The 144,179-nt window shown below is 34.2% G+C and overlaps 1 protein-coding gene across 6 annotated transcripts; it reads left to right on the top strand.

The window, feature by feature from the left end:
- The first annotated feature begins 6,906 nt into the window (after positions 1 to 6,906).
- eya1 (EYA transcriptional coactivator and phosphatase 1) lies at positions 6,907 to 99,742 on the top strand. Of its 6 annotated transcripts, none has more exons than XM_056450420.1 (18): positions 6,907 to 7,211; positions 15,942 to 16,069; positions 17,899 to 17,964; positions 26,214 to 26,291; positions 32,741 to 32,807; positions 34,881 to 35,026; positions 36,561 to 36,698; positions 45,762 to 45,844; positions 46,219 to 46,405; positions 48,437 to 48,579; positions 51,103 to 51,186; positions 66,474 to 66,563; positions 90,025 to 90,083; positions 90,168 to 90,328; positions 90,512 to 90,626; positions 91,058 to 91,179; positions 91,814 to 91,914; positions 97,305 to 99,742. In XM_056450420.1, the coding sequence occupies exons 2-18, from the start codon at positions 15,946 to 15,948 to the stop codon at positions 97,383 to 97,385; spliced, it is 1,845 nt and encodes a 614-aa protein (XP_056306395.1). In that variant the 5' UTR covers positions 6,907 to 7,211; positions 15,942 to 15,945; the 3' UTR covers positions 97,386 to 99,742. The 6 variants fall into 6 exon arrangements, with proteins under 6 accessions (XP_056306395.1, XP_056306397.1, XP_056306396.1 ...); XM_056450422.1 differs by having other exon boundaries at positions 36,576 to 36,698; XM_056450421.1 differs by having other exon boundaries at positions 34,884 to 35,026.
- The last annotated feature ends 44,437 nt before the right edge of the window (positions 99,743 to 144,179 follow it).

The raw sequence follows: 144,179 nt of genomic DNA on the forward strand, positions 1-144,179 counted from the left end.
TTGATAACCCCCGGTGCAAAGCAGGACACAGTAGATCCTCCATGTGTCTACATTTCAGGCAGGCATTTCTGCAGCCTCCCAGTGAGACTGCCGGGTCCCATCAAGATAATCCTTAATAAAGAACGGCTTCACTTTTAATCTTACCCACTTCTCATATTTCTAGCTTGATATAGTTTTTGGCAAGTAATGTTTTAGCACTGATGTCAGTCTAGGACTATCAATGCATCTTTGTTAAGTCCAGCACAGCCACATAATAGAAACATTGCAAACTTGATTGTCTAATTCAAAAAGGGGTGGTTTGCTAAGCTTTTAAATCTAGGGGGAAATAGGCTGCTAAAGTCTAGATTAAGACTGTTAGATTTAGAATCCGTATGTATAAATATTAAAGATATATCTGTATTATATATGCATAAAAATATAATTAATATCTTTTTAAATGGTACTGTATGGTATTTAAAAATGTTTTATAATTGTTTAATCTTGTATTTGCTTATTTATATCAATGTAACAAAATTTCTCTAGCCCAGATTTGGCCCACACAACCAGGTTTTGTTTGGTCCACATGCCAGAGTGAATTATGGTACATGACTGGACCAAGTCTGTCTTCCAGACAAAGCCCAAACATGGACCATGTCTGGGTCAAGTCACACCCAAGTAGTGACTAACTCATAACTGGGCCTGAATCGGGCCAGATAGGTTGATGTGTCTAGATTGCAATGAAATTGATAAACCTGTGAAGCATTGTGCTTTTGGCACACTATGGGTATGCTTTTTCTCAAAGCGAGCTGATTGGTATTTTTTTTTTACTCAAAAACTATTTTAATGTATTTTAAATGTGGGTCATAACAGGCCAAACTTATGTGGCCTATATATCAATTTTTTACATCTGGGCCAAATACTATATTTTACATCTGGCCCAAATTTTGTGTGCCGCCTTAAAGACGGTGCCACTTGTGCCAAACCCAGGCCATGTTTGGCCCACATGCTGTATGCCAGTACTAAATGAATGCCTGCTGTGCCAACTTTCTGCCAAACCTTAGCCAGAATTCTTGGCTACCTGGGTATTTATTAAAATTAATCATATGACAACTTAATGCTTTAATATGATCAAAAATCTGCATTATATGATACGATGTACTATATTATATTTTAACTATATTAAAATATTATTTACATATAGAATGTAATTATTGAATTGCACATTTGTGTCAAATTAAAGATTTATATTTATTATATTAATATAATATTTATATATTTATATATTATGTTTTTTCATACATTTTCTGCATATTTTTGATAATAATTTACATATTTATTTAATAATTTATTTAATTAAACTCACATATATAGTCTTATTAATTATTATGAGGGACTTGCCACCTAATATTGTGTTATTTACAAAATCAGGATTACAAAATATGAATCAGAACTTTTATTTACACTAACAAACTGACAACAATTTTTACTTATTTTTCCAAAATGTACTATTTTTTTATTCATTCATGTTAATGTGACAATATACTCCTCAGAATCCTAATCTCAGTCTAAATGAATATTATGTGTATCTCGCCAGATATTTACCAGGTAGTTACATTCTACAATAATATGAAATATGCCTTTCTGTTGACGATGATTTCTTTGCTTGGAGGAAAAGGAAAGTGTTTTGCTTGCGCAACGTAAACAACTTGGGATAATTATGCAGTGCAATTTTAAAATAACTGCGAAATTACATTGAAAGTTAATTTTATGTGCAAGAGAGGGGGTTATAACTCGATTGGCGCATAAACCCCTCAGCTATGGCCAATAGTTACTTGAGATCCCCTCTGCATTTATTAGTCTATTGAGTTATCAAGAGCCTCTTCAAAATGTAATATATTTAATTTACCCAGGCTGAAATGTGAAACGGCGGCTTTTACCTGTAGGCACATCTGGAGCGTAAACGCCTGTGCATTTGCATGACAACTGCTTTAATAGTGTAGCACAACTATAGGAGGAGGAAGAGTCCAGCTCAGCTCTGTTTAGGATGGCAGAAGTCTGACTGCTGGACCAAATAAATGGCTGGTTTATTACCAACACACAATTATAATCAATGTGTGTGAGTGAGATTCTTAGTGTTTTGTTGGAGGATTTTGAAGCATATTTAAAGGTGTTATGCACAAAGGTAATTGTTGATATAGGCCTGCAGTCATATATAATAGGCTATATTGTGATGTGTTTTATTATGCAAATTGCTGAGAGGCTTCCTAATTCCATTGGTAAATTTAAACTTTCATCTTTTTTATCTATTAAATAAGGTTTTAAAGTTGAGATGATGTAGATTTAATTTTTCTGTGAGTGTGTGTTAATTTCAAGCATAAAATACATAGTCAACATTGGAAGTGGATCAAAATCTTTGATCAAAGTCATCTTAAAACTATTGAACAAAACTTATTCTTGCCTTGTCTTTTGAAAAACTAATTTGAATCACTTCAAATGTTGACTATATTTGCAGGTAAAACTAAATTATTTAGCATTTAAGGCTACAATCTGAATATTTAATAATATATAAATGTGCAAAACTGCTTGAGTTACCATGTAAATAAAGCCAGGTTGGGAGTTAAAAGAGTGTGTTCCAGCAGTCTCTGCATTACACACTTAATGTCACTACAGTCTATAAAGGTGCACTGTTGGAAAGGTAGACATCACTCAGAGCTTTAGATCCCCAGATGGCATATGTTTTAGTTAAAATTCAGCAGTGCTTGTTGTCAATATTCACTGAGATATTGATCAAATGTGTGTACTCATTTAAGTTAAGCATATAGTATTGGTTTTAATTTCAAGACTGAATTTTTTGTAGGTAAATAGTAAGGGTCATTGTTAATAAAGGCCTGCATTCATATAAAATCAGCTATATTGTGGCGTGTTTTTTATCATGCAAATTGCCAAGAGGCTTCCTAATTCCATTGGTAAACTTAAACTTTCATCTTTTTTATCAATTAAACCAGGTTTTAAAGTTGAAATTATGTAGATTTACTTTTTCTGTGAGTTTGTGTTCAGTTCAAGCAAACAATATAGTAGTCAACCTCTGAAGTGGATTAAAACCTTTGATCAAAGTCATCTTAAAACTATTGAACAAAACCTATTCTTGCCTTGTCTTTTTGAAAAACTAATTTGAATCATTTCAAATGTTGACAATACTGTATTTGCAGGTAAAACTAAATTATTTAGCATTTAAGACTACAATCAGATTATATTTAATAATATATAAATGTGCAAAACGGCTTGATTTATCATGTAAATAAAGTCAGGTTGTGAGTTAAACGAGTGTGTTCCAGCAGTCTCTGCGTTTCAGACTATGGGCCCTGTCATACACCTGACGCAATAAGGCGCAAGATGTGTTTGATGCAATTTGTTGCTACTTCAGACAAGCACAACCCTTATTTTCATGTTTTGTGCCACATTGTTTAAATAGTAAATCTAATTTGCACCACTCTGTGGACTCATGGGTGTTCCGGTCTAAAAAGGATGTGTGCTAACACATTGTTGGCGCTTTGCTATTTTGAAGAACTGAAATAGACTGCGTCATTGACCTATTAAAACCTGGTCTAAAGTCCAGCGCAGAGCACTTTAGTTATGCGCCTATGCAGGTCCAAAGCGTGTACACATTGCTTAATACACACAAGATGTACAGCAATACACAAATATCTTCAAAGGATCAAAATCAAAGGATAAAAATGTTACAAAAATTATTGTTTTCTACATAAATATAAAAACCACTACCTCCATGCCTTCTTCATGTCGGGGGGCGTTTTTCATTTTATTCAAGACAATTTGCATTTGTATAATGTTATTATTATTAGCAGTATTATTTATCATATGCATATTTATATTTGTTTTAATAAAAACAAGCTTAGATTTGTCCACCTGTTGGTTTTTGGAGAACTACTGTATGCATCACCATATGGGGCATAAAAATAGGATGTGTGTTTGGATATAACTCAGTTTTTTTTTACCACACTTTGTTATTATTGTTTATTTATTAGTTTGCTGGAAATTAGAACTAAATTTAGAAGTAGTTTTGAAATGAATTATGTAGACTAATGGATATCTTCAGTGGAGTGCGTACAACACCGTTTCCTTATCCACGAAAGTAAAGAGAAAGTAAAGAGGCCGAATGGAGGAGGCTCATTCTTTATCCTTGTGCTGCAGGTGGTCTGTTTAATTTTTTTTTTGCTAGTAAAGCGTTCAGTTTTTCCACTTACAAAGTCTGCCATGTAAATAGCAAATGCGCCATGGCGAAACGCGACTGACCCTTACAGGAATTGGGAAATGAGACTCTGATTGGTTTAATGCATGTTATGATCAAATCACACCCATAACTCATTAAGAGAGTGCAGCAGGGCGCAAAGCGTATTTTTCTGTCCTTAAAATAGCAGAAAACTTTAGACTTTGTGCCTAAATCGTTTAAATAGAACCCTTAATGTCACTGCAGTCTATAAAGGTTCTTTGTTGGATAGGTAGACATCACTCAGAGGTTCAGGTCCCAAGTTGGCATATATTTTTGTTTCTTGGTCCTCTCTTGGCCAGTGTAGAGCAACAGTTCCCTCTTAGTAACATTCTCTTAGTGTTTGTGTGTGCATGTGTAAATGTGCTTGTGTGTGTTTTGTCTGTCAGTTTGTTATGTTGTGTATCCATTTTTCAATACATTAAATATACATGTATTATACTTACATCTGTAATGGCATATAAATAATATATATTTGATTTGACTTTATAGTGTATATATGTGCAAGTATGATTTTATTGTGTGTGTGTGTGCGCATGTATGTATAAAATTACAAATATTCACAAAATCACACATACATATATTTAGTGCATATTTGTATATGTTTATGATTTTTATTGCCATTTAATTGATTTAATATCTCAATGCATATATTGAAATGCACAGCGCATCCACAATTGGAATGCATTTTTCCATGTATAGATAGTAATCGGTAGTATTCCACTTACAAAGTCTGCCATGTAAATAGCAAATGCGCCATGGCGGAACGCGACTGACCCTTACAGGGAATGGGAGATGAGACTTTGATTGGTTTAATGCATGTTATGCTCAAATCACACCCATAACTCATTAAGAGAGTGCACCAGGGCGCAAAGTGTATTTTTCTGTCCTTAAAATAGCAAAAAACTTTAGACTTTGCGCCTAAATCATTTAAACAGAACCCTTAATGTCACTGCAGTCTATAAAGGTTCCATGTTGGATAGGTAGACATCACTCAGAGCTTCAGGTCCCCAGTTGGCATATGTTTTAGTTAAAATGCAGCAGTGCATATTGTCAGTATTCACTGAGAAATTGATCAAATGTGTGTACTCATTTAAATTAAGCAGTACATAGTATTAGTTTAGTATTAATTTCAAGTATTAGCTTAGTATTAATTTCAAGTCTAAAATATTTGCAGGTAAAACAAAATTATTAACATTTATCATTTATTGTTACTAGCAGACTCTTAAATAATATATAAAAAGGTTTAAAACTTAACATTTAGAGTTTAGCATGTAAATAAAGTCAGTGTGAGTTAAAAAGAGTGTGTTTCAGCAGTCTATGAAGGTGCCCTGTTGTATAGATAGAAGTCACTCAGAGCTTCAGGTCACCACTTGGCATGTGTTTAAAAAAACTTATTTAATTTTTTTTAATATTATAAAAAAGACCTTAAAATATATTTTTTATATTAAAATAAAAAAAAATCACATACAAAAATATAATATATAAAATAATATTATGTATAAAAATATAATATATGTTTGTTTCTTGGTCCTCTCTTGGCCAGTGTAGAGCAACAGTTCCCTCTTAGTAACATTCTCTTAGTGTTTGTGTGTGCATGTGTAAATGTGCTTGTGTGTGTTTGGGTCTGTCAGTTTGTTATGTTGTGTATCCATTTTTCAATACATTTACATATATATGTATTATACTTACATCTGTAATGGCATATACATAATATATATTTTATTTGACTTTATAGTGTATATATGTGCATGTATGATTTTATTGTGTGTGTTTGTTTGTGTGTGTGTGCATGTATGAATAAAATTACAAATATACACAAAATCACACATACATATATTTACTGCATATTTGTATGTCTATGATTTTTATTGGAATTTAATTGATTTAATATCTCTATGCATATATTGAAATGCACAGCGCATCCACAATTGGAATGCATTTCTCCATGTATAGATTGTATTCGGTAGTATTCCACTGTGAGCGAATACTGAAGGTAAACTCTGGAAACAAATGAAGTAATAAGCTGGAGCAGACAGACGGCAGTCATTACCTTGCAAACAGCAGTGAACGCTCTACTTGTTGATGGAGGACTTCCACCATAACGCTGAACGGACCAGCCAGTTCACTCCGATAAATTCAGCTCCATCATTCACAAACTATATTTACTCAATGCATACCTAGTCTCCTTTTGTCAACCCGAAAAGAATCGGACACACAAAAACAACAACTAAACAAAACAAAAAAAGAACCGGTCTGTGGGATGAAGAAAATAAAAATAAACAAGACCGAGTGAGAGAGAAAAAAGCCGTGCCCCAAGGCTGTGTGTGCGCAGGATCAGCAGACTAGCAAAGATGCAAGCTGGATCTGCCGTTTCATTGTCTTAGGATCACTGATACAATCTAGAGGAAAGCTGTATTGCTTAAAGCTGTGAGTGAATGACATATGGAGGACTGGTGTGAAGAAAACTCCCCAGTGCCTCCTCCAAACTAAAGTCTTCCTGTGAGCAACTTTCTGCGCTTTCAGTCTGCATGTTCCCTCCCTCTCTCTCTCTCTCTCTCTCACTCTCTCTCTCTCTCTCTCTCTCTCTCTCTCTCTCTCTCTCCCCCTCTCTCTCTCTCTCACTCTTTTTTTTTTCTCTTCCTCAGACACTAGCTAGTCACTGCCTGCAGCAGTAATCGGACAACTCTCGTTCTTACTCGGAGTCTGTCTCTTGAGATCCAGCACGGGGCTCCATGACTTTTCACCCTTAAAATGAAAAAGAAAAAAGTTGTCTTTTATCGCTAAGCTGAGCACTTAAAGCCAACTCTCTGAGAAGTTTCTGCTTTTTTCAACAACAACACAAAAATATTTTTTTCTTTTGCTGTGGAACGGACAGAAACTCAACGGAAGATTGGTTAAAAAGGAGGAATAAAAGAAAAAGTGCAAGGATTCTACCATAATTGTAGTAAGTGCTTTTTTATTTGGGATTTACAGGGCTTTAGTTTATTTTTCTTACGTGTTCAGGTTTGTCAGTTTTAAAATTAGAAAATAAACATAGCTGTGTGTCCTAATTTAGTATTATTGAGAGATTTTTAGATTTTACATTCAAAAACAATAGATGAATACAAAAAGCATTGTCATTTAAAAGGGTTCAAAAGTTATTAATATTAATTAATATAAATTAGTCTCTCTAATTAATTTAATCTCATACTAAAATATTATTTATTTTGTAAACTCGTAGTGTTAAACACTAATAATGCCGGTTTGCTTAGAATCATAAGTGTCTCTAAAATCAAAAAAAGAAACCTCAGTTTCTGAGATTCTTGCTGATAAATCATCCAAAACAAATAAATTATTCTTCTTTAAATTTGATTTATTGTTTTAAACTTATGCTTAAAGAAATGTTAAAACCATAATACTGTCAGCTTACTTCAATTTCACTGACATCTATAAAATATTTAAAAAAACACTCATCGTTCCTAACGCTCTTGTCAGTAATACAAATTTCAAAAGCTCTAAAACTTAATATTGCCTTACACTTATACTTTATTTTATAAATGATTAAATATATATTTTTCAAATAGTATTTTGTTGTGAGTTTTAATTTCAAGTACCTTTTTTATTTAATGTTTTTGATACACACTTAGTGTTATTTAGCATACAATTAGATACAGTGACAGCTTTTACATTTAAAATCTTTAAGACTCTTTTTAAGACTCTTTTTCAAGCACATCCTATACCTGTCAGTGTTTGCCGCTCAAATTTAAACCCCCAGTGACTCTCTTTCTTTCTCACCTGAGAGCTTGTGCACCTGATTCACACATTCAGCCGTTTCAGATTCACCTATTTTTGTGGATCTCCTCCCCTCTCAGGACTACCACATTTTGGTACTTAAAAACATAAAATTCAAGAAAATTTGAGTTTGGATTGTAAATAAGGACCCAATTTTAAGTCTAAGATATTACGTTTCTATTTTCAACCCAGAAAGCAAAAGCAAAGCTCTATTCAGCTGGCAGAATAAACAAAACCTGTTCAGTTTTAGCAGTTGACATCCAATGCCATCTGCTGCAGGCAGGAATGCTTTAGGATAGAAAGACAGGCAGATTTGCTGTCTTGTAAGACATCGGCAGACGGCCGTCACAACCTCTACATTTTAGGACCAGTTGCTTCTTCTTTTTTTTAATCCGAAATTTGTGAGAATTTCACATTTTGTGCTAAATTCAAAACATAATATTTCTTAAACTGTAAACTTTAGTTTTGTAATTTAGTAAATATGCTTTAAAAATGTCTTTTTATGTTTGATTTTATTTGAGAATTATTGAAAAGTCATCCTACGGCAGCTGTTTCCCTACTCGCATTGCTTTGTGTGTGTGTGTGTTAATATAGTTTTGCCTCCAGCCGCCCTCTCTGTGTTCTTTTCGCACAATAACCCTGCTTATCTAATTACCTCATAATGGGCTGCTTGATTTAGACTGTTTACACACTGTATTTGTTTTAATAAGGCAGACGTTCGACTGCATTAAGCTCTTTCTGATAAGCCCTCATATGCGTTCAGCCTCACGCAGTTGTTGTTGTTGTTTGCCGAAGGCCCAATGCGATCCGTATGTGTGCGGCCGAGCTAGAAACGGTGTGCGGTGAAAGACACAGGGTTAATTGAAACTGCTGCGCTCCACTGTTTATGAGATAGAGACAGCGGAAACACTTTGTGGCGATTAGCTGTTTACTAAATACAGTAGAGTGTTATTTTGTTAACATGCTACTGTTGGGCTCGGGAAATCGTCACAAAGGGGGAAGGAAATAAGGGCTGAGAAAAGCCTATTTTACATTCAGAAATCTTTTGTGTTTGTTTACTTGGAATCAAAGGGTTTGTTTATTTAAAAAGATTAGCTAAAAAACTGAGTGTCTTTCTTTTGGGGGATTTTATAGGATGTGTTTGTAGAGTTTTAGTGTAGTTAATAGAATAAAATAGGAAAGTAAAAACATAACTTGAAAATAAGAATCTGTTTCATTTAATTGTTTCAAATAGTCTTATTTTATTATAAAAAATATAAAAAAAACATTTAAATTTAAGAGCTGATTTAAAAACAAAACGCATTCAAATTTGATGCTTATTCAGTAACAATTTACGCTCGCAGTGTGATCGCTGCGGTGGGGAGAATTTGATCAGATGTGTACCTTAAATCTTCCCTGATGGACACTCAAAGCCGGTGGACTTCTGGAAATAATTTAGCGGGTTGAAGAGGTCAGAATTAACAGATTTAATGTAGCTGCGCTATCCATCGCTTGAGCTCCATGTCAGATGGTACAAAATGAAAGAGACAAATTGAACTTCAACAAACTGCAGCACATGTCCACAATTTAACTTTTAACAGCAAAAAATTATAAAACTTTCAATTTATTTTTTTTTCTTTATTTGAACATAAAAGTAATATTCATTTGTGCTAAAGTGTAACATTTGACTTAATTGTCATATTTGTATGGGCATTGTGTATCAGCATATCAATTATTTTCTATCTACTTAATAGTAATAATTGAATTACAGCATTTTAGTTCATTCACAATTGCAAATCGTTGATTGCCTGGGAACGCATGTACCTGCATCAAAATCAAATTTACAGCTACAAGTTTTTCATTAGGTCCTTTTTTCCCCGCATAAGGTAATCAGTGTTTTGTCGGTGGTGCACATTTCTTTGCTCGGTGCTCACAGAGTCCAGTGAAGTGTAGCATTTTGTAAACTGTGTCTAATTCTAGTCACATCTGTGTTCAATTGTTGTCTACATCGACATTCTTTGCAAGTGGATTTATTTTTCCTGGGCCACCATGTGGATTCAGCTGACCGGCTTAAGTTGGGATTAGTTGTTTTAAAGTTATTTTGATTAAAGTGTTGTTTTTCAAAAAACTAGTAACGTGCAACACATGTTTTGCATATTCTATGAAATTCAGAAAAGACTGCACATGTCTTGCCCTATAAAATTACAATCTCATAAAGCATGACTGGAAAGGCGTGCAGGGAAAAGCAGGGCTTTATTGCTAATTTTGGATTTTGAAAAACAATAATTTATTAAATATTTAAATTAAATATACACTTCGTATAATTGACAAAAAGTGCAATAAACAGCAAGCAATGAAAAACTAAATTTGTAATTTAAATAAAATTTTTAAAAAATTTCAAAACTCATTTGTTTACTTTAGCATTTGACACCTGATCCTAATACCTGGTTATTTTAATTCATGCGTCTTTTTAGGTAGTTTAGCTATATTTTATCAGGTTTTTAATGTATTTTATAGACTATTATGCTTAATTTGTTGTATATTTCTTGTACAGAACCTCTGTGTTTTTAAAGTGCTCTATAAAAAAGTTTGACTTGAATAATTACTCATTTATAATACATTTATATTTAAATTTAAACTTGAAAAAGGTGCAACAAATACCAGCAAATATTTCAATTCTGCTTGTTATTACGTCAGAACTGAAGTATTCAGGTGACTGTCATCCGTATCGAAGCAGCTCAGACAGCCCGCGTGCTCTATAATGATCAATGTTAAAAGCCCGGCGGTGTTTGCCATTGGAAACGCAGTGCTTGAAATAAGCAAAGCGAGACAAAAAGCCGTGCAAACAGTCGTGAGTGAAGCGTGTTTGGCTTTTTTGATGACACTTCCAACGCAGCTCTTTGTTCCCGAGAGCTTCAAAGACAGCTCCGTTCAGGTTGAATTCAATCGCACATCAAAGATGCTGAATGAGCTCCTTTTTTTTTGTTTAAACAATAAATATTTAGCAGTACAGGACAAGGGCTTGTTTTTGCTTTTAAAAGCTCACCGGCCCCTCCTTTTCCTGGGTTCACCTGGTGAAAATCACCTGCTGGATGAGGGGCTCCGGCATGCATAATGCTTGAGAAGAACTGAACACAGGCCACGGCAAGGTCTTTAACTCTCCTTTTATTTCTCATGCAGTGAAACAAATTCTCCTAGACTTTTTATAGAAGGCCAAAGTCATGTTCCCAAGCTTCAGATGATGTAAGGAACAGCTTTAGGACAAAAAAAGTGTGTTAATATGACTAGACGGGGTCAAAAGAAGGAAGACCGAAGGAGAAAATCGAAAAAAAACCTAACCATTATTCATCAGGACTCGGCCATTGTGGGAGAATGGGGGGGTGGGGGGGTGAAAAAACAGCAAGACCAAACAGCTCGGGTTACTACATCACGAAAACAGCCTGGCATTAAAAATTCATGCAGGGATTTTTCAGACATTTTTTGGTGGAAAGGCGGAATAACCGTGACCTAGATCCAACAGTTCGGCTCCGGTCTGATATTACGCCGCAGGTATCTGTGCAGAAGTGGAAGGCAGAAACTAATTGTCAGCTAAAAAGAGTAATAGCAGCATTCGAAGCATCATAGGAAACACATGCTGCTCCATAAGTTCCACACTGACTTATTGAACACGTTATTTTTGTTAATGTAAAGCCATTTCAGAAAATGTTTCAGAAAATGGGAAGTTATCAACCAGATATGCGTAGGTCAATATGGCGGTATTATAATAGATGTTATGTTGTTGGTTAACCTCAGGTATTGAGTTAAGCAGACACAACAAACATGTCAGGCAGCGATATTGTCAGGCAGCGATTCAATTTGCACAATAGAAGGATATTATTTGATCGTTTTGTATACAGTGTCAATCCTAAATTGACGTCATCTGAATGCTTTGCAATACTTAGTACTCAATGTACTCAATAGGTATTACACCAGTCTATTGTAGAAGAAGCACTCAGTTTGTTCTAATATGCGATTTATTTTACAAGATGTACCCAACGTGTTCCACTATGACTTATTTTACTAGATGCATTCAATATGTTCCACTCTGACCTTTTGATACTTGATGCACTTAAAACCTTCCACTTCTGCCTATTTTACAAGATGATTTGAATACAATACACTCTGACCTTTTGTACAAGATGCACTCAATATGTTCCAAAACAACTTATTTTGCATGATACTGTTAATGTTTCACCATGCCTTTTTGCACAAGATACACTCAGCACGTTCCACTAAAACACAATCTACAATATATACTCTATACATTACAATTTTATAGACAAAAAGTGTTTAAATAGAAATACCTCATTGGTCCAAGTTAAAATGACTTAATTATATGCCATAAATCATTAGGTATTTAAGTAAAAAAAGTATCCGTAAATATAAATCTAAACTTTTTAAGCACAGTTTTTAACTATGAATGTGCATTTAGACAACTTTAAAGGTGATTTTCGTCATATTTTGATTTTCTCATATTTCAAATGTTCAAATAGGTGTATCTCGGCCAAATTTAGCCCTATCCTAACAAACCAAACATCAATAAAAAAGCTAATTTACTCAGCTTTAGATGATTTATAATTGAAAATTTTAAACCATTGACACTTACACACAAAATTATTATTTCTGCTGCTTGTTCAAAGTGCTTATTTTAAATGAGCTGAAACAATGCTATTCTTGAGATTTTTTTTTGGCACAACTTAATTTTTTTATGTTAAATCCATTTAAATGTGGAGTACATTTTAAAGTTAACTTAATCGATTTGTGTTGGGACAACATGAAGGATTTGTGTGGAACCCAGTTTTATTGTCCGAGGTCACACACAGTTGAAATCAGAATTATTAAACCCCTTTGATTTTTTTTTCTTTTTTAAATATTTCCCAAATGATGTTTAACAGAGCAAGGACATTTTCACAGTATGTCTGATAATATTCTTTCTTCAGGAGAAAGTTTTATTTGTTTTATTTCGGCTAGAATAAAAGCAGTTTTTAATTTTTTTAAAATAATTTTAAGGTCAATATAATTATCTCCTTTAAGCTATATTCTTTTCAATACTCACAGAACAAACCATCGTTATACAGTAACTTGCCTGATTACCCTATCCTGCCTAGTTAACCTATTTAACCTAGTTAAGCCTTTAAATGTCACTTTAAGCTATATACTAGTATTTTGAAAAACATCTAGTAAAATATTATATACTGTCATCATGGCAAAGATAAAAATAAATCAGTTATTAGAAATGAGTTATGAAAACTATTATGTTTAGAAATGTGTTGAAAAAAATCTCTCCATTAAACAGAAATTGGGAAAAAAATAAACAGGGGGGCTAATAATTCAGGCGGGCCAATAATTCTGACTTCAACTGTATGTTTCATTTTCTCAAATCACCTTAGAATATTCCACTACAACATATTTTAAATGATGTACTCAATTTATTCCACTTCTCTTTATACACTTAAATACAATTTTCCCAACTTTTTGCTCAAGATGCACTCAATAGGTTCCCAATCCAAGGACCACTCAGTGGTGTCTATAGTGGTCCGGTGATCCCTAAACCCCCTGGGCAAATCCCAATCATCCCCCCTGACCGTCATTAGGAGCTGTCAGTGTTCCTGGAGAGGGAGTGTAGATAAATTTCAGATAGTGTCAATTGCAGATGAAAGATGCTAGGGGTGTCATGCTCGACTAGCTTCTGTTCAACAAAGTCCCATCTCTCTCAACCTTCACCCCCCCATCCCCAATCTTTTTCCTACACTTCCAGAGGCAGAGACCTGAAGCGGGCGCCCCCGACTCGCTCACCCAAAACTAACCCATCCACCCCTCCCTATTCCTGCTTACCTTGGCTAAGCCGCTTTGCATGTTGATTGGGGGAGGACTAATCCAGTTTGCAGCTGTCGTAGACCAATGATGAATCACCTTTCCGTCATTGGGCCGGGAGGAGGGAAGACCTGGAAGGAGGAAACAACGGTGAAGGGGTTGAGCCTACAGACAATGTGCCTCTCTGTTCCACCGACTCCTCTCTTCCCATTCTGAGCGAGAATAACAAAAATGTTTTCTCAGACAACGTCTATTGTGTCACCGATGGCTCTTCACTGAGAACCCTGAGCTGAAATAACAAGGGCTGATATTGTTTTTAGGGTCCTGGCAGGTGGGGGAGAAAAAAAAAAGGGATAGGGAGATTGAAAGAGAGGCAAAATAACACTTTTTGACAAGTTTGGTTGAGGTGCGTCCAGTTTCAGGTGAGGCGAGCATCTCTGGAAAAGCAGTCACTTGTTTAGAAAAATGGTCATGAGAACGTTTGACAAATAAGGTTTGATTCAGGAGCAGACATTATTTTGAGAAACAAATCGAGCCGCTAACGTCTTCGTGGCATGGAATAGTTTCCCCTTGTTTTAACCGCGACCATCTGTAACGGATATTTTATAGCCGATCAAGAACGACGGCTAAAAAGAGGTATGATAATCTGTGCTGATAAAACGTTTCTTATTTCCTTCTCTTTGTTATTCATAAAAATCCAAATGCATGTTGATAGCAGGGACCATTCCTAATTGAGTCAGGCATTGTGTTTACTTTTATTCTTTTTAATCGCACAATTAGCTCAATAATGCTTTTCTGGAGACTGATGTGTGTTTTAGTTTTTGCGGCTGCCTTCACATCACACACAAACACCCGTAGCATACATCCGACCGCAGACGAACACTGGCCTGACCTTCCATTTGCTATGCATAATAAAATCCCGCGAGTGTGCGATGGAGCCAGTAGAATAATGTTTTCAGTGGCGTGGCTCTCAGTACATAAACAAAGAAACAATTAAGACGGCCGCCAGAGCAAACAGCCTGCTTTAGTGAACTCTTCAGTCGCTCTCGTTGAGGTTTGAGGCCTCAATCACACATCTCTCTGATCGCTGGGGGAGATGAGCTGATGAAAATTGCAGCGTGCGCTATAGGCCATTGGTGGTTAATTTTTAATGCTTCAAATGAGAAAGTCAATCAATCATCGGATGTCTCATTAATTGTTAAATTTGTGTCAAATGTCATTTGATGTGCCTCAGGGGGATGCCCTTGTTAAGCACTTTTCTCCGGAGAGCTGCTGGAATATTGTTTAATAGTTTGGTTGTTCTCAGACCCAATGAATAATAATAATAATAATAATAATAATAATAATAATAATAATAATAATAATAATAATAATAATAATAATAACACATTATTATTATTATTATTATTATTATTATTATCGTGGCCCTTTTTTGCTGTTATTCTGTAATTTTAGATTTTTCATGAAGTCATAGTGTTTATTTATTTCATGCTTCTTATAAATGCGTTACAATAATAGTCAGTATTGGTTTTAAATATGTTTTAATTTGTTTAGTTAACTAAAGCAATAAAACTACACTATTGTAATTAAAATGTATGTATTTATGTATTAAAAGTAATTAAATAATTAAAATGATGTATATTTATGTGTTTGTTTATGTTTTAACATGAAAAACATTAAATAAAACCATAAAACAAACATATTTTTCACAACTTCATATTAAATATTAGTCGGTGTGGTTAGTTTGTTCGTTAGTAAGTTAGCACTCTTTATTTATATTTAATTTACAACTAAAATAACTAAAGCTAGTTCTAAATTAAAACTTGAAAAATGTATGTAAAAACAACAAAGATAAAATGGTAAAAAAATAATAAAGTTTCTATTATTTTAAAATAAAAATAAATGTGTGTGTGTTTTTTTAAATATATAATACAGTGTATTCATATTTATTTTAATTGAACATTTTGTATTTCAGCTTATATTACTGTAGATTTTAGTGTGTGTGTCTGTTTCATTCAGAGTCATGTGACCAGTGTGTGTGTGTGTGCATGTGTGTGTATCTTCCTGTCAGGTCTATGGAAATGCAGGATCTAGCTAGTCCACACAGCCGAGTAAGTGGAAGCAGTGAGTCCCCAAACGGTCCCAACCTTGACAACTCCCATATAAATAACAATTCCATGACACCAAATGGCACTGAAGGTACGTCTCCAAGCCTCCTTCATTACTGTGGATTTAGTAGTGGTTTTAACCCGCACATTTCCTTTGGGTAACATTTATGCCCTGTTAACTTGTCAAAGTTGAATCCGTGTTAAACACCTACAGATTTTTGGCTATGATGGATGCTATACAGTATTTTTATAACGTTAAAGAGATTCATATACAGTACTTAATTTTGGTTCTCATGATCATTGTGAAAAATTATTTTAATATAAACATATGCAAAAGTTTCTCTGGATTTACAATTTAGTTACAGTGCTCAGCATAACTGAGTACACACCATTTTGAAAATGAATATTTTTATCCATTTCTCAGTAAATATAGCCAATGTATTTTTGTGCATTTAAACAAAACAGACTTATTAAACAGATATGTTAATTAAAATAATATTTTTGTCACCAAACATATTTAGAAATTGAAAGATAATACAATTGAATTCAAGCTAAATATTGCAAAAAAAAAAAAATCGTAAGTTATTTTATTAGATAAGCTTCAGATTTGGCTTCAGTACTGGCTAATCTAATCTAAAAGAGATAGATTTGTGAGGGGTGTACTCATATATGCTGAAAAATGGAAGAAATGTCTTTTAAATTAAGAATGTGTTGTAAATTAGAGCTTTTTTTTATTTATAAAAAAATAAGATAACACTTTACAATAAGGTTGTATTAGATAATGTTAGTTAATGTACTAGTAGTTCATGTTAGTTCATGTTAGTAAATGCATGATGAACCTTATTGTAAACCAAGTGTGACCAATAACAAAAAAGACATGCTTACATTCATTTTTAGACATCTAAATACCAGTGTTTTAAGTTAATAAGAAGTAAAAAAAATCCTCATTTGTTGAAACAAAACCCAGCAATTAACAAAACTTTTGCTTTTCTGACCAATATTTTTTTCCAAAAAAGATTAAAGGAAAAAAAATGCTCTAAATTACATTTTTATTTGAAATTTTAAAGAAATATCATATTTTTCTATTGAAAAAAAATATTGTTTACTCAAACAGTAGTTAATAAATCCAGTAAATCAAAAGTTACTGATCATTTCCATGTGGTCTATTTTTAGCATAATTATACATACAGTACAGTATATGGGTTAGAGATTAATAAGGTGTATTCAAGCATCAAAACTAAATTCTAATGCAGCATTTTGCGTAAATTTACATCATTAACATGATTTTTAACAGACTAAATGTCATTCAATGTAAAAACTATTTTTGTTAACATATCTCGTCAGACGTATTAAGACAAAGAATCATTTGATATTAAAAGTCTCTATTTAGTATTTAAGGATCCCAGTGCAGCCCCAGAATATTAATTTATCCCCATTTAATACACTTTGCCGCTGTCTTTAAAGTCCCTGTGTTTTATTCATTTAGTTGATCATTTAAAAACAGATTATGACTACTTATTCTAGAATGTATTTTAATAATAAGAATATTTTTATATACACTATATGTTGAGTATGTCACTGATTGAGTTTTAATTATGCATTTACATATGTACTTATGTTTTAATCAAATTATAGTGATCTGTTTTGTTCTATAATATCTGAAATACATTTCTTTGTATTAATTCATACATCATTATCGCACAAATAAGCAAACCCATTCTAAAGTAATGCCTGCACTATATAAACTTTAGTCTTTTTTGTGTTTTTACAGCTCATGTTACAGCCCATAAGACTTTTATTCAGCTCTGAAATAGTTTACATAATGTAATCTTGACTGTGGTTTTCTTGCATTTCTGTAGTGATAAGCGTGTGACAGAGCAGCCTGTCATTGTCCTGTCCTGTCATTCTCTCTCCCTATAGGTGATAACATCACTATGCTTACCACAGCTGACTGGTTGTTAAGTTCTAGTTCACAGTCTGCTGCAGGTTTGTGCAGTTCTGGCCAAACAATGAAAGGACAATACTTGGCGTCATATGTGAAATAACACACTCTCAGCCTTAGGCCATCAGAACAATTACATTCACAAATGTGAAAAGAGTCAATTAGATGTGCTCACATCTCTTCAACTATTGTGCCTTTCATTTGGACTCTGTGTTGTGAATCTGTTGAAAGCATGGTTTGAGACTTTTGGCTTTGATTCCGGATTGTCGGTGAATGGTATTCATGAGTACACTTTAAAAAATTATGGGTTGTTTTAACAGATATTTGGGTCAAATATGGACAAACTTAATTGTTGGGTTTATTTATTTATTATTATTTTATATATATATATATATATATATATATATATATATATATATATATATATATATATATATATATATATATAGGTAAAATATAAGTAAAAGACTATGTTGTTTTAACCAATTTTTGAGTAAAATATAGACAAACTTAACCGTTGAATATATAAAAAAAGAAATAAAAAATTTTAATTAAAAATGGGTTTTTAAAACTCATTATGTCAAATTTGTCATCTTGGTACATAGGTTAAGTTAACAATAAGTTTATATAAATAAATATAAACATTCAAAGGTTGTTTAGTTGCAAGCCAATTCTACAATCAAATATGGACAAACTCAGCGTTTTTTTATTTTATTTTATTTTTTAAATAATTGTTCATTTTTTACCCATTTTGAGTAAAATATGGACAAAGCCAACTGTTAGATTATATATTTAAATAAATAAAATAATGGTAATAAAAATGCAGGGTTGTTTAAAACCTAACCTATGGTTAAAAAAAAAAAAACGGTTGGAAAATTATTATTATTAATAATATTATTATTATTATTATTATTACACATCATTATTATGTAACAATTTACACGTAAAATGTAAAGTTTTTTTTTTTTAATTGCTTCTTTTAACCCAATTTTGTGTAAAAAAAATGGAAAAGCAACTGTTTTTTTAATAAATTATATAAAAATCCAGCATTGTTTAACCCATTTTTGATCAAATATAGACAAACCAATCTGTTATGTTGAGTGTTTAAATAAAATTCAAGATAATTTTAAAACCAAAATTAGGTCATAAATCAAATAAACTCAAATGCTGGGTTAATTTATTAAAAAAACAAAGTAAAAATGGATTGTTTTAACCCAACCTTCTGGGTCTTTTTTGTTTAATAACAATTAAAATAAAACAATAACCTCATAATCAGGTGCCTATAATCAAATACTATAGAATACACAAGGCGTGTCACTTGTATAGTTTTGAATGGGGACAAATCTACTTGTCGATATGGCGAATGAAGCCCCGTCTATAAGTATAGGAGCCAATTAGCAATCATTATACACTAGTATAGTGTATAACGTAAGTCTCCGTGGAAGGGGCTCGAACCAAACGTAAAATTGTGCAGATTTTGTGTGATTCAGATGTTTAGAAATGAAACTGAAGAGACAGTTGTTGTTTAATTTTATTGTTGATTCATGCACTGTAAAAATTGTATGATCAATTAGTCCTGACCACATATGTTTTTAGGTCATTGTAACTTATTAAACATGCTCTAACTTAATTTTATTAGTTATGCAAGCTGTTTTAAGTCAGATTAACATAATATAAGTTCAATGGACTCATAAGGTTGATTTGATTTAACTTAAAAATTTAAGGCAACAAGGATTTTTACAGTGTAATATGAAATTTAATCTTAAGCTTGACTAGTAATTTTGGAGAATTTGATGTTTCCCCATTCAAACAGAATGCCCGAGCATACTACACGAAAGATGGTGTTTCAAAGATGGCCACCAAGTGAAATAACTTGAAATTAAAAGTTGATTTCATATAAAGAAGTTCATTTTAAAAATAATAATTATATTTAAATTACTATTAAAAGTATGAGGTTATGCTCACCAAGGCTACATTTATTCAAACAGTTTTTGATTTTATGCACTGTAAAAAATCCATTATTTTATGTTTTTCCCGCAGCTGGGGTTAAATAACGACCGTTAAATTACAGGCATTTACCGTAAAATAACAGACGGTAAATTACAGAAATTTACTAAAAATTTAAATTTAAGGAAATTTTATGTTTGTTATTTTATGGTAAATGTCTGTAATTTAACGGCCGTTATTTTATGTTTTTTTTCCAGCAGCTGCGAGTTAAAACTTTTTAAGGTGTAATACTCATGTGATTTCAGATCTGAAGTTCATCTGCTTTTAGTATGACAAAACTAAAACAAATAAATGACCTTAAAACATTTTCTAAATTATATGATAAATGGATTACATTTTTTAATACATTGTCAGCCCGACACTTATATTTATCAACATTTGATTCAAAATTGGTTATAAGCAACCCATCCTTTTTTCTAATGCTCTTCAGTTTTGTTTTGTTTTTTTGCTATTTATTTGATGTTCAGCAGGACGGTTTTATGGTTATGTGTGGTATGTGATAAGACTTGACTGCACTCGTTTCTGCATGTGCTGTGCCACTACTTTCCCCTCATCCCATTGGAGAAGGAAGGAGGGGTAGAGGGAGCGCTGGGACGTTTTCAAAGCTCCCCATCGACATGTGTTCCTTTGAGAGCGAGCATAGCTGTAACATGTTGGACATGACAGGCTGATGGCTACCTCAGCCATGAGGGATTTGAGCGGGCATGACTCCGTACCCACATAGTGAATTTTGTTTTCATAAATGTAAACCTCCACTCCCACCCCCTCCTGAGACAGAGATGGATTCATTTCAAAGATCCGGGCCTGTCTTAAACACTGTGAAATCGTCATCCCGGTTGCCCCCATTGGAGTTTGGGAGCGGTTGGGTCAAACACTTTTTATTACACCACGCATTGCCTTGACATATCAATTATGCTGCACGTCCATGCATTCCACATTTTACTCATGCCATTAAATCCCTTTTTTTTTTTTGCCTGTTTTGCCATTTGATGCTACATAAACCCCTTTCGGTAAGAAATTAAGTGACTAATGATCTTAAGAACAGACTGTTAGATGTTATTTACTGTAAAATGTTGATTTTTCATTGTTACAAAAAGAAGAAACTGTACTACCATGCAACACTTTGGGTTGGTTAAGCTCTCAATGGCTGCATTTATTTTAAATATATTACATTTTATATGTAAATGCAATCTATTCATGTGAACAAGCTGAATTCACTTTTAATCTGAATTCGATAAATAATATAAATTCAGTATAATTAAATATTATTCTGTCACACAATCCTTTAGAAAGAATAGTAATATAAAAACATCTTAGGCAGACAGACAGACAGACAGACAGACAGACAGACAGACAGACAGACAGACAGACAGACAGACAGACAGATAGATAGATAGATAGATAGATAGATAGATAGATAGATAGATAGATAGATAGATAGATAGATAGATAGATAGATAGATAGATAGATAGATAGATAGATAGGGTTAGTTAGTTAGTTAGTTAGTTAGTTAGTTAGTTAGTCAGTTTACCAGACAGATAGTTTACCAGGGGTGTGTTTCCAAATACCATCGATAGCCAACTAAGTTCACAAGTTTCATCGTTACAAACATAATTAATTGAATTGAGATTCCCAAATCCATCGTTCCAATGAACATTCGCAAATTGCGTTGCAAACTTGTATGCTTGCAACTACACATCTAGAGCTGTAGTTAGAAGCATAGTTCCTGGCTGTGTTCTATTTCATAATCCCCTCTATGCCATATTCATTCTGAATTTGCCAACATTTAAACTTGAAATGATTAAAGAAACATTAAAGTCATCTCTCTTTATTTGCTTTTGAAGTATCTTTTTACAGTTCAGTTTTATCAATCTTCAGATTGACAATTGCGTTCCCTTTGCAGCACTCTTTGAAAACATTTATGCCATTTTGAACACAGCCATGGCTCATGACGAAAGCTTTAAGTGACCTACACTGTAAAACCCAAAAAGTTAAGGTAACTCAAACCAACAACAAACCAAAACAAATTCTCTACTTCTACAATTTGACACATTCAAGCCACTGATCTAATTAAATACCTCATTACTTCAACATAAATGGAGTAAGTTCACAGTACTCATATAGATTAGTTTTATAACTCAAGCCATTTGAGGAAACCGATTGCTACAAACGATTTAAGTTAAAAACTAATCTATACGAGTTCTGTGAACTTACTCCATTTAGGTTGAAGTAATAAGGTATTTAATTAACTCAGTGGCTTGAATGTGTCAAATTGTAAAAGTAGACTTAAAAATAAAAATAATAATTAATTAAATAATAACATTAATAATAAAATAGTAACTATAATAATAATTATTATTAGCTAGGATTTCTCTTTGTTTCTTAATGAATAGACTGTAAATTAGAACCGTTAGACTAACGATTTATAAGGTTTACATATGAGATTAGAATACGTGCTAGCTAAGTTATTTTATGTTTTAGAATAGAATTTGTAATGTTCTTAATAATATTTGTAAAGGAAACATATGCCCTATATGTGCCGTTTACATATATTTCAATTAATTTGCAAAATGAGTGCATGTTTTTACCAAAACTAATATTGTATTATTATTTTTTTTTTGTTAATGCGTGTGCATCTGAAACAATGAAGGTATGGGGCACCAAAAAAGGTATGGGGTTTTTCTCTAAAGAAGTTGTTACTCCATCCTGTTTAGAGCGCCATTATGGACTTTTTACATTAACGTTCAAACAACAGATCTGCGACAAAGCATCTACGGTTTTGGGAAACACTCGTCACTACATCGTACTATGATAGTTCAGCCACGAGTTATGTCATTGTTTGGGAAACGCACCCCAGGTCAATCTTATATGCTTAGAAAACATTAAATGCAAGCAAAACGTCTTTATATTGTAAACGTCATTATATTGTAAAATGTTAAAATATAGGTGGAATGATGCTACGTAAATTGTCATTGAGTGAATAAGTGATCAGCTAAATGTTATTTAATACTTTAAATAATTCAAAACTTTGTGCAGACAAAAACCTATAATTTTTTCAATGATGGCAACATGGTATAAAGATTTCAAAAGCTATTTTAATGCTATCAATGACATGATTTATAAACATTGTTATAAATTATTATACATTTATATAAATGGATAATAGTCATTTTTTTTTCTTACACAATAAAATGAACAGGGCAAATTTGACCCGTATAACCTGGAGAGCTTTACGCATTTAAACAGAAATACATTTGGTACAGCCATTGCCCTTAAATCAACTCAAGAGCTGTGTGTATTGGAAGGGAAGTGTCTTATTTGTAAAAGAGATTAGCTTTAATTGTCTGCCTCTCCTGTGAGTTTCCAGGACAGAACTGTCGAAGCCTGAAAGCTCTATTATCTCAGTAGAAACCCCACTTCATCACACCACTTTTACAAAAACCCAACCACACAATTATCCACAATGTGACTCAAAGAAACTATCCAAATAAGCACTTTATAGCACATGGGTTGTTGACATGACTTTGCGTTTTTATTGTCACACATGACAAAAATTTACCTTTTGTTATAAAAAAACAGCTGTTTTCAAAACTGCCCTATAGTGTGACAGCCTCAGGCATAGTTCAATAAATACTTCATTTTACAAGTGGCTATTTTAGTAAATATCGATCACTTTTTTCATCCATATATTTATAAAAACATGAATTTGATACATTTTGTCATTAAAAACATGTACTCTGGTGTGACACTATGCAAATTATATATCAGGCATATCCACAGAAAACTAATGAACCCCATTCAAGATCAAGAGACTGAAGCCGCCCGTGATGCCCATGACATGCAATTGTTGTCTCAGAATATTATACAAATTAAATGTTGTCCTTTGATGTGACACTTCTATTTATTGAAAATGTCCAACAAGTCTGACAAGTCATATATATATATATATATATTATGCACTAGGGATGCTCCAATCGTTCGACCGAGACACACGTGCATTCCCCTATATTATACAAAGCCTACAGCAGCCACAACACCTGAGGATGTAAATGACGCATGGGGGCATGAGCAATCAATGCGCTTGCGTCACAACAGCTAACATATATACAGATGCGGTGCGACCTGTACAGTCTATTGGTGCGACTCGTGTGAGTGATGGTCTTGTAGCCAATGCATATCCAGTGTTTTGAGCTGCTGTGACGCGAGCGGAGCGATCGCCCCTGTCTAGTGTCTCATCCAACCTTATGACCTCATCCAGAAGCTCCCGGAGTCTCCCGCATATTCATATCAGCCTTGCGATCCCCAAAAATTTGTTAAAAACCCGGAAATCAAGACAGCCTGGTGGGCAAGGGGGTAGAACAATTGCCTCACAGCAAGAAGGTTGCTGGTTCAAGCCCCGGCTGGGTCAGTTGATGTTTCTGTGTGGAGTTTGCATGTTCTCCCTGTTTTCAAGTGGGTTTTTTCCAGGTGCCCCAGTTTCCCCCACAGTCCAAAGACATGCGGTACAGGTGAATTGAATAAGCTAAATTGGGCGTAGTGTATGTGAGTGTGTACAAGAGAGTATGGGTGTTTCCCAGTGTTGGGTTGTGGCTGAAAGGGCATTCGCTGCGTAAAACATATGCTGGATAAGTTGGCGGTTCACTCCGCTGTGACGACCCCTGATTAATAAAGGGTCTATGCCGAAAAGAAAATGAATGAATGAATGAATGAATGAATGACCCAGAAAACATAGCAACAAGAGTGATTGAGCAAGACAACAGATCGCGATGAAGCATAAGAATTGGTACTTAGTATCGGCCGATTACCATGACAAGGAATCGGTACTCGGTATCGGCTGCAAAGACCCTGATTGGAGCATCCCTATTATTCACATGTTCATATTAAATAAATAGCATATATGAAGATACACAGTAAACATGTTGGGTTCCAAACAATAGATTTGTGTTGGGATAACATGAAGGAATAACTTCTTTTTATGAATTATTATTGTTTAAGAGGATTGAACATAAAATAATTAAGTTGTCCCCCCAAAAATCTCAGGAATGACACTGTAAAAATGCTGGATTCCACACAATTGATGTCGGGGCATCATGAAAAAATTAATTTAACTTATTTTTTTACAAATATAAGTAGATTGAACATAAAACAATCAAGTTGTCTCTAAAAACCTCAAGAATTGTGTTGTTTCTGCTCATTTTAAATAAGTAGTCCAAACAAACAACAAAGGTATTTTTTCAGTGTATGTTGTTTCAGCTTATTTTAAATATCTCGTTTAAATAAAAAGCAAACATAATTTTACGTGTACACCTCAAAAGAAATATACTGCCACTTGTTCAAACTACTTATGTAAAATTTGATTCTTGAGATTGTTTTAAATCCAATCCATTTAAATGTGTTAACCTAATCAATTTGTGATGGAGCAACCTAAATGCATTTTTTACAGTGTAAGTGTCCAACAATGAAGATAAATCACTCACATTCATATTGCTATTTGTATATCATTATAGCTTTTTTGGCATTTTTGCTATCCCTGCAGGCACAGCACGTCAACATGACGTTATGTTGATGTTGCACTCCAACGTACCCCAACATCGTGGGGAAGTATGTTTTTGTTTGGAAATGAAAATCGGATTGACCTCAGAACCCAACGTCAGGCCGACGTCAATGTCCAACGTCCAACCTAAAATCAACCTAAAATCAACCAGATATCAATCTAATTATGTTACACCTTGTTGTTGTGTGGACGTTACCACTATGACATCCATCAGACGTTGGATTTTGGTCACTTTCCAACACAACCTAAAATCAACCAAATATCAACACAATTTGACTTTGTTATTGGACGTCAAAATAGTGTTGTCCTTAGACGCAGGCTAGACATTGAATTTTGGTCACCTGACGTCATGACCTAAATCGCACCTATTATTAACGTCTTATGATGTCGTGTGACTGCTGAGATGCCACACCATAGGACTTTTTTTCAGTACAGTTCAGTAAACATATATGAAAAACTGTAAAATAACTGATAAACTTAGTGACCCTTTATATTTTCTCAAACACTTCAAACTATACATAGATAACTATTTTGTCTTTTTAGTTTTACAAATTTGTCAACTACCTATATGCATATGTTTATTATTATTATATATTTTTTTTTTTGCCCATGCGTTAGACTTACACAATAAGTATGTTGATTTTACAAGCAGAAAGGTGTTTGTGAGTGTAATTGACCACAGGTTTTGCTAGCGCTGTGTCACTAATGCTTTGCTTACCTTCTGTTTGCAGTTAAAACAGAGCCAATGAGCAGCAGTGAAATCGCCACCTCTGTAGCAGACGGCTCTCTAGACAGCTTCTCAGGATCAGGTAAGTCTCACACACACACATACACAAAGACACACACACACAAACACTCACAGACTGGTGGAGATGATCCTACAGATGGGATGTGATAAGCAGAGGCCCAGGAAGTGTCCCTGTGGATGGACTATAGTAGCTCTCATGCCAGCAGGCGTTGAGTTATGACCCTCACAGCCCCCCTCAACCCACATAAAGAGACACCCTGTCCTCGGGGTCTTCACACCCTATAGGTTTTAGACCCAAATGCCTTTCTAAACCACTGAATGACACCTGATTTATATGTGTGAATGGATAGTTTAGTCAGATATGAACATTTAGGTATTATAAGGTATATTCATGCACTCAGAATTTTATGTTTGCTGTATGTTTAAACTACTTATTTGAAAAGGAGCTGAAACAACATAATTCTTGTTTTTTGTTGTTGTTTTTTTATTGGGGATGGGCAACCTAATTGTTTTAATTAGAATAATAATAAAAATAAATTCTTAAAAAATAATAATAATAAGTTGGCTTAATTCGTTCATGTTGTCCTAACACAAACAGATTGTGTGGAACCCAACATTTTTTACAGTGTGCAGTGTACATACTTTTCTGTTTTTCAATAAATAAAACGGTCACGATTGTCCAAATAATAGCAGATAATTTAAAAAGAAGGAATGAAAAATCTAAAATAATGTACAAAAAAGTTGCAAATGTATCACAGAATGGTTAAAACATTGTATATATCCATTGGATATACAACAGGGTTTGTTGGAAAACCATTTAAAATGTAACAAAAAGAGAATAACAATAATAAAATGTTTTGCTCATGATGGCCCATATGATAGTCTTTATAAAAAAAGTTGAAAATGTATCATAGAATGGTTACGACATTGAATATATTTCTTGGATATACAATAGGGTTTGTGGGAAAACAGTTTAAAATGTAACAAAAAGTCCTGCCCATGGTGGCCCATATGATTCAAAATTCATACCCATTTATATTCAAAAAAGTTGCAAAGGTTTCACAGAAAGGTGATGCATGGCATGTACAGTTGAAGTCAGAATTATTAGCCCACCTTTTATTTATTGTTTTTTCAAATATTTCCCAAATGATGTTTAACAGAGCAAGGGAATTTACACAGTATGTCTGATAATATTTTTTTCTTCTGGAGAAAGTCTTATTTGTTTCATTTCGGCTAGAATAAAAGCAGTTTTTAATTTTTAAAAGACATTTTAAGGTCAACATTATTAGCCCCTTTGAGCTATATATTTTTTTGATAGTCTACAGAACAAACCATCGTTATACAATATCATGTATAATTGCCCTAACCTACTTAGTTAACCTAATTAACATTGTTAAGCCTTCAAAAGTCACTTTAAGCTGTATAGAAGTGCCTTAAAAATATGTAGTAAAATATTATTTACTGTCATCATGGCAAAGATAAGATAAATTGGTTATTAGAAATGAGTTATTAAAACTATAATGTTTAGAAATGTGTTGAAAAAATCTTCTCTCTATTAATAATTCAACTGTATTCTTGAGAAAACAATCCAGAATTCAAGTATTTTTATAAAAAAATCTGTGCATGACTGCACTTTTATGAAATTCGATTTGCACAGCAAAATGCGAAAATGTATTAATGCATGGGTCACAAATTTAATTCCTGGAGGGCTGCAACGCTGGACAGTTTTACTCCAACCCTAATCAAACACAGCTGATCCAAATAATCAAGTTGTTCAAAAGAGTCTCGAACATCTTGATTAGTTGCATCAGCTGTGTTTGATTAGGATTGGAGCAAAACTGTGCAGAGCTGTGACCCTCCAGGAATTGAGTTTGAGATCAATTCATTCAGGCATTCATTTTTGGTTTGCTTTGCATTAAAGCCTGCAACAAAAATATAAAGTATAATTTAACAAAACTATGGATATTTGTATTTGTCCATGACTTTTAGCAAATCTAGTAATACTGTACATTAAATTTTGACTGGTTTTCCACCAACCACTTTTGTAAAAATGTCATGAAACTCTTATAGCTTGAGAGTTAACATGAAAGCTAAATTTAATAATACACTAAATTTTGACTAAAACCAAACCAAACACTATTGTATCAATCCAACATTTAATGTTTTGTTTGTGGTTGTTTGTCTTTGTGCTCAAATGCACATTCGTGGAACTGTCTTCCAGGTCACTATGACTCTTAAAGTCCAAAATTGTATATAATATTTATTACACAGGAAAGTTGTGGTTTGTTTTTTCTCCAAACACTGCCATGTACACCACTAAAACACTTGGAATAAACAGCATGTGTTGCATGGGGACATTCTGTGATACTTCTGCATGTTTTTTAAAAGTTTAATGCTGCTACTAATTGTCATCAACATGGATGAGTGTTTTATTATTATTATTATTATTATTATTATTATTATTATTATTATTATTATTATTATTATTAAATTGTGCTTTAAAAAATAACAATTAAGGGCAAAAAAGCACTGGAACAACATCAGGATAAATAAATAATAACCAAACTTTCATTTCTTGGCTCAAAACAATAATAAAGTTTGCTAACTGTAAGACAAGATTCGTCAATTTGAAATGAGCTGATATTAAATGCCTATTTGCACTTCATTTTTAAGAAACCCAACCAATCATTTCGGAGCCACAAATCCGTCTCGCTTGCACCGTGTCAAAAACGTTATACTCTCAATGGTCTATTTCCAAACTAAAGCATACAAATTTCGGTAGGTCTATTCATTATTACAGACTCCTCACGTTACTTACTAAGCAAATGCGAGTAAGTACTCTTCATGGAGTATTACATTCCTGCTAATTTGTCTTATTTCCCTACCTATTTGACTAAGTACCTGATACCTTTATGTTAGAGTCATATAAATCACGGCTCGGACTTCTATCTCTGACAATATGAGTGAATTGAGGTCATTCGAGACGCTTTTATGCTCTCGGGACGCAGCAGAGCAGAGGTTCAGTGTTTGTCCAGACCAGGTGCTGAAGTGTGGGGAAAAGACGCTGGTTTCAAGGCCCAGAGAATACAGTTACAGAGAGAGCCAGAGCTCCTTAACTAACCCGTACTTTAGATGTCACTGCCAATTATACACACGAGGCAAGACAATCGCAATATCCGTAATGCCTCCATCCTAAAGGAAGACATCCAAGCCCTGCGAATGGTGTTGCACGAGGGATATTAATTTTAGCAGTCTAAAAATGGCAACATGCAGCCTATTAATATTAATAGTAAAAGTAATTATTGAAAATGTTACATTTAATTCTTGGAATTTATTATTATTATTATTATTATTATTATTATTATTATTATTATTATTATTATTATTATTATTATTATTATTATTATTGCTATACATTATCACATAAATAATCATTATCACAATGCTATCACATTATTCTATGACATCAAAAGTTTATTGTACAAAGTAATATAATGCATATTACAGTAATAATAAACAATATATAATTTATTTGAAACCTTGCATTCTGTGATTTTTTTTCTTATATTATTCTTATATCTGATTATATACTTATATTACAGAACTATACTACTAATAAATATGAATACATAATAGCATGTTATATATATATATATATATATATATATATATATATATATATATATATATATATATATATATATATATATATATATATATATATATATATATTATACACCCCAAAAAGAATATTTTTGCTGCTTGTTCAAAATACTTATTTAAAATGAGGTGAATCAACACAGTTCTTCTTTTGGGGACAACTTAATTGTTTTATGTTCAATTCACTTAAATTTGTAAAAACAATTAAGTTAACTTAATCAATTTGTGTTGAGACAACATAAAGGAATTGTGGGGAACCCAGCATTTTTTACAGTGTAGTACTATGTTTGTGTACTGTATATAAAGTTGTGTTCAAAAGTTTACACACCCCTTAAATAATTTGTTGAATAATTTGAACAAAATAAGAGAGATCATACAAAATGGATGTTATTTTTTTTAATTAGTACTGTCCCCCGAGAAATATACTTTACATAAAATATGTTTACATGTAGTTCACTACATAAAACTCTAGCTGAAATCATTAAAATAACCCCTTGCAAAAGTTTACATATCCTTGGTTTTCAATACTGTGTGTGGTTTCCTGATGATCTACGAGTGCTTTTTCTGCATTGTGATGGTTGTTTATGAGTCTTACAAGTCTAAAGATCAGGGTAAATTGCATTTAATTTGTGTTCCGGAATGAATCCAAGCATTTTTGTTATTTCGTTATTTCCAAAGGGCAGTGCTAAATGAAGGAAAAAAGATATTTCAACAAAATAAGAAAAAATGGATATCTTCATCCTGTTTATAAGTTTTCACCTCACATCTCTTAACGCATTGTGTTTCACTCTGGAGCATCAGTTAGGGTTTGAACTTTTTTAACAGTCCCTCAATTGTACTCGGGACAGTACTAAATAAAAAAAATAACTTGCATTTTGCATGATCTCTTATATTTCGTTCAAATTATTCACATTTAAACAAATTCTTCAAGGGGTATGTAAACTTTTGAGCACAACTATATTTATACAGTTGACGTCAGCATTATTAACCCCCCTGAATTATTAGACCCCCTGTTTATTTTTTCCCCAATTTCTGTTTAATGAAGAGAATATTTTTTCAACACATTTTTAAACATAATAGTTTTAATAACTCATTTCTAATAACTGATTTATTTTATCTTTGCCATGATGACAGTAAATATTATTTTACTAGATATATTTCAAGACACTTCTATACAGCTTAAAGTGACATTTTAAGGCCTAACTAGATTAATTAGTTTAACTAGGCAGGTTAGGGTAATTAGGCAAGTTATTGTATAATGATGGTTTGTTCTGTAGACTATCGAAAAAAAAAAAAGCTTATAGGGGCTAATAATTTTGACCTTAAAATGGTTTTGTAAAAAATTAAAAACTGCTTTTATTCTAGCCAAAATAAAACAAATAAGACTTTACATTATTTGGGAAATATTTAAAAAACAAAAAAGAATTCAAAGGTGGGCTAATAATTCTGACTTTAACATATATATATATATATATATATATATATATATATATATATATATATATATATATATATATATATATATATATATATATATATATATATTGTATAATATTATAAAAATAATACTGATAAAAATGTATTTTTACTACTTTTTATATTACTGCTGTTGGGAAAAAAATTACAAAGGAATTTTTTAAACATATTTTTGTGTATTTTTCTTTTCATTAAACAATTGTATTTGCATTGCTTAAAGATGATATATTAACTTCTATTAACTACTAACTCAACTACTGTTGAGTGTGATATATGTTTAGCATAGTAATGGAGCAGTTTTGTGGATAAAGATTGTCTAAAATTAACTTGAGCTCTGCAGCAAAACTTCCTGTGAGCACAGAATATTTGCAGTTCAGAAAGTCTTATGCTTTTAATGTTGTGCAGAGAGTTCGTAGAAAAAGAGGACGTATGTATGGGTGCGGCCAATGGAGGAATGGAGAATGATTGACTAGTGACTAATTTCACTAAACTCCACCTGTTAATATCAGCTGCCTATATAAGTTGAAGTCAGGAAATGAAAACTGTTGCGCACCCCTGAATGTAACTCTTGCATTGCATTGAAGATAACAGAATTCTGTGAATCGAATGATTCATTTGTATCCAATAAATTACTAAGATTTTTGACATTAAAGAAAAACCTCTCCTGACCTTTTTATTGAGAACGCATGGAATTGATTAGTTATTTCAACAATGCATAATTATATCAATTACATTCTGTTGCATAATAAAGTAATAAAATTAACTCCTAATGATTTGAAATAAGATATTTTATATTGTAGCTGTTGTTAAGTTGTTCCTTTTGACAACTAACTTTTAAAGGAACGTCAATTTGAGCGCAAGTTCCCAGACTTAAGCCATGCATTCAGTGTCACATCAGCGATCTCATGTTGCTCTGCGGTGTTTGTGTTGCTCGCTGAATGCGTCTCCACACCGTCATTAACTGCTGGGAACCAAAGGGCCGGTATGTGTCTAATGAAGGCTCCTTATGTGCACTACTTACCTGTAATCAGGCCTGCTGATTTCCTTCATTGTACAGTCCACTTTAAAGCCCCCAGCGTCCACAACCATACATCATTCACCAGACACCAGGCCTTTCCATCCTATGCAGGATTTAATGTATACAGTCAGCAGAAAAGCGCTCGCATATTACCTGATTATTTTCCTTTGCTATTGCTCTTAATTTTTCAGCCTAAAATAAGGTTAGTGAAATAAATAGTGTAATGCAATGTAATTACTGTTTCCTTGGATTCCAGAAGTTCTGTTGGCAAAGAATAATATTTGTCTTATGCTTGAATATGTGCTTGCCTCTTCTTATTTTCTTTTTTCTTCTTCTTTTTTTTAAACTCTCCACAGCCATTGGAACCAGTGGCTTCAGCCCAAGACAAACTCACCAGTTCTCTCCCCAGATTTACCCTTCCAAGTAAGGCTTCTTTTATTTTTCTTTAAAAAATAAGCAGCATCCAACTTCATTTGGGCCTTTAATTAGATCCTTCTGTCAGATTCTGGACTCTCCGGACGCTTTGTTTTCATTGATGTCTGCAGCCCGCTGACTCCAAAATCTGTTGTAATTATTATCTTGTGAAAATTTCCCCTGTGATTTATTTTCCTTTCGCAATGTATATCAGCTGCTTAATGGCTGGATTTCTCTCTGTTTCACAGCTTGGCCAAATATTTATGATTAAGTAGCAGAATCACAGATAATTTGTCTTTGAGCAAATTTCACAATATGGGATTTCGGATCAAAATGCAAGTCTCAAAAATAGCAGATCCTAGCCACATACCTATGGCATTATTAATATAGGATTCTTAATCCCGATGTACTTAGTTTTTTCCATATAAACTATTGCTTACACCTGAATGATATTTCAATCTTCTGTAAATCAAGATAGAAAGGTATGATTGATGATTAATGACATTTTTTTGCAATCAATCAATCAATCAACCAACCAATCAATCAATCAATCAATCAATCAATCAATCAATCAATCAATCAATCACCTATTCACACATTCCTTAGATTCAATATGTCATCAAATGATTATTTCTCTATTTATGCCTGACAAGATTATTTATTTTTCTTTATACAAACTATTGCTTACACCAGTGGTTCCCAAACTGGGGGTCGCGACCCCTGCGGGGGTCGCAGAATAATTTCAAGGGGTCGCGAGAGTTATTTAAAAATTGTGTAATTTTCAGTGATTATAATAAATATTTTTCAGTATTACAAGTGAAAGCTAATATTTTCAGATTTTTAAAAAGATATTACTGATTCATAAAGTATTTAGGACACATTCGGGCAGAATGCATCTTTGTACTTGGAACGCAGCGCTCAGGAACAGTTTAAAACTGTTGTCATGTCAACTTGCTGCAGTAAACAAAGCCTTCAACGCTTGCCCCGCCTTCGCGCTCTTCTTATTGGCCCACTGCGCTAAGAACTGAACACGAATGATTGGTTAAAATCAGCTGTCAATCACTCAGTCAACGCCTCCTGTCTTCAGATGACAGGAGCTACAACCGCGAAAATGTAAAGCGCTGAAGACGAGAGAATGACAACAACACTGACAGATTTTGTCTTAGAAACACATAAAGCTACAAATATTGGCACATCTGATTACTGATCATGTGCTGAATGTTAATCCACCAGCTATACTTATTGAAGAGTGGATAAAAGACCTCCATTGGCTTCAAGTCTGCCATGAAAATAACTAGCATTCACTGTAAAGTCTGTGGGATATCTTTTGGGATATCCGTCCGTGTATCTTTTGGTCACTCAATTATGTTATAAAAATGTCTTTTCTTGTGATAACGGGATTTCATTAAGACATATTTTCCTCACGCATGCATATTTTTTTTTGCTTGTTAGTTTTGATTAGTGTTGATTTTCAAATGCAATAAATCTGTTTATAAAACTTGTAGTAACAGTGCGATAATTGGTGGGAGCCACTAAATTTTGGCTGGTGCGTCTACATTTTTAAAGTTAGAAGCACCAGTGTTACCAAGCAAAAATGTTAATTTCGAGCCCTGTAATTTATAGTAAATATAGTTAAAATATTGTGAACAGCTTAAAAAAAAGCTATTTTTATTGTTTGTATATGCTTTGGTAGTGGGGGGTCGCGAGTTCTTGACGATCTTACAATGGGGGTCGCGGGTTTAAAAGTTTGAGAACCACTGGCTTACACAATCAATGAATCAATCAATCGATCAGTTGATCAATCTACCAATCAATCAAATAATTAACCAATAGTGTATGGCAACATAATAAAATTTACTAAAGAAGTTATCAATTAATTGTTTATTTTATTTAAATAATCAAAATAATTTCAATGCATAACGTCTGCATGCCTGTCCATTTCACAGCTTTTTAAAATATTTCTAATTAAGTCTGAAATAAAAATATTTCTGAATCACAGCGAATTTGTCATTGAGCAAAATTTCACAATGTGGGTTTTTGAGTAAAAATGTATATCTGTCTTTTCTCTTTACTCTCAAATAGCAGACCGTATCCACATATTCTTCCAACTCCTTCCGCCCAGAATATGGCGGCATATGGACAGACGCAATACACCACAGGAATGCAGCAGGCTGCTGCTTATGGCACGTACCCTCAGCCAGGCCAGCCCTACGGGATTCCTGCCTATGGTAACCAATTCCTCCTAATGCATTAAAGCTTTGCAATTTAGATTGTGCTTTGCTTTTCACTCAAGCAGATAAAACTGTTTACCTTGCAGATACATTTAGTAGTGTTTTTGTTATTATTGGTTGCATTTATTTAGAAACTAATTGATTTGTTACTGTAAAAATGCACTTATTAAGTTAAAATGTTCTGTGTAAATTTTTTAACAGTTCCTAACATATTTTAAATGTTTTGGTTTGGTTATATATTGATTTTGTTAAAGATGCTCCATTGTGGCCTGTAGTAATTTTAAAACATCAACTAAATAATATTCATGAATAAGTTTACAATGATACAATGAGAAATCATACATTAAGACACAATTTAAATTTAGCATTCACAATTTGTACAGTAGCATATCTCCTCTGGCCTACTAATATGCATAAGACCTACTAAATATGGTTGGAAACTTTGCTTTATTTTACTTTTACACAGAATGAAGGTATTGTGTATATTACCTATACCAAAAGTCTGAATGTTCTTCAACCTCTATGTTGAAAAATCACTTCATGTCAATTGTGTCACTTCATTTCCATTTACATTACAAGTCTTTTTCATGAAAGCCCTATATCCCAGCGGCTACATTGATGTCAAAACAACAAAACTTCTAAACAATTGGATATCAATTGATTTTATGTCAACTGATGTAAACTACATTGACATTAATTTGACATCTAACATAGTCATCAAAAATTTACTACAGAATTGTCCTGTTCCAAAATTTTTGACACCAATGTTAATGTCAGTTCGATTTTGTTTTGTAGAGATACAAAATCCAGTGTAAATTTAAAATTTGGAATTTAAGCTTTTCTTATAATACCTCATGGGTTGTGATTATGGTGATCAAAGTGGCATCATTGTGTGGATGTCAAATCGATGTTAAGGTTTTGACATCAAATCAATTAGCATTTTTCAGTTTTATATCACTTTGATGTCAAGGTGCCTGCTGGGATAGCAAATTTAAAAACTTACATTAAGCCAATCACCAGGCTCAAGCTACTGCTTATCTCAACCTTTAACAGCTCCATTTCCTACCTTCATTAGAAACGTGTGACTCTGCTGACCTTTTGTTTTGCATTTGCAGACTCAGTGACTCCTCCAGACAGTTGCTAATTTTATGCTAGTTCGACAGATATGAAGATTTGAGTTCATCGTCTACACCCTGAGCCCAACTCCAGCTAGAAATGTTTTCCTAGCCTTGTGAAACCTTAGTGAAAATATGCGCACAGATAATGCTGTTTAGGTAGAACAATCCCCAGAGTTCGCATGTTTGTTTGAGTGGAAGCAAATCGCAAACCTGCACTGGGCCTGATTCAATCTAATCCAAAAATCAGTTTGTTTTAACTCCGACTAGCAAATTTCTTGGAAATCTGTGCGCAGGAAACTCTTCAACGCAAAGGTTGCTTGAATTGAGGCCCAGTGCAAAACAAGCCACTTTTGTCTTCTCTATTGGATTGCGTGGAAAGGAGTAACACTGAGGATTGTGACTAACTGATTTAGGTCCATTGTGGGCAGGCATCAAGACAGAGGGTGGACTGACCCAGGCTCAGTCTCCAGGCCAGAGCGGCTTCCTCAGCTACAGTTCCAGCTTCTCCACGCCTCAGACAGGACAGGCACCCTACAGTTATCAGATGCAAGGTCAGGATCACCCTCTTCTCTCCTTCCCTCTTATGCTCTTCTCATTGGGTTGCACAATATTAAACAAATCTAACACTCTTTTTCTGCAATATATATTGCGATATGAATACAATTTCACCAGATGAGTTGAATTGCTCAGTTTGGGGAATAAAATCATTACTTTAGATTAATTAGGATTTTTTAGAGGAGTGAATTAAAATATTAAAATATTATAAACAAATTACAAGCATAGATAAATAAAGTACAGCAAAGAAAAAAGTGAAATAAACTGTACTTTATAGTTTTCTGAGGCAGTATTCAGGTACAACAATTGAATGATCTAATGCAAAATAGCACTGTAGCCTTTATTGTTTGAATAATTTACAAATTGTACAATTTATTGGGCATAAATGCTTTATAATTTCTTAAAATGCTTACACTGGCCATAAAAACCAACACAGGCTCATTGGAAATATGTGCTACATTTTTGCGAAATCATATATTCGTGCCTCGCTATATGTTTGTCTGCAGTTTCTAGGTAAAACGAACACTATGGGTCAATATGACAACTTTTGTTCATCTTTATCAGACATATTATCGATGAATGCTCTGTATTATCGATGAATGGTCAGTATGCTCTGTAGCTCACCTTGTACTGTGTCGCATATCAATATCTGGCTGTAATGTGCTTTTCTTATTTGCTTTAGAAAAAAAAATTGCATATTTATGCACTATTCTACACCCTTTTGTAGTATAAATAGTGTAAGTACTACATTCACACAGAAAAATCTAAAAAGAATGCACTTATTGAACCGGTAATATGAAGTGTGAAATCTTGCCCGTTAACTGCTTTGCTCATGTAGTGGAAGGGGCGCAGCTTTCGGGCACTGATGTTGGATTACTTTATTTATTTTGGATTGAGAAACCATTCCATTTGTGTTCCATTTGGGACAACACTACATACATTCACTATGCTGTTGAGTGTGTAAGTGCATAACTACATAGTGCATAAGTGCGTGGTGTATAGTTTGCCATTTGGGACGCAGCTTATCGGTTGAGTCGATTGTAAGTTGTAAATTGCATATATGAAAAAACATAGCCCAGTAACGTAATTGACATTCGCAAAAATGTACACAACAGTTTAGTGACAACACAAGCTTTAAGCAAATGTCGCCAAAACAAATGTCGCCAAAGCAACGTAGCAGAAGGAGCGGATTTTTCGGGCACTGATGTTGGATTACTTTAATTATTCTGGATTGAGAAAGCAGTATTCTCCTACAAGAGTGATTATACTGCCTCCTGATGGTGACTGCGGTTATACTTATAGCAGGTATTATTTGGTAGGTTGGTCATTAATTTCTCTAATTTGGCAGCCATCAAACATCATCAGGAAAACGGTTTAAATTTCTGCTTAGTAAAAAAAGTTAGTGTTCCATTTTGGACGACGCTACATACATATAGGCAAGGCAAGGCAAGGCAAGTTTATTTATATAGCACATTTCATACACAGTGGCAATTCAAAGTGCTTTACATAAACAGGAATAAAAGAAACAAGTATAAGCTTAATAAAAACAAATAATAAAAATGGTAAAAAAAAAAAATCAGCATACAGTATACAGTACAGTATATACAGTACTTTGCTGTTGTGTAAGTGCATAAGTACATAGTGCATAGTGTATAGTGTGCCATTTGTGCTCATTGGTGGAGTCGATTGTTTTAAATGGCACTTATGAGAAAACATAGCTCAGTAAGATTTTTGACTTTCGCAAAAATGTACACAGTAACTACTAGTAGATTTGACAACACAATCTGCAAGCAAACGTCGCCAAAGCAATGTATTTCATGGTTCGCAACAATGTAGCCCTGGACACTTATCTCTAATGACCTTGAGATATTAAAAACACATAATGATAAACTTTCACTCAACTATGGTTAGATTATGCAGTGACTCTACAAATCACATATAAACTATGGCTCCTGATCAACTATAATCACTCAACTTTACAGATTCTGCCATGTGACCATTATGGATGCTTACATTGTAATGTCGATGCTAAAATTATATATTGTGAAGCTCTATGGAGTGACGAAATAGCGGCTTGATTCCTCTCAGGCCCTCTTCAAAAGAGGACACAATTAATGGCAGACACGAAGCAATTCATAACATCCTCAAGCATATGGTTGTATTGGGTTGTAGTTAGACACAGTCTTTTTTGCATTAAGCATAAAACGAACGAACATAGATGGAAAAAATTCCCTTTTTTCTTCTTTTAGACCAGTCTTTTTCTGCCATGCACGTTCTTAAGTATGTTTGCTTAAGAAGGAACACCCGGGACTCTCGTCTTTGAGGTCAGTTCATGGAAGTCACACTTGCGTACTGGGAATTAAACTTGCATCAGGCACACTTTCTGCCACCCAGTGCTTCTTCTTCTTCTTCTTTTTTTTTAAGATATTGTCCCAGCTCCAAAGCCAACAGTCTTTTTCTGTCCTTCTTTTTCTCCCTCTAGTGTTTTCCTTCGAGCCTCCAACAGTTAGCGCTGGTTTGAGCTCTCTAATCTCCAAATAATGTGTGACAGTAGAAACATCTTCACGTTTTTGAACGCTCTCCAGAGCATCTCACAATAAATAATGTGACATATGTGGTCTGTGGAAGCTTCTTTTCCATGCCTCATAAGTAGAAACGTTCTGCTTCTGCTGATCCGGATTCAACACCAGAGTTGTAAGTGTTAGGCTGTACCGACCGCAGGCGTTTAATGGCCTGTTCGCGCCATTCAAGACCAATGAGAGTTAACATCATGATAGTGTAGAGCCAAGAGTATGAATCTAGTCTCTTTACGTGGAATGCAAATCTTCATTTGTGGATAATTTAGCAATCAATTTAAAAAGCTTGAATGTTTTTCCTTTTTTTTGCAGTTAGATATTTTGGACTTTAAATTTTTAGATTTTTTTCATTTTGACCAAAATCTATACATACAAAAGTGTTTTTATGTACATGGGAAGCATAGTATTTCACACTAGGGTTAGATATTTTGGACTTAGTTTGTAGAGATATAATTTGAGATTTGTAGAGATCTTTTTTGTACATTAATACAATTTTGCATTTTTGTGTGCTAATATGTATTTACAATGACTTCAAGGGCTGAATGGTTGTTGAGTAACTTCTGGGAAATTTCAGCTGCTGTCTGGACTTTCCCTGCCTTTCGACACCTCCCTTTTTTCATGTGTTCATTACTTTTTCCTTGTGTCATTTCATTTTATTACATTATATTTCTATTACATTGATTTGTTTTCTTTTCATATTTGTATTTCTTTGGTTATTATCAACATCTGATGAAATTTTCAAGTCAATAGCACCTTTAGAAATATGTTTTCTGAGAAAAAAAAAAATATATATACTATTATTCAAAATAATACATACAATATTAAATAAATAAGTAACTGTGAAATAATGATTACTTAATCAGCATGAATTTTTCACCATAAAATTCTCTGGGTTTATTCACTCCTATTTTACTGCAAACCTGACAACTTTCGATTTTTCATCTTTTTTTTTCAACAAGACAAATTTAATTCAAATAACAGCATAAAGGTCCGTAATAGCAGGATGGTAATCAAATAATAATATAATTTTATTCATTTTTATTTTGTATTGAATTTTAAGTGTGTGGTAAATCAGAAATTGAGGTGCCTTCAGTCTTCCTCTCCAAGCCCACACAGACATAAACACATTAGCCACTAACAGCAAGAGCAGATGACAGATGACCATTAACCAGGCCAGTCTGTCTCTATTGGCTTCCTCCCGGTGCCTCATCGATTAGGCAGGTCTGGACTTAGAGGAAGAGACTCAACACAGAAGCCAAATGTAGGCCCCCCCTCTCCATCTATACCATACCAACTGCTGTCCCATAACCCTTCAGAGCGAGTCTGCACCCAGCTGTCAGAGGAATACAATTAAATTAATGTTTTTACCCTGCTCTTTTGTGTCTAATGGAACGGCGCTGGCTTTCTCTGATCGCCGTCCAGAAATGTAACATAGAAGGAGATTCCTGGCTTAAAATGATGAGGTCTGGAGTCATCACAGATTGGCGGATTATCACATTATATGATATGCAAATTTTAACCTGAGCTATTTTAGGTCAGAATTTGTGGCATTGTTTTTCAGGCTTTTGTTCATTTGTATGAAAATTAAACAATGCTTCTGCAGATGTACTTTTGCTAATGTATTGTATTTAAAATGTCAATTGTCAATTGTCAAAAGTCAATTGTTTTAGACAATTTGTTTTTTCTGTAAAATCTAAATTATTTTGTGGAAAATCATTTAATGACTAGAATGATTAGAGAAAAATCTATATAATGTATGAAAATCTATAAAATGTTAACATTATATTGTGTATATAACTGAAAACAAAATAATTAGGCCTCGTGTGAATATTTAATTCCATTTTAAATATTGCCGGCACCTGACAACAGTTCATTAAACTGGGCTGGGCTCAGTCTGAAACACCGCTGGAAGCTTTTATCATCTAGGTACAGTTTCTGGAGGAGTTGATGAACTCACAGAGCTGGATGCACATCTGAAAGGATCTAGTGAACTCAGACACAGCGCTGAACGAATGTATGCTGTTTTTCAGCCTTCTTAAAACACATAAACACAGCTATTCTCTCAATAAAATCCATGTTAGCCATTTAGCAATGAAGCTAAAGTCACCGGGCAGACAGAAGCCTTCCATGACAAGAATCAGCGTCTATTGTGAAGTGAACTTGACGTGCGAATAAAGCTAATTTGACGTTCTAATAAAGTGTGTAAACTAAAAATGTTCACGCATTTATTTTCACGCTATTAAAATCTGATATTTGCACGTAAATAGATGCATGTAAATTTTGAGTTTACTTCATTCGCGCATCAAATTCACATTTGGTGTGCCACATCTGGTGTGAACACAGCATTAGAACTGATTTCTTTGGTCTTTGCCATGATGACAGTACAAGTATTTTGCTAGTTATTTTGCAAGATACTAGTATTAATTTTAAAGTACAATTTATAAACTTAATTAGGTTAATTAGGCTAAGTAAACAAGTTACTGGACATAAAAAAAATTATGTTTGTTCCGTAGCCAATTGAAATAAAATGAAATTAAATACTGTTAAAAATGTCCTTGCACTGTTAATCATTACTTGGGAATTACTTGAAAAAGAATAAAATTGTAAAAAAGTTAACCTATATTCAGTTATGTGTGATTTTAATAAAGAAGAGTAAACAATCTTAATATTAATTGTAATCTGAATCTCATTTTCCTTGAATTGTTATAATTTTATTTTTGATTATATATGAAAAAGTTCAAATACATGACAAAAACAGAATGCTAACCCATTGTTGCCTCCAAAAACAAACAAAAACTTAACTCAAATTTGAGTCAACCCAACTCTACATCCATTTTCTTTTATGCCAATTCACTTTAAGACTTACTGACAGCATCTCAATCCTCATAACTCACATCTAAGTATAAATGAGGTATTAATTTTCCCGTTTCACACCTGTCTGAGCTTTCGGCTTCCTTTTACCATGAGCGCACAGTGATTTGGACTCTGAGTAGATGATAATTACAGCAACAATTGGTTCCCTCCATTCTGCACCCCGTGTGAGAGGAGCAGCAGACTGCGTTTTAAAGAAGCCCATCTGGACTTGATCGCTCGCTCCCCAGAGAGGCCTACAAAACTTCTGCTACAAATATTGTGCGCTGATGATAGACATAGCCCATGGCAAGAGGACTGATCAAGCACAGCAAATGGACTCCCAATTGGAGAGGCCATAAGGAGAGCCAGTGTCTCGTCTTGAGTGAACTAACTGGAGCAAGACAGAGCACAGAGGGGGGAGGAAAGGGGGGACTTTTTTGTTGCCCCTGGGAAAAAAACAGGCCTCTCCCCAGCATGGAGTCATTCTTTTGGGACCGGAGGGGGTCCTGCTTGGCTTTTATGTGGCTCCGGACTCTCTCTGGAGTCAACTGCTTTCCTACGAGTCCTGGCTTTTATGACTTTTTGAACTGTGGATTTAGCTAATTTGTTGTGCAATGGGAGCTCGATGCGTCTGGCTTTATGGGACGGCACAAGTCTGGAGAGGAAGTCAACAGCTTTTAGAAGCTCCTCTTGCTGTTCTTGCATGAAAAACAAGAGATAAAAAAGAAACAAAAGTCACGGGTTGTGCCAGAAGGTTGTCCAGAAGCAAAGTTGTTGCGTGTTTGTTGCGGTCAGAGGGGATTCCCTTGTTATTCTTTTGATGAGCTGAAGATGAAAGACTGTGATTCTGTTTTTGCTGAGCAAATTAGCAGTTAGCTTTGTATCTAAACACAGTGAGGTAATTTTGTGCACATTTCATGTTGGGAACGCTTTATAGAGATAAATGAGGACTCTAAGGTTACTCACAACTCTGAGCAGCAGGACGTACAGCTGTTCAGTAGTTTATCACCTGGTTATGGTTGTTGGGGGAAAAAAAAGAAACTTCTGGGAAGATGTGCTAAAACTGATTTATCAGGCTGAAAAGCTCTTACTATTGAAGTGAATGGCACTTATTTCGGAATAATTTACATAAAAAGACAAGTTTAAATGTATAAAAGTAACTTTGTGAAACTCTAGTGTTTTTAAAATTTGTGTTATTTAATTAACCATTTCTACAACAGTGTTAGTATATAGTTAACTAAAAAATACACAATTAAAAATTGTCTTTCTTTGGAATAAACCTGATAATCTGAAGATGAATCTGAAGACTAATCTTTAAAAACTTAAAATTTGAAATGTTGGTCTGACAACTAACTACAATAAACTGTTTAATTCAAAGTACAGAAATGACTAAAGCTAAAATGTGAAACAAAATAAATGGTACCACTTTATTTTGATGGTGCTGCTCCTTCAGCAGACATTTAACTGACTATAAGAAACTTTGCAAGTACATGTCAACTTACACTAACCCTAACCCCAACCTAATATTCTAATCTGATGAGAATTAGTTAGCATGTAGATGTAATGTAACTTAAATTGAACAAACGGACCATAAAAATAAAGTGTGACCAAATAAACATAAAAAAGTAAAAAACTGGAAATATATATGGAAAAAACTAATTAATAATCATGATAAGGTTGTCTTGATATGTTGTCTTGTCACTGAAGATATATTGTAAATAGGTTTTTAAAAGTGGAATCATGGCATATTTGTTGTTTTATAGTGTTTTATATTGTATAGTTTAATGTATAGAATGTAAATACAAAATGTTAACAAATCCAACCCCTTTGTTATTTGTTTTATTGCATTATTAAATAATAATAATAATAATAATAATAATAATAATAATAATAATAATAATAATAATAATAATAATAATTATTATTATTATTATTATTATTATTATTATTATTATTATTATTATTATTATTATTATTATTATTATATAATTTATTTGTCATTTATTAATTATAAAAAATAACTGTGACAAATCAAAATAAATCCCTGTCTATAACTTTTAACGATGCTGGTATACACTCCTACAGCAACTTTTCTTTAAGTCTGCTTGAGAATTTGAGCACTGTGACTCCCAGAAGCACCCCAAACACGACAGGCTGCCTTCAGGCTGTCTCTTTCCCTATAACTCATGTCATGTATGTTATTAAGTCATTAGATGCTATCTCTCCAAAGAAAGATTTAATTACCCAGAAGGTGCTTCTTTGAGCAGCTTGAAAAGAAGACAGATATGCATATTCATTGAGGCAGGATGTCAGGTAAAAAAAAAAAAAAAACTCCCATCACCTTCCCCCTCCTTCACAACAGTGGCACTATGTCTGTCATTGGAAAGGTAGCAATGGATGAAATAATAGACCCAACCCCCTTTTCTCTTTCTCTCTGACCGTCAGCCAAGATCCAATCACTGATATGGGAGAAGAAAAGATAAAGCCACTGTTATTTCCCATTCACCAACACACACACACACAAACAACCCTGCATGCCCTTATAGTACCTGCAAAGCTTTGTCTTAAATGCCTTTAAGGTGGTTTAGGTCTTGCTTGGCTCGACCTCCATCTACAATTTAAAACATGGCACCTATTTTTGGAATATTAAGTTTATATTTTAATCTGAAATGCATGTCTTACATCAAGTAAAAATGAAGGCTCTGTCTGTAACTTTTGAAATGCCTCTTTTTTTTTCTGTTTTCAATTTGGAGTGTGCAGATTGAGGTATTTGTCATGTGTACATTTATATGATGTCCAATAACTTTGTCAAATGACCTTGATAGTTGGTTTATTTTGTGTTGGAAAGTGACTAAAATCTAATGTCGAGCCAGCATCTTAAATTAATGTCATATTGACGTCAAATACTGACATTTATTCATCAGGTATGGCAACCAAAATCCAACGTCTGATAGATGTCATAGTGGTAACGTCCACACAACATCAAGCTGGATCATCATTAGACGTTGATATTTGGTTAAATTTTGGTTGGATGTTGGACACTGATGTCAGCCTGACATTGGGTTCTGACATCAACCCGATTTTCATTTCTAAACAAAATGCAACATCCCCAAAACATTTGGGTACAACATCAATCTGACGTCATGTTGACCTCCTGTGCCTGCTGGGATTGTTAAAATTATTAAGTAAATAAATAAATACTTACTAATGATGTTCAGAATTATTAGGTCAACTTATTTGCAAGTTACAAAGGGTTCGCTAACTTTTTTAAGTAACATAATTAATCACTTTTACAAAACTTGGCTCTGCACAATTTAGTTCCAACCCTGCTTCAACACACTTTGCTGTAGGATTCAAACAAGCCTGAAGGACTCAATTAGTTTGATAAGGTGTTTAATTAAGGTTGAAACTAAACTGTGCAGAGCTACGGCCCTCCAGCAACTGGCTTTGAAACCTGTGTGTTAACTCATCTAGGAGAGTTGTAAACAAGCCTATTTTAAAAAAAAAAAGGTGTTCTTTTAACAACGCTAGTTTGAAAACATCTTTCTCAAATCATCCGAAAACCTAATTTAATTCAAAATCTGTGTTCTGCATTGTGATTTCTCACCGTTACATCTCTTTCTCTGACAGGAGGCAGTTTTACAACAACTTCAGGGCTCTACACTGGAAGCAATTCCCTCACAAACTCGACCGGATTCAATAGCACACAACAGGTAGCTGAATTTCTATCTCTTCTAAGTCTAGTCTACAGTGCACATCAAAATTGTTCTTCCTCCATTTGGCACATACGCTCAGTATGTTTTCCTTCCTCCATTAAGCTTTTATAAAACATGTGTACACTCGCATATTACTCACATGATATGAATCACTCTAAATGTCTCGACCACTGTATGCACGGATTACCTCTTGCTCTTTTTGTGTATGAATTATGCCAGGAGCGGAGACAAAAAAACGAGTGAAGACAGATCGCTGTCCAGATGTAGCGCAGAGGAGACATATGTTCACATTTACGTTTTGGAATCTGCGCTGTAAAGTAGCAGGGTTGCACTCTGCTATCTCACATTACTGCCTTGATGTCTTTGTGCAGGACTATCCTTCCTATCCGACGTTTGGCCAGAGTCAGTATGCGCAGTATTACAACAGTAGCCCTTACACTTCTCCATACATGACAAGTAACAACACCAGCCCTACTACACCCTCCACCACTGCCACCTATACCCTGCAGGAGCCTCCATCAGGGATCACCAGCCAGGCCCTCACAGAGCAACCCACAGGTAAGAGAGACCCATTTATATGGGGGAAAAAATGGGAGTTACTACAAAGAAGAGAGTAGCTGATTTTGCAACACTAAGCATTGATCATAGATTTACAAATTAGTGATTAGTTTTACAATGTATTGTCCATAAAAATAGGGCCCTTTGTACTGTGTTAATATGAAGCAATTTTGCATATTGATTTTTCACTGATGTAATTAATTACACTTTGCATAGGATTTGGGTTTTAAAATGACAAGAAATGTCCTGGCAGATAATTGCTGTGCATTTAGTTTTTTTTTTTCTATTCTATTCTATTCTATTCTATTCTATTCTATTCTATTCTATTCTATTCTATTTGCTTTCTGTCTTGTTTTTTTTTTTTCAATCACAAATTTCAGAATTAAAAAAACAAAACAAAATTTTTCTTTTTAGACAAAATAGTTTAGAATTATAAAAGTAAAATGTGAAATTAGAGAAGAAATTGGAGAAGACTTTCTGTCATTGATGACAATAATTATAGGTTTAGGGTGCTTTCACACCTAGGCTTTTGTTTCGGAACCTGGTGCGTTTCCCAGCAATTGTGCTTGGCTCCATGTAAAGCAATCAGACTGAAATCGCCTGAATGAGTTGGTGTCAGCTTGATTGAAACGAACTCTGGAGCAAATTGATTGTAGTGAGAAAGCAAAACGATCCAAACCAGGCTATGTCACAGTGTATTATTGATAAATAATAGGCATATACAGTATACGGCTATATGAAGAGAATTATGAGTAGGGCGGGAGGTCATTCCTACCAGTAAATGTGTGTTTCATGTCAAATTTGAAAGTGAGAACATGCTGAACTATTAGTCAGAGCTGTTTATCCGTTAGGAAAATTGACTGAATTGCCATCTTGGTTTATCTGTTATTTCTCTCTATAATGTAAAGCCTATAATGCATAATGTCTTACCTCTGATTTATATCTGGTGACAATGTCTGTGGGTGTCACCATTCAAAATTAAAGTGCAACATTGTAACAATTTGAATCCCTGTTTCAGAACAGGAGAATTGATCCACAGGTGTGAAAGCACTCTTTATATAAAAATACCTATTGCTCAGTTACATAACCAGAAGGTCACCATGTATTCATTGTAAAAATAAATTGTTGCTGACTTGAAGTTATAAGTTTAATCAAATTAACTCTACAAGTCATTTCAACTTACATCAATTAAACTTACTTAAAACGTTAAATTTGATAAATAAATTTATCAAAAACAAAAAAAATAAAATAAAACATATGTTGTCATGACTTTTTGATGATTATATTGCTTTTAAAGTGTACTGAGATATATTGACAGTTATTTTATATATTTGTGTAGTAAATATGAAGTATTACATATAATAGTTTTATATAATATGTATTTCATATAACAGTTTGAAAAGAATTAAATCAATGTCCAACAATGGACAGATGTTACTATTTAGTCACTTTACAAAACATCCTAAAAACAACACAAATTCAGCATCTAATAATGTTACAGTTTGACGTTGTGTAGATGTTACCAATATGACGTCTATCAGATGATGGATTTTGGTTGCCATACCTGACAAATAAATGTCAGTATTTTATGTCAATATGACATTTGTTTAAGAGGTTGGCTCGACGTTGGATTTTGATCACTTTCTAACACAACCTTAAATCAACCAAATGTCAACATCTAATGATAATACAGTTTGATGTTGTGTGGACGTTATCATTATGATGTCTATCAGACATTGGATTCTGGTTGCCATACCTGACGAATATGTCAGTATTTGACGTTAATATGACGTTGGTTTAAGATGTTGGCTTGATGTTGTATTTTAGTCACTTTCCAACGCAACTTAAAATCAACAAAATATCAACGTCATTTCATGTATATTAACATAATATTAACGTTATATGACGTTGTGTGTCTTCTGGAGCTACTGAGCTCCAAATGAGGTAAACAGATCCAGCCACAATGTGAAGGTGAAAGTGTTTTATATTTTCCTCTTTTGATGTACTTTTTGCCTTTCTTTTTTTCTGCAGGAGAGTACAGTACAATCCACAGTCCATCAACCCCCATTAAAGATTCAGATTCAGATCGATTGCGTCGGGCTTCGGATGTAAAGGCACGTGGCCGAGGAAGGAGGAACAATAACCCGTCTCCACCTCCTGACTCTGACCTTGAGGTATTAGACTGTCAGTGTATCTGACTTCAACAACACTGATACAATTCATCACTGATAAGATTATAATAGTAATCTTTATAAAATCAAGTAATGATTATTGAAAAATTTACATTTTTCCTCAATTTACTCAGCCTCAAACCTTCCTCCATGTATATGATTTTATTTTTATTTTTTTCTGTCAGACAAACACAGTCAGAAGAGTTTTAATTCTGGCTCTTCCATGCTGTATAATGGTGTTGGATAGTGACTTTTTTTAAGCTTCCATTAGTGCATTATTTTATTGTTTAAATTTAAAAAAAAAAATTACAATTCTTAAAAACTAGAAATATGTTTGTTAAAAAACTCATCGATCTGTTGCAGCCTATTGGTTAGTATGATGATGACAGTTTATTTGCTTTTAAAAACTTCAAAATAAAAGCCACTACCCATCACCTTTATACAGCATCAAAGAGCCTGGGTAAAATTTAAAGCTACTCTGACTGTGTTCGTCTGACATAAATCATATTCATATACACCAAATTTGGCTCGAGGGTGAGTAAATTATGGGGTAGTATTTTTTTTTTTTATATTCCCTTTAAAGGCATAGTTAATAAAAATAATAAATAATAAAAATAATTCTGTCAATCTGTATTGACCATCCACTTGTTTAAAACATATTTTAGATTATTTCCGCTAATGAACAGAAAGGAAGATTTTTTCAAAAAAAGATGGGAACCAGTAGCCATTGACTTTCATAGTCCACTCAAAAAATTATGATGTTTGCTGTTTGTTTAAATCACTTATTTAAAATGAGCTTTTTTGGGACAACACAACTGTTATATATACAATTGATGTCAGAATTTTTAGCCCCCCTGTAATATCAGCCCCTATAACTCATTTATAATAACTAATTTATTTTGTCTTTGCCATGATGACAGTAAATAATATTTTACTAGATATTTTTCAAGACTATACAGCTTAATGTGACATTTAAAGGCTAAACTAGGTTAATAAGGTTAAACAGGCAGGTTAGGGTATTTAGGCAAGTTATTGTATAAAGATGGTTTGTTCTGTAGACTTTTAAAAAAATATATATAGCTTAAAGGGGCTAATGATTTTGACCTTAAAATGGTTTTTAAAGAATTAAAAACTGATTTTATTCTAGCCAAAATAAAACAAATAAGACTTTCTCCAGAAGGAAAAATATTATCAGGCGTACTGTGAAAATTTCCTTGCTCTGTTAAACATCATTTGTGAAATATATTTAAAAAAAATATATATTTATTGTGTATATATATATATATATATACTTTTTCCCCACTATGGAAATCAATGGCTACCAGTATCCAAATTATCCAAAACATCTTCTTTTTGTCTTCAATGGAAAAAAAGTAACTCATGAAGGGTTGGAACGATGAGAGTAAGAATAAATAGTTTGGGTGAACTGTCCTTTTAAAAATAATGCATCACAGAGTTTATAGAGTGCGCGTACATGCATGTTACAACATGTAAATGTCCTAAACAGAGTTTTTTTGGCGAAAGCTTTGTTTTGCATGTTTCGCTTTGCATGCAAACGCATTAATCGGCATTCTGTCAGTTTACTCAGAGCGCACGTCACATGTTTTAACATGAAGACCAGAGAAAAAACAGATCATTTGAAATCTTGGTGACATTTAATTTCTCAGTGCCCTTGCTACCTGTGGATTTCATACTGTACTGTGTGTACTTACATGCAATAATCGCTATACATACTATGTACTTATCGTAGTCATTACATAAACTGGCTACTAAACAGCTGTTTTTAAATAGTACACAGAAAAAGAAAAAAATTGGTTAGAATTTACACACACTTCACTTGTTAGAAGCCTATTTGAATTTCTTTCTTCAGTTAAACACAAAAGAAGATATTTTGAAAAATGCTGCTAGCTGGCACCCATTGACTTCCATAGTATGTTTTTTTCCTACCAAGTCGAAGGAAGTTAATGGTCCCAGCAACCAGCGTTGTTTAAAATATCTTCTTTAGAAACAGCAGAAGAATCTTTAAAATCACATGAGGAAGTTTAAATGATGAGGTAGTTTAAACTTTTGGGTGAAATATCTTTTAAACGTGTTTTAGTATAAATTTAATCATTTTAGGTGTAACAAGATTTTAAAAAAATTTATCAAATTGTTCACTTTTTACAGTGTACATTCTACACATAAATGTTTACAAGTGCTATATATATATCTTGACCATGCAGTTGCGTTCTTTTCATTAATGAAACCTAAATCTCAGCAAGGTTTCAGCCCCATTAGCGAGCTGACATCATAGCATGTTAACAAATCTAGTTAATTAGTTTGTTGGTATTGATTGTGTTAATGCATTGAGGGCAGGAGACGGATGGTCCGAAGGTGGTTGGTCCCGCAGTCGAGGGCTTCTGTGGTGACCATCAGTGCTGTGTATCTAGTGATCCCAGAGCGCATGAATCTATGCACCCTTCATATTGACTATCAGATCGTCTTGCATGCTGAGTGAAGCATTGATTTTGCTCTTTCTTTTCTCAGCGCGTGTTCATTTGGGACTTGGATGAAACAATCATCGTTTTCCATTCCTTGCTCACAGGATCTTACGCCAACCGATTCGGAAGGGTAAGTCGTGTATTTTAAATGCAAACACAGGCAAATATTGCGGCAGAGTTTAGAAAAATACACAGAAAAGAGGGTCTGTTTGGGTACACGGTCCAGCTTCGAGGAACTTGGAGTTCAGTGTAATTGTTTCTTTTTTTAATAAGATTGTTGAGGCCTCGCAGGCATTTGACTCGGCCTGCAGCTGTCTCAGTTATGTAGCTGCTACAGGCATGGATTACAAACCAGTTGCACAGAGAATGTCCATTGACACTTCCTATGGTTTTTTTTTTTAGACCTTCAGAAATGTTTCATTGTTAAGTTTAATTAAGTGTTTGTCTTAACTGCACTTTAAGTCAGGGTTGTGTATTGTAGCATAATTGGAGAAAAAGCACACTGTAAAAAAAAAAAGTTGACCTAACTAAAAATTTTAAAACAACAAACTTCAGGACATTTTTGAGTTGACTCAACTTTCAACCCAATTACTTCACTTGACTTGATTTAAGTTGAGGAAACTTAAAAATGTCCTGAAGTTTGTTGCCTTAAAATTTTAAGATGAGTCAAGTTTTTTTTTTTTGCCATGAATAAAACTAAGTGGTCATTATAATGTATATGTTTTGAAGGAAGGCTCATCAAGACTGCATTTATGATATAAAAATGCAGAACAACTGTGAAATATTATTGCAATTTATTATAGTTTCTATTGAATCTTTTTTTTAATTGTGCGATGGCAAATCTGATTTTTCAGCTTCATTAAACTCTTCGACTGCTCATCTACCAAATGATTGACCATGTTTAAAAAAAAAAAAAAAAAAAAAAAAAAACATGTGAAATGAGAATCTAAAATATTTTATGGCATAAACTATTCATAGTATGTGAATTAATTCCGGTACTTTTACCATAAACCAAAATATCAACTATTTGGTAGAGGCTGATATTTTAGAAATGATGGAATGTGTTGAAAAAATGCATTGAATGTGTTAACTAGCGACATTAGGAGTTAAGTGCAATCCAAACATTTTATTTTTTCCTAATGTGGTAGATTAATCTAGTCTTCATAGATATATGATCCTTCAGAAATCCTTCTAACATGAGTATTTGGTACTCATTAAATAATGTTTTCAAAACTGAAAACAACAATGCATGGTAGCATGCCATTTTTTTGTCTCCGTCAAACAAAAAAAGTAATTGTTTATACATAAAAAAACATTAAATACATCTAAATATATACTGTAATATTCTACACTTTTTTAAAAAGAAATATCAAAGGATAGGTTCAATTTTTCAAGTTTTATGGTTACACATTCATAATTCGAGTCTCTGATTAATTTAGAAGAACTTTAGTTTTTGCTGTTGTTGAGGATGTTGTTTCACTTGTATTGATCCTGACAAGAAGTTTGGTATCAGTAAAATGTATTTATTTATTTATTTTTTTTTTTTAGAACATAACCAGTTTATTCAGCCTGTATACATTGAGCCTGTAACTCTCACCCCACATTTACAATTCTGGCTTGAAAACTATTGGTCATATGCATATTATAAACTATGTGAAACAGTGTATAAAAATATAGCAATAGATAAATCCATGCTTATAAATATATACAGTTGAAATCAGAACTAGAAACCCCCTTTGATTTTTTTTTTCTTTTTAAAATATTTCCCAAATGATGTTTAACAGAGCAAGGAAATTTTCACAGTATGTCTGATAATATTTTTTTTCATCTGGAAAAAGTCTTATTTGTTTTATTTTGGCTAGAATAAAAGCAGCTTTTATTATTTTTTAAAACATTTAAGGGCTAAATTATTAGCCTCTTTAAGCTTTATTTTTTTCGATAGTCTACAGAACAAACCATCATTATACAGTAACTTGCCTAATTACCCTAACCTGCCTAGTTAACCTAATTAACCTAGTTAAGCATTTACAGTATATGTCACTTTAAGCTGTATTTAAGTGTCTTGAAAAATATCTAGTAAAATATTATTTACTGTCATCATGGTAAAGATAAAATAAATCAGTTATCAGAAATTAGTTATTAAAACTAGTATGTTTAGAAATGTGTTGAAAAAAATATTCTCTCCGTTAAATAGAAATTGGGGTAAAAAATAAACAGGGGGGCTAATAGTTCTGACTTCAACTGTATATAAATGAATATGTAATCATACTAATTTTAATATTAATGTATTATATTTAAAAGTACAGAAAAAATCTAATAAAATTAAATGGGGTACATTCTAATATACAGAAATAACTAAACCTGTATTGTATTGATGCTCAAATTCCACTTTTTATCTTTCATCCATATACACTTAGTATTTTAAATCTGCATTTACGTTAAAACATAATACCCAATTTAACAGGTTCAAAAGGATTATGAACATCCAATAAAAAGCAGTTTACTTCTGCGGTTGTTGTATTTGTTTTTTATACAAACCATCATAAGCTATATTTAAACTTTCAAAACAAACAATTTGGGAAAAACGGCGATCTGCAATTCTCAGGCTTCGTCAATGATCTCATGGCTTTATTTAACTTGCGTTCAATTCGGCAGATTATAATTTCAGGAAAAAAAAAAAACTAAAAAAAAAAACACCAAAGCTCTTGAGTTCATCAAGCGTGTATTTTTTAAGCCCTCTTTGTGTCTGAAGAATGTCGAAAGCTGCTTCCTTGTTTGAGGGAATAAATCACAGATTTGCCATTTTTTGGCTGAGCTTCTTGAAGTGTTTTTTTTTTCTTGTTCTTCTTTGTGGTGAGTGTAGATGACAGCAGCGCTCGGATGTCAGTGGAACGGGGCCCGGCGGCTGGTTTGTTCTCTTTGTTCCTCAGGCAGGGTGTTTGATGGGGGTGGTGTTTTGTTTTAAGGGTGAGGGAGCCCTGGCCCTCGACCCTGCACTGTTTATTTACTTTATCTCGGCTGAGCATGCTGGGTAAAGAAGCAAAACTCTGAGAGCGCTTCAACTGCATCTCACTCACACACACATACTTCAAGTCATTTTCTTTGACTTTAAAGGTCTTTCCCAAAAGCAATTTTGATGTACAAAGTGAGAACTATCCCCATATACTGTATCATTCTTTCTCTTTCTGCTTTTGTCATGATGATAATAACATGTAGACTGTTGCACTTAAAAAAATTGTTTGATCATTTTGATTGGTCTAAGAAAATATTACAATAATACAAGTGTCTGAAAGTTAGTCTCATTATTATTTATCCATTACAGTTTTCATATTGGGCACACTGAGTACAATTCCTCAGCAAGAATGTATTCAAAATTATAGTAAATGCGTTTACTATGCATAAACTCCAACTGATTTAGAAGCATGCAGCTCGTGTCTGTTTTAGGACTCTTACGAGCATGTGACACCACTTCTCTATCAGGTCCACTGGCTTCCAGTAAAGTATCGTATATTGACTTTAAAATAATTCTTCTCACCTTCAAGGCACATCACAATCTTGCTCCTCAACATCTCACTGAACTTCTCCATATTTATACCCCTTCTCGCACCCTTAGATCAGCCAACCCTTTCTCCCTGGTGCCACCTCGCACAACAGGAGACAGATCTTTTAGCTCTATGGCTCCTCTGCTATGGAACTTGCTTTCCCTAGAATTAAGGAGCAGTGATAGTCTTCACACTTGTAAATCTAATCTTAAGACCCATCTTTTTAAGCAGGCTTTCGTATACTATCCTTTACCATGTTATTTTATACTTTGATGTTTTATGTAATTCAGCTCCTCTCATGTATTTAACATTTTGTCTGGCTTTATTTTATTTTTTATTATTTGTTTTTTAATTTGTTTTGGTATATCTGTTGATGCTTGTTTTTAGACGAATTTGGGTGTCCATAAAGGCGCCATTTATATTATATTAAAATTATAGTAAATGCATTTATTTTAGTAAAAACAAAATTGCATATTCATTTATTCATTCATTCATTTTCTTTTCGGCTTAGTCCCTTTATTAATCAGGGGTTGCCACAGCGGAATGAACTTATCCAGTACATGTTTTATGCAGCGGATGCCCTTCCAGCTGCAACCCATCACTGGGAAACACCCAAACACACTCTTTCACACACATATGGACAATTTAGCTTACCCAGTTTACCTATAGCGCATGCCTTTCATTTGTATATGTATTATGTAAATACATTTATTTATTTAAAAATATATAGTTAGTTTTATGGTTAAAATTCATAATTCGAATCTCTGAAAGTTTTAGTAGAACTTTAGTTTCTGCTGTTGTTCTTTATGTTCTTGTTTCACTTTTATTGATCCTAATAATTTTTGAGATTAACTAGTTTAATCAGCCAGTATACATTGAACCTGTAACTCGCACCCCAAATGTACAATTCAGGCTTGAAAACTATTGATTTCATGCATATTATAGACTGTATATGCAGATTATACTTAGAAAAAAAAGTCCAGACAGTGACATTCAAGGGGTTAAATTGATGTGACAGTAAATTCATTTTTAAATGTTTTGAATAAATCCTTTTTTTAGTTTCAGATTCATAAAAGTATAATGAAAAAAAAAATCAAATTAAAGACAATTACATTTTCTTATTACTTTTACGTAATATGCATACATGTAATTAGAGTGTCTGAAAGTTAGTCTCAACAGATTATTTACTTTTATTGATCCTAACAAGAAGTTTTGTGTCAGTAAAATCTATTTATGATGTTTTATTTTTTTTGTTTTTAGAGATTAACCAGTTTAATCAGCCAGTGTACATTGAACCTGTAACTGTCACCCCACATTTACAATTATAACTTGAAAACTATTGGTCATATGTATGCATATTATAAACTATGTATGCATAGTATACATAGTTTGTCAAGATAAGTTCAGGTTTAGAAAAAAAATGTGCTAAAAAAACAGTGGCAGTTAAGGGGTTAAATGTAAACTGTAAATGCATTTCTTAAGTGTCACAAAAAAACATTTCTGGGTCACAGTTTAGAATAATGGTCCATTATTTAATGTTGGTTAATGCATTATCTAACATCAACTAAGGATGAATAATCTTGTAAAGCATTAGTTAATCATAGCTCAACATTTACTAATGCATTAATAAAATCCTAAATTTTGCTTGTTAACATTAGTTAATGCATTGTTAACTTGAACTAACATTATTTAACTTAAATAACATTAATATTAATGTTAACAAAGATGAATTATTACTGTAACGAATGAATTACTAATTGTTTGTTCATGTTAGTAAATGCATTAACTAACATTACCAAATAGGCCGTTATTTTAAAGTGTTACCATTATATTTTTAAACTTACTTTTATATATGCATACATGTAATAAGAGTCTGTGGAAGTGTATATAATTTTATATATTAATTTTTTATAAATTAATTTTGATATAGTAATTTGACTTTCATACATGTTAATGTTACATTTTTGGGTCAGTAAGACTTATGTAAGGTTATTTAAAAAGAATTCATTAAATCAATTAAAATTGACAAAATTTAACAGTAATCAATGTCAAATAATAAAATAAATGCTGTTCTTTTTAACGCTTTATTTATTGAAGAATCCTTTAAAAAGTCACATTTTACCTTATCCGTTATTACTTTAAAAAACAAGTCTCTAAAAATGAATTTCATAAAGCACGTGTTTAGAATCTACAGAGTAAGAATATAACCAGTTGATTTAAATGAGCAACTAAAGCCTTGATTGTTGCAATCTTTCTTTCTAAAACAAATGCTAGCCTTTTAAACTCATCAATGCATCCTGAAAAGCTAGCACAGATTGCCAAAAACATAAATCAGCACATAAGATTTCCACATTGGAACGTTTCAACATTTAAGGTCATTTTCCTCATCTATAATGTGCAAATCCCCAACATTCACTCTCTCCTCCTCCTTGCCCTCAAAATCTGATTACAAGTTGCCCTTCCACCAGAAATATGCTTATCCAATCTACCCTGTAACATCGCAAACCACATAATGCTCTCTTAAATCATATCAGTGCTCTCATCTAAAACCCTTACATTAAAACCAAGGTGCTTCGCGTTTCTCCGATATGAGGCGTAGATGACATAAACCCGTAAGAATACCCAGCGAAATGCATTTCTTCCAGGGAGAGCGTTGAGGAAGAGCTCTATAAATAGTTGTGTTTGGAGCACTCGCTGCTGTGGTTATCAGTTATCCTAATTGGCATCAGGGCAGCTCGCTCCCATAAAGATGATGGTTCGGGCCAGCTGTGTGGCCATCAGCCCTGGAAGGGGAAGCTTTCGGAGGGGAGGACTTGGCGCCCCTCGGGTGGCACTGATGTGTTGGGACAGGTGGCAGCGAGAGCAGAAGACCTTCTGGCACTCGGGCCTGCTTGTATTCTTAACTCTCCTGCTGAATGATTGTTTAGATTTAATTGGAGAGGATTGGTCGAGCCGGAGTAGTGCACTTTGCATACCTCTCACCACCAAACCTGCTTTTATTAACTGTCAGATACATACACAGGTGTTTATATTAAGTCCAGACTACAAATAGATTGGATGGGAGGAATACACTGTAAAAATTGATTAGTTGCTTAAAATATTAAGTAAACTTGTTGATCTTGGAACTGTTAAATTATTTTTTATAATTGTGCATATAGTTCTAAGCACATAATTTTAAGGCAAATATTTTAAAATTAATGCCAACAATTTATTTTAAAAGCAATGAGTTTATTTACCTTTTAATGTAAAGTCAACTAATCAACATATGTATTCTTTTTACATTTTATTTGGGCTAGTTAAATTTGAAAGTTTGGTTTTAGAGTAAATGTAGCGCCGGATGCAATTGTTTTTCATTAGAGAATCCTGAAGAGATTTAATTTAATTTTATTTTATTTTATTTTATTTTATTTTATTTTATTTTATTTTATTTTATTTTATTTTATTTTATTTTATTTTATTTTATTTAAATATTACTATTATTGAGTATCTATTTATTTATTACTTTGCATACTGTAGAGAATTCATTTTATTATTAATTTTAGTATTCATTTTATGAAATTATTTTATTTTATTTTATTAAAATATTACTATTATTATTTATTTATTATTTTGCATACTGTAGAGAAATTGCTTTATTTTATTGTTTAATTTTTTTCTTTTATTATTTATTTTATTAAAATATTACTATTTTAAAAATATTTATTTATTTATTTATTTATTTATTTATTGCTTTGCATAATGTAGCGAATTTATTTAAATTTTTTTTGTTAACATTTTACTATTATTAAGTAATTATTTATTTACTACTTTGCATACTGTAGAGACGTATGAATTATGCTATTTTGATTAGACTAATATACTTTTTGAACTTCATATTCATCCACAAATTCTAAATATAATTCTAAATAAAATAAAAATATAGTGTTTTTGAAAGTTCAGTATTTTTGAAAATACAAACCTAAGTATTTTTGAAAGCCTATAATAAATGTGCTTTTGTTCATCAGAATCCTGAAAAATAATGCCAGATTACATTTTCTTTTTCAGTTTTGCACATGCGTATTGTAATTATTGTCTCTGAGATTGTCAACAGAATTTAATGTTTATTATTTTCATCATCATTTATGCTAACGTTAAACGTTTGGGGTTAGAAAGGTAAAAGTAATTTAAGTCAATAATTTGTTAAAGGGCACCTATTTTACCCCTTTTTAAAGATTTAAGGTAAGTCTTTTGTTTCTTCGGAATGTGTCTGCAAAGTTTCAGCTCAAAAAACCCATCAGAATATTTATTATAATTTTCAGAATATTGGATTTTTCTGCTCTGAACACACTGTAGCTGTTTTTGCGAGATGTGCCTTTAATGCTAGGTCTCCCCGCTAACCATTCCCATGTGCCTGTCAGAGCATGCCTCAGTCTTAGGCTGTGTCAGATCAACAGCACAGTGACAGACATGAAGGAAGCAGATCTCATGTAATGTTTGCAAGAAATACTACAGTAAGAACTTTCCCAATGATTGTTATGTGATGTATTTGTTGTGGAGTTAATTCAAGCCTTTCTGCAATGATGAGTCACACAATGTCGTTACGAAGTTTACGCACACACACACACACACACACACACACACACATACACACAGAGCGTGCATGTTTTTTACTGCAAATGTGACAGGATACACCTTAATATCCACTGAAGTATGGATATCTGTTATGTTGATGTACAAAATAATCGTCCTTTAACGTCCACAAACCAGGATTGAAGCGTCTTCTTTTATAATTGTACTTTGCACTCTTGTTGATATGATTATACGCATTAATCCGGAGACAAGTTACTATGCGGCTGTCAATCAATTTGGTGGGCGAGGAACCAAACTCCTATGTCACGTTGCGATGAGCCTCAAAATGGGAGAAATTTGGATCCTATTTTAACATCAGGAAATAAAAAAAAAGAGACTTGTTGTCTTTTTATCACCCCAATATGACTGTGGAAACACTATACCTACACACAGTTCTGTCCAAACAGCTTACAAAAGATGGTTTTTGTGATAGGTGACCTTTAAATTAATCAAAATTGACAGTAGGTATGTTCAAAGACAGACGAAGAGGAATATTATTCTTAACAAAAAAGGAAGCTATTTTTAATTAGGCCATGTATTTTTTAAAAGTGTGTTTAAAATGAAATGTAACAGTATATGTAAACTGCTAAATTATTGATCATTTCTTTTAATTAGCCTTCACATTCTGGTTTGGTGACTCCACAACTCTTTTAATAGCTTCGAAAACATACTTAGCATTGCAGTATCAAGTTGATGACTTCCTGCACTCATGAGAACTGATTATAAACATCATTTTCACTTGCTAACATGCATCCAATGACCTCCGTGAAATGTATTACTTCATTTTAGAGCTCAGATATAAACAAAGAATACTTGGATAATAGTAATGGATTTCCTGCGCTCAAAAAAAATAAAATAAAAATAAATCTGTAGAAATGCATTCCTTCTTATTGTATTTCATGTTCTATTATGATTATACGACCATTTTGCTTCTAGGGTCAAATGGAATTCGGATTGAGGTTCTGATTTATTATAATGCATAAAAGAGATGTTTAACACTTAGTTTGATTGGACAGAGGAACACATTACAAGAATTTGATGGGATAGAGATTAATTTTACATTTCCAGTTACTAAATTAACACATAATTCAAGTTTCTAATACCCTCAAAAGGAGATTATTTCAATCCCATGTATGGCAACATGCAAAAGTGGGGGGCTGATTTTCTGTTTTTTATAATAATAATAATAATAATTATTATTATTATTATTATTATTATTATTATTATTATTATTATTATTATTATTATTATTATCAATAATAATAATAATAATAATAATAATATTATTATTATTATTATTATTATTATTATTATTATTATTATTATTATTATTATTATTATTATTATTGTTGCAACAACAACATAATGAATGAATCAAAATTCATATTAAAGTCTTTTTTAATGTTACACAAAACGATCTCTTGGGGAAAAATTGCAATACTGTAATTTATAACTCAAATTATAAAGGAAAATTTTGTCAGAAATACTATATTTTATGTAATAATAGACCTACTTGATTAATAATTCCCTTAAGGCCAAAAAGTATTGTTTGCACCTCACTTCACCTAAAACGTATTCATTCTTTTTGTTTATTTTGTTGATAACTGACCAACAAAAGTACATTAAAATAAAGATACAAATTATACCGAATGAAATTTGTTACAAAAGAGCTTTTTTCCAACAAAATTAGGCTATATGAAGTGGTAAAACAATTTTTTCAATGTTTCCTGTTGCTATTTTAGGGTTTTTCATCTTTTTTTTTATTAGTTTTCTGAGGTAACAATCCAAAGTAATTGAAAATTTCACTTTGTGAGTCAATCTTTTAAAAAGATTGTTGCGCTCGCTAATAAATCATATTAGCAACAGAACAGAATTTAACCGATGTGCTTTCGAACTAAAGCGCCATAAAAGGTGCAAATTCTTCACAGCTTTGCAGCCTTAAAGGGCTCCACAGACTATTTAAATAAAATGGTTTATTGTTGCACAAATTTGTGAGCATTTTAGTGACTTTTCCACATGCAACATTATCTACTGTAGATAAACCATTAATGACGATGCTACCATTTACAAACTACAATGACACCGCCAGTATTTTGGACCCATAGTATCGCGATACTACCATAGTACCAGTAAACCGTGCAACCCTAGTAAAGACACTGTTCAGATGTTATATTTCAAGTTATTTTTATTTATGTATTTATTTATTTATTGTACTTTGTGTGGTAATAGTTTATTACGCATATCATACAAACCTACAACCTTTTGTTTTGTTTTTCTGTATGTTGTAAGCTGCCATTGTTGTTGTTTGTTGTTGTTTTTTCGGATTCTTTGAAAAATAGAAAGTTTAAAGAAACAGTATTATTTTCAGAAATATGTTTACTGTCTTTTGTGATTATTAATATTTTAAAAGTAACATTGAAACACAGCAAATAATGCTTTTAGATTTTTTGTAATGATTCTAGTCCAGATATTAAAAAATTCCTAAATCAAGAAGAATTTTCTAGACTAACAAAAAAGATTGCCTTGTTTTAACTTTTATATTTTGTTTTAGCTAATAATATGCCACAATTAAGTGCATTTTTCTTCAAAAAACAAGCAAAATATTCTGCCAAAGGTGTTACAGTCATTATCACCAGTTATCAATATATAATCAATAATCATAATTATTTCACTCATTTTGATATAATTTTCACACTTGTTCCTATATTTATTACTAGTCTAGTATATTTAATAGACACATCAATGTCTTTGCTGGTGTTCTGCTCTTCTTGTGTGGCTTCCCCTCCCGCTGTCCGCAGTTAAAACATTTTCATTGTTGAGTGTGACATGTAATCAGTAAAAAGCTCAGCCGTTTCTTCAGGTGGCTTTAAGCTCTAATCCCTCAGCAGAGCTCTGTGACTCAGCACTGCTCTACACTCACTGCAATAAATCCCCTGCTTTGCTTTCCTCTCTCATTCACACACTTCGTTTCATCCTCTTAATGAACAACGGCTGATTAGGAAAATAAGCCCATGTGGAATGAAGATTACAGAAGATAATTTTAAACTGAATACTAGCCTAAATGTCAATTTAATAAACCACGGCTTTGCTTTAAGCCTTAATACAGTGTTTCTTTGTCATTTTGAATGCACTGACTCATATATTTGACCCACATATTAGACTGATCAGTCACTAAATATGACAATATGATCTGTACACACTGCAGAAAACTTTTTTTATTACTTAGCTTGTCTTGTTTCTAATACAAATGTCTTAAAATCATTAAATCAAGAAGCATTTTCTTGACAAGTAGCAAATAACAAGACTAATATACCCAGATGGATTAGAATAATGTAGCTATGACTGTAGCTAACAATGTTTACTATACTATTCCTGTCATATCTGCCTCCGAGCTAACCTACCTTAACTGTCTCAATCACAGCTCTTATCAAATGCTCAATCTGCATCATTCTTATGATCACTAAAACCCATCTCATCCTCACTTTCATCTGGAAGAGCCAATTCTGTCCTTTTTTTCTTTCACTTACCATAGAACATGGTGGACCTGACTAATACACTGTTCTCTGTATTTATATCTAATCAAAAGTATTGCCATTAAAATTTGATTTTATCTATAATGCAAATGTGAATAACATTAACTAATTAACATTATATAGCTAGCATTCATGTTGTTATTATTAACTTAAAAGTTCACAGCTGACCTTGCTACACTAAAAAAGTTACCGCTTCTTGTTCAAACTACCTGTTAAAATGAGCTGAAACAACATAATTCTTGTAATTTATTATTATTATTTTATTTCATGTTCAGTCCATTTAAATTTGTAAACCATTAAGTTAACTTAAGCGTTTTGTGTTGGGACAATTTGGCGGAATTATGTTGGTCCAACTACCTGGTTAGGGGTTTTGTAGTTTCCAGCATGCTTTGCATGGAATTGAATTAAGAGGGGGACATGTTGACAATAAAAGTAATCATAGGCATTTAAAGTTATTAGAAAGACTTGATAGAGTTTAATATTCACTTCAGTTTAAAGATTTAGAAAATTTTCATGTAATGCTTTGAGTTTTGAGATTACCACCTTGCTGAAGCACCCATGCTTTGGATGTTGGCAGCTTAATTAGCGAAAATGCAGTTTGTTGCTTTGTTCAGTGAGCAATAACTGTCCTAAAATGAGTTCTGAGATCAGTCTCTATAAACTGTAAATGTAACTGAAATATGAAGATATGCTTAAAATGGCTCTTTTAGTTCATGTAGGATAACTTCAAATAAAATTAAGAGACTTCGAAATGTATGACACATAATAGACATATATGATATTATCTTTTGACGTTGTTCAATAAAAAAAAACAAATGTATTTAAACTTTTATTTGATACTGTCATGTTGGACCAACTCAATTGCATTTGATTTTGTTTAACAAATTTATTGGATGGAAATCCTGCCCTCAATTAAATGGAGTTTGGTCACACTTTATTTTGATGGTCCTTTTGTTGAATTTAGTTACATTGCATCTACATGCCAACAAATTCTCTTTAGATTATAAGTAGACTGTTAGGTTGGGCTTAGGGTGGGGGTTAGGGTTTGGGTTAGTGTAAGTTGACATGTAATAAAAGTTTCTTATAGTCAGTTAAATGTCTGTTGAAGGAGCAGTATCAACAGATATTAAGCAGACAGTCTACTAATACTCGAATGGACCATCAAAATAAAGCGTTACTTTGAGTTCATCCAATTAGTTATTTTATTGAGTGTAGCTGGCTAACCTATTGCACTATTGCACAGTGTTGCCATTTGGCAACACAAACATTTGATCGATTTACAAAAAAACTAATTTTGATAAAAACCTTTTTGAGTTGTGAATGTGACATTATAACTTACTGGAGGACATGTTTCAGTTTTTTTGTGGATCTGGCATGAGTTGATTCTTTGTTTTTATTAACGTTTTCATTTGCATTCAGCAACTACTAACAATAAACACCAGTCTGTCAGAAATCGCACCACAGAAAAACACTGCATGTCATGTGACTTAAGCAACGTAAATCATTGGCTAAATTAAGGTCTTCTTTTTCCAAACAGAAAAATTAGAACATTGGTTTTAAAGAAACGGTGGAAATAAAAATATGTGGTAGAGGGATATATTTGCTCTATATACAAGACAAAACTTTTAAGTAAGTTTAGTTTTTTTTTTTTGTTTTTGTTTTTTTGCAGTGTATGACCAGGTAAATTTGGATGAAATTGTATAATATGCTCCCTAATGAGTGTTGACTAGGTGGTAAAGAGAAAACTACGCCTGATTCATTAACAATTTAGAGAGCAGTCACTCCCATCTTTGTGTCAGCCAGAGATCAGCATTACTGCCAGTATTGCATTACAGTGGAAACTCAATACATTGAACACATTTAAAAAAAAGGAGTCCATTATATTTTAAGTGAGTAATCCATTTTGATTACTGCCAGCGCATAGGTTTAAGCATCACTTGCTAACGCTTTTTTTGAGTAGGAAAATGTACATCTTCCTGTTCCTAGAAGTTTCTATTAAATTCCCAACTTGAACCTTTTAGAAATAGTTGGAAAAAGGCTTTATCTGATGTGAGAAATGGGGGTGAAATGCATCAGTAGTAATGTGTAGAAAGATGATCTTGGCTAGGAGGTATGTGGACAGTGATATATTTATGATGACACTTTGACCTCATGCTCATTTAAACTCATAATGCAGCTATACTGGGTTTTACTGCCTACAAAGTGTAAAAGTCTATTTCTATGTGTGTGTATTGGATTTGGAGATTTATATTATTTTTATATTTATTAAACACTTTTGTATAATGACATGGGTATGACATAGGTAGGGCCAGACAGAATCTGTGGACAATTTTTGCTATTTCTGCTCAGAATTTTGTAAAAAATGTGGAATGTGGAATGATTTTTGGAAGTATCTTAACTAAAAACGTAATATATTAAATGAAAAGTAATACCGTTTTAACTTTTATTTAATGTGTAAATCCAATAAGTTAAATTAGTTAAAATATCTACTAAAAGACAGAAAATATTACTTTAATTGTACTGTAAATACATAACATGAACATTTTTATATTAGTCAATAATATTACTGAAATTAATTTAAAACCTGATTAAATGTAAATTTATACACATTTACACAAATAAATAGACTCAATGATGTGCTAAAAATCTGCGGATTTCTGAGCACACAGATTCCATGTGAGCCTACCTAAATATTTTGTGATATAATAATAGTAATATTGAAATATTCATATGATTTATTTACAGTACAGTTTGTAAAGTAATATTTTCTGTCTTTTAGTAGATCTACTGTACATGAGTGACTTGCTTTGTTTACCAAATAAGTGCGTCTAATTGGATTTGCATTGTATACATTAAATAAAAGTAAAAATTTTTTACTTTAAAAGTAATTTATTTCATATATTAAGTTTTAGTTACAATACTCCTAAAATCATTTCACAAAAATCAGCAGATTTTCCGTAGTCCGCAGATTCTGTCTGGTCTTACCGCTAGGTATTAAAATAATAATGTGATTTATGAAAACATAGCCGGTGTGCTGTGTCATTTCAAAACTGTTAAAATAACGGTGTCTTTTGACATTCAAAAATTGCCACAGATTTCCTGTTAGGGTTGGGTTTAGGGGCAGGGGTAGGGTAAGGCAATATAGATTGCAAAAGTATCTGTTAATTAATAGATTTATGCATCTTATGATTTTTATTTTCATGTATTTATTCTTTTGAATGGCATTATGTGACCTTTATCTTTACTTAAAAAACTTTTAAACATTGAAAAAGTGACTTTTATTGACATTTGTAATAGTTTGAAGTAATATACAGTATTGCCTGGGTTGGTATTGCAAACTATGATACAAAATCTATCTATCTATCTATCTATCTATCTATCTATCTATCTATCTATCTATCTATCTATCTATCTATCTATCTATCTATCTATCTATCTATCTATCTATCTATCTATCTATCTATCTATCTATCTATCTATCTATCTATCTATCCATCTATCCATCCATCCATCCATCCATCCATCCATCCATCCATCCATCCATCCATCCATCCATCCATCTGCGGTGCTAATGATATAGAAAAAGAAAGAAAGAAAGAAAGAAAGAAATAGAAAAATTAAAGCATGAAATGAATCATATTAGGCCTGAATAGTAGGCCTTTCTTTATTCTTTATTTGAAGTATAATCAATTATTGGGTATGATTTTTAATATTATTATTATTATTTATTTCAGGATCCACCAACGTCTGTGTCATTGGGACTAAGAATGGAAGAGATGATCTTCAACTTGGCTGACACGCATTTCTTCTTTAACGACTTGGAAGTAGGTCTATCATTTTTTTGTTGTTGTTATCTATGCTTTTTAAGAGGGGGATTCCCTTTTCTTTTACACCTCACCCCCTACGAAGCTCACCGCCAGCCTCCAAACACTGTGATTACTTCAGCAGCCTTGCTTTCTTAGCGGCCATATTTAAAAGCCAGCCCCAAGATGTGGATAAGTCACAACAGAGTGTATACATTACATTACGAGCACAAGAGCAGTCCATTAAAGTTTAAGCCATAGCATCAACAACTATTTAATAGCAGGGTGCCTATTTCTCGCTAACGTCCCTCAGTGGTGAAGTATTACCTCGGAGCCCATGGGACACTATGAATTTTACATGCCCTGTCAGGCTTCCCGTCCTGCACCCACCGCCGGCCCACCCCTCCCTTCCCCGCCGTCCAGGCCAATTTGTCAGCTTCTAATATTTCTGAACGTACTCTTACTGTCTGCGTGTCGTGCTGTGTGCTCCGTGTCTCTGTCCGTTTGGGCCGCAGACTCTCGGTCACGGTCTGCTCTGCCCGCTCGGCCTGATTCATGTCGGATCAGTGTAAAATCTGCCCCTGGGGGCTGTTATTGAGAAGCTATCTAGGTGTCTGTTTGCCCCGCCTGGTGAGGGCTGAAAACGTGACCGGCGGGGTCACTTCTTCTCATGATTGGCAGTGCTCCATGTGTTCATAGCAGTGGAGTTCAGTTTGACCAGATCTGGTGTTGCTTGAAAGCTACAACATCATTTAGTGGTTTGAACTTGTGAGGCTTGTTAAAATAACTTCAGGTCTGAAACAATATGCACCGCGAAGGGATTGAGCAAATCTGCTTTGTCAAAAAATCATTTTGATTATTCCAAAGCCTGAAGTGAAGGATTTAAAAGAAGTTGTTGACTGAAAATCAGTTAAAGTACTAAGATTTAGTTCTGGTGAAAGCATTCTGAATTATTTGTTCACAACCTGATATACAGTGCTCAGCAAAATTGAGCACAACCCATTTTAAAAATGAATATTTTTTTTTCCATTTCTCAGTGAATATAGGCAATGTATTTTGGTTAATATAATCAAAACAGATCTATTAAAAATTTTATTAAAATATTAAAATAATATTTTAGTCACCAAACATATTTAGAAATTGAAAGATAATACAATTAAATTCAAGCTAAATATTGCAAAAAAAATTACAACCTACAAAACATAAAATACTTTTTTACATTTTTTAGCTTTTTATGATTATTCCTTTTTTTTAAATTCATATTTAATATTTTTCTCTAACATATACATTTGGGTGTACTAGTTTTTAGACCATTATTGTAAGTTATTTTTTTAGATAAGCTCCAGATTTGGCTTCAGTACTGACTAATCTAATGTATATGCACAAACATAATATTGTATGGCTTCCTAATAAAAATATAATTTAAAAGATAGATTTGTGAGGGTTTTCTTATATATGTTGAGCACTGTAGTTCTTAATATTCAAGCTTACTGTTTCATTTTTTTTTAAATGTGAATTTACACTGTAAAATGTTGTTATTTACATTACTTAAAAAGTTAGTAAACCCATTGCCTTAAAAGTTGACTTTACTTAAAAAACTGAAAAAACATTAAAGTCGAGTTAACGTCATATTTATGATTATTATAGTTAATTTACTAAAAAAGAAATAAGACAATGGGTTTCCTCGCATTTTTTAAGCAAAGTCAGCTAATCATTTTTACAGTGTATAAGGTTTAGCAAGTGAACAGTCATTCAGTATTATTCTAAATGTTGTGATGTTTTTTTCCCTGATATATATATATGTATATTTTTTCCCAATTTCTGTTTAACGGAGAGAAGATTTTTTCAACATTTCTAAACATAATAGTTTTAATAACAAATTTCTAATAACCGATTTATTTTATCCTTGCCATGATGACAGTATATTATTTTTTCCTAGATGTTTTTACAAGATACTAATACTCAGCTTAAAGTGCAATTTAAAGGCTTAACTAGGTTAAAGTTTAGGTATAGGCAAATCATTGTATAAGGATGATTTCTTTTATAGACAGTCTGAAAAAAGTATTACTTTAGAGGGCTAATAATACTGACCTTAAAATCCTTTAAAAAATAAAATGTATCTTTATTCTAGCTGAAATAAAACAAACAAGACTTTCCCCAGAAGAAAAAAACATTATAGGAAATACTGTGAAAAATTCCTTGCTCTGTTAAACATCCTTTGGTAAATATTAGAAAAATTCAAAGGAGGGCTAATAATTCTGATTTCAACTCTCTCTATATAAACATAAAGTAGCTTTATATTATTAAATCAGTACTTTTATATATAAAGTAAACATAAAGTAGTTTTATATAATTAATTGTTTTACAAGTGGGCCACTTGCTGGACTGAAGTAGCCAGATTTTATTGATTTTTATTTAGAAATTTGTCATTCTAGTACCATTTTTATTAAATTGCTTTATATAGCATGACAGCGTGACAGAGAATACAAAGGTATTACTGTTAGCCTCAGCAACTGCAGAAACTTGCTTTTATTCAGTCTGAGCCTCTAAATGAAATGTAGGTGTGTTTCCCTACTCGGGTATGAGCTGTGACCTCATTTAAATGTGATGTGCACAAAATAAATAAATAAATAATAATAAAATATATATTAAGGCTTAAAAACTTATTATGCTAAATTATTACATTTGGGGTTTAAAAGAACATTCATCAAACTTCCTTTAGTGTTCCACAGCCCGAATGACTGATTTCTGACTGAACCACTCTTTAAGTAGCAGAACTAAGAGAACCCACCCCGAGCCCAGACTCCGCTGGCGAGCCGCTTTCCCTCATCCCCGAACCCGACACCGCTGACCCATTGATTTTCCTCAGTGTCCCGCTCGTGGCTGACCCCGCAGAGGAGGAAATGTTTTGTTTGATACTTAAGTGTGAGGAGAACTGTTGCGAGACTGCCAAGTCTCATTAGTCAACGGCCTCGCTCCGCTTTTCCTGCCACGAAAACCAGGGAGAAAGAAAATGTTTGTGCTGCCCGAGACATTCGACTGACGTGGAGATTCCAATCGCACTCATCTTGATCAAAGTTAATTGGCACCAATTGCCTGTTAAATATTTCCGTATGTTTGGCTACACTAGATTGTGCCCACTACACTTTGTATAATGGATTTGCCCTCTGTAAAAAAAAATAGAAATCTGACAGTTTTGTGACAAAGCTTAAATGTGGCTTTTTCACAACATCTGTCCTGTATTTTGCTTTCGTTTCATGTGTTTAAACCGCTCGCGTATGATTCGCCTGTCGAGGCATCTTGTAAAATGATTGGATTGTGCAACGTGCAGTTTTTCCCTTCTGCTGTATCTCAGCAACGGAATTATTACATTTGGTCTTGACACTTTAAAGCTAAGGACCTTTCTCTTAAAAATCCCAATGTTTTCTTTGAACTCAAACTGAGTATTTAGTTTGAAAACAGCACAGAATTGTGAGCTGTAAATAATATGCATTTGAGACCTTGGAGAAATGCACATGCTCGGTCTAATTTAGTCAAAACCAGAAAGGGATTTCCCTCTGGCTTTGTGCATGCAGATGTCTAATGGTGATTGGTGATTGTCAACTGTGTAACTTTCACAAATGTGCGCGACGGACAGCCGGTGGGTACCAGAAATACACCATCAGCCTTTTGCTTTCTGCCCACGAAAAGCTTATAAATATCAGTATTAATCCACATGGATACATTTTCTTGTGCTCACATCCTGGTTGATTAAAATGTTGGCGCGTGTTGGTGATTTGTGGGCTCATGTTGCATTGTGTATTGCAGTCGTTGGATTGTGTGCAGTATTTGTCTGCCGTTCCGCCTGTTGTCTTGCACCTGTGTGGGATTGTAGATATATTCTGATAATTACTGCTGAATATTGATATATTGAGGAATGCATTGGAAAGGAAGAGGGATTTACTTCACACAAGCTCGCACAGATATCTACACACACACTACTGTGACCTCACAAATGCTTAAATACACAGACATCTTTTGAGACACTTTGGAGTCTTTTTCTTTCTTTCTATTTTGCTCATTTAATTATTGATATTTTACAATGACAGAATACATTTCATGCTTGTCAGCAATATGATCCTTGTATTGATTGCTGTATATTGATTCAGATTTCTTCACAAGAAAGATTTTAGTGGTTATTTTCAGGAACCACAAGTTTCATGCTAAAATTGAGTGTGCTTGGCCAGTGATTTTTTTAGATAAATAAAGTATATTTTAAATATTTGTTTATTGAAAAATGGCCATGGCCTTTTGTTCCTTTTATTTTATCTCTTCCTTAAAAATTTTAAAATATATTATTTTAAAAAGTTGACCATACATATTGTGATGGATTTGTTAAAATAATAATATTTAAAATAAAATTATAAAAATAATAATAATTATTATTATTTTTTTATTATTATAGTTATTTATTTTTATTATTGGATTTGGATTTTTGCTCACTTTGGATTTAGATTTATTGGTAATAATTGACTTTTTGTCTCACCAAGGTTGTTTTTATTGTTTCAAAGTACAATCTAATGTAACTGTTTAGTATTTTAAATTATTTAAAGGTTTAATTTATTTACAGTGATAAAGTGTGTCTCTTAATATTGTTGTGGAAATCATGATTTTTAGCATCCTTTGATTAATACAAAGTTTAAACAAACAGGATTAATTTAAAATAAAAATATTTTATAATTTTTTTCAAAATCTCATTACAGTCTCATTTGGACACTAAATATTGTTATTTATTTATTTATTTATTTATTGTTTATTATTTTTTATGTTAATGGTAATGTTAATCGAATGTTATTTTTTTACTTAAAATATATTCTATTGTCATACTATAAGATATAAATTTATATAAAATTAAACAACATACTGTATGTATTATGACATGCACCTAAAATGTGAAGGTATAAATAATCAAACTAAATTTATTATTATTTTTTAAATGATTAAATACAGTTGAAGTCAGAATTATTATCCCCCTTTGATTTTTTTTTTTTAAATATTTCCCAAATTACGTTTAACAGAGCAAGGACATTTTCACAGTATGTCTGATAATTTTTTTTCTTCTGTAGAAAGTCTTATTTGCATTTACATTTTAAGGTGAAAATTATTAGCCTCTTTAAGCAATTTTTTTTCCCGATAACCTACAGAACAAACCATCCTTAAACAATAACTTGCCCAATTACCCTAACCTCCCTAGTTAACCTAATTAACCTAGTTAAGCCTTTAAATGCCACTTTAAGCTGTACAGAAGTGTCTTGGAAAATATCTAGTAAAATATTATTTACTGTCATCATGGCAAAAATAAAATAAATCAGTTAGAAGTGAGTTATTAAAACTATTATGTTTAGAAATGTGTTGAAAAAAAATCTGCTCTCCGTTAAACAGAAATTGGGAAAAATAAACAGGGGGGCTAATAATTCAGGGGGGCTAATAATTCTGACTTCAACTGTACCTCTTGCTGAGAGATTGCTAAAAATGTGTGATATGATGTATAAAAATGTAAAAATTATTTACCTAAATTTACAGCTTAATTTACAACTTCAATTTTATTGAAATATTAAGTTATTTTAGAGCACAAAATCACAAAAAAAACACAAATAAAATATGTCCACAAAGCAAGCACACATTAAAGATAAGTACAGAAAGCTCAGTTGGCATCACTCTCTTTGGTTATACCACAACTCAAATCTGCCATTGCTTCAGCTCGTGCCATACTTAGTGTGCAGTATACCTTGAGATGTTTTTTGGGGATGAAAGCATTCTTGTGTGTTGGGTGAGAGGTGGAGTGCGGGTTGCTGTGTGGGAATGTGCGTCTCTGGAGGGCCGAACTGTGCTCCCTCACAGCGGGGAAGAGCCATGGCTCGCCGGGAGAGAAAACAACACAGAGCGTCTGCGGGACACAACTCTTCTCCTGGCTCTGCTGAGAGAGGAACGGTTTCAATTATCCCTGGCTGTACCTCCGCACATGCATACCTGAGGCAGAGCCATTGGTGACACCACAAATGAGACCTTTTTAGCACCTCCAGGTTGGGGTTGGGATTGAGACAAAATTATTACTGCAATTTATTATTATTATTATTATTTATTTATTTATTTATTTTTTTATTTTTATATATATATATATATATATATATATATATATATATATATATATATATATATATATATATTTTTTTTTTTTTTTTTTTTTTTTTTTTTTTTTTTTTGGTGGGGAAATTTTGAGTTTTGAGCTTATTTATTATTATTCACTTTTTAAAATACAAAAAAAGTGTATTAATATTAAGATTTAATACAATTTAATGTAAGCATTTTCTATTTTAAAACATCATTCATTGATTTTTCTTTGGCTTAATCCTTTTATTCATCAGGGATCGCCACAGCAGAATGAACTAAATTATCCTAATTATCCAGCATAAGTTTTACACAGCGGATACTCTTCCAGCTGAAACATCCATACATACTCAGACACACTCATACACTATGAGCAATTTACTAATCTCTCATGATGTTTTTTTTTTCATAAATTTTTTTTTTAATCTACCATCTTTCCAATGCAATTCAACCATCATAAACTGCAAAAACAATTAACTATAACTATTAGGGATGCTCCGATCGATCGGTCGAAGATCAGTATCGGCTGATAATAACATTTCATGACTCGATTGGTACTCGCTGTTCTGGCCGATCTCAAGAATCGATCGCAAGTGTGATTGCTTATGATGAAGTTGTATGTTTTTCACAACATTTGCAAGTTTATTAAAACCTGGCTGGAAATATAAAAAAAATAAAAACACTTCAAAATTAACTTTTTGTATTATACGTACTTATTGCAATAAGCAGAATAGACCTATTTTTTGTAGTAAGTAAGTAATTGATTTATAGGTGTGCATTTTTAATCTTACAAAATGTTTGTCGTGTCCACACTAAATGGTTATAAAAGACATGTTTAAGGGATTTTATGCAACAACCTTATTTTAGGTTCTCTTAGGTTATAGGAGAAGCGCCACCTAAGTATCATACTTGGATTGAAAAGGTGCTTTATGCAATGGTGCAGTTATATAAAGCTTGAAGCATCAGAATCGGTACAGGGTATCGACCAACCACCATGACAAGGTGTCGATACTCTGTATCGGCTGCAAAAATCCTGATCGGAACATCCCTAATATCTATAACACTTGTTACATTTGGAAACAATTTTAAATATGTTCTGTTTTCAGTATTAAATTAAGTTTTAAAACCTTATTTTTTATTATTTTCAAGCTCATTTTTAAGTTGATTCAACTGTTCGTCTGTTTTTTGGGGGTTTTTTAGCTATAGAAAGACGACTTGAAAATTCTCGATTTGTTTGTATTTTTTGTTGATGGGCAACTTGTAAGTAACATTTCTTTTGCCCTGTAAACTACTGATTACATTTAAAAATGTTGTATTTTTTTACACAAAATGGTGCCATACTGTACTTTATATAAACCAGTTTATTGAGATCCAATCACATGATTGGAAATTGGGCCCGATCACTTGATTTCAGACTCAATCGGAATCAGATGTTACCTCCTGATCAGGACTCGAATATACAGTGGAAGTCAGAATTATTAGCCCCCCTGAATTATTAGACCCCCTGTTTATTTTTCCCCCAATTTCTGTTTAGTGGAGAAAAGATTTTTTCAACATATTTCTAAACATAATAGTTTTAACAACTCATCTCTAATAACTGATTTATCTTATCTTTGCCATGATGACAGTAAATAATATTTTACTAGATAGTTTTCAAGGCACTTCTATGCAGCTTAAAGTGACATTGAAAGGCTAGGTTAATTAGGTCAACTAGACAGGTTAGGGTAATTAGGCAAGTTATTGTCCAACGATGGTTTGTTCTGTAGACATTCGGAAAAAAAAAATTAGCTTGAAGGGGCTAATAATTTTCACCTTAAAATGGATTTAAAAAAATTAAAAACTGTTTTTATTCTAGCTGAAATAAAACAAATAATACTTTCTCCAGAGTAAAAAAATATTATCAGACATACTGTGAAAATTTTCTTGCTCTGTTAAACATAATTTGGGAAATATTTAAAAAAGAAAAATTCTCAATTTTTTTTTTAACACATCTATAGTTTTACGGTGGCACAGAGTTAGACCTCTTTCTTGACACACAGAAACAGCAACGCGTGCGGCATGACATCACTTTGTTGCAGAGACGTTATTGGTTAAATGCTGGCAAAGTAGAACACGGATGCAGCTTAAAGCAGAAAGTGCGAGTATGTCTGCGGTCTGGAGGTTATTAGTTGATGACGACAACATTGCCATAGCAAACTGTGAGATATGTAAACTTGGTATTGCCTACCAGGTATTTTAGGTTGAGGTGCTATTTGTTTTTATACTCGATTTTTTCATATTTACTGTTGCACTAAAGTCCAAAAGTGAAGAGTTTATGGTTTTTATTACTTGATTGCTCAAGCTACCTCACAGAAGTGATCTGTTTGTTAACAGAGTTGTTGAATGTTAAAATAAGGTGAATTGAATAAATATAAGGAACATCATGGATCTGTTTCTTTGCTCTTATTTATTCTTTTATGTATTTTAGAAGTATCGGATTGTGTTTCGCTATCGGTAAACACTTAAAATCAAATCCGACTCAAAAATCGGATCAGAATACCCCTACCATTTATATATACATATTTATGCAACCTCAAAAAAAACACTCAGTTTAGAACCATTAAGAAATATATATTTAATTGAATATTCCTCATTTAAAACAAATCCTTGTTTTTCATTCATTCATTCATTCATTCATTTTCCTTCAGCTTAATCCCTTTATTTATCAGTGGTTGCCACAGCGGAATGAATAGCCAATTTATCCAGAATATATTTTATGCAGCAGATGCTCTTCGAGCCGCAACCCAGCACTGAGAAACGCCCAGTGTTCACATACATACACTACGGCCAGTTTAGTTTATTCAATTCACCTATAGCGCATCTCTTTGAACTGTGGGGGAAACTGGAGCACCCAAAGGAAACCCATGCAAACACAGAGAGAACATGCAAACTCCAAACAGAAACGCCAACTGACCCAGCTGAGACTCGAACCAGCGACCTTCTTGCTCTGAGGCGACAGTGATCCTTGTTTTTATATATTTGAAAATGTTATTTAATTTTTGAAATGTTTTAGCTCCTCCAAATTGCAAGGTGCTCCGCTTACCAGTTTACAACTGAGATTGAGTATTTTTTTATTATTGCAATTCATGACATTTTACCACCAACTCTTACCATTTTACCTCCAGCTCTATCTTTCCAGCGCAATTCAGCTATCTTACTTTTCAATTTTCCTCTGGTTTGTTTCGGTAGATTGCTTTGTTATTTAATACAGAGTATTTCTGGCCAATACCACAAGCAAATGTTCCATCAAAATTCCTCAAGCTCCTTGGACCAAACCAAAATAGAGGAGTGACTCTCTTTTGAAAGTGAAATAAGTCATTATCATAACTTTCCCTGCGCGTGCTGTGTGTGTGTGTTGGATTGAGTGTGTTTTTTACATCTAGACGCAGGTAGTGTCTTTTGGCTGTCGGGGCCCTGAAAGTCCCCAGACAGGAGCCCTGATGTGTTTTGGAATGACTAAAGAGAGAATGGAGAGCTTTTAATGTCAGTCTGTGTATCTCTACTCAGCATCAACCCTCTTTTTTTCTTTTTTTTTTTTTTTTTTTTTTACCCAGCAGCCCTCAGTAATGGGGCCTAAAAGCAATAAGGGCTGTGGAAAATGTGGTGTTACAAACTATGTGGTGACAAATGATGGTTTAGACGCTCATTCTTGTGGAGGAATACAGAGCGTTTCTTTTATTGAAGCAACATTGTGTTTTAAATTAAGGTTCAAAATCTAGCCATCGTTTGATATGCTGATATATCTTGAAATTGTTATTATATTAACAAAGGCATGTTTTCGCTTTTTTTCCTGTCTGGGTGAAGTTTTGTTTTAACTGGCATCAAAGCTGTAAGGTAGAAATGCAGTGCAACATTTGGCTCTTGGATTTGTGTGTTGATGTGTCGGACCATGTTTGACCAAATTCAAGTAATATTTTGTATCTTCTCTCTGTCATACTGAATTGCAGGATCTGGGTTTGTGGGATATAAAGGAATACTTCTTAATTTGCTATTTGTTTTGTATTTGTAATTTTAGAACAAATATTGATATAAGAATAAACTTTTTTTTTTTAATTCAGTTTTTTCAGCTTTACAGAGCCCTCAAAATATGATTAACCTTGTGCAAGAGATATGCATGTTGTAATTATTTAGACATTTTAATCTCATTTGCATTAGTTTACATCAGTTTTATTTATTAACTTTATAAAACAAATCTAATTCCTTTTTTTGCCACAATATTAGATTATTTATTTATTTATTTATTTATTTATTTATTTATTTATTTATTTATTTATTTATTTATTTATTTATTTATTTATTTTCTTATTTATTCAATTGTATTTTTTTATTTCGTTTATTTATTTATATTTATTTATTTATTTTGAGTATGTATTTTAATTATATTTAATCATATTGTTGTATTCGTAATTGTTACAATTATTTTATTTATGTATTTAAATTAAACACTTATTTATTTATTTTCATTTATTTTTAGATTTTTTTGTATTTATTTATTTATTCATTCATTTATTTTGATTAATCATATTTTGGTATTCATTATTTTTACAATTATTATAAATAAGTAAAAAATAAAATAGAAATAAAATCATTGTAAGTATAAGAACACAATATGCTGGAAGTCAGGGGGGAAAAAGACTTTTCAAATGTTCATTAACATCAAACACTGTAATTTTTTTTTCAGAAGAAAGCAAATAATATGTTCTTAAGAACAGTTTTTAAACATTCTTACAACCATATTAAAACATTTCTTAAGAAAAGAAATAGAAATCAATTTCTCTCCTCTGCGCTTTCCCGTCTTGATATGAGAAAGTGTGAAAAGCCTCGATTTTAGCAAAGTCTCGCTTCCAGAGAGCTTTGTTTTTTCTCGGCTGTTTGAATTCCAGGACTGTTCAAGCACAAACTGTGGATTGGAATGAAGTGGGTTTGAAGAAGTTTCTTTGTTCTCCATATCCTGTGTCCGACCCACAGGTAAGCCTCTCTTCCCTCTTCCCCCTCTGCCTCTCTCACCCTTCGCGTGGGCCAACTGTGGTGGGAAAGTGAAGAGGGGGGCAAACACCGGGGTCACGAACCCCCCTCGCAGACGGGGGGATGACAGACCCTGCCAATGGAGTGGCAGCATTGAGAACCTGCGAACCATGGATTGGGCTTTTTCACATGGACTTAGCTTGTAGGCTTGGAGGAATGTTGTGATGATGGCTGTAATCACTCACACTGTGCCTTTGTTACCTGGACCGCTCACCTGTGTGGGGAAATGCTTCCTTTTCCAGATTGAGGCTTGATGGCTGCTTTCGAAGCACCAATTCATGAAGCTACCGAAGCTTTACCAGTGTTTTACTTCAAATGCTTCGGAGAGCATATCAAATTGGCAAGGTCACGTGATTATATGTAATATAATTCATTATGTGTAATTCATTATGATTAACCTTATGCCAGGGTCATTAGTCATTTTAATCTAGTTTGCATTAGTTTACATTTATTTTATATATTAAATGTATTTAAAAAACTTTTTTTTACTGCAGTATTAGATTGTTTTATTTATTTATTTATTTATTTGTTTGCTTATTTGTTTATTTGTTTATTTGTTTGTTTATTTGTTTGTTCAATTATTTAACTATTTATTTATTTTGATTATGTATTTGAATTACATTTAATCATATTTTTGCATTCAATACTATTACAATTATTTTAGAAGCACTGATTCATAAAGCTTCAAAACTTTTACCAATGTTTTGCTTCGAATTGGTGGTTCGGAGCGCATATCAAATGGGCAAGCTCATGGGGTTAATTAATTCAGTAAATACGTTATATTATTACTGTTTTGAAACGTTTCAAATATTTTATCGTTCTACATTGAGGACAAATGCAGGATCATTTAGATCGCCCCCTAGTGGTAATTCGCTGAACATATTTCTTTGTTTTTACCTCAGGATCAGTTTTACGAGTTTGTATACATTTTAGTGACACATTTGTAAAATAAATCATTTTAGTTCATATTTTCCTGTTATCTTGTTTAATTTAGCCCACAAGTGAACAAACATTTCCTTCAAAATTGATAGAATAATGCATATTATGCAAACACTCAATATTTAACGATATTAGACGATATGCTAAATGCTGCTGTGTGTTTGAAAAAGGTATTGGTTGCATTTACATGGTCTTGACCAGCAGTTGTTAGCAGCATGTGGTATATTTCGAACGCTTGAATCATTTTGCGAACAATTGGTTTAGTTTTTAAGCTATTAAGCTATTTTTAAGCTATTTTTAAGCTAGCTTTGCTGTCTTTCATTAGTTCACACTACTCCCGAGTTTGTTTGTTTTTTCAATGCTGCATGGTTCTGTTTTAGTTTGCAAACATTGGCATTGTGTTTTATTGTAGACAAATTCAAATGCAAAGTTTTGAGAACGAAGGAGTGGTTGATCACATTCGCTCCCTGATTGCCTGTTCTGGATCATTGTATGTTCCTCACTGATTCGACAAGATCAGATCTTTTGTTTCACTTTTATGAGTGCAAGTTCTGGATTTTAAAATGCCACAATGGTTATTTAATTTTTAGTAAACACAAATAAAAAGTAAATACAATATAGTTTTACATTAGTTTTCAATGATGTTGTACTCTTATCTGACTAAAAAATTTGTTGTTTCTGCATTTTGATGACAAAATCTGTGATCATGTTGTTGTTAACTTGCAGTCAAACAAACATACATGCATTTACAAAAGTTGAACTGTGAGGTTTATATGGTTGGTTGTAGAGTCTGTGCTGCCAAATGATGTTTTACCTGAATGCAAAAACATGAGTGAGCGCCTAGTTTCCAAAGAAAGATTCGCAATGTAGCATTTGATTGCTAAAATGTTCATAATGAGAGACGTTTACCTCTATTTAAATTGGGTGAGTACACTCCAGATCTATGTTGTTTTTAATGAATGCCATTATAATTAGGGCTTGATTTAGTGACTGTCTATACAGAATTTCCCATTTTATATTGTCCACTTTAAAATATTGGTAAAGAATATAAGGGTTAACTGCCATATTAAACACAATACACCAGACATATGTTGTTTATAACAAATACTGTAAGGAGTTGCGTATAAACTGAAATACAGTTTTGAACTATGATTATATAGATACATATATTTAATCTTGTTCTGTTCTCAAATTTGTTTATAGGCTATAATATTGAAGCTACTGTACTGTTTGCTTTTTGTAACTCTTTTCCATTGTGTGGAACAAGATTTTTTTTTGAAACTTCATGGAAACACCAGTATAGACAAGGACCATTTTTATTTTAAAACATTGCATTAAAGCATAAACAAGCTTTTTTAAGCGTAGTCTGAGATTTAGTGAAGTTTAGGGTCTTGCCCAAAGGTAAAGCCAGGGATGAAAGCCATCCTGAACTAAGCAGAAAAAAAAGGAGAACCAGAGGAAGCCAGGCAGAGTAATGCAATACGGATGTTTCCAGCTCAGGACGAGCGGGAACGTGAGGTTTGTAGTTTTGAATAATCATTTTCCTCTTTGACGTTCTGCAGCAGTGGCTTCTGTGCAGTCGGCAGCAAAGCCCTTCCTCTGGCCAACAGGAAGAATCAACCGGTCCGGCCTGATTGCTTAATGACAGATGCCAGGCGAACAAAGGAGGCTCTGATAGCTTTCAGAAATGAAAAGCTTTCTCTAGGCCTGGATAGTCAGAGGAGGAACTGAAAGGAAAATGAGAGCGAGTGAATTGAAATAGAGGAGAGCTGATTTCAAGGTGTTTATTTTGTCGTTTGCTAGGCTTCTCTTGCAGTTTCCCACACTCCCCACACACGTTTATAGGTTTATTTCTTCTACTGGGGACTTCTGATAGTTTAATGAATGAGAAAGGATCAAAAAAAGCTGATGAATTAAACAGAGACAAAGTGTTTGTGTTAGACGTAATTATGTAGGGATTGCAGAGGAGGATCTTTACACAGCCTACAGTAGGAACATCTGGTGTTGGTTATGAGCGATTGTAGGTTTGTAAGAAGCACTGCTTGGTGAACACAGGGAAGAAAAGACAAGAAAGAAAAGACAGAGGTTCTTACATTGGATTACACTAGGCTTTCATTACCATCTCAAAGTCAATGGCATTTATATATATATATATATATATATATATATATATATATATATATATATATATATATATATATATATATATAAATTTCTGTTTAATGGAGAGAAGATTTCTAATCTTTCCTAAACATAATTATTTTAATAACTAATTTCTTTTATATATGCCTGGATGACGTTAAATACTATTTTACTTGATATTTTTCAAAACACTAGAATTCGGCTTAAAGTGACATTTAAAGGTTTAACTAGGTTAATTAGGTTAACTAGGCAGTTTAGGGTAATTAGGCAAGTTATTGTATAATGATGCCTTATTCTGTAGATTATCGAAAATAAATAAAGCTTGAAGGGGCTAATAATTTTGGCCTTAAAATGGTTCAGAAAAAATGTAAAACTGCTTTTATTCTAGCCGAAATAAAACAAAACAGACTTTCTCTAGAAGAAAAAAATATATACTATCAGACATACTGTAAATTAATTTATTTATTTTTTCTTAAAAACATTTGAAATATATTATATGGCAAAATGTAAAAAAATATGCCTATATTACAAGATATATTATATTATATTATATTATATTATATTATATTATATTATATTATATTATATTATATTATATTATATTATATTATATTATATTATATTATATTACATAATATATTATATTTTTATACTAAATCTAGACAGGATTTTTATTATTTGCTGTAACTATCCCATTCCATTTATTCATTTTTACATTTATAAAATAAAATAAAAACATTGTATAAAAATATATTGTATAATATATATTTTAATATAATACATATTTTAGATCATAATAGCTGACAGTTATGTAATGGTTACATAAATATCCACATATTATAAGAAATCAGCTTGTTTTACAGAAGAAAAATGTATTGGTGGAAATATATTTTAACAACTGTCTTACTGCTTATTAATATTTGTAAAAATAAATAATATAATAAATATAAGACTTTTGTTATGCCACTATTTAAAAAACCTACTTTACAAATGTTGGCCTATATGTATATACTGTTTAAAATATTACTTAAAAATATACTTAACTTTGTATTTTATTGTTTCTAATTTCATTTTTAATATATACAATTTAATGATTTTTTTGTCATTTTTAATCGTATTATCATTTAGTGTAAAAGTTTACAGTACATAAAGTACACACAGGGTAGATTTCAGCTGTGGCAGGTTAGACAGACACTCCCACTAGCCACTTTGGCTGGTTGAAAATACTTTTTAAATTGTAGTTTTCTTATAAACAGGGTTTATCATTAAAGATGGCCCAATATTCATGCAAATGTGATCTTAGAATTGAGAAGCAGCACGTCTGACAAAGATAAGTTTGTTCACGCAAGCAAGGGAAAGTAGGTGAATACCGAATGAGAGGATGATCACTGACAGGTGATGTGATGTGCGCGACTGTTACAATGCGTGTGCGCTCCAGTTTACTTGCGCGACGCAACTGTGCCTAGAGGAAACGCAACTGGTGTGATCTGTTCTCTTTGAAATAGACTGGTGCAAAAGCGATGATGGTGCACCCACAGTCCAACTGCCTTCAAGAGCTTAAGATTTTAAGAATATATTCTTTTGTAAGCAGCAGTGGTTGCTGCTTTCGCTTTAATAATTTCTTTGAACAGATTATTAACAGCCCTATCATTAAGCGTGTGCGCATGATCATCCTTTCATTAATGTTAATGTTAATATGGTTTAATTTTCATCCTTTACAATAACCTTGATTTAATACGAGATTAACTTCCCATTTATGTGTAGTTAACTGGTGATCTGAGACCTTTAGCCAGGACAGATTACTTTGAATATTTTAGATACATGACAATAATTGTTTTTTAAATCTAAAAGTTTTGATGAATAAATGTGGCTAAAAATAATCATTTTTTTATTTTTGGTGTGGTCAGAGATAAGTTTGGTAAATCCTTAAATTTGAGCCCTGAAAACTCATGTGAAATAAAAAATAATTGCAATGTGACACAACCTATTTGCTCATGCACAATGATCAAGCTCATTCACAACACACACAAAAAACGAATGAGGTGGCATAACAGTAGTGAAAATGGTGATTGGCTAGTAATGTTGGATATCTAGTAGCCACAGTGATCGAAAAAGTTAATGTCAAGCCCTGAGTATATACAGTACACACAGTAATGATCCCTACCACTGGCTCAAGGGGAGCACGGGTCACAAAGTAATGCGGGGTTAAATTTAACACAGAGTTTTAAGGTATTTGCTCAGGGTTAACCATGGCATGCTTCCTGAGGTTTTCACCACAATGTCGGCAGACGTCTTCCTGGCAATTATTGAAAAAGTTTGCCGAAATACAGGAGAAACCATTTTTGCAGCATAAAAGTATTTTTTATTACAGTCAATATTTTTTTATTAAAAAAAAAACTGTGAAAGAATGTACGAAAAGTCTTATATTGTAGTGATTACCGTCTCTTATAGGCTAAAAAATGAAACCATTATGAAAGATATAAGAAGCACACAGGCGACGCAGTCACCTGTAAGAAGGTCGCTGGTTCGAGCCTCGGCTAGGTCAGTTGGCGTTTCTGTGTGGAGTATGCATGTTCTCCCTGCGTGCGCATGGGTAAGTTGGATAAGTTGGCAGTTCATTCCACTGTGGCAACCCTGGATTAATAAAGGGACTAAGCCGAAAAGGGAATGAATGATTAAGAAGCACACAGTGACTGCTAGCCAGTTTTAAGGAAAACATGACACAGTGGGGTCAGTTGTAACAGGGTGTTACAATTAAGCCACACACTGTTGGACACCAATTAAACCAACAAAATAATTTTTGGAATTTTGAGTGTAGAATTAATTTTTTTTTATTGCTAATAATGCAAATAAATGCATTGTATAACAATGGATAAATGGATAATAATGCAAATAGATTCAAATGTGTTTATCCAATAAACAAATAAATAAATAAATATACTGTGCTATGTAGAATAAAAAGAAATGAGCCAGTTACTGAGGAAATATACCTACAATTTAAAGCAAACAGAAATTAAAAATCTGCCTTTGTAAGCATGTGTTACAACTAACCCCTGTCTGTTACAACTTGCCCCGCAATTGGGTTAAATAGTAACATTTTTACTCCTGCCACTTTTGGCAATACTGCACAGAAACCATAGATCCGGCAGTCATAATTTCAGTGCTCATTTGTAAGAGCCTGTGTGTTGCTGATAAAAAAAATATGGTTTGTCTAACCTCATTACTTTGTTCATTATTTGACCAAAACCAAAAAGTGTTACTTTGTGCCCCACTCTCCCCTACCACAGAATTCTTGCAATATTTCCACCATCCCATCCTTTCAACACATCACCTTCTTGCAGATACCTTCAGCCACCCTTGAAATCAACCACATGCTGTACTTAAGTACTCAAAGCTGGCCCATCCTCGGTCATTAGGCTTAACGGTGTTTACGAGTGCTTAAGAAGCTGCTCTAATGAGTCTCATGAGTTACTGTAAGACATCAGGCCCCGGCGGCTCCATTAGGGCCCGGGTGCCGCTACCAGAGTGCCAGTCAAGTGGTTTATGTGGGCTCCAGCTGTGTGCAGTAATTGCTGGAGGTTGTGCATTCTTTCTCTGCCCTCACTTTCATCCCGGAGGTCTGGAAGCCCGCAAACATGACTGTTAATTGTGTGTCGTAATAACCAGCGAATTAAAAGGCAATGTAAACATGCGGTGATGCCATCAAAAGGAGATGATAACGTGTTAAGAGACCCAACCAGCTGCACGCACTTGAACAACTGCTGGATTGTGGTTTCGCTGGATAGTTTCGTGTGATTGGGTGTTTTTAACTCGCTTTTTTTCCTGGATTTATATTTAAAAGAAAAGGCTTGATCTATTTGGTGACACTTTAGTTGAAGTGGGTATTCATATTCATATACCTGACATATAGTATGTCAGGAAAGATTTGTAAGCTTGACATGACACATTTCATGTAAATAAATTATATTTTACGCATGCTTATGAAAACTGTCATTAAGTGTCATTTAAATGCAAAGCTGACATTGCTTAAGATGTCTTTGTCATAAAAAAACTGATATTACCATTACATCATAACTTGTCATAAATCTTTCATAAACATGATTGTCATGAGGCCATTTTATAACAGCATAATTAATATTTTCTTGACCTCAACTGTGGTACATATTGAATAAGTATTCAAATATTGATGATGCTGTTACAAAATTAGTTGGCACAGTTTTGCAGTGCTTTCTACACATAGACTTTACTTGGTCGGGCCGGCCAGGTATATTAACAGGCGCCCAAGTATATTTGGAGACAGTTATTTATTTATTATTATCATCTGTTTACACTTTTTTTGAATCCGCCAAACATCCGCTATCTGAGAAAATCTTTTTTCTCCCTACATGTTTTCTTCTTCTCGTTCTGTTTGTGCGAGAACTGTCAACACCACAGACAATCTCATGTGCTCTGCAGAGACCCACAGAGACATGCCTTTTTGGCACTTAAAAATACATCCATCCGGGGTTTCTAAATCTCCGGGATTTGGCTTTTGGTTTCACTTTCTAAGCCGTCATCATTTTTATTCATTCATTCATTCATTCATTTTCTTGTCGGCTTAGTCCCTTTATTAATCCAGGATCGCCACAGCGGAATGAACCGGCAACTTATCCATCACGTTTTTACGCGGCGGATGCCCTTTCAGCCGCAACCCATCCCTGGGAAACTTCCACACACTCATTCACACTTATACACTACGGACAATTTAACCTACCCAATTGACCTGTACTGCATGTCATTGGACTGTGGGGGAAACCGGAGCACCCGGAGGAAACCCACCCGAACGCAGGGAGACATCATTTTTATGTTAAGCCTAATTTACTTTTGCTTGGCTTCGCAGCTGACATCGTGTGCAGAGCCATAAGACAGAGTGAAACATTACATGAATAATTTCTGTTTTGAATAATATGAATAATAATCTGTTTGTTGAATTTAAGTTACATTGCATCTACATGCCAACTTATTCTCACTAGATTATAAGTAGACTGTTAGGTTAGTGTAAGTTGACATGAACTTGCAAAGCTTCTTATAGTCAGTTAAATGTCTATTTAAGGAGCAGTATCAGCAGACATTAAGCAGACTAATACTCAAATGGACCATCAAAAAAGTGTCACCTTAAATTTTTTTTTATCCAAACGAGTCAGATAAACATTTCTATTTACTCAGGGAGGACGAAACTACTTCTAAACTGGCTGCAAAATATTTGTCTTATAAAAACTCATTTGTCTTATTTATAATAATCTACATTTTTTATTCTTGTAATTATTATACTTTTTAGAGATTTTTATTCCATAGATGTTTTTATTCCTTTATGTCATCTATTTCTCGTTTGCTGTGAATATTTTTTTTTATTTGATGGCGTTGACATATTACATATTTTATTTATACATGCTTTGGCAATGCTGTACAAAATGTCAGCAGCAGCTTTTACCTGCCACATGGCTCCTGCATAAAATAAAAGTAAAATAAATAGTAGATTTCTTTTTTTTATTTCAACAGTCTTAAAAACACTAAATAAACTTCAACCCATTGAATAGAAACAATGTATAATAAATAAAAATATTGTTAAAAATCACTTTTTTGTCGCATGTAAGTAACCATGTGCCATGGGTAAAAGGTGTGTTTCAATCCGGCTACCACTGTAAATATATTTCAAACCTATGAGAAGCACTACTATATTGACACTTCTACTGAGAAATTTTAATGACAAATTAATTTTGTTCCACTTAAAAAAAGTGATCAAAAAATATTTATAGCACCATTATAATGGTCCTATGACCATCATGTTTATGACAGATTTATGACAAGTTACAGAATGTTTTCTTGATTATGTGAAGGTATCATAACAAAGACAGGTTGTGATGCATTTGTTTGTCAAGTTGACTTAACAAAGATGTCTCAAACACTCCTTTGCATTTAAAATCACATAACTGAGCTAATGACACTTACTGACAGTTGTCATAATCATAAAGCATAAAATTTCCATATTTATGATATGTGTTATGTCATGATTATAAATCTTCAAGTGTTACCAATTATGTTACCCGATCACTGTTTACAGGGCCTGTTTTGACTGGAATATATTTATATATTCTATATGGAATATATATTCCAGACTGTCATGACATATGTAAATATACACACTTGTTTGTCTATGTAAATGTGTTTTAAACAGACATGTTTGACGGTTATGCTTGTCCATGACAAGCATGTTTTTTACCCCATTTAACTTTCTGCATCTCTGTTTTTTAAAGCAAAACCACTCTGACCAGACAACCCCTTACATTGTACTTTGGTTGGAAATCTTTCAGATATTCCATGTTTTATTTATCCAAAACGTTGCATTTGTCATCATAACAGTTAATACTCTGGATTAAACGTTTTGACGGAGGCCCCGGCTTTCTGTAATGATTTTGGCCTGTCCAAAGGTCCTCTTCGGGAAACAAATTGGTGCTTCAGAAGTATTACAGATCCACTGCTGACTATCTAGAAACAGATTACACAAATAGCTGGAGGTGTTCCTGAGTCACGGCTGCAATTGGCAGTCCATCTTTTGGCCCCGTAACACTCAGAGCTCTCCATGTGAGGTCACCCCATCTCACCATACCCCCCCCACACCTCCCCCCTCACACAAACTTCCAGCCGTCCTCCCCCTTATCTGGGCCTGTGGAGCCCTGGAGAGGAGGAGCAGGGCACCGGGTCAAAGTCTTTTCCTCTTTGGATCTCGGGGCTTGCTGGGAGAGGCTTGGCGAGAGAATGGCTGCATTAGAGCAGGGGTTGGGGGTCAAGATTTTAATTCTGTTAAAGAACAGCTGGTTTGAGTTTCTCTTCACGTCGCTCTCCCCTCCCTCTCCTCACAAATCCAGAGAGATGAAAAATTTGTTCAGAGGGGAACCAGTAAAATAAAAAAGGTTTACGGTCTGAAACGCTTACCCCTACCCTGCTGTAGCATTAGGCAGGAATGCAATAACGTCAGCATTTGGCCAGGTTCAGATTGAGTTAAAACAAGGAAGTCCTTTTTTTGATGGTATTTCTGTGTCTTAGCAGCCTGTTGAAACTTAATTAAAAGGATTAAAGCTGTGGAAAGGAATTTCTAAATAATGGCTAAAAAGAAATTCTGCTTTCTAATATTCGATTACCAAGTATTTTGTTAGAATAAGGTTGAGCATTTTTTTAGTTTTAACACTATATTCTGTTTGTCCTGAAGGTCAAAAATGCATTAACTAATATTTATATTTATGAATTTCCTTCACTAAACCTCTAAAATAAAGCAGCCAAAATTTATTTTAATCCCCAAATCTATTTTGCCTGAAGAAACAACATCATTGTTCATCACAAACTCTAAATGTCTAGGTTTTCTCTTGTCAGTGTGCAGTATTTTATCAATATTTATTAAGTGGACACTACAGATTTTTTACTAAAGTAAATGTTTAAATTTTCTAATGGTGAAAGTATCTTTATTGTTTATTTGTATGTGTGTGTGTGTGTGTGTGTGTGTGTGTGTGTGTGTGTGTGTGTGTGTGTGTGTGTGTGTGTGTGTGTGTGTGTGTGTGTGTGTGTGTGTGCGTGCGTGCGTGTGATTGTGTGATTGTGTGTTTGTGAATGTGTGTTGTGGTGCAATTTTGTGCCATTGAGTGCCTCTGGATTATTTGTGGTGTAAAATGGTTTTAAAACATGGCAGGTTTTATAGTCGTTCACCCTACACTGAAAAAAGATGTCTGCAAAATTGTTGCAAACAATTTAAATGTGTTGAATTTCAACAAACAATTTAAATTTATGTTCAACTTAATTTATTTGTTTAGATTCAGCCCAAATAAACTGTTTAAAACCACTTAACTTCCTTTCTTCCTTAATCATTCTTGAATAATTGTTTTCAGTGTATATGAATTCATAAAAATAGAAAGTATTTTTTTCTAATGTTGGGTCATTTTGGGAAAAAAAATCAAACTTCAAGATAAAAAAGCATATTTTATCTTTGTTTTCTGCTATTAAATGTTCACTGGTCATTTTTTTGGTCAACAGGAGAGTTCAATAAGAATGAAGAAGTTGGTAATGTCAGTTTACATCTAGTTTACTTTATTTATGAGTGTTTGAAAGGATAGTTCATCTAATAAAATTAAATTGTTTCATCATTTAATCATTTTTTGAGTTTTTTTATTCTGTTAAACACAAAAAAATTATTCTGAAGAATTTTTAAAAATGTATATACAGTGCTCAGCATAATTGAGTACACCCCATATTGAAAATGAATATTTTCATCAATTTCTCAGTGAATATAGTCAATGTATTGTGGTGCATTTAAACAAAACAGATTTATTAAACAGATAAATTTATTAAAATAATATTTGATTTTCAGATTTCTTTAGCATTCCATGTTTCCATGAGATTTTTTTGCTTGATTTAAATGCTCAGGTCCTGCTCACTAACATCCAGAGCGTTTGTGCGGGGAGGGGGAGAGAGAGAGAGGGCGACTATAAATGGAAAACTAATAACAGATTTTCAGTCTGCTTTCTCCAAAAAGCTGGCCTCGGGCTGTGTTGGTGTGTGGCTCGGCAGCAATCAGAGGTCATAATTTCATTGGCGGTTAGCATCAGGTTCAATTTTTCTAGTACGTTACATTTACCAGAAAGTCTGGTTTGTGTTACTGTGTACACTGGCTGAATCAGCTCTGAGCTGCAGAATCATTCAGCCTCTCCAAGAAGTGGAGACCCTGAAGGGGGCACAGACGCTCTCATTATCCCACAGCTATCTCTTTGTTCAGGCACTGTTCTCTGGACTAGCAGATCTAACACCGAGAGGCCGCTTCTACCTTCTGAGAGTCCCGGTCCTATCCCAACTGACTTTGTGTACCAGCAGATGTGTATATCGAGAGATCCCCCTAGTGGTAATGGTCAAATGGGTTGAACCCCAGTCCCCTGATGATGGTGTTTATTTTTATTAAGATTTAGCAGGTGGGGGGTTAGAGGCTGGAAGTGGTTGAGGGTTGATTTGAGCTTAGCCTTCAGTTGGGAATTCCTTAGTTGTTGACATTATTCACTTCATGGATTCAAGCTGCCAAATTTCACCCAGTTCTGCACGTGAACACCATTCATTAAATCGCTGTGTTTTAATAATCCAGTCAGCTCATCATTATGTTTCTGCTTGTTTTTAGGAATGCGATCAAGTTCATATTGATGATGTGTCATCGGATGACAATGGACAGGATTTAAGGTACACTTAGCACAGTATTAGCCATTTCACAGTTCACTTTGACCCAAGTCAAACTCATTCTCTCTTTCTCTCCTCTCTGTTTAGCACATATAATTTTAGCACAGACGGATTCCACGCTGCTGCCACCAGTGCCAACCTGTGTCTGGCCACCGGCGTACGAGGAGGCGTGGACTGGATGAGAAAGCTTGCGTTCCGCTACAGACGAGTAAAAGAAATTTACACCACCTATAAAAATAACGTCGGAGGTAATCCCCCAATAAACTGCTTTGCTAAAATTGCTAGGGAAGAGGGGTGGCGTGTCAACAAAAGCACTCATAGGTTTCTCAAATAATCCCTTATGTAGAAACCACTTGGTCTGAGTAAATTTCGAAATTTCTCAAAGTATTCGCGGGACGGTCCAACTCAAACAATGTTTCTGTTCATTTCAGGTCTGCTTGGCCCGGCCAAAAGGGAAGCCTGGTTGCAATTGCGAGCAGAAATTGAAGCCCTGACTGACTCCTGGTTAACACTGGCACTGAAAGCACTAACATTAATCCATTCAAGGTAGGCCTTAGCACGAGCGAATTATATAGAGCCCATCAGTGATACACATAAATCAGCGAGAGGCATGAATAATGGTGCGCTTTTTACCCCGGTGCCCTTAAGGACAATTATTATTTTTGAGAAACAGCATTTTTGGCCACCAATTATTTTGCGAATGGTTAAAGGGATAGTTCACCCTAGTATTTTGAACAATTTTGGTTGCTGCGACTCATCGAGTTCTATAGTATTAGTTTTTTCTACTATGGAAGTCAATGAGTCCCAGCTACCAGCATTGTACAACATATCTTCATTTGTGCTCCTTAGAAGAAAGAATCTCATGTGAGAGAGAATAAATGATGGGGTATTTTCCATTGCTAAGTAAACAATCTCTTTAATGATTAATCTGTAAGCTTGTTCTGCCTTAACTTGACATATTTGCCTTTCACTTACAGATCAAACTGTGTGAACATCTTAGTGACCACAACACAGCTCATACCTGCCCTCGCCAAGGTCCTCCTGTATGGACTTGGAGTAGTATTTCCAATTGAAAACATTTATAGCGCCACCAAAATAGGTAAGTGTGAGCTCAGTACTGACCTACCTGTGCGTATGAATAGACCCGATTGGAGTGTGGCCATAATTACGGCGATATTACATGTAAACATCAAGAGACACATGGCGTGTGATTGGGTTAGGCTGCAGAAGTGGCGGACACACGAGAGGGTTGATGTTCAGGAAGAGGTCTAATCAGGCTGGGATTATTTTCTTGGAGCTCAGCCTCAACCGGGCCTCTCCTTTTCAGGTCTACATATGAAACCACTTCGGCAAATTTATGTCATTCCACTTTGACATTTTTTTTCTCTTCTTTCGGGTCTCTCCGCTTTTTTGAATGCAAAATAAACACCAACCTTTACTTTCGTACTTTAGTTTGCGCCTCCCTTGCTGCGGAATTTGCATGTGAGGTTGATTTAGCTTGTTAAACTCCATTTGTCCCACGTTCTGGGAGGAATAAGACACACTTAATGCTTCTCAGGCTGCTTTTATCTGGGCATCGATCTTATCGAATCTCCAAGCCAAGGCAAAGTGTTTACACTGCGTAATTTTGTGTAACTTATTGGGTATTTAAAGAGCTCCTCATTGGGACTTGGTCTTGGATGTGGCTTCCTCTGCTCTTTGCAGCAAACTAAACCTGTTTGTCCTCTCCGCAGGAAAAGAGAGCTGCTTCGAGAGAGTAATCCAGAGGTTTGGGAGGAAAGTTGTTTATGTGGTGGTGGGGGACGGTGTGGAGGAGGAGCAAGGCTCGAAAAAGGTATGAGGTCTCCTAAAATCTTTATGCTCCATTTCCTTTAAACTTTCCTTTAAAAATAGATGCATTGCAAAACATACAAGAGTTTTTGTCTTGTTTGAAGTTTAAATATCAAAAATTTCTTAATTATGAAGCATTTTATAGACAAGCAGCATAAATTGTTTTGTTTTAAGTTGAAATTAAGTGAGTTTTTCCATTAAAAAAGCTAAATTATCTACCAATGGTGTAAGCAAAATAAGCTTCATTTCTGACTTATTATTTCTAAACACAAAACCTTTTTTTTACGTGTCTAGACATGGTTCTTGATGTTCAGACATTTGAACTAGAAACAAGACAAAACCAATGCATTTATTTATTTATTTATTTATTTATTTATTTATTTATTTATTTATTTATTTATTTATTTAAAGTGCAGTTTGATTGTCTTCAGAAACATTGTTTATACTGGTTATAACTTCACATCCTGATGGCAGTCATTAAATGAAGTGGTCTGATGTATTTATATGTATTTAAATATTCTGTGAAAGGTGTTGAACCAGAAAAAGTTTGTCCAATCAAAATGTTCGGGCCGAACGTTATGATAGGCTTTTCTACCTGCCTGTCAAAATATGTAATTGCATACAGTACCTCTGCGCATCTTGTTGGTGCAGAAAGGATTATAGCGCAATTACTAACACATAACACGTTACGTATTGTAGTAACGTTATGTAGTTCATGCATTTAGGAAGCGTAGCTTTAGATGCCGATTCATTGGGTGCAATGTGGGTTTTCAGTGCTATCAGACTAACATTAGCATTTTCCAAGATCTCACCTTAAAGTCCGTTCCATGAAAATGTAGAAAAAATCATTCTCACATTGTAATCAGCTCAATTTCCTTGATAGCTCGAATGTAAAGGGAGGCGAGATGACACACATTGTGAGACTGTCCCATTGATAATGCTAGACAAGTCCTCTCAGGCATGAATAGATCAGAACCGTGAATACAACATGCATTTAAGAGGTTTAAATCATTGTTTGATGAATGGGCTCTATGCACAGCTAGAGTTTTAAAGCCAACGATAAACTTCTGGTAAAAGCTTAATGTGACTGTTTCAATTCCACAAGGTTGTTTTTAAAGCATCGATGTTGTAATGTAATTGACTTAAGCATTCATTTAGTTGCTCAAGCATAAAACGAGATGAAAGACCGTCAATAGCAACAGGTTAGCGCAGAAATTCCATTGAAAATACTGGGGTAAAATAAACTGTCATATTTTAAAAACATGGTGGGGGAAATGGAATTTAATGCAGTATTTCTTGTCTGATATGAGACCAAATTCATATCATATATAACAGGCTGTGAAGATTGCTAATTTTGTAACAGAAAGACAGTTCACCGGAAGCCCTTGGGCTTCCTGTCTGAAAATTAAAAGTCTGTGTGCATATAGCCCATTGAGGATATTCAGAAGAACATTAGGACTGTCAGAAGGGCAGCCAAAAATTTAAGAAATTGTCTTATTTCTAATCCAGATGTCTACAAATTCCTAAATCAAGAAGCTAAATAAAAAAATATATATATATTAATTATTACATGTAAAAATATTGCTTTGTTTTCAGAAATAATAAGTATAAATTAAGTAGGTTTTTTTAATAAAACAAGCTAAATAATCTGCCAGTGGGGTAATCAAAATAGTCTTATGTCAAACCCAAAGCATGATTATTTTACCCCATTTTGAGATGTATTTGCTTGTTTTATTAACCTAATTTTGACAAATATGGCAATATATTTTTTACTTGTCTAGAACATGCTTCTTAACTTAAAGTAAGACATGCATTTTTTTTTTTTTATTTTTTTTTTTTTTTGCAGTGTGAGAGTTGTTGTTCTCCTTTCCTGTTGTTCAAACTTGAAGATTTATGTTACCTGCCGCCAGTGTATTCGGAATGTCTGCCAATTTTTTTTTCTTCATGTATATAAACCACCACAAACCTGATTATGCATCATGTAATTAATTATCAAAGCAGGCTGTTGTTCAGTCAGGTTAAAAACAGCGTTGATTTGATTCTTTATTATACTGTGCCAACTGATTAGTTCCATGTTGTCAATTAATCATGCAAGGAATGTGTACATGGGAAGTTTAAGTTCTACTTGTCAGTCCCCATTTCCTCTGCCACAAATGGTTTGGATGTACTTGTAGCACAGAGGATTTTAATAAGTCCTTGGCGGTTAAGAAAGCCAGCTTGATACAAAATGCCACAGTTTTGTCAGATACAACGCTAGTGTCAAGGGTGACTTTGTATTTAACCACCAAAGCAAAGTCAAACCTTTGTATACTTTAGTTTTTCTATCGTATCCCAGAAACAATTCCCCTCTACTTAATAACTCGACCGAGGCAAACAGAGATACCATCTCTGGCTTTTAAAGTTAAAAGCAAAGACAATTTACAAAACAAAAGAAAAGAGTCTTTTAAGGGTCAGTGCAAGCTTCTCTAAGCGGAACATATGCCTGAGAGAGGCTATACCTTTGATAAGACTCAGTAATGGTTTGTGTGTGGACGACTCTGAGCTGACAAGCTTCTTTCATTCTGGCAGAATCATATTTCCCCGTGGCCTCTCTCAGGAACAATGTCTCATTTGCAATGTTGTGTCCGGATATGTTTATGCAGAAGTGCTGTACAGCTAGGGGAAAAATGAAAAGACCACTTGAAAAGTCTGGTCTTTTTTTTTTTTTTCTGGAGTTGATGAATTTTCTCTTATGACATTCATTTTGAATTTAGAATGACAATTTTGGCATGTTGAGAATTTTTTATGTTGTTGCATAATGTAACAAAAAGGTGCTGTGTTTTCAGTCATGTTTATATGCATTTTAAAATAAATGTTTTTACTTTAGAAGTGTTAAGACATGAAAAATATGCAGTGTTGGGTAAAATATATACAGTTGAAGTCAGAATGATTAATCCACCTGAATTATTAACCACCCTGTTTATTTTTTCCCCCCAATTTCTGTTTAATGGAGAGAAGTTTTTTTAATACATTTCTAAACAAAATAGTTTTAATAACTCATTTCTAATAACTGATTTATTTTATCTTTGCCATGATGACAGTAAATAATATTTGACTAGATATTTCTCAAGACACCTCTATACAGCTAAAAAAAGTGACATTTGAAAGCTTAACTAGGTTAATTAAGTTAACTAGGCAGGTTAGGGTAATTAGGCAAGTTATTGTATAACGATGGTTTGTTCTGTAGACTATCGAAAATAAACATAGCTTAAAGGGGCTAATAATTTTGACCTTAAAATGTCTTATAAAAAATTAAAAACTGCTTTTATTCTAAATAAAACTAAAAGACTTTCTCCAGAAGAAAAAATATTATCAGACATACGGTGAAAATTTCCTGGCTCTGTTAAACATAATTTGGGAATTATAAAAAAAAAGAAAAATAAATCAAAGTTGAGCTAATAATTCTGACTTCAAGTGTATATACAGTTAGCCCCTTTAAGCAATTTTTTCGATAGTTTACAGAACAAACCACTGTTATACAATAACTTGCCTAATTACCCTAACCTGTGTAGTTAACCTAATTAACCTAGTTAATTCTTTAAATGTCTCTTTAAGCTGTATTGAAGTGTCTTGAAAAATATCCAGTAAAATGCTATTTACTGTCATCATGGCAAAGATAAAATAAATCAGTTATTAGAAAAGTGTTTAGAAAAGTATTGAAAAAATCTTCTCTCTGTTAAACAGAAATTGAGGTAAAAAAATAAACTGGGGCGCTAATAATTCAGGGGGCTAATAATTCCGACTTCGACTGTATATATTTTTAGTAATGTAAACTTATGTTTTGTGTTATTTTAGCTTTTTTAATATTATGATTCTTATATTTTAATTCATGTTTAATATTTAATTTTTTTTACCCAGAACTGAACATATGTATTTTTATGACCAAGTATAACTTAAATGAATGAATGTATTAATGAATTCATTCATTTATTTTATTTTCGACTTAGTCCCTTTATTAATCTGGTGTCGCCACAGCGGAATGAGCCACCAACTTACCTAGCACATGTTTTACGCAGCGGATGCCCTTCCAGCTGCAACCCATCTCTGGGAAATGAATGAATGAATAAATAAATAAATAGTTTTATTTGGAATAAAATAATGCAAAAATAAATAAAATTTGCAACATTTTTACTCAAAACTCTACCTAAAAAACCCTGTAAATCCAGAGCAATTTTCAGGTGGTCTCTGATATTTTCATTTATTTTCTCATCGCAGTATATATAGTGCGGTTAACAGTTATTTCCCACCAGGTGTTTCTTTTTCCTAAGAACTCATAAAGTCTTGTGATTTATTTTATGACGGTTCTTACTCGTTTTATGTGTCCTTTTTTATTGTTTTTGTTTTTCAACTTTATTAAAATACATTCAAATGTATAGAATTATTATTAAACAAATATTTATTTATTAATATTAGAGCATTTCTTTGCCAATTATCAGGTAGAAACATACAAAAAAAAAAGCTAAAACAGGAAATTATGCCTTAAATGGGACCCCTGCAGACCATTATTACTGTGTCAAGGTTCATGAGTTTCTTAAAATATCTAATTTGACCTTAGTTTAGGCTACAAAATATAGTGAGAAATATATAATAATTATTATGAACTAATAATAATAATTCATGATAATTGTTAAAAAAAGAGATGTTTAAGTTGTAAGTACTATGTGGGTAACACTTTAAAATAATGATCAAGTAGTTAATGTATTTAACTATTAGTAATACATTTATTACGGTATTTATTGTTGTATTTATAATGTTGTTAAAGTAAATAATGTTGGTTCATGTTAACTTACAGTGCATTGACTAATGTTAACATTTAATAATGCATTAGTTATTGTTGAACTATGATTAATTAATGGATTACAAGGTTATTCATACTTAGTTAATGTTAGTAAATGCATTACCTAATGGACCATCATTCCAAAGTGTTACCAAAATATGTAATGTATTTTTTTGTTTACTTGATGGTTAGCAGTTCATTTCGCTGTGGTGACTCCTGAATAATAATAAGACTAAGCTGAAAAAAAGATGACTGAAAAAAATTAGTACTTGATGGTTACACTACCTGATATTATTTTAACTGAAAACAAAACCAACATAAATCCCCTTCAAAAAATTGATATTATTATTCTTATTATGCATAATGCTATTTACTGAATGATCTCACAGGTACGGGTGTCGCTTTGGTGCTTGTAGTTTGTACGTGCTTCCTCTTCTCAAGTCCCGTGTGATGTTACGGCCCATCGAGGCTGTTCAGACGGCACTCATGGGCGTGATTGTTTTCCTAAGTCAAGTATTCATTGCAGGTTTTGTGTTTCTTTATTTTCACTCTCTCTCTTTGCCTCCCTGTCTTTCCAGCACAACATGCCTTTCTGGAGGATCTCTAGTCACTCTGACCTCATGGCTCTGCACCACGCTCTGGACCTGGAGTATTTGTAGCACTGTGACGGCCCTGTCGCTCCATCCCCAGGCCATTCAGGGGCCCCTACAGACCCAGCACCGTCAGCCTGCTGCATCGCTCGAGCGTCTGCGTTCTGATAGCACCAGACCAAAAAAATTCAAAATGTTCACATACAAACGTACAGAGAGAGACTCAGCGTGTTGACACATGGCCGCAATTCGTCTTAACCCTAAACCTTTTTCGAAGTGGAGGAGAGTGAATTTATGGCACTGCAGCTGCTGGCCCTGGTTACTGTGAATTGGCTTTTTTTTTTTTCCGAAGCCATCAAAATGTTTTACAGCCCTGTCTACGCGGGGGGACTCGGCAAGGGTTCACACCTGTGACAAAAACTGAGCTACCGATGCCTTTGGAACTCAGCAGGACTCCGGTCCCACTGCAACTTGGTGTAATGTTTTGTCTCTTCATGTCTTTTTTTTTTTTTAAACGATGGTACAAAGACAGTCGGGCAAGGCCCCTTGCTTTTCTTTTTTTCATTTTGCCAGCTCTCCCTATTGCCCAGGATATCCTTCGCTTCTTATTTATAATCCCAGAGACTTTGTGGAGCGGCGCTGGCCCTAAAAAAAAATTATAAAGGCGATTTGTTTTTGAAAGACTTGTGCCTTTTCAGATCAAGTACTTTGATTACTTCTTGAACAAGAAGTTTATGGAGGAAACACAAAAAAATTGATTTTCTAAGTAATTTAAGGAGGAAAAAACTACAAATTTAAGAAAATGTTATTTACATTGCAGAGACAATCGTGTACAGGCATTTTTTTTGTTCTGTTGTGTGTGTAAATTTGTAATCACTGGACTATTCCTTCCTATATTGATTAAGGTACATGCTGTGGAAAGCTGTTTCATGGAAGTACTTATGTACGTAAGGGTGTTTGCGCAGTAGCTCGCGCAAAGCTTGAAAGTGTTGACGTTTTCATTCAATAAATAAATGTAGATAAGGTTTTGTTTTTTTTGTGATATTTTTTTTTTGTCATGACCAAAAGCATGGATGTCAAGTGTCAATAATTTCATTTTTTTTCTTTCTTTAGTGATGTTTTGTTTCCTACTGAAAAAAAAAAGTTTTTCTTACTATTTTTTGTCTTCTTCCTAGTCCAAATATCTAAAAATTCTTAGATCAAGAAACTTTTTCTAGGTAAGCAAAACATATTGTCTTGTTTTCAGAAATAACATGCCAATATTAAGTGAGTTTTTCATTAAAACAAGCTAAATAATCTTGCAATGGGGTAAGCAAAATAATCTTGTTTTTCCTTTTGACATAAGATTATTTTCCTTACCCCATTAGCAGATTATTTTGCTTGTTTTAAGGAAAAACTCACTTCATTTTGGCGAATTATTTCTTAAAACAAGACAATATGTTCTGCTTGTGTAGAAAATTCTTCTTGATTTAAGAATTTTTAGATATTTGTACTAGAAACAAGACAAAAAAATCTAACAAAAATCATTGTTTTGCAGTGTAGTAGATTTCTGGTGGTGAGACTGATGAATGGTGGAAATTAAATTAAGTCCCGACTGTAGCTCAAACTCCAAGAAAGAACATAAGCAACGTAACATTAATAATACCAACAATAATAATCTTCTGAATGTCAAGCTTTCAAAACTGAGTGTAAATGTCTGTGTTCCCTAATATTATACCAAGTTGGAGCGTCCTAGATGGGGAATTAAGCTTAAATAAGCTTTTATTATCTTTTGTACAACAGCAACTCCTGTACAGCAAGTGTAATTTTTGTATGAAGTAGTCTTTTTATTTTGATTGTGTCCACTTGGAAATCGCTGTAGTCGGATTTTCATGATGCATATTGGTAGTTCTAAGGTATCGGTGGACTGGAAACTTTAGCTCTTAGACTTTAAGAAAGCCACTACTCACTCACACCTACACACACACATGCAATGGAGTTAAGAACATACATGTGCTATCGACTGTGAATTTCCCCAGCTAACTCGATCTGTTTTTAATTTTCCCTCCCGGCACATGATGATGATGTTCGGCTCCTGCAGGTGAGGTCGTCTTTTCTGGCCTAGTTTTTCTCAGCACATTTACAATTTTAGCCTTTCTTATTGCATCGCCCGCCACCCCTTCCCCTACACATCGGCCCCATTACTGGGGAATCACATTTTGCTGCTAGATCACAGTAACAATAGATGTTTTCCAGATTTACCACAGCATTTTTTTAAACAAATGATGCAATCATAATGCAAACTGGAAATAATTTACAGTATATGTGGGTCTCATTGTGAAACACAGTTTGTTGTGTCTGCAAAAAAAAAAAGATGTGTACAGATGTTTTTGACATTTATTATTTGATTGTGTTTAAATTAATAAAAACTGATTTGTGAACTGTTACATGCAATTTTCCCTTTTTGCGAGCGATTGAAATGGTGTCTCTGCAATTTTCTGCTATGGAGTTTGTATTTATTGACTGTTTGGTCTTTGGAATGGCATACATCTGATGTGTGTCCAGAGATCATTATATTAACGTTTTACATGCGTAGGATGACTTTATGTCTTTCTAAATCTGTTTTATTATGGGAATGTGGCCTCTTCTGTCCTTTGGTGGTCTGTAATTCAGCATTTTGCCACAGACAGATTCTCAGACAACACCTCATGTAAGGCACTTTTGTTTGAAACATCGTAACTGATGTAATGCCATATAAAATGGCTCTCATCTCTGTGCAAAGCAACTGTTAGAACAATATGTGGGATTTCACAGTGTACATTTATTATCAATATTTTCAGTTGATTTCGCTTCCAGATGCATAGATGCACTGTAAAACCCAAAAAGTAAAGGTAACTCAAACCATTTGAGAAAACCGATTGCAACAAACCATTGCAGTGGTTCAAAAACTAATCTTGAAGTAGTTTGAGTACAGTAAAAGCCTATGAATGAAGAGAACTCAAGCCAACTTGAGTACTGTAAAACCCAATAAGTTGTCAACTTAAACAGTTTAAGGAAACCGATTGCAACAAACCATTGGAGTTAAAAAAAAAACTAATCTATTTAAGTACTGTGAACTTACTCCATTTAAGTTGAAGTAATGAGGTATTTAATTAACTCATTTTCTTCAACACTGAGTTCAAAACGTTTTTTAAATGAGTGGAATTAACTTTCAGTAAACTTTGAGTTCACTCATTTTATTTCATAAAGTTCAATGTTCGGTTTTACAGTGTGATGCTAGATGTCTTGGGGGGACATTTATACGACGTTTTCTGCCAAAAACAAGAACTATTTTTGTTTATTTTGCCAGTTTGGTTACATTTTTGTGACTGAAAACGCACAAATCTGAAAACAGAGTGGAAGTTTTTGAAAATGCTGTCACTGTTGTGTTCATGTAAACACCCAAAAAGAGTTTTTTGTTTTTTTTTTAACGATGACATCATGCATGTTTAGAGTAAGTGTTTGCAAAGGTGTTGATTAAAGGCAGGCACAAATAAACACACAGCAAATGTTACTTAAGGGTTTTCAAGAGTTGTCTAACATTTTGAGCTAGATCTTGTCAGATCCTCTTTTGGAAAATGTCAGATATTTGTCTTTTGTCTTCCGGTATTTATTTTAAAAGTGCAGTAGGTGATCTGCATAAAGGCTATCCATTAGCATAATATCTTTGAAACATATCTCCCTCCCCTTTCGTCCAAAAGCACGCCTCCTGAAATCACAAAGGCGCACATTAAAGATAACAGTAGATAACGCACTAGATCGTGTCATTCACCAGTTAGAAAACTTTATAGTACTTTATAATACCACAATTCTAAATGAAAAACTGTATTATATCTAGCATGTTTTCAATTGTGTAGCAAGAAAAACTTGTCATAATGTGCAATATTTCATGCATGCAAGGATTTGTCTCACTCTCTCCTGCGCTTTGTCCAAAAACGACTACTGTATTCTTAGTTCTTGCTCGGCACTTACATGCTGTTTCAGACCAAATATTCAAAGTAGCATGGTAAACAATATAGGGAATGCATCACAGGCTGTGATTGTTCAAAAATGAACCAATCTAAATATAAAACCAATTTTAGCTCAGTAAAGCATGCTAGGATGAATAGTGCTATTTACTTAAATAAAACTCTACATTATTGATGCTGAAAAAAGGTATCTTATGAACTGGTCACATCATCACATTCGCCGGAAGATTTCAGTGGCTGAACAACACTTCTGTGCAAATAACTCATTCGTAAAACAACAAAATCTACATAAGCTTTGTGTGACTAAAAGAGTTTTAAAATATAACATATGTCCAGCATGCAAATACAACTCCAATATTGATTGTTTGATTTTTTACTTAAATAAAGTAAGAATTGTAGATTTTTTCGGCTTAGTCCTTTTATTAATCTGAGGTCGCCATAGCAGAATGAGCCACCAACTTATCCAGCATATGTTTTACACAGCGGATGCCCATCCAGCTGCAACCCATCACTGGGAAACATCCATACACACTCATTCACACACATACACTACAGACAATTCCCAGTACCCAATTCACCTACAGTATACCACATGTTTTTGAAACCAGAGCACATGGAGGAAACCCACGTGAACACAGGGAGAACATGCAAACTCCACACCGAAACGCCAACTGACCCAGCCGGGGCTTCAACCAGCAACCTTCTTGCTGTGAGGCTTGTGCTATCCACTGTGCCACTGTGCTGCCCCCCAATTGTCAGGCCCTTGTGTTTTCATCATGTGACCTTCCCCATGTGCTCCTTTGTTCTGTTTCCCGCCATTTCATTATGTTAATTCACCTGTGTTCATCCCCTGTGTGTCATTATAGTCATCATGTCCTGTGTATTTATGCCCCATACTTTGGTTTAGTCGTTGTCCAGTATTCTAGGTTAAGCATTGTCGTCAACCCATGTCGTTCCTGAGTCTCCTGTGTTTCCTATGTCCTTCATGTGCGTGTTAATCAATAAATCTAGGTGTTTGATAACTCCTGCGATCCTTTGCCTTCCTGAGAAAGCCAAGGCATGACACCAATATTGATTTTACAGCTGTCTCTATTTCTCAATGTGCATGTGAACGTGACATGCGTGCACAGACAAACGGCAGATCTGCATAAACAGGGTACGCAGATGTACAAATCTACATTTGTTTATAGACAGTTTGGGCTAATTATCAGAATTATGGGATTTGTCGGCCTGACAAATATTAATTGAATTTACATTTTTTTTAGTCTTATGCCTTACCCAGAATATAAAAATGCAAATAAACACATTTAGATAATTTACTTTAATCAATACTATTGGAATGTGAAGAGACTTTCAACCAGCACAACAAAAAATGTTTCAGAAAACAATCACCTACTGCAACTTTAATTGATTCTGGGTGAGTGCGTGAGAGAGAGAATGTGAATGACTGCAAGCAAAGCGAAGGCTGTGTGGATTGTGTGTGCACGCACACAAATGACAGTAGTCATCACGCGCAAGTTAAAGCAGAAGGCACGTTTAGCTATTGGCCCTCACCAGTATTTTCAACCAATCAGCTTTCTTACAATTACAATCCCTTTCATTGGTTGTTGATTGTTTCGCATGCAGTGAGCAGCAAAAATAAATAATGGCATAGTGGCCAACCTAAATAATATTTGTATTTTCAAAATGGCAGAGGCAGTCACGCACATTTTCATTTTTTTAAAACCATGAGTAAATCTGATAATGAGCCTGATCAAAGAGATCTCAAGAAGATGGAACTGTGCCCCTGGATTAAGAAAGCGGGAGTCAGATCAGCCAGAAAACATGACGGAAGAGCTAACTTAGGGCTCTTCTTGAAGATTAGACTGAGTGAGTAATTTCATTATCTTTTGCTCACTTGCAAGTGAACTGAACGTCAGTGGTGTTAGTTAAGTGAATAGTGATGTTTTATAAGATTTATGTTTGTAGCTATTTCTTTGTTCTTATACGTGAGTGACCCATAACAATGTATGGCATAAAATAATTTGATGCTATCACCATTTAATGAGGTCATGTTCTGGGAAAACTGAAATTATGTGGAGGTCGTTGGTCACTGTAACATTTATTTCCTGTTCTGGAAATTTTTCATTTACAAATTAAGCACGGATTTAAATAGTTTTGACCACCAGGTATGTGCTGTTTTGATGCTTCAGAACAGGTAAATCATTTTGCAAAGCAACTGATGGCACATCACGATTTTCTTATAGGTACTGTTTATCAACAAGGTGACCGTGCCAAATTCTGGCCTGGCATATATTATACAATTTTTGTCTGTTTTCGTAGATGTGTGAATGGATGATTTTAAAAATGTGTAAAAGTGATCTTTTTTTAAACGTTTAAAGTGAAAAAGTTCCATTTTTGGATACATCTTTGTTATGTAAACGTAGCCTTAATTGATAAAAGGAAAAAATGCATTTGCTTTTGTTCTGACTACTGTCTGATCATATTCCTTAGCATGAAGCTTAGATTTTTCTGCTGTAGCCATAAATTCTGGATTCAGATGAGGGAAATGAGGTATAATCATGCTACGCAGGCACCGCAGATTTGTCAGTCAGGCGGTTTGTGTTATTCTTGGGGATAGTTGAAGGTGAAACCCTCACCTAATTGTGATTTTTCTTTGCGCCACAGCCAAATGCTTCCAATAACAGCTCCTCTCCACAAATGTTTCGCTGTGTTTTTCGAAAAAACACCGTGCTCGGCCACTTGCAGTTGGGAGTTGAGTTGGTTTATATAACGCATGAAAAATATTTATGAGGTTGATTTTATGAGGTGGCCAAAATGAAGATGTAACGAGAGACTGGCAGAGGAATAGAGGCCGTTCCTGCAAGCGCTCTGAAGAATCAAGCATTCATGGAATCTTATTTTACACGGTTCTGTTCTTCAATATTGAAGGCAATTATGTTTTCAGATGGCATCTAAGCAATATGCCAGGGGACTTGAAGGCTGCCAGGAAGAGCAGATAGAGCTGTTATCCTTGGAATGTAAAGCTTTTCCCACTTCTCAGCACCTGAATGCCAGAAAGCTTTATGAGGCTAGTTTACTATGCTGGGATATAACTGGGTTTTGTTCACTTTATATATTTGGATCTGTTTTAGGTTTGATTAAAACTAACTCTGGTGCAGTTTGACTGAAATATAAATGCAGCAAACCAACAATAACAGAGTTCTATCAAGATCATTAATAGGTCAGAATCAGTCTTGGGTGTAATTAGTTCCAGAGTAACCATATACAGTATATATATATATATATATATATATATATATATATATATATATATATATATATATATATATATATATATATATATATATATATATATATATATATATATATATATATATATATATATATATATATATTACTTTTATAATCTCAAATGTAAAGCATTAAAAGAGTTTAATTTCTATTGTCTGAATTTAGATTTATAGACCATTTCAATGAGGTGATGTCTTTGGCCCATGAACATTTCCTGCTTGTTATCAAACTATTTCATAACTGTAACAAGAAGTGATTCAATCATAACTCAATGTTAAAACAGCTATCATAACATTATTTATCAATATGTGACTCTTTTTGGATTCTCGGAAGCTATAATAATTAAAATGTAAAACAGGAAATACATTGGGGCCATTGTTTTTGTTTACATCCCTCAAAATGGGCTATGGGGATTTTAAATAGTATCAAGTAACATAATTGAATTCCTAATTTAGTAATTGAGTTAATTTTCATTTATTCATTCATTTTCTTTTCGGCTTATTCCCTTTATTAATCTGGGGTCGCCTCAGTGGAATAAACCGCCAACTTATCCAGCATATGTTTTATGCAGCGGATGCCCTTCCAGCTGCAACCCATCACAGGGAAACATCCATACACTCTCATTCACACACATGCACAATGGACAATTAAGCTTACCCAATTCACCTATACCACATGTCTTTGGACTCTGGGGGAAACCGGAGCACCCGGAGTAAACCCACACGAACACAGGGAGAACATGAAAAGTCCACACAAAAATGCCAACTGACCTATTCGGGGCTCGAACCAGCAATCTTCTTACTGTGAGGCGATTGTGCTACCCAATGCACCACAGTTTTCAGACATGGCAATTAAAAAAAATTATTTGGATACAATTTTAATGGTGTATTTGGTAATTAGTATTAATTACATACATTTTTAAGTAACTTTCACAACACTGAATGCTTAAGCTCAGAATGCTCAAGCATACTTGTATGCTACCTTGATATCAAAACAACATCAAATTGACATATTACATTGATGTCAAAAACATTCAGTCCTGTATAGTTCTGTAATTAATTTTTTACATTGTTTGACTCTGACGTCGGGTGCCACATTGATATAATTTTAACATCAATATAGTATACAGTACAAATGTTGTATGGATATGAAAATTAGTATGAATTTGGAATTGAAGCTTTCAGATAAATACAATTTTATTATCGTTTTGTGTTATTATTTATTTTTGTGTCTGTGATCAAAGAGGCCTTGAAGTGTGGATGTCAAATAGACATCAAGGTTTTGACATCAAATTGTTATTCATGTTTGACATGTTTTTTGATGCCATGCTTGATATCAATTTAATGTTGTGTTGACATCAAGATGCCCACTGTGTATCTGCATAACAAAATATCAGAGAATAATTATAAACATTTTCCTTTGTGTGAATCCAACAATTGGGCAGAAATATTGAGCTACTTTTCATTCCTTTTGGGTGAGTTTTTAGTTGTCATTGGGCTGGAAAATTTTCTTGGACCCGGTAATGCTGCTTTTCATTCTCTCAAATTAATCTTAGAGTAATAAGTCATATATTACATTGCATTATTTCTGTCCACCTCCAGTCAAAGAAACAAACACATAATCAATCAATCAATTCATAAATGCATACTTGCATAAATACATACAGTGTGTGCTACATAAATACTTTTCACTGCTGATCGAGTTTGCCTTCACAAACACCACTGGAGTGATTTACTGCTTGAGCCCAGACACCGATTTCATGCAGATTCGCACAGAGAGAGCCACTCCTGGTGCATCGTAAGTGAACTAATATTATATTACATACATATCAAACATTAAAAACTGGTTCCGCATGAGTCACTTTACAGCCAGAGGGTCTATTAAAAGGCCCTTGTTCCCCACAGATGCGGTAGCTAATGTGTTTCAAGCTGAGGGAGTTCAATCCGTCTTCACACGGCGAGAGAGAAGGAGAAAAAGAGAGAGTTTCTAATAACGCACTTAAAATTCACATTCCTCCCTCTTTCCTCCAACAGTAACATTATGAAACTACATAAGTCAGTGGTGCCTGTCATTTTACTGCCATCGTCTTTAATTATGATGTTTGCCTTTGGGAGAAGAAAAACATATTCCAAGTTATTGTTGCCTCTTTTCACGCTGGGTTTTGGACAGGTCGATTTACTGCTCAAAGTCAAAGACTTACTGAAATTTGCCTAGAGAGTAAATGACTTGCAGTTACAGCCATTGCCCTTGCAGCCATAATGACGTACTTGACTAGTTTGTTTGTTTGGTTGGTTGTTTTTTTTTTTTTTTTATTTCCTCATTCCGTGAGTTTTAAAAGAAGTGTCACCAAAGCAATCACATCAGTTTGTAATGTTTTGATTTAGTGGCTAATTCATATTAATTTTCATTATTCTTTTTTTAGGATTTAATATGATTCGCTTAACACCAATGAGGGATATGTTTTGGTGTGATGTTTGGGGTCAAGCCTCCTTTTAAAAATCATTGTACATAATACATAAAATAGTTACATTTCCTTGTAAGATCAAGTTAGAAATGCAATGATTCATTTTTTGATTCATTTATTAGTTCTTATTCATTTATCTAAAGGTGCAAACAATTTGTTTTTTCTTATCTCATTAGTTTTCATTACATAAATTATATATAGCCCATTCATTCATTTTCCATAGGCTTAGTCCCTTTATTCATCAGTGGTCACCAAAATGGAATGGACCGCCAACTTATCCAGCTTATGTTTTACCACATTCACTCATGTACACTACAACCATTTTAGTTTATTTAATTCACCTCTACCGCATGTCTTTGGACCAAGAGGAAATCCACTCGGAAGAAACTCACGTGAGAACATGCAAACTCCACACAAAAATGCCAGCTGACCCAGCCGGGACACAGACAGTGCTAACCACTGAGCCACTGTGTCGCCTTATATAGTCAGAAAGACTATATTTAGAAGCTGAGTGGTTATGAATGTCGGTAACACTTCTTCTTGATGGTCCATTTGAGTATTAGTAGACTCTATGCTTAATATCAATTGACACTACTGCTAAACAGACATTTAACTGACTATAAGAAACTTTGCAAGTACTGTACATGTCAACTTACACTAACCCTAACCCCAACCCCAACCCCAACCTAACAGTCTATTTATAATCTAATGAAAATTAGTTGGCATGTACTGTAGATGCAATGCAACTTAAATTCACCAAACGGACCATCAAAATAAAGTGTGGCCGGAATGTCACTATGTATAGCGGTAATTATGCATGGAGAATCTCTGAATTTCAGTTTTTTATTTGTTTGTCAGTATAAGTGTTGTCCTTAAAGTTATCTATAAACTAGTGTGTTCCAAGACAATGTCAATATATAAGATATATATAAGCAATCAAAACTTGCATATGAATTGTCACTACATCACCTTGCACTTCATCTTCTTGTCAGATATTCTGACCAATCAAATGCTCTCTATTGTTTGAAATAACCCACCCTTTACAAAAAGTTAAAGAGCCCTTAATATGCATTTAAAAAAAAAAACTTATTATGCAAGGTCAAAAAACACTTTCATTGTCTTATAATATGGATTTATTTTTACCAAATTATCCCAATGACTCCAATATGATTTGTTCAGGGATTCATTGTGCCCAAACCCCTCCTTAGTGTGAGGCTAATCTGCGCTGATTGGTCCGATGACCCAGTCAGCGCGATATGGAGAGAAGTGCATAGCACGGTTAAGTAGCAGCACAGAGTATAAGTGAAAGCCCAATGAAGGAATGCATTAAAGCAATGCTGTTAAGCACCAGCATATTCCACTATTCTTAACCACAACCCCAAGTAATAACAATGACACACATTCAGTATAATCCACACTGTGGCAAAAGTTGAACAATTTTGAAAATTGATTGCACCAAATGTGTGACAAAATGCATTTAAATCGGTAAAGGAAGAAGCGTGCATCGCGTTTTCAATGTGGTTTTGGACGCAATATGTGAAATAGCCCGTAAAGATTTAACCTGAGAGATACATTAGAAGCAGTTATCTATAATGGATACATGACTACAAGCCGCACAGAGTGTATACAAGTTACAACACAGTGTTAAATACATATTTGCAAACTACAGAAAATAAGGCAACCATTTTAATCCCACTTCACATTGTGTAGGAAGGAGAAACACTCACGGGATCTGGAGGAAAAAGAAACTGGTCCATACAAATTGTGTAACAGTTACTGACAAAGTCTTTGCTGATCCTTTTTTTTTAATAATAAACGGCTGGTAAATCCCACGCTGCAGAGTAGGTTATTGTATTAATCCTCAGAAAAATTACAGGAACAAACACAGCACACGATTGGCTATACTGTGGTGTTGTTAGGAAAATGAACTTTAACCCTTCCAGTTATCATCATCTTTAGTTGTATGTTCAGTCAAGTTCAGTCGTATGAAAATGTACGATTTTAAAAAGGAGGCGTGGCATCCAAATGTGAAGAGCGAATTGTACTAAATAGTACATATTAGATCGTACAAATTGATAGGAATTAGTCACTAAATCAAAAAGTTATGAATTGCGGTGAGATTGTGTTGGATCGATCCCATGATCCCTCGCACTCTGCTAGTGTCTGAAGGGAAAGGCACGTTCACGTTTTACCGGATCCGGCAGTTCATATTTGGTGTTTCACGTCAACGTCGATATGAACAGGCAAAAGATCAGGACAAATGACAAATAATTTAAACGACTGAGTTGAATCTTTTATTAAACAAGGTGTATTTTTAGATTTAACCCTCAGCTGGATGTTTCCATTCACTTAGAGCTGTGTCGCAAACTGCCTGGAAGGTAATTTTCAAAAACTCATAATAGGGTCTCTTTAAGTGAAGAGTGAGCCCCAACTGACACAGGTAAATAGTATGCAAGTAGTATGTGATTTCAGATAGCAGATCAAGAGCCTTAAAGAAGTCATTCACCTTCACCATCAAATCAAGTGCTCAGATGCCTGTTGCTCCCCTGTTTACAAGTCATGCACATCTCAGCCCAAATCTATCACATATAGATGTTTTGAGTTATGTAAAATTTATGATGTCTCCATTGAAGGTGTTAAAATATCTCTCAGCTTGGCTCAATTTCCAAATCTTCGATTTATTAACAGCTTTAAGAGGATGTTCTTCGGTGCAGCACCAAAGTGGTGCCTGGTGAGACGCGTCCTCCAAACTCACCACTGTATAAACATCACGGCCAATCACAGGGGCCGGTGCTGGTTTTATAGCAGCAGAGCGTTTGGCCCCAGTCATTAAGCTGGGAGTTGTTAGTCATGTTTGCGAGTGAGGCTTTCCGTTCTCCCGTTCTCAACCTCCACCTGCACTTGTGGTCAAAATGCATGCTCAGTGCTCTTTTGTAGGCCCACCAAGCAGTGAGTGGCAGTGAGTTATATGGACGGCTCAGGGCTCGTTTTGGCAGCACAGAGCCGATGACTTCGGCTTCCCCTGCTTTGAGATGTGAGCTTCTGCATCTCCTGGGACTTAATTTGGCCAGCAAGCAGCACTCGGACCTCCCGGTCTGGTGTTAATTGGTCAGACTTTCTCCCGTTATGGCTCGGATTCGCTCCAAGCTCCTTCTCGGCTGGCCCACGTTCCAACCTCTCTGTGAGTTTAATAAACTTTATGTCATCCGGTTAATAAAACAGCATTGTGTCCCACCTTGGCTTGTTTTTCCTCGATAAGTCATGGGATTTTTCCTCTCTCTTTCTCTCTCTCTCACTGCACAGAGAAAGAGAGAACGGCTAAAATACTCTCCATGTGAAGTGAATCGAGGATCTTTATATTCTCTCTATAAAAATTGATCTCCGTCTACTGCCTGATTCTTCTATCGTGTCACGCTCATTGGTTCTCACAGTAAAGCATTATAGTAAGTCAACTTTACATTCGTAAAACACTTCCTTTTCTTCTTGGATTGCAGTGAAGTGGGAGGGCAGTTTTCATTCTCTTCTGTTTGGGTTTGTTGAGTGATGTTTGGCTCTCTTGTACTGGTGAATGTGGACTGATGTCATTGACAGGTAGATGACAGATACACCACACTTACTCTGGCTTCAGCTGAGGAAATGCACTCCTCCAGGAGTAGATGGGTTCCATGTTATACTGTATACAGTGTGAATTTCTAAAATGTTCTTATTATATTTATAAGAAAAGACACCAAAATATATGGAGTGCAATAATTAAGCTATTTAATAAAACTGATATTGGTTTAAACCCTTTTGTTTTTCCATGGGAGTGCTTGCTTGCTATTTTTTTTTTTTCTATTTGTGCTTGTGCTCATAGAATGGCTAAAGAACATCATTAAAGGGGTGGTCCAGAGGGTATTTTTAAGGCTTGTTTGTGTTTATAAGATGCAAAGCAATGTGTGCTCATGCATTATTTGTAAAAAAAAAAAAATTTATTTATATACAGTTACTCTGCTAACTTGAAAATGACAATCATATTTCCTAGTTCTTTTGAATGTCCCGCCCTCAAGAGGCTCTAATTGGTCAGCTAGCATAATGTGCTGTGATTCACGGATTCATGTCACCAGGAAAATCGTAATGCCTCTTATAGTACGTGCTGTGCCATTGTGTAAATACTGTCAGTCAGTGTAGCTGTCAGTTTGAGGCAGAATCAGACAGAAAATAAAGAGGACACAGCTGAATCTCATGCCTGCTCTCTAAAACTAAATCTGACAAGTGTCTTTCACATATTCGGAATAAGCATGTGTAAGTAATATGAAACGTTCACATATCTTTTGTGAGAGACACTGCAGCGCTTTTGAAGATTGTGAGTGTTTACAGTGGTTTGACGGATAAATATTAATTTGTATCTGCTGCCAAACAGTATTTGCCATTGTTTACATCCTTGTTTACGACTTTGCTACAACATACCGTTAACGCTAGACACTCTGCATGTAATAGATCAGTTTTAACAAATACGAATCCTTACAGGTTGTGGCTCACAATCCACAGCTTCGTCTATTATGGTTAGAGCTGCTCCTTCATTGAGGGGTTTTTAGCTGAGTCTAGCACTGAACAGGGAGAGATTCTCGAAGCTGTCCTTTGTCAAATGCTAGCTATATATATATATATATATATATATATATATATATATATATATATAATTCTCTGGAATATAATTAAAATGAAACTGTAAGCACTTCTCTCTTTGTGTTGTGTCCTTTGGAAGCCCAAATCCAGAAACAGAACTAGCTCTGTAAAAAAAAAACGGTGTTTTGTACAGCATTTTAGATTTCTTTAAACAGCACCTCTGGCCAAGCCCCTTCATTGTATGGGGTGTATGCGTGTGGAGAATGTGCATAACCTGAAGCATTTTTTATCTCACCAGCCCGGATGTATTTTTTTTTGAAGTCCCCAAAATTTGTTCACTGTAGGCTTTGCTAAGCTAACTCTGCAAAAGCCAACGTCTCTCTTTGCATTGACCTTTTAGTGTCTATCTAGCTATCTATCCTTACAATAAGGCCAATGAGATAACGATAAACAATGAATTATTCTAAAATTAACTCACAATGCAAAATATTTGGCCAAAGAATTTATTTATTACTATTTGTTTGCAAAAAAATAATAAACAGCTTGTGAACAATTTTTTTAATTGCTTATGAATTTTTATAATTAAAAGTTGCAGTTGTTGATGTTGTAATTAACATTATATTAATATGTTTCAGAAATATTATAACTATATATGGTAATTAATCAATTATTTATTTTTATTTTAATAATAATGTAACCTTGAAGCAATTTTTGTTTGAGGAAAAAATCTATTATAATATTAGAATACCCACAATGTGATATTTTGCATTTCACATTTGGCTTTTCTTTCTTTCTTTCTTTCTTTCTCTTTCTTTTTTTCTTTTTTTTCTCTTCCAAAGGAATGTTAATGTTGGACAAAAATGTTTTTTGACCCTCTGTATACCACTAGTCACCAAAAAACGGAAATCAGCCTTTCTGGACAGCCAAAAAAATACTTGATTTCCTCTGCGACTCCCGTTGGCCTGGGGATTACAAAGGCTTTAAACCGGCGGATGAAGGAAAGCAAAGTGGTAAGTGACATTTCTGGTCTGGGAATATGGCAATCAGCAGTATGGAGGGCTGCCAAGTCCCCGGCCAGCCCCGAAAATGCTAAAAAGGCTCTGGGAGAGTGTAAACAAACACGGTGTTGTGAAGGCTGGGGGAAGGGAGTCTTGCGGGACAGATCTGTTAGCCATCAGCGAGTCCTTTTCATCTGACCGCTGCTCCTCCGGTAAGCTGAACGAAGGCTTTGTATACCTGCGTACAGACAGGAGCTCAGCATTCAGAGAGCAGGAAACCACAGCCTTTCCCCCCACCTCCATCCCTCCATCCCAAAGGCCCGACAACAGAGAACGCATACAGTATGGCATTGCCTGCCCGTCACTTAGCCAGAGCAGAGGCACAGGAAGCTGGCAGAGTCACTGCCGGGTCAGGGTTCGCTCGGGACAAGGGCACACAATGACTCGCTCATGCATATTTAATCACGGACAGGTTAGAGAGGAGCCAGACGTATTTTATAATTCAGTGCAATTAGCGAGAAGACGCTAAGTTAGTAATGACTTCCTTCACATCAGTCAGTCGTCTAATCTTGTCAGGTTGAATTCAAAAACAGATGCAAACCAATCAATTCAAGTGCGAGCCACCTTTTTCCAGACTGTGTTGCAGGTTCTGCACTGTAGCTTTCAAGTTACAAAACAAATTATTAAATGAAATCAAATGGATTTTTGCTTGCTTTCATGGCATGCAGACATTTTCAGTGTCCTTTAATTTTTATAAAATTTGCAGCTTTGTCCATTTAGCTGTGATAAAATAAAACTGACTGAATGTACAAGTTCTTTGTTACAAATGTTTTTGCAAGGAATAACTAACCACGACACCTGAAGAAACAGTTCAGATGTTGTATTTCAAGAATTTTGTCAGTTTTTTGTTTTCTTCAAACTGCTTCTGTGTGTAAGACTAGTTTGTTATGCATCTTGGGTAAAATCTTCTGTATATTTTTGTTTTTATTTGATTTTTGACTGTTGGAGACTGTCAAAGTCCCTTTAAGGCAAGTCATTTCACTTGGCGGCCGTCTTTGAAACACCTCTCAGACAGTATGCTCGGGCAGTCTGAATGGGGAAACATCAAATTCTCTAAAACTGTTAGCCAAGCTTAAGATTACATTACATATTTGAAACCGCCAATAAACTTAGACAACAACTGTCTCATAAGTTTAATTTTTAAACGTTCAAATCAAACTAAATCTGCATATTTTCAGGTTGCCCGAGCTAATATGCATGCGCACTCGAATGGAACGAGACCACGACACCAACCTCATTTATGGAAATGTCACATATTATCATCCTCTGAAAAATGCTTCATCACATTGCGCTGCTCTTCTGAAGTAATCCACAATGTGATCTTGATGGCGAATCTCCTTCCGAGATGACAGCGACTCTTTGTTTACGAGTTTGTGGGTGTTTGAGTAGTTGCTGTCATGTGACGTGTGTTTGACTGGTCTCACTGTACCTCGCATTTGTTTCATACAGATTACAAATCCAGAACACTTTTGTTTTCAAGTGTAGTTGTTCCATTTAAGAGTACAGATTTCAAGCTTTATGTGGATATATTTTTTTATATCTGTGAAGCAAGTATTCGCTGTGATTCCAGTGTTGTTGATCACCAAACTGTCGTAAAAGCACACGTCTGATCCGAGCTTCCCCCCAGAGAATCGTCAGTCTATAGTGATCCTGTAGTAACTAAACGAGTGACATGTCTTGTATATTCTATAGTCTTTGAGACTGTAAAGTAACTGAAATCGCTGGGTGTCGTGGTATGGAAGTGTAATGTGGTGAAAACCTGCCTGGAACTACTTTAGCTGCATGCAATGCTTTTAATGCGCACACCTAACCCCAAACCTAACCCTACCCCTCACAGTGAGGTCACTAGCTCCATTGAATATTTTGTGTATGACATTGCACCTCTGAGACATGTAATGTTGGCTTGCATATGCAAGTGCGCATACAGAAACTATTGATGTAGTTTCCCAGAATAATCCCTGATAATTTTACATCTTAGACCACAGGTGTCAAATCCAGTTCCTGGAGAGCCGCAGCTCTGCACAGTTTAGCTTTAACCCTATTTAAACACACCTGATAACACTAACTGACACCATCAGACTTGTTTGAAACCTACAAGTAATGCTGCAGTCACACTAGAGTTTATGCGTGCAAAATTCTTTTGTATGTCACTGGGAAAAAGGGCAGGATTAAACAAGATGATTAGACATTAAAAAGGCGAGTGATTGGTCCATGTTATATATTTCTTTACAGAGAGGTCAGGTTTTGAGCTTCGCTTGGTCTCACGCTATCGTGTGATGCAATTTAGCAGGTCAGAGTTTGAACTTTTCTAGGCAGCGAACTGCAAAAACTTGCCTCTCTTGCACAAGCTTGCGTTTCCAGTCTAACACTTTGCATGTGTATGAATGGAAGTCGATGAGGAGAAAAGTCCAGTGTGACCGCAGCTTAAGTGTGTGGAAGTAATGTTGGAAATTAACTGTGTAGAGCTGCGTCCCTCCAGGAACTGGATTTGACAACTCTGTCTTAGAACATTCATCAGCCAATCAAAATCAAGCAGTCAGAAGCCAAAAAATATAAAAACGGGATAATTAAAAGATTGCCGAGCATAAAAGGATTTTAATACATGACTATCTGGAATACCAACGCTATCTTCTGGCAATTTGTAAATTTTTGATTTAGTACAATTTGCTCATCCCCCAATGACGGTTGGGTTTAGGGGTGGGGTTTAGTGTCACACCTCCTTTACAAAAAAAAAAAAACCTTACAATTTTGTACGACTGAATTCGTACGAATTAGTACGAATTTGCCACTAAACTGATAAAACGTAAAACAGTTAGATTGTCTCATGAGATCCGGCTGGGGGTACTTGATTGTGATTGGTTTATCATGACATGCCAAAGCATGTTATTCCCAGTTAACAACTAATAAACTAACAGCACAGGTTCATCTGGGCTCTAAAAATAATCTTACTGAGATGTTATTGAGTATATTCATATGTATATTTATATGTAGATTTTTCATTCTGCTTCTTAAATGTTTGGTGCCATCTTTTGACTGTATAATACGTTGGTTAGTGTAGGCTGGATTTCTTTTCTTGGTGCAAGCTTTATGTTTAATAAAAGAGTTAGTAAATTAATACAGCTCTAATCAACTTTTTGTGTCTAATTTGTGGCAAATAGCCATGCATTAAGCAGTTTTTAAAGCTCTAAGGTCTTATATTGTCCTGTTTCATGGACATTTACTCATTCTTAACACAGAACCAAGAAACTTAACATTTTCTGTATTGCTCCAAGAATACTTTGTGTGCCCAAAAATTTAAAAAAGAAAAATAATAACACTGTAAAACTTTGTTAGCCAGTCTTCCAGATCAGATCAGGGTCACATTGCTCATCCTGACCAGATGTGGCTTATAAGATCTAGGCAAACAAAGCAATATTTACAATTTGTTTAGTTTTTTTGCAGCATAAAATGTTCTTGGGGTTTTGTAGGATTACAGTTGAACCACTGAAGTCACATGGGATGTTTTGAAAAGGTTTTTAGTTCCTTTTCTGAACAGTTTTTTCCATGACCATTGTCACCTATGGAGGATAAGAGAGCTCTCAGATTTAAAATATCTTCGCTTTGTGCTCCAAAGATGAACAAACATCTCAAGGGATTTGAACGACATGAGGGTAATTTTCTTTCTTTTTCTTTTTTTTTTTTTTTTTGGTGAACTTACCCTTTAATAAAAGTTATTTCTATAATTCATACAAATGATCATTCGTCTAGTAACATTACACTCATCCATTAATTTCACAGCAATATTCAGTGTTAAAATGTGGCTGCATTATTGTCTAATGAGTCCAGGATGAGCGCTATAATCTCTCTGGATAACAGAGGGAACATCCATTGCCCTTGTTCAATAATTCATACTCTCTATCTCTCCATTGACCATGCCATCACCTTAAAGCATTAACAGCGCTCACAGTAGAAATGAATACCCTCTCAGCTGTGCGAGGGGACGTCTGCGTCTTGCTGGGTTTGCTTGTTCGATAAAGACTACAGAGTTATCGCAGATATATCAGCATGAAATTCTGTTGGCTACATATTTGCTTTTTTAAAGGGGAACTTATATGCCAAAAAATCAATGTTATAAGGGGTTTAAACACAGTTGTGTGGCAATAGTGTGTGAATGTTGCCAGCCACTTATCGTTAAAATTAATTGTATTACAATCTACCATTGTACATCGGAGGAGGAAAGCCTTACCCCATTAGTGATGATCTCTACCTCATTAGCATTGACAACCCTGAGTGAGAAGCAGCCATCCACATCCTGTCCACTTGATGTCAGTAACTAAGAGGCATTTTAAATACGAGTTTTAAGATGCACAAATGAACACCGGAGACTTCTTGAGCTTCTTTTGACATTTTCAGTTTTTCACAGAGATAACGTTAATTCTGTTTTGAATCTGCCACTATGCTGACACATATGCATTTGTAGCTCCACCCTCTTTTGAAAAGTGCTTAATCTCATTTTAATTTAAAGTGACAGTCGGGAAAACAACACAGTTTGGATCAAAGCCTAAAAGTGGCAAGCTCAAACAGTTAAAAAATATTATCTGTGGGGTATTTTGAGCTAAAACTAGGGACATCCAAGATTTATTTTACATCTTCTAAAAAGGGGGCATAATAAGACACCATTAAGGTAAAAAACTGCAGGCACGAAATGTACATGAAATTTGGTTTTCATAACAGTCTCACAAAATGAAAGCTGATATCTAACATGGGCCAATATTTCAGTCACTGGCTGAACAATTATCTAAATGATTATCATTACTGGCTACAAGTTCTAAATAGTTATCATTATCGACACTGGCCAAAATTGTCACAGCATTCAACTGTTCTCACTAGAAGCGAGAACCTGTAAATCTATGTTGATTTCATGTTAACATTAAGACAGACCTGAAGGAGTCTAAAAGACATTTTACACATCTGTGTCTGACATGTTTTCAAACATTTAGTCAATTAGTTCCTGCTATAATCACAGAACTAAGACACATTCAATTCTCTGTCTTGTGTACAATAATACTTATGCATTTGTGTAACATTGTCCTTTTTATATACACAACATCAGCATATATGATCCTCATTGAAACGCCAGTCAACAATGATTGTTGAGTCTAACAATGATTCATCATTCTGTAGCAACAATATACGCCTTAATTATTTGCACTGCTCTGTTTAAAACCTCATTGTACTCCTTCTGTAAACATTTGTCTAGGACCTTCTCATCACACTTTCTCCTTTTCCCATTCCTCACTTCCTTCTCTGTCCCAAATTTAAGCAAGTAAATGCTAACATTTAACCACAAACTCTGCCAAGGAAACACTGACTGCATTACTTTCTCACCCAGCAACTCACTGCTTGCGTTTACAAAGACATTGTTTACCTTATTCTTAATAAAACAATATTATGATTGAAGTGTTTGTATGCGTCTTTTTTAGCATATTGCATACAGTAGTTCAAATCATTATGATGCCATTCAATGTTCTCTCCAGACTTTCACTGCTCGCACTTTTCTTTCTTTACAAAAGCTTCAAGTACAGTTATTATTTGTCATACTGTTTGTGCAAACTGACAATGGTGTATTAATATTATTTTGTTTACTGTCAAACTGTTGACCATCTCATTAGTGAATACATTAATAGTGTAATAGTGCGCCTAAGGTGTGTAAATGTCTATACTGCACTTTCAATGCAATTTATATAGAAACAACAGCTTACTGTTTTTCTCAGTCGCTTTGGTGCATTTCTCACAACACTGTTTAAATTTGCACAACAGTTAATGCATTTCTCAAAGCAATTACAAACTGCAAAACCTAGTTGGTAACCTGCAAAAGTGTGTCACTTGCTCAAAATGGATAGTTCATTCTTCAAAAGCAAGTTTTCATGTCAATGAAAGTGTCAGTGTCATCAAGATGAAAAGTCCTGACTCTTTATCTTGTTTATGAACAAGATAATCAAATGGCTTTGACATGTTTTCGTTATGACAGTTTACTCTGTACATTTTTTCCAATGCTTTTTTTTTCACAAGATTTGAAGATGTAACATAAATTCCGTTTTTAAATAATAAGGTCACCTTCAGCTTTCATCATGAGCCACGGCTGTGTTTAAAATGACATCAATGTTTACAAAGTGCACTGCAAAGGGAGCGCAATTGTAAACATGAAGATTGCTAAATCTGAACTGTAAAACACTTTGAAAGCAAATTACATCTAAGAGAGATGACTTTAATGTTTTTTTTTTATAATTTCAAGTTTAAAATGTTAGAATGTTCTGAATGAATAGGGCATAGGGGGGATAACTGGGAATACAATGATTTTGTTTGTGAATGTTCATTGGAACGATGGATTTGGGAAATGCCAAATCAATGAACTATGTTTGTAGCGATGGAACTTGTGACCTTTGTTGGCTAACCATGTTTTTTGGAAACACACCCCTAATTGATTGACTCCTTGATCCATTAAAAACATTGGATATTTAAAACTTTTTAGCAACAATATTTTTCCATTGATGAGTTTAGTTCATTTGCATAATAGTTGTAATTACAATTGATTGTAAATGTAAAACTTTAAAAATAAATCTAAAATTTGCTCAAAATATGAAAATTAAATTTGATACTTCTGTGTTTTTTTGGCAGATCAAAATGTCTTGTCAGTTCAATTTAAGGGTGATTTAAGTGATGTTGGATAAATCATATTTACAAGTTGAATGATTATAATGTCACCAAAAAAAAAAAGAAAAAAACTTTATATTAAAAATTTCACACTTGAAATATATATATATATATATATATATATATATATATATATATACTAATATATATATATATAATATATATATATATATATATATATATATATATATATAAAATCTTTAATCTTCTTTTTCTATATGCAGAGTTATCAAATCCTGTTTATTTTTTTATCAAAAGTAGGTACAAACCCATCTTGTGCTTATGAAAGTGACTCAAACAGACCTGTCGTCATTATTACAACTTCCCAGTCAACAAATTTCCTTTGGCCCTGATCTGGCTCAAATTAACAGCTAAGATCTGGCCTAGATCAGTTTATGTTCCTCGGCCCAGAACTGGCCCACATCCTTTTAGCCAGAACTGAACCAAAGTAGTGCCACAACTCCACCAAGCTTGAACCAAGTAATACATTTTTATGTGGCCCAGATATGGGCCTTGTATTCAAGATTAGTAAGGCTCAGTTTTGTTACGCCCTTATGTACCCGACCACATATATTAACTGAGTAAAACACACAACAAAAATTACAATCAAATTTACTTTAATTAATGCAAATAACATTCAGATAAAACAATATTAAGTGCTTTCATTTTTGTTGTCCAGTGTGTTATTCATAAAGCAATGCAAGGCAAGGCAAACTTTATTTATAGAGCACAATTTTACACAACCTTAGTTGATCCAAAGTGCTTTACAATAAAATAAACTAGAAAATAAAAACTGGTATTAAAAATACAAGGAAATATATATGTATCAAAGAGTATCATCAGAGTAAAGGTCTCTTCTTCTTTTGAACTGAACCCAGAAGAGCTGACAACTGTCTACGTTACTGTGCCACGCTGGTCAAACCGGGTTATTGAAGTCAGTGACACTACATTTAATGACATTAAATGACCAACAAAATCATAATTGATCAACAAAAAATTGTTGATTTATAAAAGTTTGTTGTTGAGTGTTGGCTCTATATTGTACAGAATTGTTATACCCATAATGTTAGTCCATATTACAATTATAAGACACTTTTTCTATTGGCTTCCACTATCATGTTGGGCCTAATGGGACTGCTTTTATTTTAAACCTTACTAAACCACACTGAAACGTGACTGAGCATTTACACAAATTGATGTTTATCTATAATAAATAAACCGTATTTTGTGGTCATTGGAAATTGGCAATTACTTTAATGCTAACGTTAATTTAAACAGCAAACTGTTGGAGCGCTAAAGTTACATAAACACCACGTTTGAAGAGGAAAATACTATTTAGCTCAACGCATTTCTTAATTCAATGAATAACTAATCGCTTAATAAGATCTAACTTTTACATATAATGATGAATATTTAAGTAAAAATCACTTTAAATGCCAAATTATCACTTACCTGAAGCAAATGACAGGCACGAAGAATGTTAAGCTCGCAGGGTAGACTTGGCAACTGAAGTGTGGTGTTGCAGATGTCTGCTGACATAACACGGTAAAGTCTAGATTGGATACGCGGCCGGCCGGAAGTGCGATATGCACATCAATTATAAAAGCATTTTTTAAAATGAAACTGTACAACAATAATTAATATTTTACAGTACTGTGATGGCTGGTTTAGGATTGGGGTGGGGGTAGGCATTAAAAAATACAATTTATTTGGTAATTTAATAAATAACATAAATAATACTCTGTATAACTACTGTTTTTACGTTACTGTGATGGATGGGTTTAGGGTTGGGTTGAGGTTAGACGTTAATAAAATACAATAAATGGGAAATTTTATGAATAATATAAATAATTCTCGGTAACTTCCGGCCGCATCCATATCCGATCTAGCAACAACCATGTTACACCTGTGTTTAGTTTCACTTGTTTTCCAAATGCAATCCCAAACTCAGCCAGAAGTCGATGTTTACCGATGTCAGTCATTGCTGAACCTTACTAGGATCTTATGTGTTTTTGTTATCTGGCCCACATACTGCAAAAGAACCAGAAGAACATTCCCGCCTTTTCTGAATGTATGGCAAAACATATATGGTAATAATCTGGCCCATATCTGTTCAGCCATGACATACCTAAGCCACATGTGCCAGCTATCACCGACATTTGGCCCAAATGTTCTTGCTATCTGGGTTGTCAACTCATAAGTAGTAACGTCCCAGGAGGACTTGAACACAGCATAAATGTCTGTTAATGGATTTTAATCAGGATAGACACCATGGGGCAGATTTACTAAGCTAATTAGTAAATTAGTGCTAATTAGTGTGGGACCGCTATCCTATAAATGTGCAGATGGGAGTGGAAAGTTCTGTGGTTGTTTTACTGACAATGCGCTAAAGAAAGGGCACAGGTGCAGCAATGCATATTAATATTGCTCAATGCAATCTACCAAGATTAGCACAAATTAGGTTGCAAACAAGCCGAGCCAATGATAGTCATGCACGGGTGTCATACTGTCAAACAAGGCACTAAAAGGGTACCCCCACAAAATGAAGAATCTTTCATTATTTACTCACCCACCCCTTTATCCAAACCAGTTTCTTTCTTCTGTTTAATACAAAGGAATATATTTTGAAGAGAGTTTGAAATTGAAAGCCATTAAGTTTTAATAACATTTAATTGTTTACCTACTTAAGATGTCAGTGGCTAATGCCTTCTAACATTCTTTAAATGATCTTCTGTTGTTTTCAACAAAAACAAAAGAAAATAACACAACTTTAGAGAAAATTTGTCTTCTTTGGTGTAATAAATAGTGTTGAAAATGCCAGTACTGTCTCAGAAATCATATTTTACAATTAATTTAAACTTAAATTTAAATCTACAGGCAGATTTGCAGCATAAGATGCTTTTCAACCCCAAAAGAGGATTTGCATTGTAAAGTGTTACATGCTGTTAGTATGTTAGACCCAATATTTGGCATTGGTACAAGCTGTTAGTTTATTTGACCCTGTATGTGACCAAAGTTGTAGATGTTTGTATCTGCAATAGTGGTAAAAATAGTCGGTCATAAATTACATTGCAGACATGAAGTAGGTTATACTTTATTTTGATGGTTCACTTTAGACATTTTTAGACAGCTAAGAATGTTTTTGTGACCATGTGAGCTCTCTCTCATTAGAGCATTAGAATTAGCAGACTGTTAGGTTAGTTGGCATGTAGTTGCAAAATCACACGCAACAACAATGAAGCAAATCTCACCAGTTCAAAAACAAAAGAAAAAAATCTTAAATATGAATTAAGTGCTTTTTCATCAAGATGTTAGAGTGGCTGACTGTGCTATTGATAACTTAGTAACCAACAGTAAACAAGGCAAGCATAATGAAGACAGGATTACAATCATGTGTGTATTGTTTGTTTATTCGGAAATACATTTCTATCTTCCATTGTTGGCGTAAATCTCTTTCACACAAGTCCAAAACTACCCTAAATAGATGTAAAAAGGTCTTAGCGAATGGTAAATTTTTATTTGTAATTGGACATTTCACTGATTAATTTCTCATGCATTGCTTCAAAATACAGTATGTATTAACACAGGGTAAGAGAAACTCTTAATGTATGAAGTGGATTATTAAAATAAAGTGTTACCATGGAATATTCAAAGTTGGTCATAATACATTTATTCCACAAGACAATGTGTTAGCTAACAGAACAAATGGAGCATTAAATTAGGAAAACAATTACAACAGTGCGTGTGCTGAAATCACTTATATATATTTTTTTCATTTAAGTTCACCAAATAATTAAATTCATCTTTATTTCTATAGCGCTTTTACAATGTAATATGTGTCAAAACAGCTTAACATGTTTTAGTAAATTGAAACTGTGTCAGTCCAGTTTTCATAGTTGAAGTTCAGTTTAGTTCAGTTCAGTGTGGATTAATTATTTTTCACTGCTGGAAGTCCAAACACTGAAGAGAAAACCCATCAATGCACATCTCCCAAATCAAAATCAAACCAAACCAAATCAAACAAGCCCGTGGCGACAGTAGCAAGGAACAAACTTCACCAATTAACGGAATTCACTGGCGAGCATGCTCTTCACTTCTCTATGACCACCACAGCATATGCTCAGGATATGGCCCGGTCCAGGATTATGGAGACCTTGGGATAAGGAGAAATAGACTAACACAAGAGTAGATGTCGTTACAATATATGTTGTCTTTTGACAAGTATAACCAGCTCTGGTTGCCCTTATTAATGCAGCCTAACAATCCTTTAGAGGATTTGGATTTCAAAGCATTTGTGTTTTATGTGTTTGCTAATGCAAAGAGATGTGTTTTTAATCTAGTTTTAAACTGACAGACAGAAATATGTTTAATTCCTCTGGTCACGTGACTTTGGGTTTGCTTCCTGGTCATACCTGCCAACATTTGTCTCTGAATTTCCGGGAGCGCGGAAGGGCGTTTTGGGTGATTTTCAGGTGTGTGGTGGTGATTGTGGTGTTAGTAGCTACTGTGGGCCAGGTTTTTGGTGGCCGTGGCTATCGGGCGATGTTCCATACTGTACCTAAAAGGTGAAGACCAAGGTGGGGGGTAGAATTACAGGAGTTTTCTGGGAGAAATATCAAAACATGAGGGTGGTGGGAGATAAGTCTGAAATACTGGAGACTCCCAGGAAAAACGTGATGAGTGTTGGCAGGTATGTTCCTGGTAACATAAAAACATTTTTAATCTCAAATGAATTATACATGATTTTAGAAGCTTTTTTTCACAAACGTGTTACAAACTACATCATTGTTGTTTGTTTAAAATAAAATATGGCATCAAGTAATTAAGCTTTATTACATTATGTGTACTTTTGTGTTGTGTGTGTGTGTTATGTGGGTTTGGCGTCTATAGACAAAAACTATTTGTTGAGCCACAATCTGTCTTATCGTCGAGACTCTTAGACAGTGTTGACAATGAGGGAGTGAAAAAAAAAAAGATAATAAAAGACTCGCTGAGAACAGTCTCATCTCCTGGAATACTACATTTAAAAATTACTGTAACCCAATAAGATTAACCCTGCGATAACATCTTAAGTCAGTCTCTCGCCACACCAATGACAAGCGATGTTAAGGAAGCGGCTAACACTTGCCAGATCAACAGATAATATTTGTCAAGGGGGAACAAATTAATATCTGCACCTTGAATTACACATTCACTCGTAGCCTGAGGCTTGTTCAACTCTACAGGAGAGGTCAGGGGAGGATCACAAATGTCTGTTTTGTTTTTTCTTCTTTCTATGTGTGTGTGTGTGTGTGTGTGTGTTTGTGTGTGTGTGTGTGTGTGTAGGATGGATGACTTAGCGGCTTCTTGGCTGTGTGTGTGCGTTTTGAGCTGCATCGGGTCCGGGCTCCATGACTACGGAGGCCAGGTCCCATCCTCTCTCTCTAATTGTCTCTGACCTCGAAATTTGATCTGCGCTCTCAAGGCAGGAGGATTTCTTTTCACACGGCAATCACTTTTGAATTTGTCCCCTGCATCTCCTGAATGCCTCGCCGGGCCACGGGCGTGCACTGTGAGCTTGGCAAAACAAATGACCTATCCTTTTAATTTACCCTCCGATCTGCGTTGTTTGTGTGAGGACTTTTTTTTTTCAGGGGAGGGTAAATCCCACCGCTCGTGAAAAACACAAGTTCTTTTCTTCCGTTTTTTCTCTCATTTCTGCTCTTGTCCTCCTCCCCTCTCTTTCATTCTCGTGTACACCTACCGATTTTGGGTAATTACAGCCCTGGACAGAAAACAAAAGGCATTTTTGATGGATGACAGAGAAGGAGGAATGGGATTAAAATTTTTACGCTTTTCCTCTGCACCTTTGCTTTAAGCACTGGTGTTTAAATGGCATAAAAGGTCTTTCCGAGCATCTCTTTCCCCGTTTTACAACAATAAAAAAGGTGTAGACCCAAAACAACCTAGTGGAAAACTACCACATCATGATCAGTTGACACAGAGGTCAATCGGTAATGCTGAATCACAATGACAGTCACAGTTATGGCTGATTTTATTGGTGATGGAGTAAAAAAAATATGTATTTGCTGTCAAACGTTTGACCATCTCATTAGTGAATCCATTAATAGTGTAAGAGTGTGCCTAATGTGTGTAAATGTCTACAGTATACTGCACTTTCAGTGTAATTTAAGTATAAATAAACCACATCTTAATTTAATTTGTGTTTCATGCATACTGTAACTAGCCAGATCAGGGTGAATATCTCTGATTCTTAACTGTAGCTCAGAGTATTCTGTTATTTGTGTTAATCTGAATGATTAATTTCTTGATCCATATAAAATCTCATTGGATATTAAAAATCTTTTAGCAAAAACATTCCTACATTGATGAGTTTAGTTCATTTGCATAATACTCATGATTATGACTGATTGCAAATGTACTACAATTTTATTTGTTGTGACTGAAAATCAGGGTCCAACAAAGATTGATTTTTTTTTCAACTCTTGCTAACAAACATTGGTATTGTGCTGTGTACAGTAAAAGTGAAAATAAACATATTTGGAAACGTTGGAAATGCAAACGAATAAATGCTCAAAAGTATGTTCATACATGGTCACTGAGATGTATGACTAAAATATGTCTGAACATTTTCAGCCATCTTCTAATTTTTTGCATAGCTGTGCAACCACATCAGCAGTGACAGATTTTCAAACTTACATTCATTCATTTTCTTTTCGACTTAACAAATCAGTGGTTGCTACAGTGAAATAAAAAGCCAACTTATCAAGCATATGTTTTACAAAGTGGAGAACATGCAAACTCCACACAGAAATGCCAACTGACCCAGCCGCGACTCGAACCAGCAACCTTCTTGCTGTGAGGCAATCATGCAACCCACTGCACCACCGTGACACACTTGAAATTATATAATATAATATAATAGTATAAAAAACACAAGATAGATATAAATAAATAAGATGGTGCCTCCATAGAACAAGATTAAACACTAAGCATTTTGACTAGCCCAGCATAGCAACAGCTCAGCCAATGGAATGATTAGATGTGTTTGATTTAACCAAAGAGTGTACAAGAGCGAGTTTAAATACATGTTTGAAAACAATCTTTGATCAGGCCAGTATAACAACAACTTAACCTATTGTGTAAGTTTGGGGTAGGGTTATTTGGCTGATTGACCAATAGAATGTATGGTTCAAATAACTGTAAATAGTTGGCTCATAGTTCAGTTTATGTGCTGATGATGGACCTTTTTGCAACCATTCGCCCTTTTTTCCAATTAATTAAGAAGTTCTAATAGGTTGCATTTTAGTGACATTTTAAGCTTTTTTTTTTTTGCAGGATTAGCTGGATTTACTGGCAATCATAAACACTCTTTCTTTTTTTTTTTTGATGTACCAAAACATTTCCTAAAGATTTAGAATGAGGAAATATGAGAAAAATCCTTATTTTTTAAATACAAATTTAATACATCATATCTCATTAGAAAAAAATGGAATATGTTTTAAGTTGAAAACTAGCATATTGCCATTTAAATATCATCAATTTAAATAAAAAACTGGCCTGCACATTCAGTTATCCTGAGTCACACGGAAGCGACAGCCAGCAGAGGATTACGCTTGGTGTTAAAGCCTTCTTCGATTAGGTTATTTTCACAATTTATTATGGCATAGCAGTCAAACTGAGACAAATGAGCTCAAGTATTGGACAAATACTGTACATTTGTCAGTGAGGGGTGGGTCTTTTAAATCACCTGAACCCCCCAACCCCCCCTACGGGCCTGACTTTAACTCTTTTTTTTATAAAATAAAATTCTGTCTACTCCTCTTTATCATTATACTTACTTCATCAAAACAGAAACATTTTGTGAATCAATTGCATTTAATTTGCATTTAATGTATAAATCTGATTTATTTGAAATGTAATTTTATGTCCTGATTGAACTGTATTCCAGTGATTTAGTTAACTAAAATGATGCACACACAATAGCTTTAAGTGAATTTAACCGTCATTATTTTTCAGTAGTGTTGCTAGACTACAATACTGCATATACTGTAGGGTACCGTTTAGTGAATATTTTTCACCAGTGTTGCTAAAACACCAGCTCCAGCTTTAAATACAATTGATGAGGGTTTAGTGCACATCATGTGGTTGTCTGTGGCGATGTTGATGTCTCTGTTCCCCTCCTTAAGGCTTTTTAATGGTTCCTGTCACACAGAGGTTTTAGAGTACAAACGTGCCTCCCTCAGACGGCAGTGGCAGCTGTTGCGAGCCTGAATAATTTGATTTGGTGTTTTATGCCGGAAAAGAGCCTTTCTTCACGAGCCACATTTGTGCTGGGCTTTGGCCATGAGTCTGCCTCCACTGAAAGACTTTACATGACATTAACACGTTTTCAGAGAGCATTACCATTCTCAGGGAGATTTGTCTAGACAAAGACATGGTTTATTTGGAGTTAAGGCTTCATTTCCTGTCTGGACCCTCACTTTCTCTCTTCCTCCATCCTTTATCCACCCCATACTCCAACACTCCTCCACACCGCCTGGCTGCCTGTCAGGTAAGAGGATTTCAATTAGTTTATGCTGTGAATATGCGCACAAACGTGATAAATGAGAGCAATTAGTCTCTGTCATGTCTTCCCTCTCCGCTCAGTAAATCACCAGTCCGCCCCTCTTGCCTTGCCGATGTTAAGAGCACATTACATCACCTTCAGCACTTCATATGGCTTTATGAGATTTCAGGCTCTTTAGAAAAGCGAGGGTGAGGAAGAGAGACCGAAAACCCACTTTACTCTAAAACTGATTGGAAAGTTAGAGCCCCTCCATTACATGTCAGAAGCCATAACTTGGATTACAAGGTAAAAATTTGACATTTCCAGGTCACAGAGGAGCCGCGCATTTTCATATAATTACTGGATGTGGTTTCGGGGTGTTTTTAATATAGCCGTGTTTGATTCGTTGCCAGGGTGTAAAACACTGTGTTTGTTATTAGACTTTTAAAACAGTGGGGTACCAAACCATGTGGCGTGATTGCTCTGACGCTGATCGAGAGCGTTAAATTCAACCTACGCCGAGCGTGGGTTTATATTCTCATGCGTTATATTGTACCCTGTGTTTTGAACCGACTGGAGATTTATGGGAACATTAGTCTAACTTGCGATACATGCTCATATACAAAGAACGTCTGCGATGTCAGGAAAATGTACAACAAAAGGGGCCGTTTTACCCAAAACAACAGCCAGACAGATCGTGGACTCAGTAGAAGGTGATATTTGGGTGGAATTCCCCACCAAATGTTCGAATTAAGCATAGTTTACGAATCGGCTGATATTGTTTGGCTCGCTGTAAGGAAGATGGAACCCAGCCAAACATAATCAAGCTCCAATATTACTGAGGGAACCCCTGCTGTAGCAAAATAATGCTCTTTAAACAACTTCTCAGCCTTTTATAGCGAAAATGGATCGCTAAATGCTTTTCAGATGATGTATCATCATTTCATATCTTGTTTATTGAGTGAATCAGTCATTTCACAGTTTGCTACTTAATTCAGTGAAAGAGATTGCACATCCAGTCAATACAATTACTCAAACCTCAAAGAATGTCTGATGTAACTGTAAATCCATGAGTTCATGGTTAAATAAAAGCAAACTGCAAAAATACTAGCAAAAGCCTGTCAGAAGCCATGAGCGAATGAAGAGAGTTTAAAAGCTTTTGACAGTGATGTTTTAAAATATAAGGTTTTTTTTGTAAGAATTTTTTATTTTTCCATCTACCGTTTATGTTTGCATTTATTTATTGAGAAAGGAGCAAGTCATTCCCTATACTTCATGTTGACTCTGGCCAACACTATTAAAGGATTAGTTTACACACCAAAAATGCTGTCATTTCAAGCTCATGTTGTTTCTAACCCCATATGATGTTCTTTTTTCCATAAAATATCAAAAAAAGAAAATTTTATATATATATATATATATATATATATATATATATATATATATATATATATATATATATATATATATATATATATGTGTATATATATATATATATATATATATGTATGTATGTATGTATGTATGTATGTATATATATATATTCGCTTAAAGGTTTTTGCAACTGAACTCTTCGTAATATATCTCATTATCAGGATAAGATATTTTTATCATATCATCATGTCTTGTTGTCTTTAAAATAAAACAAAACATTGTTTCCTTCACATTTTTTAAAAGATTTCTGAACACTTAATTGTCATAACGATCTCTCATTCCCATGTTCACTCAGAAGAGCAGTACAGGACTACAAAAAACCATACCATGCCAGAGCATATGCATTCCTGTATATCACCATTGTTTTATTTAGACAGTCGAAATGTATACAATATTTTCACCTATTACCCAGTAAAACTCTGACAACTGGACTGACACAGTTTCAATTTACTAGAACTTCAGACCCCCTAGTTTTTTGTTTTTTTTTTTGCAAAAAAAAAACTGATTTTGTGGCGATCAAGATACAGTATATAAATATATAAATACAAAAATTGTGTGTGTATGTGTGTGTATATATATATATATATATACAAGATATATATCCTTTTTACCATATTAGGTAGCCTGTTAGGTGTCTATTCTGACACAATGATACAAATCATAAAAATGAAGCTTATTTTTTTGGTCTCTTGTCAAGACAAGATCTAAAACTTTATTAACCCAAATGAATTAGGATTGGATTAAGCCAAAGGAAGTTTATATAACTCTTATTTTTATCCACGATCTTACTTTCTCTCAGATTTAGCTCCCCAGAGCATCTGACATGTACCTCACTCAGGAAATGCATTAGGGCTTCTCCAACTGTAATACACATAAAACACGGATTGCCATAAAACTCGTCAATGGCAGGGAAGCGTTTTCTCTCGTTAACTGCAGGAAAAGAGTTAAACGAAATTATTTATCAATTTGACGCACATCATGATACCAGCCATATAGTATGTAAAGCACAAATAATGTCCCTCAATTCGGTCACATCCAAGAAGTCATCCTTGATCGATTCTCCATCTGTTTGTTCCATTACTTAATTTGTTAGATGTTTACTTCAACTTTCTTTTGCAGTCTGAAGTACATCAAACGCACAAAATGCCCAATTCGCACCACAGGATGTCTAATCCCATCTGTGGGATTAATCTGTAATCTTCATCTGTGTCTGCACGCTGACCCCCCTTTCTGTGTAATGTAATGATTGTGAGGGAGCAGATGAGATGTCATTTTGAGAGACATTCAAATACATGCGTATGCAACGTCTATGAATCATGTAAAACAATGCACAAATTTCAAACGGAAATTAATATAATTTGATTATATGGTTTGAATTTTTTATGTTTTACAAGACTTTTTAATTTATTGGCGATTATTTTGCATTTAAATTAAGAATTTTGCAGGATCACAAAAATTTGCGGCTTTGTGTTGATTTTGCGTTGGATTCAGCGATCGCAGAATCGTGAAAAACTAGGAGGTCTGTCCTATGTTAAGCTGCTGACAAAATCTTCATTGTAAAAGTGCTATTTAAATAAACATGAATACAATTATTTATTTTTTAAACATTCCAGAAGCAAAATTTGCTGGACGATATTGACATGAAGGTAAATAAATGATGGCAGAATTTTATTTGGGTGATTTCCCTTTAAGATGCAGATCGAGGAGTTAGGCAGCATATTCTCATGTGATCCTATTTCTTCATTTCCTCTTTCTCTCCTGCACTCACTCACACTTTCTCTCTCTCTTCCCCTCGTTGCTGTCAGCTTGTCAGATGGAAGATACCAATTTGACAGGCTCATTCCATGTGGAAATGGCATGATTGGAAGTATTTGGCATTCCCCTGTTTCTTTGTGCTGCCGAGTGAGAGACACCATCATCTGACAACAACCCCCCCCAAACACAAAAAAAAGTAGTGAGAGGAATATGGATTCCATGGGACAGGCAAGCAGACTGTACAGAGCAAAAGAGAGAGAGAGAAAGGAGAGAGTCCTATCTTAATGTGCCAGAACTTGTGCACTACTCTGGTCCTCACTTCCTGAGAAAGAGTAAATGGAAGATCACTTGTCAAGCTGTCATGTAGCAGGAGAGCCTTACCTGAGGCTGCAGAGCCAGAGTCTCTTTCTGCTAAGAGCAGGCCATTCACATAACCCTGAAACAATCAAGTCGGGGCTTGAAACTGGAGAAATGCTGTGGGCCAGTGTGACGTGGGGAAATAAAGGACTGGAGGGAAAAGAAATGTCTCTCGCTCTCCTCTCCCTCTGTTGTCTAAGGTTTTTTTTGTCATCGGGCCAGTACCTAAGTGTTCAAAGCTCTGTCAAGCCGTAACACTTTGATATTTTTCCCAGGCTTCAAAAGAGCACAGCAACAATGGACTTGTGACTGCAGGCTATGCAGCGGTAGCCAAGACAATATTAGTTGTCTCATCTTCTTTATGTTGCTGGCACTAGACTTGGACTTTTTTCTTCTTTTTTTTTCATTGGGTGTAGGTAGGTGTTTCGGAAGGAAGCCTGACCTGTTAGTGGGGTTGTTTAAGGCCTGAGGAAGTGCTTTGGTTTACACAGGTTTTGCTCTTTTGATGCAGGTAAATGTGAGGCCAGCGCTGAGTCATCTGTACAGGTGGTCTGCACTGATGAGGGAGACGTTAGTCACTTACTGAGGTAAAATGTGCCTGAATGAGGTAAAAAAAAAAAGTCAGGTAAGGGTTTTGTGTAGTACAAATTTATGTGTAATGGAGTATCGCCTGTCAGACCATCTTCTTGTTCACCCTTATGGATTGTTTTCATGTTAGTTTTTATGATAATTTTTGCCTGTTTATGCCAAAAAAAGCTACACAATGTGTGTGTGGGGGGATGAGGGTTAACGGTCACATCACATACATACACTGACCAGAAACTTTATTAGGTACACCTGTCTAACTGCTCGTTAAGGCAAATTTGGCAGCAACTCATTGCATTGAGGCATGTAGACATGGTCAAGACAATCTGCTGCAGTTCAAACTGAGCATCATAATGGGGAAGAAAGGTGATTTAAGTTACTTTGAACGTGGAATAGTTGTTGGTGTCAGACAGGCTGGTCTGAGTATTTCAGAAACTGCTGATCTACTGGGATTTTCACACCCAACCATCTCTAGGGTTTACAGCGGATGGTCCGAAAAAGAGAAAATATCCAGTGAGCGGCAGTTCTGTGGGCGCAAATGCCTTGTTGATGCCAGAGGTCAGAGGAGAATGGCCAGACTGGTTCAAGCTGATAGAAAGGCAACAGTAACTCAAATAACAACTCGTTACAATTGAGGTAATCAGAAGAGCATTTCTGAACGCACAACATGTCTAACCTTGAGCACCTCCAACAGCAGCAGAAGACCACACTGGGGGCCACTCCTGTCAGCTAAGAACAAGAAACTGAGGCTACAATTCGCACAGGCTCACCAAAATTGGATAATACATGATGTTGCCTGGTCTGATGAGTTTTTCTGCTGCGACATTTAGATGGTAGGGTCAGAATTTGGCATCAACAACATAAAAGCATGGCTCCATCCTGCCATGTATCAACGGTTCAGGCTGGTGGTGATGTAATTGGTGTGGGGAATATTTTGGGCCCATAAGTATCAATTGAGCATAGTGTCAACACAACAGCCTACCTGAGTATTGTTGCTGACCATGTCCATCCCTTTAGACCACAGTGTACCCATCTTCCGATGGCTACTTCCAGCAGGAATAACACGCCATGTCAAAAAGTGCAAATCATCTCAGACTGGTTTCTTGAACATGACAATGAGTTCACCATACTCAAATGGCCTCCACAGTCACCATAACTCAATTCAATAGAGCACCTTTGAGATGTGGTAGAACGGGAGATTTGCATCATGGATGTGCAGCTAACAAATCTGCAGCAATGTCGTGATGCTATCATGTCAATATGGACCAAAATCTCTGAGGAATATTACCAGTACCTTGTTGAATCTATGCCACAAAGGATTAAGGCAGTTCTGAAGACAAAACGGGGTCCAACTCGGAACTAGTAAGGTTTACCTAATAAAGTGGCCGTTGAGTGTATAATGTCATGCATTTTAATTAACAAATTTTGCTTTAATTGTTAAATTTTTTTTATTAGCTCACTCAATTCTCTTCCTTAGTTCTACAAAAATGAGCACTACATGTCCAATCTCATCTAAAAGAAATGTAATGATACATACTGTAGATTTTAGTGAATTAGTTAACTATCTGGGACTTATTTTTCTAAATTCCTACTACCTAATTTGTTTGAATTTGTTTTGAAAAAGTAAGCATGCTGGTCCATGCCTAAACCCACCATCAATAGACTGTGAACATATTGTAAAAGATGTATGATTAAGTTCACAAATTTATATTATTAGCCAGCCTGATCTTATGAGAAAAAAAACAAAACTATTTTACGTTTTGTCAGTTTAGTGGCTAATTCATATGGATTTGTACGAGTTCAGCTGTATGAAAAAAGATGATTTTAAAAACAGGTGTGGCACCCAGCCCCACCACTAAACCCTGCCAATTGTATGAATGATATTGTACAAATTTATACGAATTAGCCACAAAAATAAAGTTCTGAATTTCTGTGAGATCGTTTTGGAATTAGCAACTAATCCACCAACAAGTAAAAAAAGCTACAATTTGCCATGATATAATGTTCACATTTACAGTATATCATCAAATTGATGTAATCAAATATGGCATCAAATTATTATTTTATTTTATTTTATTTTTATTTTTTTTACCACAAGTAAGAATTACTATATACATTATCAGATCCATAGTTAACTATTTTTCTTGTGTTATTCTTAAAAGTTATTTATTTTTTTAATCATATAAGTATAACATTTATATCACAGTCTTTTATAGTTATCAATGTAAACAAAAATCATAATAATTAAGGTCTGACCAATACAACATTTAAATAAACCATTAAATATCACATGCAATAACATTTTCATTGTAGTGCAGACATGAGAAGAATATGTGTTCATTTCTTCACTTTGTGTAACATAACTCTAGCCAGCACAGTGTACACAGCTGCAGTGCTGCTCCATCTAATAGGTGCAGTCCTGATCTAATTTTGCAGCCTTTTTTCTTTTCTTTTTTCTCACTGTAACATGTATTGTTTGAGGGAATGTTGGCCAGCGGCAGATTATCACCTCCTTAACAAGGCAAATATAATCTGTGTGCACCTCCACAAAGAATACACTGAACTTCTCTATTTATAGATGCAAAGGAAATGGACACTGGTAAAATTCATGAGTTTTTTTGTGAAGCAGGTGAGTGGAGAAGTGTCTTGAGATTCGCTTTTGAAGAAAACATGCTGCCAGACATGCATTCGGGGCTCTTTAAGCCCCTAAGGGTCTCTCAATGCTGATTAGGACACTTCTGAATTACACTTACTTCTTGGTTTACAGCAAAAAGTCAACTCAGCTTTTATTCAGTATGTGATGATACATTATTTTATTCAGGCCTTTATTTACACCTTTTATTCAGTGTTTTTTTTTTTTTTGTTGTTGTTTCTGCCATGTTATGACATCAGGGAAAAAAAAGATAAATGGTTAATTACAATGTAATTTATCATGTTGTATTGAAAATACTTTTTGTTGCTGCTGAAGTTGGATCCACTTAAGGTTAGTAAAAGATTTAGTGGTATAGGTTAATGGTAAGAATAAGAATAAGAATAAGATTATTATTAATAATAATAATAATAATAATAATAATAATAATAGTTTAATAAACATGTTTATGTGTTTGTAAATGCCCAGCAAATATTTAAATATTGACATTTTCTGGCCATGAATTCTACCTCATAATTACCAGTGTCTTTTGGGTAATAAGTGCATTATAGTCAGTGATTAATTTAAATGTCAGCAGACAGCAGTTCAGTAGTTCATGACACCTGACATAAACCTTTATTTTTTCTTTCAATTTTTATTTTGTAGAGACAGAAATGCTGTTTATACAGAATAAAACTGATTTTGTTATTTTAATTTATAGAAGTTTATTTCATGCAATTAAAAATACAAATTCTGAAACGTGCATCTTACTCAGACCTATAATAACCAAAAATACTGATTTCTTCAGAAAAAATATGAACTTTTCACAAAAATCTGCTTTTATTTCTTCCTGAATATGACCAAACATAATATATACAGTATTACAGCATTTTAAGAGTTAAGTATATAGATGTTGTAAAAAATCTATAAGATTTTTAGAATTTTTCAGAAATCAAGTTGTTGTTTTTTTTGCAATTATATACCTGAACTATCAAAATAAAAACATGATTTCTGAAAATTACACAGTCACATTTGATTATTCATTCATTTTCTTTTCGGCTTAGTCTCTTTATCAATCTGGGGTCGCCACAATGGAATGAACCGCCAACCTATCCAGCACATGTTTCACGCATCGAATGCCTATCCAGCTGCAACCCATCACCGGGAAACACACACTCACTCACACACATACACTACGGACAATTTAGCCTACTAAGTTCATCTACACGCGCATGTCTTTGGACTGTGGGGGAAACCAGAGCACCTGGAGAAAAACTACGCGAAAACGGGGAGAACATGCAACCTCCACACAGAATGCCAACTGACTCAGCCAAGGCTCGAACCAGCAAACTTCTTGCTGTAAGGTGAACATGCTACCCACTGCGCCACCGTGCAGCCCACATTTGATCAATTTACGTAAATCATGTTTATTTTCAGTGCACACACACACACAAAAAACATATTTGAAAATTACAAAAAAAAAATTTAAAGTGGAGTTTATAAATAAACTCTTCATGAAACTTTCTTTTAAAAATAAAATTTGTCTATTTGAAGTAATGTATGACATATAGGACATTTACACATTGTCATTTCAATTACAAATGGAAAAAAAAAATTTGACATGCACATGTATTTTTCATGTTCCATCTGTAGGTTTTTTAAAATTATTGTTGGTTGAGAGTAGCCACAGACTTCCATAGTAAGAAAAGAAAATTCTATGAAAGTCAGTGTCTACTCGTTTCCAACATTCCTTATAAGATTTTCTTGTATGTCCAACAGAAAAAAGAAACTCATTCACTTGCCAGTGATTTACTCAAACCAGCAACTTCCCCACAATGGACATCAAGTGTTTTCCAGCCTCCGGCGCCTAGACTGCAGCTCTGCACAAGAAGCTTGGCCAGAGGAGAAATGGTCATGCCCAACTTGGTCGAGCCTGGTTTCTCTTGAGGTTCTCTTGAGGTTTTTGTTCCTTCACGTCAATTGGTGAAGTTTGTTCCTCGCCACTGGCTTGCCTGGTTTAGGACTTGTGGAGCTGCGCATCGATGGATTTGCTCTTCAGTATTTGGACTTTCAGCTGTGATATTCAAACTACACTGAACTGAAGTAAACTGAAATTCAACTCTACTGACACAGTTTCAATTTTCTAGAACTTCTATGTTAAACTACTTTGACACAATCTACATTGTAAAAGCACTATAGAAATAAAAATTAATTGGATTAAAGATGAATTTAGCATCAGACAAGTGGAGGATGAGTAAATGATGGCAGAATTTATATTTTTGCCTAAACTATATCCCTGTAAGACACTTTGAATTAACAGTGTTTCAAACATTTTTACATATCTTTGTGAATGAGTATTATTTTTGAGGTTTTTTGATCTGTACTGGAATTATTTGGACAACTAGCCAACTGGCCACAGTTTCCCCAACAGCAGTTGCTGGTCCATGTCAGTTTGCCTTAAATACAACAAAATGTTCATTATTGTCAGCAGTACAGTGTGGCAGGGTCAAAACAGTTTGAGGCAGCTGTCATTTATAATATACGCACTGTAAAAAAATGTAGAATGGGAGTTGATGAAAGCCTATAAAAACTTCCTATTAACACATGGTTCCACCCATAAAGACTTAACTGGAGTTGAGCCACACAGGTTATCTTTGTTCCTGCCTTGAACACATTACATGAATCCAGCCCTCCACCGACTGAATTCTTTAAGGCTCAGCAATAATTGCTTTAGATTTCCTCCACCATCCTTCAGATTCCCAGCTCGAACAATCTGGTATTTTAAATTTGGGAGCTGAAACAAGACATTCACTCTGAAGAAAATCGCACCTTCCTTTGGGAGCCTCGGCCTTTGGCAGTGACTTTAAAGCGCGACGGCGAGCGTGCGGTAGCCGACTTCGCTCTCTCAGCAGATGGAAATGATGGTGCTGTGATTATGGCTACAGACTGAACTCAGACACAATTAGCCACCAACAGATGGAAGTCTTCATGTTAGAAACCTCCCTCACCCCCCCTGAAAAAAAATCCTCAAGAGATTGTCTGAAGGGGGAGAAAAAAGGCAAACACTGGCAAGCAGAAGTCATGTAGGCCATCCATACTCTGTAATTTTTGCGTAGTTTGAAAACATACACAAATATAAACATAACCCTCTGATTTTAACCGTGCTCAAAGCTGCTGAAGGAAAAGAATGTAAATCATGTATGATTTGGTTTTCTAAGCCACATCACCTTGTCCAACTTGGTTAAACAGTGTAGTAATTAAAGGGATAGCTCGCCCCCAGAAATATGAACAATTCTGTCATCGTGTATTTTCCCTATTGACGAAAGGTGACATTTTGTAAGCTGTGTTGGTTCCTTATTTTCATAATGTTACATTTGAAACTGATTTATTTAATAAGTTGGCTGATTTGAATCATGAAGGTCTGAATGTTTTATTAATGAATCAAAATGATCGTGTTCTCAAGTTCAACTCAATGGTTCAATAATCCAGTCAGTGCAGTTAATGAAAAGTTTACCAGGGAATATTTATTTAAACATTTAGTTTTTCACACAAAGTTAAAGGGCACCTATTTTACATCTTTTACAAGATATAAGACAAAACTTTGGTGCCTCTAGAATGTGTCTGTAAAGTTTCAGCTCAAAATACCCATCAGATTGTTTATTATATAATGTACAATCTACCCATTTAATTGTCTGAGGGCTATGTAGCTGTTTTTGAAGCCTGTGGCTTTAAATTCAAATGAGCTGCTTCTCCCCACCCACCTCTCGACGTGGGTGTCTGCTTCTCATGTGTTACGTCAGATAAACAGCAGTCAGTGATAGAGACAGACACGGATGAAGCTGAAATAAGGTCTCTAGTCAAAAATACCAAGTAAGTTTATTTGATGTTTTTATGGTGGAGTCTATTCAAGCCTTTCTGAAATATTGAGTCATCCACAAATGCTGTTTGCAGTACACATATAGACATTATATATATATATATATATATATATATATATATATATATACACATATATGTGTGTTTACTGACACCATGTAGCCGTCATGATTATAGCAGTTAAGAATTACATAGCTTTTTTTACTCTTTTTATTAAAAACATGCACTGGTTTAAAAACGTTTAAAATGTATAAAATAATTATTGAGGTGCAGTGAATCACAGAGAGTTGTAACATATGTTCCTTTTTTTTTTTTTTTTTTTTGCAAAACATGTTCTCTTGACTTGTGTATACATGTTATTATGGAGATATGGCACCTGTCAATCAATTTGGTGGTGGGGAAAACCACACTCCTATGCCACGTTGCGCTGGGCCTCAAAATCACTGGGATTTGGATCCTATTTTAACGTCAGTAAATAAAAAATAAATAAGACTTGTTTTGTTTATATCGCTCCAATATGACAGTGGACACACTTTACCTAAACACAGTTTTGTCCAAACAGCTTACAAAAGTTGATTTTCATCATAGGTGCCCTTAAATGCATGACTCTGGACTGCAGTGTTGAGCACGTTCCTTTAAAAGAGTAATTAGTTATAATTACATAATTATAAAAGTAACTAATTACCAAGGGATATAACTATTGCGCTACTTTTAATTTCAGTGCGCTTTTTTGTAGCTTAACACAACAATAAAACAAATAAACAAAAAAGGTTATGTTAAATTAAAAATGACAATCTCTGTTAAAGGCATTCTCCCTATGCTCCCTATCGTTATCCTTCTCTTCACAGATGGAATGGTGGGCCTAATCAAAGGTTACCATGGGCCAACTTTGGCCCGTAGACCCTTATTTGGACATCTCTGCTTTAGATATTATGTTTACTTGTGCAGTCTTGTCAGTCTAAAATTACTTTCAGTCAACAATGTCTAAAAGAGACCATTAAAATAACTGAAAACCTTGAAGCTCCAGACTTTTTTTAATTGTAAATTCCTGGAAAAAATAATCATTAAAGATTGTGTGATGTTGCTATTTAATTGAGAATACACACACAAAAAAAAAAAAAAAAACAATTTGATGCTTTATTTTTTCTTAGGTTAAATCAATTAAAGAGCCATTTCAACTTAAAAAAATCAAACTAACTTTAACATTAAATTTAATCTTGTAGAACATAAAATTGTTGCTAAAAGGAAGTTATTTTAGTTAGTTAAATAAACCAAAACCATATTTTGACTGAACAAGTAATGAAAGTAACTGTCATTATTTAATTTACTTGACCCAGACTTGTTTATGTTTCTTTGTTCTGTTTAACACAAAGAAAGATATTTTGAAGAATGTTGGAAAACGAAAAAAAGAAAAAAGGTGAGGTATGTTTATATTTTAATTTGGGTTGAACCAACCCAGCATTTAATTTTATTTTATTTTTCATCGAATATAAAAAGCTTTTGGAAGGAAAGCTGTATGGTTTTGGAACACTGTGAGGGTGAATAACTGATGAATGTACGTTTTGTTTTTTTAAGAGTGAAGTATAAAGAATCTAAAAGCGTTTTGTGATGATGCATGGGAATATTACATGAATCTGTGATTTCTCCAACAACAAACTACCATTTCAAAACATTTTTCAATATTTAGGTGGTTTTGCACTTCAACTGAATCAACCGTAAAGATGTATTTTGGCAGATGATGAATTCACTGATTAAATATCAAATCCACGCCGCTCTCAAAACACTGCGAGCTTGTGTTTACACAACAGTCGACATCTGAGATTCATTAGCATAAAATCAGCAATACAGGAACAGGAAACAAAATCTTTCAGCATCTTCTGTCATAACAGATTACTCTTTTGCCCAGAGGGTGGTCTACTTTCGGTTCAGACCGTATAGCAACTGGTAGAAAGGAAAGTAAAATATTTTGTTTTGTGTTTGTTTTTTTTTGTGCTCCCTCATTCTCTGTGTTTCTCAGTCTGGGCCGTGTCTCTCATAGTCTCTCATTTTCAAAAAAAGAGGCCTGCTCTCACTTGGTAGTGATGAGAAACTCCTACGCCCTCGCCGTTCGACTTTGATAAGCAATCAGAGTCTGTAACACACATTATGAGCTGAGACATTGCTTCATAGTAAATTCACTCCCAAATCTGAAATGATGTTTTAAAATTGTCGCTGGAGGCTGTGTAATTCTGGAAGAGTGAGCCAGACTCCTCACATTGTCTCTCTTTTTTGTGTAGAGTCAAACAAACTGAGCTTGTTTGCTACTATTAAAGTTACTGGACGTACTTCAATCCACTTATAACTTACTTCAAATGTTTATTTGCTTGTTTTTTACTTTAAAGTCTGCATGAAATTAAAATGTGCACGTTGTTATTTTTATAGTGAACAATTAGTCCCTGCAAGTTGACACATTGAAACTCTTTGTTTTGGTAATCTTTAAAAGTCCCATAAAGTGTTTTGAAATATGCATTTTTATTCGATGTTTGATGTAATCTCAACCAAAACACGAAGAGAGGGTGGGACATAATGTAGCTCCTCCCTCTTTTTTATAAAACAGCCAATAGCTTTTTGTTTTATTATCGCTCTGCAGTGAGAGTGATTGAGGTCAAGGGCATTAAATTAAAAGCAAATGAGAAGCACATTGTAGGGGGCAGGGCATGTTAGATACTAGAGGGCATTTGATTGGTTATGATTTAATGAGAAACTGTAGTATGAGGTAACCTCAATAAAACAGTCGATCCATTCAGGCGGAAGTGACAAACTACAAGCTTTACATGTTTTTAACAAATTTATATCTTCTAAACGTAGTCACTTCTAAATTTAGTCACTGCTCTGGAGCACATGGTGTTTATAGATATCTTTAAAACTAACAATACTGATGGTATCATCTAAAAAAGCTTTGTTTTAATTTCATGGGACCTTCAATTAAAATCAAATCAATCTATTTGCTTCTGCTCTGGAATGGTAGTTCTTCTAATATGCTTAGCCATGCACCTCCAACATTTAGTTTGCTGTGAGTGAAAGACAAGAGGAAGAGTGCAAAAATAAAACCCTATACACAATATTTAGTTTTAGTTGGAAATGCTTTATTATAGTGAAATAAAAGCCGGAAGCAGGACTTTAAGAACTTTCAAACAAGACATTTAAAGTCTTAAATCAAATTACATTTTGCTCATTTTATTCAAATTCAGTACATTTGAACAATTGCATTTTGTTTGCTACAACTAGCTGCAATATGTAATTTCCATTTTAAACTTTGAGGACTTTCAAACAAGGCTTGTTACTAATTGTATACAGTCCCTGGTTATTTGCGGGAGTTACGTTCTAAACACAACCCGCAAAATCAGCGAAGTAGTCTCCTTTGTTTTGTTACAGTTATTATAGATGTTTTAAGGCTGTAAACCCCCTCACTACGTACTTTTTACACTTTTCTCAGACAGGCATTAACATTTTCACACTTTTCTCTCGTTTAAACACTCTCGAAGTTAAATTAGAAAAATAAAGAAAAATAAGTCCAGTATTATGGAATGAAACCAAAGATCAAAACCTGTCTTGATGCGGCACGGCGCATCCGGTGTGCAACCCCCTTTATGATGGTCTTGCTATGGACAGTTATAACCCTTTTTGCATCCTTGTTAGAACTCACACTGCTAGCGATCGGGGATTTATGTTTATTTGGCAAGCTGAACTCATTCTGTACAGGAGACATGGAGGGGATTGATTGACAATGATCTACAGCCAATATATATATATATATATATATATATATATATATATATATATATATATATATATATATATATATATATATATACATTTCTTTCTTTCTTAATACAGTGGTCCCTCGCTATATCTTGGCCTCACAGTTTCATGGATTGTTTTGTGCAATTTGACGTGCTTATTTATTTATATATATATATATATATATATATATATATATATATATATATATATATATATATATATATATATATATATATATATATATATATATATATATGTCAAATTGCACAAAACTATCCGTGAAACTGTGAGGCCTCGATAAAGCGAGGGACCACTGTATTAAGAAAGAAAGAAAGAAAGAAAGAAAGAAAGAAAGAAAGAAAGAAAGAAAGAAAGAAAGAAAGAAAGAAAGAAAGAAAGAAATAGAAAGAATGAAAGAAAGAAAGAAAGAAAGAAAGAGAAAGAATGAAAGAAAGAAAGAGCCTTTGATATGCAATCAGAGTCTGTAACACACATTATGAGCTGAGACGTTGCTTCATAGTAGATTCGCTCCCAAATCCAAAATGATGTTTTAAAATAGTCGCTGGAGGCTGTGTAATTCTGGAAGAGTGAGTAAGCCAGACTCCTCACATTGTCTTCTCCTGTTTTTCTTCCATTCTTTGCCTTTGTTGGCAAAAAAAATCTGAGGTTTGGATCAGAAGCCCATGCAGTGTGTGTGTACGCACGTGCATATGTGTGTGTGAGATAGTGTACGCTAAAAAGGTTAGCTTTTTACTTATTTTAAATAAGCTGAAACAACACAATTTTTGAGCTTTTTGGAAGGCCAACTTAATAGTTTTGTTTTCAAACCAACTTAAATTTGTAAAAACAAATAAGTTAACTTAATTCCTTTATGTCCCAACACAAATAGATTTTGTGGAACCCAGCATCTTTTACAGTGTATAAGAACACAAGCTTGTATAATGACACAGGTATTACAAGGGAAAGGGTATTTTTAGGGCCGTATAATAAGCAGTTTTCACAGTTTTACACCTATGGATGGTCCATCAATATAAACCATGAGTAACAATAAGAGTGTGTGCATGTGTGTCAGCGATGGAACATGTGCTGTCTGTGACACGCAGGTTCTCGCCATATGCTGTCATTCCTCAGTGTCTCTCAGCCTTGAGTCTGAATTAATTTATTAGAAGGTTTGTTTTTTTCGCGCTGTGCCACCGCTACCTAAAAAGCCTTCTCCTCTTCACCGGAGGCTTGTCACACAGATGCTGATGTATTTTTCCCCTCTCCCATTGCCAGGTTTTATGATGGAAACCGATACAACGGCCTGATAGAGTTTCGGGATAAATTATTCACGCTTTAAACGCACTCTGCCTAGCTTTCTTGGAGGACATCCATTTTACAAAAGCTTCTCCTCTCCACCCCCCACAAAAGTAACCCACAATCCTTTTAATTGATCTACTTTTTAAACGCTTGTCTGCATCTGGAGTGAGGCTGTACTTTATCCAGAATTGAATTCTGATTGTGTTTTGTGAATGACCAATTGTGAATCCGTTTCTGAATTTGATTTATTTCAAATAAGAGAAAAAAAATCTTGAATAGCTTGAAAAATCTACCCATCCAGATATATAGATAGACAGACAGACAGACAGAGAGACAGAGAGACAGATAGATAGATAGATAGATAGATAGATAGATAGATAGATAGATAGATAGATAGATAGATAGATAGATAGATAGATAGATAGATAGATAGATAGATAGATAGATAGATTGATTGATTGATTGTAGATTGTACATTAAGGAAGCGTTCAGAAAAA

Source organism: Danio aesculapii, chromosome 24, assembly GCF_903798145.1.
Source record: "Danio aesculapii chromosome 24, fDanAes4.1, whole genome shotgun sequence".
NCBI lineage: Eukaryota > Metazoa > Chordata > Actinopteri > Cypriniformes > Danionidae > Danio > Danio aesculapii.

Bases quoted from the DNA above. Each gene is read 5' to 3' on its own strand.
- eya1 (XM_056450420.1), top strand. From the start codon at position 15,946: ATGGAAATGCAGGATCTAGCTAGTCCACACAGCCGAGTAAGTGGAAGC. The intron at 36,699-45,761 runs GTCAGGATCACC...TTTCTCTGACAG, and splicing joins CTACAGTTATCAGATGCAAG to GAGGCAGTTTTACAACAACT. The intron at 66,564-90,024 runs GTAGGTCTATCA...GCTTGTTTTTAG, and splicing joins TCTTCTTTAACGACTTGGAA to GAATGCGATCAAGTTCATAT.